Source organism: Tiliqua scincoides, chromosome 1 (genome assembly GCF_035046505.1).
Source record: "Tiliqua scincoides isolate rTilSci1 chromosome 1, rTilSci1.hap2, whole genome shotgun sequence".
Classification (NCBI taxonomy): Eukaryota; Metazoa; Chordata; class Lepidosauria; order Squamata; family Scincidae; genus Tiliqua; species Tiliqua scincoides.
The window spans coordinates 50,386,446-50,530,624 of NC_089821.1; the positions used below are offsets into that span (position 1 = coordinate 50,386,446).

A 144,179-nucleotide genomic window follows, 5' to 3' on the forward strand; every position below is an offset into this window, starting at 1 on the left:
AGCAACCTCCTGAGAGGAAAGCCTCTGAGGAAAAAGTGACACACCCCCTCTCCAACCCAGGCTCCTGCTTTTATAGAACCCATCCTGAACATATAGATGGCTTTCCATATATGGTAACTGACAGTTGGACCTGACAGTTAACAGTCTTCCCTCTGGTTCTCTGCTTGGGTTTTCCTGCCTTTTTTCTGCCTTCAGTATTCACCCTTTCATAGCATAGTAACCCTTTCATAACCGAACAAAGTTCCCCTGCCACAAAGCCATGTCCTGCAAATAAGAATTGGGCAAGAGCGAATGGGCAGTGCTAGAATCTCTCTTTCATGTGCTACTGTGTTTCCCCAAAAATAAGACCTAGTGTGTTTTTTGAGAATTGCTGAAATATAAGACCTACACCGAAAATAAGACCTAGTTGTGATCAGGGCCAGGACGGGGGGTGGGTGGGAGGGGTTCTCGGGCAGGGCAGGTGGATAACAGGACCGGGAACACTGCACTCCCGCGCGCCACCTAGAAAGCACCAGCTGTGCTGCCTTGGGTAGAGAACATTGAGGAGGAACTGAGGTGGGAAGCAGCAAGCGAGGCAACCCTGCCTACCGGGCTCTGACGCGCTCCACACGTTCCAGGCAGTAAGTTCCATTAACTATAAAGGGACTGACTTCTGAGTAGACAGGCAGGCAGGGATCCTCCTGGGCGCTAAGGGGACACCCTCTCCACACGTTCCAGGGAGTAAGTCCCATTAACTATAAAGGGACTGACTTCTGAGTAGACAGGCAGGCAGGCATCCTCCTGGGTGCTGACGGGATATTTTTGTATGGTATATTTTTGTACATGAATGACTGTGGATTGTTGTACATTAAAAAAAAAAATAAGACCTACCCCAAAAATAAGACCTAGTGTATTTTTTTGAGCCACAAAAAATATAAGACAGTGTCTTATTTTTGGGGAAACATGGTAGTTTCCAATTTTTAGGGTGTTTTACATTAAGGAGAGCATTTAAAAAATGTGAGACCACAAATGTGGTCTCACAAATTATATAACCTGGGCCAGGTCTTGATCTGAATTGTATACTGGAAACAGGACCTCACAGTAAGGGCCCAGAAGTGGATGAAAACTTGTGTGAGTAGGTTTTTGACCAATTTCCCCCCAAATCCTAGCAATGCTGTGGGTGGGCCAGTGCACCCACTTGACCACCCTGGCTACAATCTTCCCTTGTTTAAATGATAATATGAATCAATGTGCTATAAGGGACTTTATTTCCTTTAATAATCTTCAAATCTTTCCTTTAATTTCCACTACAAAGTATTATTATTATTATTATTTCAGCAGTTGCCTGCTATATAAATAATTATTGGTGTATGTGCATAGTTAAATATATATGTAAAACTGTAAATAAATCTTAGTTGGTATGTTTTGGAAATTATTGTTAGGATTGGGCGGTTGGTTACTCGTTCCTGACTGAATAGACCTTTCCATTGGCTACTGTTGTACTCTGTAAGCATTACTTCAGTCTTTTGTGAAAGCATGTAATTTTGGTTAGGACATATGTTCAAATGTTGTTAAACCATATTCTGTACTTAGATATTTGTGAGATTAAAAAAAATATGTCAAAACTACAGAAGTCTGAATGAAGAATAGAAAGTTTTTTTTAAAAAAGTTGGATGTGTACATGTATCTCAAGTGATCCGTAATTTTTGTAAGTTAATATATTTAAATAATTAAAAGCAATATTTACATAAATGCTTCATTTGTTTCTCCTGTGAACTGGACAGCAATTCCCACTATTTACAAACCACATAATTTTATGGTTAGAGAAAAAAGGAACTTTGTTGTGTCCTGAATTGCCCTAGAATGGTACAGATGATGTGTGGTACAAGATAAAGGGGAATCTTCTTTTATTTTTAGCATATAAACCTATAACCCTATGCATACTTTCCTGAAAGTAAGCCCCACTGAAATCAATGGAACTTATTTTCAAATAGACAAGAATAGGATAATGTTCTTAGAGCTCAGTCCAGGATTGGTCTGTTCTGTGGAGCCCATTACAATAGCAGAAGTTACTTCTGCTGTTGTAAAATGGCAGCTGAAGGAGCATGGAGCATTCCATCAGTGGCCATTTGGCTCATGCTGCTGCAAGGCATGGGCGGGGGGGGGGCAAAACACTAAGTTTCATTAGGTGCCTGGCTGCTGGTTAAATTGGCTCCTTCTCCTTGCCTTCAGAGTCAGTTGTGGCTGAAAATGCAAAAGGTTCTGGCTCTGAAGGTGAGAGAGTACCACAACTCTGCATCCACCAGACCAGGTAAGGCAGCAGTGGGGAGCAGGTAAAACTGGACTGGGCAAGGGTAGGAATGAGAGTTACCTCCCAACTCTCTCTCTCTTTTACTGTACAGGGCTCTCTCTGTAGTGGTGCTGCACCTTCCATCCTTCCTCATGACGGCTCTCTAGGAGTGTAAACTTTCTCAGGAGGGCTCTGCTTAGAATGTTAAGTCTGCATTCCTAGAGAGCTCACGTGATGGAGGAAGAAGGAAGCCTTGTCACAGCCCAATCCTGAGCTGCCCGGGGCACTCAGGCTCCGTGGTACTGAGAAGGGCTGCTGCCGGATCCTGCACTCCCCGGGCTACCGCGGGAGGCGCCTCGGGAGAAGAAGACTTTCATCCCCTTCTCCTGGGTAAGGGAAGCAACCCTGCAAGGGAGCTATTCACTTTACTACTGACCAAAAGGTTGGCGGTAAAGTAAAGGCGCTTGTGTAGGGCACAGAGCCCTACCCAAGCCCTTGGATCCTGCAGAGCAGAGCTCCGTGGACCTGCCTCCCTCCCTCCCCTGGCACGCCTCCTGCCTGATTCCCTCCCCATGTCACGCTTCCCTGGCACGCCTCCAGCCCTCCCTCTCTCCGCCCCCTGCTGGCCTCCCCCTTCCTGGAACACCACCTCCCCACCCCCGTCCCCGCCTAGTGTGCCACGGCTCTTTGCGACCACCCCCCAGTAGCCCAGCACTGGCTGGCGCTGGGCTAGCACGGGCAGGAGCCTGGCAGTGAGGCTCGCAAACGTGCCTTACGACAGTGTTTGCAACAGTATTCTGCAGCACGGAGCCATGCCACCAAGCACAGGATTGGGCCCTCAGTTGGGGGGAGAGCTGAGGGAAGGCTTGTAAAAACATTTTTAACCAGCATATTTGATTAGCTGTCAACCCCTGCCCCCCGTGGATGCCATTTACTAATATGTCCTACACAAGCTCTCATAGAGCAGATGGTCAGCATTTGCAGTATCAGCTTTGAAAGCACCGGTCATCTGTGGGGAGGATGGGTAAATGGAGAAAGCCGCATTCAGGCTCCCCCCTTCCAAACAGATTATGAGTGCTGTAAGAGCTGTTGTGACCACCCTTCTGTTAGGGGGCCAAGTGCGTGTGTAGTAACTTCATCTGCACAGCCTACTGCTGTATCTGAATTCTGGCAAAAATGCCCACAAAAACAGTTTTTTGAATTATTAAGAATATTTATAATTTTAAAAAATAAATATTATTCATTCCTGATGATATATTATCCTTTCTGTTGCTAGAGAAAGGATAGGCGGTTGTTTGTCATCACTGTATTCCAGCATTTTAGGGAAAAAGGAGAACTTATGTGACATTGTCTTTGCATTTCATATTCAGTATACTACTTATGCATTCTGTAAATGAAATTCGAACATTCAGAACCTAATTCTCTTGTCCTCTGCCTTAACAAGGCAGTTCTTGACATTGTTTCTGATACAAGTCAGGTTTAGAATATTCCACTGGTCCATTATACAAACACTACACAATATGTTTCCGTTGCAAGGGTTATGTTTGCTGAAGGATGCATGCCTATCCAATCTCCACGCTAAAGGCGAGTGACTGGAAGCTGTAGTTTTATTCAAGTTGAAGCACTTTTGTGAGTATACCAAAAATGTTCAGCTAGTGATATTCATGGCCTAGGTCAGAAAATGTCTTATTCCATTTTTTTCAAGAGTGCCATTATTTTTTCACCGCTTTCAGCACTGATTCATGGAATCTAATTAGGGCCTGAACCAAGAGCACCACTAAGAGGAACAGTAAGGGCAGTGCTGTTTTTACAGCTGTTAGCAAGGACTCAGAATGATTGTCATTCTCATGCCTTTAATAATCTCAGGAAAATTGGTCTAACCATTTTATTTCATAAAGGTTTCTATCTGTCTGGTTCACTTATTGATTTTAATTTTAACCAGAATTGAGAAAGTAATGTAGGATATAATGGTGCTTAGAGCTGTGTACCTGAAGCTCTGGGGGAAGTTTCTGTGTGTTCTTGATGGCAATTCTGTATGTGTACACATTGCTTGGTACCTTTGATTTGTTTGGTCACTTGTAGGTGAATGTGTGTACCTAAACTTGTCATAGGTGGGTATGTATATATGTAAAAAAAATAAAATTGAGCCATGTGAATATTTTTCATAAAAGCATCTTATATTCCGTATGAATAAGGCTGTAATATAAAACTGTTCAGATCCAAATGTCTATTCCGTATACTGGTTTGAGAGTTTGTGTATGTGTGTTTGAGCCCAATCCTCCCTCCCATATTGTAGCAGGTAGCCATGCCAAAAAGGCTTGTGCTGAGTGCTATAGTGGGTGCAGGCGCACCAAAGGCAAATGGGAGGTAAGTAAAAAATATTTTCCTAAACTCCATGTCAGCCCTCAGGCTGCCTATTGGTCTCCACTGACATATGCTACCCATTGTGGTGGTATATGTCTGAGGGGCAAAAAGGGGTGGTGAAGATTTTAAAAAGAGGGGATAAGATCTGATGTATGTAAGGCCAGCACCGCTCTGTTTCTGGCAGCAGTCTGATTGTGCATGACATCACATCATATATTGCAACGCTGTGAGTTGGGTTGTGCTGCCAGAACACAAGTTCCGGCAGCACAGGCCAATGATAGGATTGGGCAGGAATTGTCATATGTTTTCAAGTTTTTCTCAGCAATCATAACTGCTACATTTCCCCCCTCATAAAATAGATTCTCAAGATTTTAATATAATTCATTAATTAACTAGCTTTTATCAAATTGAGGTGGAGTGGAATTAGGCAAGGCAGAAATGAAGGTGGTTGCTCACAAGAAGCACATCACCAGAATTTCTTTGTTGCTCAGATCAGATCAAACCGGATGATGTGGAAGCTTTTGCAAGCATCTGGTCATACCTTGTGACCTGCTCTAGTCTGCTGCAGCTGAGAAGCTTCCTGGGTAGTTTGGCTGCATGCTGTGTAAATAGCCAGACTGAGGGCCCAATCCTATCCAACATTCCAGCACTTATGCAGCCAAAGTGCAACCCTGAAGTAAGGGTACAAACATTCCTTTACCTTGAGGAGGCCTCTGTGACTGGCTTCCCACTGCTGGATGCAGCCCATGCCCCATTGACACAGCTGCATCAGCACCGGAAAATTAGATAGGATTAGGCCCTGAATCTCTACCTCCCATCATTGCTCAGGTCCCAAAATCAGGATGCAAAGCAGTAAGGATGCAAAAAGTATTGATCCAAACTGGGTGAATGAGCTTGTGTATAGCACATAAGATGTAATGTAATGTAACTACAAAGTATTGAACTTCACGACACATACCTCACATATAAGTGAATGGGGTATATATTGGTTTGGACGAGATTTCAAGAAAGAGATCTTTGGACCAAAGTGAGAACTAGCTCCCTGGAAACATTGTTTAGAACAAGCACTAAACAAGGAGGATTCAATTTTAGAAATAGGGAACAGACTCTGAATAAAATGGCAAATCTTATGATGCCATTATATAAATATAATGATGCCATTATAGAGCTTCGCCTATATGTGGTATAATTGGGCAGTTCTGGTTGCCTGATCTCAAAAAGGGTATTAGAACTAGAGAAGGTATAGGACTACTGAAATACTTAAAAGAGTCTGGAGATTGTTACCTACAAAAAAAGTTCATCCTTAAAAATTAGATGGTGGGCTGCCTAATATTTGGCATGATCAAGGTTAATAATAATAATAATAATAATAATAATAATAATAATAATAATAATAATAATAATAATAATAATAATAATAATAGCATGAAGGCAATGAATTATACAGATTTCCTCCCCCAAAAATAGAATAACCAATTGGAGTCACTGCAAACAATATTTATTCATACAATACATAATGAATATATCGGATCCATTGCCACAAGTAGTAGTGATGGCTACCTGAATTGTTTTAAAAGAGGATTAGTCCAATTAACTGAGAATTTGTAGATTCTTTGAATGAATGAGTTTGCAGCCATTGGGTATTTAATTTGAGAGTGAGAAATGTAATATTTTTTTTCAAGCATAGTTCTCAAGACTCTGGGGACAAACATGGAATGGCTATTTCTATCATGCTCTGTTGGCAAACTTACCGTGTGGTGTTTTTTTTGTGTGTGTGTTTTTTGTGGTTTTTGTGGTTGACCACTGCTGGAGATACTGGTGGACTAGATGATGTTTGGTATGATCCAGCAGGTCATGAAACCATCCTCAGAATATCTGATCTTAAGGGCGCAATCCTAACCCCTTATGTCAGTACTTTCCAGCACTGACATAAGTGCAATGTAGCTCTGAGGCAAGGGAACAAACATTCCCTTACTTTTAGGAGGCCTCCATAATTGACACCCAACTTCACGATGCAGCACACATCCCATTGACACTGCTCTGCCAGTGCTGGAAAGCACTGACATAAGAGGTTAGGATTGCACCCTAAGTTAATTTAGGTCTCAGTTCAAATGCCTGGATCCAAAGGGCTTTACAGTGGGTCCTCTTTATCTGCGAATTCAGAACCCGTGGATTTGACCCATTGCAGGTTTTGAACCTGTGGCTGGAGGACCCACAGAGGAACTCTCAGTCATGACCAGAGGTTGTGTGTGGGAGGACCCCTGAGTAGCAGGGAAGCCACATGTGATCTCCCCGTGCCTCAGAAACTAGATCAAGCAGATTTCTTTATCCATGGTTTTTGGCATCTGCGCGAGTTCTAGGAATGGAACGCATGTGGATGCCAAGGACCAACCTGTACAACTTCAAAATGAATATGGAACTTCATGAAAGGAGGAGTTACCCAGTTTGCCCTAAGCCTGGAGAAAGCCATGTGGCTCTATTTGTCCTGATGTTGACAATAATGGAAGATCTCCTATTTTAAACCCTTTTATCTAAAATGAAGATCTAGAATGTGTACCAGGGCCATTTGTGAAGAGCTAGTATGTGTAAAAATAAAACAAGTAATATTTGTCTTTTCTTTTCCCTCTTTTTAGCTTGCATTTAATCCAGGTGGACTCGGTCCAGCGTTGGATGGAAGACTTAAAACTTATGACTGATTGTGAATGCATGTGCATTCTTCAGTCTAAACCAATCAATATAGAAGAAGACGCACAAAGTGAATATTCTCTTACTTCCCAATATGGTGCCTGTGATAACTTACAGTTGTTGTTGAAAAGAGCTTGGATAATAAGCACTGAACTGACCAGGATAGTTCAAAAATTAGAGAAGAACAGATGGCAGCGAGTTCATAGCATGACAGTAAGAGTCAACTGTCATGTTCGGTCAATGATAACTGAGTACAATACGTTCACAAGGAATTCTTGGGAAGAAATGCATCAGGTAGGATTATTAGGAAATACTATTTACATCCACAGTACTTTAAAAAGGGGGAAGAAATCTAGGGCAGGGGTGTCAAACTCATTTCATACAGAGGGCCGAATAGCATTCATGATGCCTGCTGAGGGCTGAAAGTAATGTCATTAGACAGGAAGTGATGTCATTAAACGGTTCATGACCAAAAATAAGCACTTTTTCTCACTTGGAAACTTATTAGCTGCAAACGACAGAAGAGAAAATATACATATCTTGTTCATATCTTCCCCGTGGTCTTAAATAGTTTTTCTGGGAAACCTTAAATCGCTGTTTAAGTACTGTTTAAATTTGCATCAGAAACCTCAGAAGGCTTCCTGCACTATCCAGAACAGTGCGTGGATGCAGTACTTGGGACATTTGTCCCCCTGCCCCCCTTCCAAGTCCGGCACTGTTTGAGCATGCTGGTGAGGCTTGTCCTTACCACAGGGCTTGTCCTTACTACAAATCCTGGGGCATTTGGTGGACCACTGTGTGTTACAGGAAGCTGGACTAGATGGGCCTATGGCCTGATCCATCAGGGCTGTTCTTATGTTCTTAAGGCTCCATAGAACGTTTGTCTGCATCGACAAACACTTTCCATGGGGGGAGAGATCTTCCCTATGATGGGGATGTTAGACACATGCAGCACAATCCTATCTTGCGGTGGAACAGGCAGGTCAGGAGGGGCCTGAAGTGGCTCTTCCCTTTACCCTTGGGTTTCCTTGGACTTGTGCCACCTCCGGAGGTGGCATTAATCAGGAGAGCGGAGTGGCCTGAGATCTGGCATAATTGCTGGGTGCCAGCCCCACCTTCTGCTTCTCACCCGCCCATACCCTGGACTACCCTTCGCCCACCCTGGAACACCTCCCTCCCGTCTCCTCCCCGCCTCCACCCAGCCCAGACCCCTGTGTTGGCTGACTCAACCTCCCTTCTCAAGTCTACTCAGAGGCTGGAGGCAGCCTCGGCGGGCCCGCGCACATCCCTGCGCTGGCCTGGTCGACTCTCGAGGAGGTGCAAGCATGCTTTACGTCACGTTTGTGACCCTCTTGGGCTAGTGCAAGGGACTTGCATGGCCCAAGGAGCAGTCAGGATTGTGCCCTTAGTATCTCTAATCACAGGGAGAATCTCACCCATATTGAGTTGTCGCTGCAATAAAATGCTCTTCATAAGGAGAGTGGGGAATAATGTCACGTAGTGTTTTGGCATGGGGGCATATTATGAAGCCTTGGAAACTTTCTGTGGTTTCATAGTTTCTGCACAGAGTTTGATTTCTGTTCTAACTTGTTCACTTTCCCCAACTGGTTTCAGACACATATTTACTCTGGTGCTTCTTGACTCCTGGGAAGGAGTTAGTACTAGGTATATATATTTATTATGACCACAAAATTCATTAAAGTTCATTAAAACATTTTTCAAATAAAACTCACACTGAGAAATTATGAATTAAATTATAGTAATTTAATGATTTCTAATGCTGCCAAAAGGAACTGCATTTAGCACATTTTAAAACAATATTTATTTCTTCCACAGTATGAAAAAATGCTAGTGGAAAAATGCTCAGAGCTTACAACAGTTACAGAAAGGTAATATTGAATGTTATGGGTTATGTCCTTTGCAAATCTACTCCAAGGTCTAAATATTGTGAAGCTATTTAATATTTGGAGAATTATTATATTGTAGTGGATTCTGAAAATAAAAAATGGATCTCCTGTTCTCAAATAATGCCTGATCTACCACTTCTGAAATGCAAATGGAGCTTCCCCCCCCCCCCCAAGGAGGCTGAAATTAGCAGATAAATCCATTAATTTGTGCAATGGAAAACCTTCATCTGTTTGTGGAACTTTAGCCTTAAAAGAGCAGAAAGTCCTTGTGCATGTGGGGTTGTGGGTCATCATGACCAACTTGTGCATTGTAACTAATAGTTGTACCTGTGCTCAACAACGGCTGTTTGGTCTCACTAGTTGTTTAAGGGTGCAATCCTATCCTGTGCCGGAATAGGCAAGCTAAGAGGCTTGCGCTGTATCCAGCGCAGGATAGAGGCCAGCATCGGCTCAGCCAGAGGCAAGGGGAAACTTTCCCCTTACCCCTGAGTAAGGCACCCTGGCCCTATGGGTCTCCTGGCCACTTTCCCCTTAAGGGGCAGGGGGAAGACAGCAATGCTAAGGGGGCTGTAGGGACTGGCATTTACTTACCAATCCCTGCAGCAGCCTTCCTGGGGTGTGGGGAGCCCTGCGCGAGGGTCTGCAGGGCTCCCCAGGTTTTGAAAAGTGAAAGTGCAGCGTTCGTGCTCCACTTCTAGTTTTGCGGAAGTGGAGTGCAATTGCTGCGCTTTCACTTTTCAAGACCCGGGGAGCCCTGCAGACACTTGCACAGGGCTCCTCACATCCCAGGAAGGCTGCTGCAGGGACTGGTTAGTGCATCCCAATCCCTGCAGCTCCCTTAGCGACGTGATCCTGGGGATCGCATCACTGCCTCCCATCCCTGCAAGAACTTACTGCTGTTTAAACTGAACTGCTGCCTTATGTAATGCATTCCCATGTAGTTCAGCAATTCCAGTCATTCAGCTTATCATTTGTTATAAAGAACTACTACCACTATGTACTAGGAGCTATGTAATCTAGTTACAAACTAACTGGTTATGTTTCAGTTGTTTGCATTCCTCTTCAGGTTAGGTCTGGGATCCTGCTTTATTGTTTGGGAGCATGAACATTTCCATTTCAGTGGTTCACATGCTCATGTATCATCAGGGATATATAATGAAACTAGTGTAGTGTTTTACGTAATATTTAATTTTATTTCTTTTTCAGGTGCATACAGATTGAAGATGAACAGATATTAAAATCAATGAAATCTTGTATTAATGATGCACTAACTACAGTTGCACAGTATTTTGGCCAACTGATAGAACTAGCATTAACACATGAAATAAAGGTTAGTTAATATTTTTGAACAGTAAGGAGATACTTTAAAAAATAGGGTAACATTCATCTAGGTCAGTGGTGTCCAAACGTTTAGGCAGGAGGACCACATCATCTCTCTGACACTGTGTTGGGGGCCAGGGAAAAAAAAGTATTTAATTTACATTTAAAATTTGAATAAATTTACATACATGAATTTATTAGAAATGGAACTTATATGAATGAATGAAGGTCTTGCAGTAGCTCAAGGCCTATAAAAGGCCTCGCACAAAGCAAGGCCAGCCTTTCCTTCACTGCCACTGCTGCATCACTGACGTGAAACAGCAAATAGTGGAGGGAGCCCTCGTCCCACAGCTCAGGTGAGAGGTTGAATTGTCGTCGTCATGCTGAGAGCAGTTGCATCTGGCCAGCATGAGTTCCAGCAAGTCTCTGGAAGGCCAGAGGCTCATCGGAGACTGGGGGCTCCCGCGGGCTTGATTGGGAGCACCCGAGGGCTGCAAGTGGCCCCCGGGCCGGGGTTTGGGCACCCTTGATCTAAGTGTTTAGATTTCTATCCTCTAATTATTGTTTGAAATATCTATACTGTTCTGCTACTCCTCCAGAGCACTCTCCTTTGAGGAGTTGGGAGTACAGTTTCGCAGTCTCACCCAGATAGTCTAGACCAGGGCGGTCCAACTTCTGCCAGCCACACGATCCTGTCATAACCTCCCCCCCCCAAACTGGGCAGACCTGAAAATAATTGGTGGTGATGTCCAACAATTGAAAGAAACCATGCTTGACAAGTTAGCTTGGAGAGCTCTCACCAGTAAAGTTACCAAGAGTCAGACACAGCTGAATAAATAAAACACACAACACAGGAAAAAATGGAGAAATATAATAAAAGTATTTGTTGCTTTCTTAATTTAAACATTGTTCAGCATACCAGTTATTGTATTGTTTTTTGTTTGTTTTAAAATTCAGATTTTATATAGGAGTCTGCACAATATAGGAGTAGTAGCACAAATGTACTCCGGCTACTGTTTATTTGTATTACATTTATAGCGCAAACTTGAGGGCTTGGACTGAATAATGAGATCGGCAAAATGGAATGCCCTTTTCCCAAAGCAATAATTCTTCTTCCCAGTTGCAGGGCAACACTTTAAATGGATTAAATTCATGAATAGCCTTGGGGGAATATCCTAAGAAATCACTTCTTTTGTCTGTGTCTATGTCTGTGCAGTAAGTGGAATTTATTTTGGTATGTGTCAAACAGAACCTTGTGAGAGAAATAGATTCATCAGATAATCTGTATTCTGCTGAATCAGCTACAAGCAACTTATTCTGTCTTACTCAGGAAGGCTCTCATTTGTGTCGCATCATTGCTAAGGTAAGCCACACTTGGTTTCCTTCAATTCATCCTTTCTGGACTTGTCTGTCTGGATGTTTAAATGATGGTATCAAAGGGTTTTGCATAACCAAATCCCAGACAAGCTATTCTACATTCTAAGGAGGAAGCCATTGGTTCTAAAGTTTGCTCACTTCATTTAAAATATTTTCTCCAACTGGTGAGTCCATAAATGTTCTTATGGAGGCTAACAATAAGTTAAAGCAAACAGATGATGATGCAGTGATAACAATTACAGTAACAATTTGAGTTAAAGACTCAAAAGCCAAAATGGCAAGCAAGTCCAGTAACATTACAACACCTCAAATGATCAGCCACTTTTCTTAAGAGAAACATTTTTGCTGCTTTTCTGAATGAAGACAGTGACTCGACAGTTGGGCCTCCCTAGGTAGAGAAACCACCATCATGGAAAAAGCCTCTCGTCTCACCACTATCAGTCTTAACTTTCAAAAGCAGTAGTACTTGAGTAGAGCTTTTTCTAAAACTTGTAATAAGGCTAATAGGAAGTATTGAGAACATATGTATATTTTTTTAAATCCAAATTTCTTGCAGTTTTGTGGGATGTTTCTGTTAATAGAAACTGTTCTAAATGCCCACTGCATAACGTTTTTGATCCCTTTGTTGTGTTATGCTCAGATAATTTTGGAGAACAAAATTAGTTCATGGCCACAAATATCCTGAGGGCAGGGAGAAGGCATTCTGGGGAGGGGGGAGGCAGAAGGTGGGGAGAGGATGGGGAAGAGGCGTTCCGGCGAGGGGGGAGGTGGGGAGAGGGTGGGGAAGTGGCATTCCTGGAGAGGGAGGGAGGCTGGACTGATGGAGCTTTGCTCCACCAGATCCAGAGCTTCCATATCAGGTTCACCGCCCAACACGGAGGCTCTTGATTCTCCGCCGACCTTTTGGTTGGCAGAGAATCGAGTAGCTATTGCGGGGCTACTAGCTTTACCCAGAGAAAGGGGACAAAAGTTCCCTTCTCTCGAGGAGCTGCTGGTGATTGCGCGGAGTCTACAAGATGTGGTGGCAACCATTTTTGGCACCCCTGTAGCCCCATGCCCCAGGCAGCTGAGGATTGGGCTGCAAGCCACAGCACCTTCAATCCAAAATCTTCAGTTTATTTATTGAAAGAAGATGAGACCATGTTAGTTCCGGTTTTCCACTCTAGGTTTGGAGTAGTAAACTGCCTAATCATCAGAAGATGTAGTTTTAATTCTAAATGGACACCAGGTTCTTCTGAAACCTATGTTCTGATCATTTCAATTTAAGGAGCTTTATATTACTTCAATGGATCGTTTTTCAAATCTTTTCCGTTTCAAAAGGTCAGTTGGCAATGTCTGTTTAGGAGTCATTTGCAGCTGCCAGTCACTTTAATTGAATGGTGTCTGTGGGGAAAAAAAGGACTTTACACATTTGAATAGAGGCCATGTGGTTAAGGTCAATTATAAACACCCAGGAAAATCTTTGTTAATGAAGACAAACCAAAACTCAAACCATATAAACTCCTTTTTATATAGGCATCTAAAGGCAAAGATTGAGTATAAGCTCAACTTGATTATAAGGTACAATTGTCTGACATTAATTCTGCGGTCATTAATTTTCTGACAGCACAATCCTATGCATGTCTACTCAGAGGTAAGTCCCTCTGAGTTCATTGAGGCTTATTCCCAGGCAAATGTCTATTGGATTGCAGCCTGTAAATGAATTATGTGTTGTGTGAAGAAAGACTTACTTTTTTACTGTCACTGGGTATCCTATAGTTCTGTTTGACCATTTAACCCCTCTGCTGGAGAGGGAGAGCAAGATCCCTTCCCTGGTCCCACTTTGACCTACCTATATTTTATATTTCTTTTGATAGCTACCTTGAATTTTTTTCTGTGTCTGAGTTTTTTTTTTTGTTTTGAACTTTTTTTTTCCTGAATTCCTGAAGAAGAAAGGCTCTGCTTTCTACTTTCAGATCCGTAAATCTTCCTGAATTTAATCCTTTAGTTCACAATGGGACTCAGTTAAGGAAGGTCTTAATAAGATGGAGGTGGGGTTATACTTATAGAAAAGCTTTATAATGGGTTTTATTAAAGCCAATTATTTCTAAATTATTTTAGCTTTTGTCACTGTTTCAGAACAAACCAAACAAGTTCATAACCATAACAGAGAAACACATAATTATGTGGACAATTCTGGACATGACACAGCGTTCTCTAAAGCAGTGATTTTCAATCTTTTTCATCTCACGGCACACTGGCAAGGCACTAAAATGGTCAAGGCACACCATCAGCTTTTTGACAATTGACAAGGCACACTGTACTGTCAATGGGGGCTCACATCCCCCAATGGTCCTATTGATAAATGACCCTCTCCCAAATTCCCACGGCACACCTGGGGACCATTCGCTGCACACCAGTGTGCCATGGTACAGTTGTTGAAAATGGCTGCTCTAAAGGGACCTACTGAGGAGATCAAACATGTAGTGACATGGTTTACAGCATGCTCAACAAGCTGGAGACAGTGGCACTAAGCTTTACATTAAAAAAGACCTGGGTCCCTGTAGACCTCAGGTTAGCGTCACTTGATGTGTGGCTGATGGCAGCATATAGAAGAGCAACTTTAAGCAATTTAACATGTGCATACGCTATCACACTCACACACAGAACATAGATTAATCCTTTTATTATTTGTTATAATATAGAATATATAATAAATGTTATATTTATTATTTCTCTGTGAAAATCAATGCTGTTTTAATAAAGGAAGCTGCGGGAATTACTGTAAAACACTTTCCGAGGCCTGTTTTGGAGTGTTATATTTAGAAACTGCCTATATACCTCCAACTTTTTTATCTTGTGGTGTTGAGACTTGTGCCCATCAAGACCATTTAAGGCTTAAGTACAGGAATCCGTGGAAGCCTCAAGCAGCCCCCTTCTCCTCATATTTCTCTTCAGCGCATCCAGTTCCTTCCAGTCAGTGAGCCATAAGCCTTCTACATTCTTTATTATCTGTGAAACTCTCCTTTGAATGTTTTCCAAGTTCCCAACATGTGTCTTGAGCACAGCACTTTAAACCTGAGCACAGCACTTTAAACGAAGTGTTATCTGCGTAAAATTGAACGATATTTCTTTCTAAGAAAATACATTACGTTAAGTACAATCTAAAATGTTACTAGCTATCTATCAGCCCAATCCTATCCTTCATCCCTCCCACTGGTATAGCTGTGCTGGAAAGGCGTATGCTGTATCCAGTGAGGGGGAAGTCTTCAGAGGGGAAATGAGGCGGGCAGCGCAATTCTAACTTGTGCTGGAAACAGGCAGGCCAGCAGGCCTGTGCTGTATCCAGTGGAAGTTTGGGGTCAAAAGCGGCACAGCTTGAGGCAAGGGGAATCGCTTCCCCTTATTACCCCATGTCACACTGCAGTGGCCCCAGTGGTCTCAGGACTTGGCACAGATCTGAGCAGAACGGATAAGCCAGAAGCTACTCTGCGCTGCCTGGGAATGGGAGTTAGGATCTGGCATAACCGCTGGGTCTTGCCCCGCCTCCCGCTCTCTGTGCGCCTGCCCCCAGGAACGCCCATTGCTCACCCTCCCCCTGCTCTGGAATGCCTCCCTCCAGCCTCCTTTCCGCCCTCCCCAGGCCCCTCCCAGACCCCTGCACCAGCCAAGCTTGGCCAGCACAACTCACCTGTCCTCTAGGGCACACTGCAGCACGGGGTGGCTGGTGCACATCCGTGCACTGGCCTAACTCCCTTCAAAGTGGTGCTGGCGAAAGGGATTTACACCAGCCCAACTTTCCCTTAGGATTGTGCCCTTAAATTCCCTTTCTCCTCTGTAAGCCTCCCATTTGGCAATGGGTCTCCTCAGAATTGCTGTCCGAGGAGAGAAAAGGGGCAGGGAGGCTACTGCTGGGGGTGGGATAGGTTCTGGTGTGTGCCATTTCCAACAGATTAATTTGGAAGTTTGTAGTGATGTGAAGATAACTGCCCAATCTGCAGTGGTAAGCCACAGTATACAAACAGATTGCTGTATGAGAGTGGCCATCATATAGTGACCGTTTAGTGTGCATTTATCTTCTTTAATGCACTGAGATCTCTATGGTGTAGAGGACAGAGTATCAGGTGACAATCCTATACACGCTTACCTGGGAATAAAACCCATTGAACAGAATGGGACTTGCTTCTGGGTAAACATGCATAAGCTTGGGCTGTTGGGCCAGGGAAACCTAACTTAAGAACATAAGAACAGCCCCACTGCATCAGGCCATAGGCCCATCTAGTCCAGCTTCCTGTATCTCACAGCGGCCCACCAAATGCCCCAGGGAGCACACCATAACAAGAGACCTCATCCTGGTGCCCTCCCTTGCATCTGGCATTCTGACATAGCCCATTTCTAAAATCAGGAGGTTGTACATGCACATCATGGCTTGTAACCTGTAATGGATTTTTCCTCCAGAAACTTGTCCAATCCCCTTTTAAAGGCGTCCAGGCCAGTCGCCATCACCACATCCTGTGGCAAGGAGTTCCACAGTCCAATCACACGCTGAGTAAAGAAATATTTTCTTTTGTCTGTTCTAACTCTCCCAACACTCAATTTTAGTGGATGTCCCCTGGTTCTGGTGTTGTGTGAGAGTGTAAAGAGCATCTCTCTATCCACTCTGTCCATCCTCTGCATAATTTTGTATGTGCAGGGGATGGACAGAGTGGATAGAGAGATGCTCTTTATCAGCTTCAAATGCCTGGTTAGTCATGAGCTTGATTGGATCATGTTGGCCCAGTCATTCACTCTGCCCAATTTATTTCTCAGAATTAATGTGAGGGAAGAAAGCAAAAAGCTCATGTATACCATCTTGAACTCCCTAGGGGCATGTATGCTTATTAATGCAGGTTCTTGTTACTTTGGGCTAACTTTGGAATTGGCAATCTTCCATTTTGCATGGGGCAAATGCATTGCAGCCATGGAAGAGAGGGGACCCCGTGTACCAAAACTGTGTTGTCTTCTCCCAGTAGATTTAAGTGACATAAGCCTCTTTGCAATTAATATACTGTGCTTCTTGGATACAGTATGCAGATAGTTCACATTCCATCAGCTATAGATGAGAACATGGAGTCTTTTTGTCACATAGTTGTTTGCAGCTAATGCACTGATGTCAGTGGGTAGCAGTGCCATCCATTTAATCTTCCACTTAATAAGGCTGTAGAAATGAAAGAGAGCTCTTCTACAAAACCTGATGGTTTTGGTGTCATTCTGTTAACTGACAAATTGTACAGGTTTTTAAATGCTTAGTGATAAACTCTACATAGCCCATGTTGCCTTTGATTGAGGATAAGTGCTGTGTAATTGTTTATTATTCATGCAACCATACATTTATAAAATGGCTTGGTCATATTCAGACACTTCATATTGTTGGAGTTTTCAACAGAGGAAGTTGCGCATCACTGGTTCACCTGCGCCTCTATTGTCTACATGAGGGGCCTTTAAACTTTTTGGCCGAAGGGCCGCATCAAATCAGTGGCGTTGCTAGGGGGTGTGGGGGGTGCAGGCTGCACCGGGTGACGCGCTGGGGGGGTGACATGCCCTGGGGGGAGGACACGCTAAAATCGCGGCTTCAGGAGGTACCCTGTCATGCCATACACTGTTGGATGTGGAATGTCCAGCAGAATGCAAAAAACCAGAGTGGAATCCTTTCATTCAAAAGTTATGGCCAAAAAACCAGAAAGAAAAAATAAATGGATCCCTATGGAAAGTGAAAGTGAGCCATATTGCGCGTTTACTCACGAGTAGGCATACTTGCCATAGTCCATCAGAAAGGGCAGGCAGAGAGGACTCCAACGACATCAGAATGGTCCTGATCTAATGAATGCAGCCCCCAAAAACACCCAAGAAGGAGGTTCCTCCCTCCCAGCTGCAAGTCTATTGAGCCCTATGGAAAGCAAAGCAGCCTCACGGTAGCATTTACTCGCGAGTAGGCAGACGTGCCTTGGCTGTTGGTCAGGCCAGGCAAAGGGGAATGTGAGGACACCTGAGTGGTCCCGATCCGATGGAACTTAAGTGCAACAAATGCTCCAGAAGGCAGCTCCCCCACTCCCACTAAAAAGGACAAAAAAGAGGTTTGAACTGGAAAGGGGCATGTTTTCTATTTGCATTTGTAAAGCCAGGTGGGTCTTTATCTTGATATGCCTGAAATAGAAGAACTTTAAACTGGGAACTGGGGAGGGCTGAAAATCTCACTTATTCTTTTTTGGGGGGGTGTTATTGCAGGAAGACTACAGAGTAAGCTCCATTGACCACTGTGGGACTTACTTCAGAGTAGACATGCATAGGTATTGAGCTCACAGGCTGCAATTCTACCCACACTTTGCTGAGAGTAAGCCCCATTGATCACAATAGGACTTACTTCAGAGTAGACATGCATAGGCTTGAGCTCACAGGCTGAAATTCTACTCACACTTTCCTGAGAGTAAGCTCCATTGACCACTATGGGACTTACTTCAGAGTAGACATGCATAGGGCTCACAGGCTGCAGTTCAGAGTAGATTCACTTGGTGGCACAGGACTGACTCCAGCTTATTTAATTATTTATTTTAATTTAATTTAATTATTTCTAATTATTTATTTTAATTTGCTTGATAATGTCACTTCTGGCCATGATATCACTTCCAATGGGTCCTGGACAGATTGTCATTCTAAAAAGTGGGTCCCAGTGCTAAAAGTTTGAGAACTGCTGCAATAAGGTGTTAGTCAGTTGACATGGGGTGTGTGTGTGTGTGTGTGTGTGTGTGTGTGTGTGTGTCTCTCTCTCTCTCTCTCTCTCTACAAGTTTTCAAAATCACTAAAATCAGAGTTTGGAGGAATAATACCATCATGTTATATATCCATCAATGCGTAATTTCATGCAGAATGCAGTGCAACAAACCACATTGAAATATCTGTGTTCTAACAAAAGGTACAGCCAAAAAACCATTGGGGCGCGGCGCTGGTACATCACCACACCTACCACCTGGGTCGTTGCCCTGCCCACTGCATGGGGTGATGCGCAGGCCTCCCGCACCGGGTGACGCGAATCCTAGTGACGCCACTGCATCAAATAGCCGGAAAAAAGGACTGGAAAAAAATTAAATAATAAAATTTAAATAAAGACATTAGAGATGGAACTTAGATGAATTAATAAATGAATAGGCTCAAATGCCCAGGATTTCTCCAAGCACCAACACAGCCCAAGAAATAAAGCACACACTTAAATGGCCCCCATTTCTCCACCCCAGAAGCACAACTCCAGTTGTGTTTGGTCAGCTGGGCCAGAGTCTCTCAGGGGATCAGAGGCTGGCTGCGGGCCGGATAGAGGCTGACCGCGGGCCGCATCTGGTCCCTGGGCTGGGGTTTGGAGACCCCTGGTCTACACAGACTGGCTTCAGCTTGTCAGCGTTTCAGACAGGGATCCTTTCCATCCCTACCTGAAGATTTTGGGGATACAAGATAGGACCTTTTATGCAGAAAGTGCAACTGCATGTGCAAAACAGGTGTTCTGCCAGGGAGTTGTAGTCCCTTCCATCAGGCTTCCCTGACAGTGGAAAGCTGATTGATCAGACATGTTCTGGTTTGTAGCTTTGGTGTAGTCACCAAGATCCAGAAAGCCAGTGTAGACATGGCCAACAATGTAGGGAAAAATATTATGCAGACAAGGGGCCAAAATTGACTTCAGAGAACGTGTGTCCTTCACCTGTGTGTTGGGAGAGCTTTAATAAAAATGGGGGGGGGGGGCAGGATTGCTGTCAGTGCCCTCTCAGGCATGTATTCTCGAAGTCAGTTGTCCACTCCACTGGATCCCTTACAACTGAAAGAAACTGGTTTAAGAGGAAGCAGCCTAACTGGCTAAGATCTTCTCCTGCCTGCCTCTGCTGCCAGCATTTCAAGTCAAGACAAGGGTGGCACATTGTGCAGCCCTCAGCCCTGCTAGTTTTGGGGGAAAGAAGAAGCTTTATTTCCCCCACTGAATTGAGACATACATGAATATGCCGCAAAAGTGTATTGCCTACTCTCTAAGGTTCTTTTTCATTTGAATCTTTGTGAACTTTTGCAAGCAGTCAGTGCTCACAAAGGTTTGACCTTTTGTGAGCAATCCTTTGTGAATGATCAGTCTGGTAGTTTGCAGAGGCTCAAGATTCTGCAGACATTTGCTTGAAACATGCACAAATGCTCAGCCTCACTTCAGGTCAAATATTGGGATACTTGTGCTATGTAGGATGCACTCTTGCTCTGCCTTTCCTGTGTGTGAGAATTCTGTACATTTGTACATGGCACATCCAGTCTGAAAAGAGAACAAGTGGTGAACATGTGTGATTGTGTCACTGATACAGATCATGGTTTTATTTGAGTCAATGTGAAAATAAGTACTATTTCCAGTGTAGTAATGCATTTAGAGATGTAATGCTTTGGCCAGATTAGGGTCTAGGCTAGAACATGGTTATCTATCATATTACATTGGCTAAGATTGCTTTTCTGCCCAGTTGGCCTTGCTCCCCTAACTTTACAGGATGACTGTAAATCTAGCTGGACAACGATGACTGAGCTGAAACTGGCCACTTTGGGTTTCTCCTTGCAGGCTTTGCTTTCTATGGGCTTCTACAAGCAAAGGCAGTTATAGACCTGGAGCACCAAAGAGGCCTTAGTAAAGTAAAGTAAAGCCTCCTTACAAGAGGAATGAGAAAGTCAGATTATAATATTCAGAGTTGTTCTCAATTTAGGTGACAGCAGTACTAGAAAGGAGATGAAAAAGATTTTCAAGGGTCCAGAATGTGGTTTAGAGTGTAGGAGCAGTATGATTTTAAGGAAGGTAGATGGTTGCCCTTCTTGAATACCCTTAGAGATGATGAGAACAAGGGTCGGTACTCTGATTTCTATGTTATTCAAGAACATTCCAAGAAGTTGTCAGGGAAAGAGTGAAATATCTCCTGGCAACTTTTCTTGCCTTCCTAGTGAAGCATGCCTCACATTCATTGTGCATTTCGAAACAATGTCAACTTCCCTTCAGAAACAATGAAGTTGTTTTCATATGTCTGCCTTTATTCTGGAACATCTATAATTTCTATCGGTTACTCATTGTATAGGAGTTAATAGCCCAATTTTATCTGGCCTTTTGCTGATGGAACTCACGTTCCCAGGCCACTGGCATGGCATCTGCAGCAATGACACATAGAACAGGGCCACCTGTGCAAGTGGCTGGCAACTGTGCACGCACACCAATGAAGTTCCCAGTCACTGCCATTGCTGGTAAGTTGATGGTGGGGGTGAACTGTGGTTGGGGCATAAGTGGAGAGGGGGAGGATCAGGGCAGGGATCGGGGCTAGCTGGGGCATATTGGGAGAGGGCAGGTGGCAGATATCAGTGGCAGCAGTGGAGTGAAAGGGCTGGTACAGATTCAGGCAGGCCAATCGGGAACCATGGCATAGCAGAATAGGTAAGTAAAAAAAAATAGGAGTAGGTAAGTAAAAAAATTTCCATCACATCATAGTCCCCAGCTGGTCTATTGCATGCATTGGAACCAGCACTGCTGCATACTACAGTCCATTTGAGGATAGGATTGGGCTCTTAGCCAAATATTGTTCTGTGATAGGGTACTGAATTTCTACTAAGCACTATGGTGAATTTTAAAAGTGCTAAAATTTAATCATAACATGAAAACCGTGTTCAGAGGTTGTGCTGCACATTCATTTTAACTCTTTTTATTTTTCTAAATTAAAAGCAGCCCAAGAGGATCTGTTCTCTTTTCACAGGGAATCAAAACAGATTTTGATGGAAGTTCTATTACAACTATTCTGGGTTAGCCCCTATAAAATTATTGGACGATTCGGAAAAAAAAGTGGCAGGAGGATGGTAGCATTTGTATTTAGTTTGCATTCCAGAAATCAATCGATAGAATTTCATTCACTTTTGCTTTGCTGTTCCTGTGCCAGTAAAGCTTTCTGAGTTGCCTTATTGCTGTGTAATGCAAATGAAATAGGGAAAAAGAATAACATAATGAAACTGCAAAATCACTAATGCTGAGATCTTAAGCATACTGATCTGCAAGTCAGTTCCACTAAAATCAGTATTGACATTCCTGATGACCAGAAGTTCAGCAGTCCTAAGAAGGATAAAATGTATCTATGCCTTTACCAGTTTTTGTATCATCCTCTGCCCCATTATATATTGGTAGGTTACTGGCATACTTGCTACCTCACGATGAGCCATGGTGTCATTGCAGCTCTTTTCGTCCCTTTCTTATTGTAAATAATTATTTAAATAAGATACCATAATCTCACTAAATAGATAGCAATGTTTACCTTATGGTTAAGCACTATCAAAATCAATAGAGAGTACTGTAGCATCTTAAATAGTAACAGATTTATCATAGCATAAGTTTTCATGAACTAAAGCCCAGTTCATGAGATGCATGAAGTGTTATCCTCAGTTGTCAGGTATATCATACGCATACCTGAGTAGAAACAAAAGATGTTTTTGTAAATAAGGCCAAAAGGCCCTGAAGTGCAAGAATAGAGGTAGGTCTGTGACATGTCTTTGTACATTCCAAATGTATACATGATAAGAACAGAGTATCCTGTTTACAACTGCTTGAACACTTGAACAGAATTGAACTTGCTGATAAATTCTCTTCAGCAGTTTTGAAGGGAGTCCTTCAGCCAGTGGCAATGTTGAAACTCCTGGGAGTTTCAACAGTCTCCTGTTTGGTTCTTATGTGCCATTTTGAACATTGGATTCTTGCCTGTCTTGTGGAGATTGACCTTTTCGATCTTTGTCAAGAACAAAATTGCATTACGTGGAATGTAGGAAACTGCTCTACACTGATTCAGACCACCCACCCACTGGTAGTGTTGCAGGTCATGGCATAATTATGTTGAAGAATGAACAGGTGATTGAGCCCCCGAAGATATGGTTGATGTTATTAGGCCCTGTAGTAACACTGCCTGAGTAGATGGGAGGACAGAGTTTGCATCTCATTTGCAGGACCCAGCCCCTGGGTTTGTATCTGTCTGAAGGGATGGCTAGAGAGAAGTAGTACAGTCTAACATGGGCTGTAGTAACTGGTGATACATTGCAGTTGTTTAGACTGTGAGGCTGTCGATGACAAAGAGATCAGTCTCTGTGTAAGAGATGGGCACCCAATCCTATCCCCCACCATCCTACAAAATGCATGACACTGACAGAGCGTGTGCTGCAAGCAATGGTGGGGGGCAACCAGATGGTCAGGGAGAGGCAAGTAGAAACCATTTTTACTTACCTCCCTGTAAGCCACCTAACTGCGAATGGGTCTCCTTAGACCTACTCCAGCTATTTAGCTGGTGTGTGTCAGAGGAGCCTTGGGGCATGCTGGGCTGGGAAAAGGGAGATCTTGGTACATGCTACTGCCACTGAGAGCCTTCCCCTCCCACCCCAGAACTGCATCAGCCTCATCCCCACTCTGAACCATCTCAAACTGCCGTGCCTCCACCTTACCTGCTCTGACACGGTGTCTGGGAGCTGCTGGCATACACACAGAGCTTCCAACCATATATGTCCAGTAGCTACGAAGCATACAACAGTAGTACTGTTTCACACCCTGGTTTTATTGTTCATGCCAATAAAGGTTTTTGATTTGATTTTGAATTTTTTTTTACTTAAGTACATTTTATGCTTAAAAGAACCTGTTTAAATATTTCAAAAGAATTTTATGATAACAAGACTAGAAATGCTGGTGGCAATTCACCACAAATTTAATTTAAAATATATGTTTTAAAGGTAGCAGCCAGGAGCTTAAGCACATCTCTCACTGAGTCATACATACAGGTCATCCCTCGTTATCCATTGGGGTGCTGTTCCGGAACTGTTAGTGGATAAAAAAAATATGTGGACCAAAAAAAAGTAGAAAAATAGATTTAGGGCACAATCCGAACCCCTTATGTCAGTGCTTTCCAGTACTGGCATAGCGGTGCCAATGGAACATGTGCTGCATCTTGCAGTTGGGTGTCACTCACAGAGGCCTCCTCAAAGTAAGGGAATGTTCGTTCCCTTACCTCAGAGCTGCATTACCCTTATGTCAGTGTTGGAAAGCACTGACATAAGGGGATAGGATTGTGCCCTTAAAGACTCACTTCCAGGTTTCTTGCCCCTTCGTTGCTCCTAATGGAATAAGGCCGTGCCTCGACATCTGCAGGGGTTTGATTCTGGGATTTGCTGCTGATACCTTTGCAATTAGAAAATGCAAAGGATCCTCTGCCTTTGCCTGGCTCAGCTGAAGAATGGAATGATTGTTGCATGACTATCTCTCTATAATGGTAAGAAAAGCAGTTTTTTTATTTTAAAGGGATGGATTTTTTCCCCTTCTCCAGGGATCAACACGTTCCTTCTCATTTGCAGTGGCCATTCATGTTGAGTCAAATCTGTACATAAAAAAATCACTGTATAACAAGGTTGGATTTGCAAATTATTTTTTCATCATCAATTTGCAAAAAACATGCATGTTTGGTTTGTTCTTAACATTTCTCTGTTCCTATTGTGTTGATAGAAGAAATCACTTAAAGAAGAAAAACCAGTCCTGAATTATGACTTAAACCAGCAGTGAATGCGCACCATCAGGCTGGAGGGATAATATACTTCAACTGGTTTTTATTCCTTCTCCTGATACTTTTATACAGGAAGGAGGCATCGTTGCTCTCTTTAAGATCTGCCGCCAGGATTGTTTCAGGTGCCTGTATCCTCAGACTCTCAGGACGTTGGCATCCATATGCTGTGTGGAAGAAGGAATTCAACAGTTAGAAAAGGTATCATCATTTCAGCTCTCAGTTTCTGCAAAAACTGTGTGTTCTACTTACTTTTGTTAACATATGCTAGGAGGCAGTGGCCAACTGGAAGCATTCATTCTTTTCAGAAAGGAACTTGTACCCCAAGAGGAGTGGTCTATGAAAGTTTAATCTCTGGGACCAAATTGTTCAAGTGACCATTTCTTTGTGTCTGAGAGGGGCAGGTATAGCTTAAGGTTACAGATCATATCCCATTAAAATCAGTATATATATTTTAAAATGTCATTGCAACTTTATCCCTCCCTTTCTCCAAGATAGCTCAGGGGCCACCTTGCATTTTAACCTCTCAACAAACCTCCAAGGAAGGTCAAAACTGCAAGATAACGACTGGCTCATGACTTTATGACTGAGTGAGGCTTGGAATTGAGTCCTTTTGATCACAGTGTTCTACTATCACTAAGCCATACTGCTTCTTATAAGGAAGGAAGGAAAGGAAACTGGAAGGAAAACTTCCAGTTATTGTCATGGTTGGGAACTGCATTCCTACTAGTTTATGCCTATTGATTTCAAGCTGCTCCCAAGTGACAACAGATCCTTTGCTGGATGTTTCTAGGCTCTCTTTTCATTTTGTTTGTGACTGAATAGTTCAGCAATGTGCTAAGACAGATTAAGTGGTGAATCAGGAAATCCCTAGTTTCAGTCTTGCTTGAGCTGTAAATTTACTTGGTGGCCTTGACCAAGCTAATAACTTTTAGCTTCAGCCTCCTGCACTCTTGCAGTATGTGGATACTAATACTGGCCTACTCTTCAGGGTTGTTGAAAAGTTTCTTGAAGGTATGTGAAGTGCTGTGAATACTGTAAAGCAAAATATCATGCGTAACAATAGCAATGTTAATGACAACAGTAGGAAATAATTTGCTAAAGTAATAGCAAATAAGAGTGGGAGACGAGGCAGGATCTGGCAGTTATGCCAGATCCTAGTCCTGTTCCCGGGCAGCGTGGTATGGCCACTGGCTACTCTGTTCTGCTCAGATCTGCGCCACCTTGTCAGGTGGCGTAGATCTGAGTAGACCCACTGGGGCTGCTACAGCATGACATGGGGTAAGGAGAAAAGTTTCCCCTTGCCTCCGGCTGCACTGCTTTTGGCCCCAGACTTGTGCTGGATGCAGCACATACCTGCTGGCTTTCCTGTTTCTAGCACAAGTTAGGATTTCACCCTCACTCTCTCACACCAACCCACCCACCCAGGGCCTCTGAGAGGAATTTTATTGGGGAAACAAAGTTTCTTTTGGGCTCCTTCCTGAAAGGGGTGGGTGGGTTAAACAGTGTGGAGGGAGGGTGGCAATAAGAAGAGCCCTTCTGGATCAGGCCCAGGGCCCATCTAGTCCAGCTTCCTGTATCTCACAGCGGTCCACCAGATGCCTCAGGGAGCACACAGAAGACCATAAGATACTTGCATTTTGCTACCGACTCCCTGCATCTAGCATTCCATTTACGCGTACACACCCCAGTGAAGACACCAGATTGCAAGTGGGTTGAACTTGTGCTACTTTATTAAATGCAGTGACCAATTTTTAATGCTTGAAACCTACTGAATATACCTTCCCTCCCTTGCCTGGGACAGATGAAAAACCTGACATCCACAGCCAATTTGGATGACAGAAAAAAATGTCTACCCACATAATGAGCGACCAGCTAATCTCAAACTGTACATACCCATGATGGCTTGTAACCTGTAATGGAGTTTTTCTCCAGAAATATGTCCAATCCCATTTTAAAGGCATCTAGACTGGATGCCATCACCACATCCTGTAGCAAGGAGTTCCACAGACTAATTACACGCTGGGTAAAGAAATATTTTCTTTTTTCTGTCCTAACTCTCCCAACACTCAGTTTTAGTGGATGTTCCCTGGTTCTGGTGTGTGAGAGGGAAAAGAGAATCCCTCTGTCCACTCTATCGATCCCCTGCATAATATCTCAATCATGTCTCTGCTCAGGCACCTCTTTTCTTGACTGAAGAGCCTGAAGAGCTGCAACCTTTCCTTGTAAGGAAGGTGTCCCATATTCTCTATGAAATTTTCTCAGCAGCCTTTGGTGAGGGACCATGCCAAATCCTTCTGAAAATCCAGATATATAATATTCACAGGTTCTGTCACATCCACATGCCTGTGGACCTTTTCAAAGAATTCTAAAAGGTTTGTGGGGCAAGACTTTCCCTTACGGAAGCCACGCTGATTCTCTCTCAGCAAGGCTTGTTCTTCTATGTGGTTTAAGATTTTATCTTTAATGAGGCTTTCTACTATCTTACCCAGAACAGATGTTAGGCTGACTGGCCTGTTGCTTCCTGGGTTTCCTCTCCTTCCCATTTTAAAGTTTGGTATGACATTAGCTATCCTCCAATCCTCTGGCAGCATGGCCATTTTAAGGGACAAGTTACAAATCATAGTTAAAAGATCAGCAACTTCATTCATCAGTTCCTTCATAACTCTTGAGTAGTTGCCATCTGGGCCTGGTGATTTACTAGTTTTTAATTTATCAGGTCTAAAACATCTATTGTTTTAACCTCTATCTGACTTCGGGCACAATCCCAACCAGGTCTACTCAGAAGTAAGTACTATTTTGTTCAATGGGACTTACTCTCAGGAAAGTGTGGTTAGGATTGCAGCCTTAATTCCTTAGTTAGGAAGGACTTTTTGGGTAGTGGTAACTGCCCAAGGTCTTCTGCCATGAAGACAGATGCAAAAAACTCTTTTAATTTCTCTGCTAAGTCCGCTTTAATCTCTCCTTTTCCTCCCTCACCATCTAGTGGGCCAACCACCTCTGGCAGGTTTCTTACTTCTAACATAGTTGAAGAAGCATTTGTTATTCCCCTTTATGTTGGTGGCCATGTGTTCCGCAAAGTCTTTCTTGGCCTCCTGTATCACCTTCTTACATTTCTTTTGCCAGAGTTTGTGTTCCTTTCTATTCTCCCCATTTGGGCAGACTTCTTTTTACAGAAGGAAGCTTCCTTGCCTTTTATAACCTCTCTAACTTTGCTTGTTAGCCATGCAGCACCCTCTTGGACTTTGTCAAGCCCTTTTTCCTTTTCGGTACATACTTCCGCTGGGCCTCTACTACTGTTGTTTTAAACAACCATCATGCACTCTGGAGGGATTGGACTCTTTTACCTTCCCTTTCAACTTCTTTCTGACCAGCCTCCTCATCTGAGGGAAGTCCTGCCCTTCAGAAGTCAAGGGTTTTTGTTTAAGATTTGCTTGGCCCTCTTCCCTCGACATGCATGGCAAAATGGATTGCAGCATGGTCATTGTTCCCCAATGGCTCAGTAACATTAACATCCCTAACCAGGTCCTGATTACCATACAATATTAAATCCAGAGTCACCTGTCCTCTGGTGGGCTGCATGACTAGCAGCTCCAAGTCAATCATTTAGCACAGGGGTGCCCAAACCCCGGCCCGGGGGCCACTTGCGGCCCTCAGGGGCATCCAATCCGGCCCTCGGGGAACTCCCAGTCTCCAGTTAGCCTCTGGCCCTCCGGAGACTTGCTAGAGCCCATGCTGGCCCAATGCAACTGTTCCCAGCATGAGGATGACTGTTCGACCTCTCACCTGAGCTGTGGGACAAAGGCTCCCTCCACTACTTGCTGTTTCATGTCTGTGATGCAGCAGTGGCAGCAAAGGAAAGGCTAGCCTTGCTTTGTGCGAGGCCTTTTATAGGCCATGAGCTATTGCAAGACCTTCATTTATTCATATAAGTTCCATCTCTAATAAATTCATTTATGTAAATTTATTCAAATTTTAAATGTACATTAATTAATTTTTTCCCCAGCCCCCAACACAGTGTCAGAGAGATGATGTGGCCCTCCTGCCAAAATGTTTGGACACCCCTGATTTAGCATATCAAGAAATCCAGTCTCTCTTTCATGACCAGAGAACGAATTGATCAAGTCAGTATGAGGATAATTGAAATCCCTCATTAATACAACCCTATCCCTCTTTGACACCTCTCTGATTTGTTTCTTCATTTCGAGGTCCCCTTCAGGTTTTTGATCCGAAGGATGATAGCACGTCCCCACTATTACATCACTCCTTGGGCCTAGAAGTTTAACCCACAGAGATTCTATGGTGGAGGCAGTCCTGCCTTCAATCTCAACTCTGCTAGATTCTACCTCTTCTTTGACACAGGGTGCAATCCTATCCTGCGCTGGAACAGGCAAGCCAAGAGGATTGTGGCCATAATTGGCTCAGCCATAGGCAAGGGGAAACATTTCCCCTTACTTCTGAGTAAGGGCCGCTGGCGCCTATGGGTCTCTCGGACTTGCGCCACCTCTTGAGGTCACCTCCCCAGGAACGGGGGTTGGGATCCAGCATAACCGCCTACCCCAGGCCTGCCCACCGCCTGCCCTCCTCCCGCCCAGCCGGGTTGATGCAAGCCTGAGAGAGGAAGCCGGCATGGAGACTTGCATCAGCCTTCGCAGGCTGGCGCTTCTTGGATGCCGGCCCAGCTTCCAATTAAGGAGGCGCAAACATGCCTTACAGCATGTTTGCGGCCTTCCTGCACTGCCACAAGGAACTTGTGTCGGCCCAAGGGCGCTGTAGAATTGCACCCATAGATAGCCACTTCCCTGTCCCTCCTATAGAGTTTATAACCTGGGGTTGCAGTATCCTACTGTTTTTCCACATTCTACCGGGTTTCTGTTATACCCACTATATCAATGTTTTCCCTAGCCACCTCTTTACCAGCCTATCTAGACAAGACATGATGACCACAACCTTTGCATGATGTTCACAAGTCACCATGCAGCCCTCACATCTGTCATAGACCCCCTCCCCTCTATATTACTGACAATTGAATCACCCACTACAAGAAGCCCCTGACCCCCCTCCTGTCGAGGAGTATCCTTAGTGCAACTGGATACAGGCCTATCCCCTGAAGAAGGGGTCTGCCCTTGGAGATTGTTTCCCTCCTCTCCAGAATGACGCCCTCCAGCCCTGAGACTTCCTACCCCGGCAGCTGAGGAGCTACCCATCTGAGTGTGGGATGATGTCTGCACATCCCCAGAAGTCTCCCCTTGGTCCCTCTCTCCCTGCCTCTGCCTCTCTGGGTCCACAACCAAGGCTCCAAGGGAACAAACTCGTTCCCTGAGTCCTTGGAGCTCCTTGCACTGAGAGCACACCCATAACTTATGCCCCAGGGGCATATAGTCATACATGTGACAGTGCAAAACACTGGATAGCCCCCACCCCACTATCTGACTGCATAGCTATGTTTATTTGGTATTTACTGCCCCTCTTCTCAAGGAAGTGAAGAGCAGTATCTAGGGCCCTGGCTTCCTCACCCTACTGCTGAACTCACACAGCTGCTAAACTTGCTTACCTTGCACTTTGTTCCAATGAGGCACTTGGTCGCAGGAGGCACTCGAATAGTCTTTGGAGTTCAGGTCTACTAGACTTTGTGATGTGGAGCCCAGGTCTATCTGCCCACATGGTGTCAGCAGTTAGATACGGTAATATGAAAACCAAATACAATCCTATCTCTAAAATCTTTTAAATGTAGAAAATCATTGGAGAAAATTAGCGGCATTGTATTTAGGCTCACTCCAGAATGAAAAATGTCCTTTGTGTATCAAAATGTGCTTCTGCAGCTGGGTCCCTGAGCTCCCATATACTCCTTCATGGTTAACAGATCCACAGCCATAGAGCTATTGTAGAAGACCAGTTTCGTTCCAGATTTGACATTGTGATGAGAAGTGTCATATGTTTGATTTTTCTCTGTAAACCGCTTTGTGAACTTTTAGTTGAAAAGCAGTATATAAATACTGTTATATATATATATATATATATATATATATATTCCTCGGCTCAGTGCATATGGCTTGTGGCAGCAGCCACTACTATGCCCAAAATATCCCCCCAGCATCCCACATAGACAGTAAGTCCATCAGAGTCAGGAAAATGTGAGATCACAGGAAATTTCTGGGCCCCTTCCTTTGGGCCCTGGGCTCCCTTTTTGGCCCTGGGCCTGGGTACAAATTACCCACTTTACCTCTCTCTCATGGGTCCTGCACCCACCCCTTCTTTCTCAAAGTTGGCTGACTGAGTAGTAAATGAATCATGGTAGTTCATGTTTTCTACATGTAGATGCAGTCATAAGTTTATTCTACTGCCCTTTCTACAGTGCAAAGGTTCCCAAATTGTGCCACAGTGCCTGAGGGTGCTGGTGCGAACTCACAGGGGCACAGCAGAATGTCTCTGCAGAATGTATCATCTTCCTGGCTCTCCCAGGTGTCGCCATCTTGGATTGCCTGAAATCTCATGAGAATTGCATGATCCAAAATGCCTGAGAGAACTGGGAAGAAGAGGCCACTGCAAAATATGAGTGCCTTTACCACAGTAAGTTTTGGAACTGCTGCTACAGTGGTATAGCTACTAAGCTCTCGGCTTGCCATCAAATGATACATGTCAGCTGGGTTTGCTTTTTCCCTGGTGGAGGCAGGGAAATTCCTCTCCAGTGGGAATGTGCTTTGCTGCTGCTGGAGGCAGAGCCAATGAAAAGGTGCGTGGAACTCCATGAGTGCAGCGATCCAGTCTCCAGATCGTCCCTGCCTCGCTCATCTCTTTTGGCACTCCACCCCAGCAATTTTGAAAGTGAAAGGAAAATTGTTCTCTTCGGCCTCTCTGAGTTCCATGCCTTAGCCAGGTTGGTTTAGTTGAGTTTTTGGAGAGAACGGAGTATTTCTTGCAGTGATTTTCAACCTTTTTCATCTCACGGCACACTGAAAAGGCACTAAAATGGTCAAGGCACACCACCAGGTTTTTGACAATTGACAAGGCACACTATGCTGCCAGTGGGGGGCTCACATCTCCCATTGGCCCTACTAATAAATGACCTTCCCCCAAATTCCTGTGGCACACCTGTGGACCACTCACAGCACACCAGTGTGCCACGGCACAGTGGTTGAAAATGGCTGATTTATTGGCTCACAGACTCACACTAACAAGCATCAGCTCTGTTTTTTTTACCTCAGTAGGCACCATTTTTTATCTCAACGGGCAACATTTTCCTCATATGCAGTGAATAATCCAGGAAGGAGGTGTGTTTTTTCCACTCTTTTTACCTGGCCTCTGATTTTTCCTCATAAACGGTCCCGTGGGCAGCCTGATTATTCTTCTTTGGCTGTTTAGTGTGGTGTTTTATATTCTAAAATATAAAATTTAAAATATATAAAATGTAAAATATATAAATTTTAAAAACCAACATGTCTTCTGATGCCAGCTCAGAGTCAAGCCTGACAAACCAAGCACCTCCAAAGAGCCAAGGAGTGCTAATAAGCATAAGGGGTCAAGCACAGGTACTGATGTTACCCCTGTGCCTCCTTTCCTGGGTATTATGACTCAGACCCACATTCTCCAGTGGCTCAAGAGCTTAACTGATAGCAAGGTAGTCTCACAGGATCTGCTTACTCTCCCTAAACAACTGAAAAAGACCAAGGTTGGAAAAGGGAAAGCATGCTTTTGCAGCTCACAATGTTCAGGCCAATCTGATTCCTCAGATTCAAAGTTTCCCATTCCTCAAAAAAGGACCAAAAAGTCTAAGGAGGTTGGTCATATTGTGTTGAATGGTGAGGATGGGGAGAGTCTGGAAGCTAACTTCAACCACCTTTTTCCAGGGAAGTTTTTTTCCAAGATATTGGATAAGGTTATTCATTGAGCCTTAAAGCCTCAGAATGAGTGTCCAGTGCTGCAGCTCTAAATTCTCCCTCTGAAAAGTTTCTTTTTCTTAGGGTCCACTGAGGCCAGCAGAAATACCTTCTTCCAGAACCTATCCTAAGGGCTTTGGAGATGGAGCAGTCCTCCTCATGGCATGCCTGGGGAGACACCAAGCCCATGAGTAAGTTTTACTCTCTTTCTAAGGAAATCTTAAACTCAAGTTACCATCAGTGGATGCACCCATTGCAGCACTGTCTTCTCATGCTGTGATCCCTTCAGACAGGGAAAGTGGCCTTTGTGACCCATGCAACAAGCACAATTGAGGCATAGCTGAAGAGAGCTTTCAAGGCTACTTCATTTGCTCTCAGAGCCTCAGCAGCCAATTCGGTTTTCTCCCTAGCCACCTATTTCTGGGTGGAAGAACTTGTTAAAGACAACCCCACCTTATCCAAATCAGTCAAAGACACTTAAAAAAATAAAAAGATCCCTGTCAGCTGCCTTCTCAGTTGCTAGATGCTGTCCTATTCTAGAGCTATCACCTCCAATGTGGTGTCCAGAAGAAATTAGTGGCTATGCAATCTCAAATTTGTGGCTATGCAATCTCAATCTCAAAGATTACTGGGGACTCCATTCTCCAGATCTAATTTATTTGGACAAGCATTAGATCTAGTTCTTATTGAAACAAGGTCAAACACAAAGCGCTTCCCACAGCTTCCAAGAGAGGGAAGACTAAAGTCAATCAGGGCTTCTGCCCCTTTTGTCCTGCAGGAAGGGCCATCCAAACTGAAACCCTAGAGGCAGAAATCTAGGAACTTCCATGGAAAGTTCAAGCATTCCCATTCTTGGCATTCTTGGCAACAAGTAATCCTGACCATGGATGCCAGCATGTTGGGTTGGAGCACCCATCTAAATGGCAGATTGATTCAGGGTCATTAGTTTCCTCAGGAGATGTCTCAAAGCATCCGTCTTCTGCAGCTGAGAGCTATCTGTCTCACTCTGTTTCCAACTCAAACCTCATTTCCACCATTGTCATGTTCTAGTAAGAACAGACGACATCCGCCAAGGTTTATCTAAATCATAAATTTTTTTTTGAAAAAGCTCATGGTGGAGGCAAGAAGGATTCTTCCTAGGTGGAGGAAAATGTGTTCTCTCTCACTACTTAACATCTAGCAGGTGAGAAGAACACCGAAGCGGACTGGCTAAGCAGTTGGAGACTCTTGGAAACAGAGAGGAGGTTGCATCCTCTAGCATTCCAGGAATTGATTGCGAGATTTGGACACCAGATAGTAAATCTGTTCGCTACTGCGGAAAACTCGCAATTCAACAGATTCTACTCCAGGGTAAGAGACGCGGAAGCAGTGGCTGCATTGTTGAGCCCTTGGCCTCAGGAGCTCCTACATGCATTCCCTCCCCATTCCCTTTCTGGCAAAAGTGTTGTGCCAAATTTGTTGGTGCAAGACAGAAGTTGTTCTGGTGCCACAAAAGTGACCGACATAGCATGGTGCCTAGACTTAATATAATTATCAACAGAAGAACCTAGGGAGATTCCAGTCTGGCCAGAGCTAATCTTGCAAGGCCCTTTACAACCACACAAATTCTGATTGATAGTGTGGAGTTTGAAAGGTTAGAATTGAACCAACTGGGTTTCTCAGCGTTATAAAGACCAGGCTATCCTCTAGGCATTCATCAACTTGTAAGGTGTATAGGATCACCTGGAAAACCTTTAGGGACTGGTGCAAAGATAAGGGTTTCTCTCCTGCCCCATCTGATGTGTTTATTATCTTGGAGTTTCTCCAGGATGGCTTAGACAAGGGGCTTAGAACTAGTATGCTACATCATCAAGTAGTTGCTCTCCAAGGCACCTTGGGGGCAGGGGTTTGGGTCTGCATATCTTCAGATTCCCTGCCGTAGAACGTTTTCTCAGAGAGGTAATGTTGCTGAACTCTTCTCCTGTTCATAGGCTTCCAAATTGGGATCTGATCAGAGTACTAACATCTTTAATAAGTCCTCCCTTCGAGCGCATGGCCATAGCCCCACTCAAAGTCCTGTCATATAAATGGCAGCGCTGCTTTTCTAGTAGCAATAACATCTAAGTGTATCTGAACTGGGGGGCCTTATCCCCAGTGTGTTCCATACACCATGGTACTTAAGACTGACCCATCTTTCTTACCCAAAATCAATTCAATTTTTCATTGACAGCAAAAACTAGTTTTACTACCCTTTTGTCCTAATCCTAAACATCCAAGAGAAAAGCCTTGGCACATACTACATGTCAGAAAAACCCTAAGATTCCATACAGAATGTACTCACCCATTCAGGAAAATGGATGATCTATTTGTAGCTTAACATGTAGAACCATGGATGGGAAAGTGTCCCTAGTAATTCTAACTAAATGGCTTAGAGCTTGCATCTCAATGGCGTACAAAGTGACTGACTTACAATCTCCAGAGGGTTTAAAGGCTCCTTCTCACTGGGGGGGGGGGGAGCCGCCTCTGCAGCATTCGATGGCGTGGCATCGCTTTCAGATATATGCAGGGCTACCACGTGGTCATCACCTTACACTTTCTTTAAGCATTACAAAGTAGATCTATCAGCCTCAGTAGAAAGTTCTCCAGAGGGTACCGAAGGTGTGAGTGCAAGTGATCTAACTGCCCGCCCTAAGGGATACTGCTCTGGTATATCCAGCTGATGAGGAATGCCCCTACCTCTACCTGGGAAAACAGAGATTTGCCTTACCTGGGGCATGTCCTGTTCCTGGTGGAGGCAGGGGACATTCCGCCCACCACACTTCATGGGATCACTCCCTCTACTGGATAAACATAGGTGCAAGGTGGTAGTTGGAGTTTCCTATGACCTATTTCCTTTGTTCAAACCATTCTATTTCTAGGGTATTATACCTGTTTATGTGCAAAGCAGTTTTCCAAACAGCATACATTAGTGATAAAAGTTTGTAACCAAACACGGAAGTGTGTATGAGGATTTTGTCACAGCTCGGCAAGTAGTGTGTGGGGGCTGGATCCCTGCACTCATGGATTTCTGTCCACCTTTTCATTGGCCCTGCCTCCAGCAGCAGCAAGGGACAATCTCATTGGTGAGGAATGCCTCCTGCCTCCACCAAGAACAAGACTTATCCCAGGTAAGGCAAATTCTTATTTTTCTGATGATAATTTCCTTTTCTCACACCAAGCTCACCTTCATTATTTACACTGTCCCATTTGAATGTTGATAGCCTGTTCAATTTTATGTAATAACAATATCTCTAGGTAGCTACCCATTTTCCTGGAGGAAGTAAATATATATGTGTCTTGCAAGAAGTATATGAACGGATTGTTTTGATTTGAGATTATTTTGTTTAGACATTTGTGCACTCCCTCCAAAATAAAATTAGCTGGAATGAGGAGAGCTCTAAATAGATCCAAATCTACCCTTCAAAATATCATAGAGATGATTAGGTGACATGTAAGGGGTAGAATTATAGCAGTTCTGAGACAAATATGATGGCTGATTATCAGCAAGAGGTTTTCAGTAATATATTAAACAAGATAATTTCAACTCTCAAAGTAGATATTTGACGAACTCTTAGAACAAACAGGAAAATACAGACAATTGTAATTTGGATTGCTGTCATATACCCTGTTTTCCGCAGAAGTACAATTGTAAACTTAGGAAAATGAGTTCTTTTACCAGTCACAAAATCATGACCTCATTCTTTGTAGTTCATAAAATACTTTTTCTGTGTTTGAATAATGTGCCTCTTCAACTTAATGATAAATGATTTCGTTTCTACATGGCTTGTAATTTAGTGCCCAGAATGGAAGCAAAGAGCGATAGGGCATCTGTTGCAAAAGCAAAAACCAGTTGTCATACAAGACTGTCCATGTTTTAGCTGGGCTAGGAGTTCACACAAAGAGGTCTTGAGGTTTTCCCCATTACAATAAATGAAGGACTACAATAGTTTGGAGTGGAAGACTCTCTGTGGCCTAAATGTTAAAGAATAATGATGCATAAGTGATTAGGTGATTCCTACCATAGTTTCTTGATTATTTGGCTGTCGTTCATTCCTTTATGTGTAATAAATGTGGCTTGGGGTGAACCAATGAGAAGCCAAGTTCAAGAACAAAATGCCAGGGAAACTCAAGCTTTCCTCCCCTTCTTTTCTGTCCATCCTGTCTTCTGCTGGCAATGGTGGGAGCATTCTAAGGGGCAAATGGATTCTGGTTCAATTATGTCTGACCCCAGGGGCAAAGGACCAAAAGGGTCCCAGGGCAGGGCCTTTGAGAGGAATTTTATCAGGGTGTACAAAGTTTCTTTTGGGCCCCTTTGCAAAGGAGGGGTGAAACAGAATTAGGTGGGAGGATGGAGAAAGCTGGAAAAGTCTTTGGAGCCTAGGTGTACCAACCCATGTAGCATCGGCAGCTAGATACACTAATAACAGAAAACCAAACACACACTCTCTAAAATCTTTTAAATATAGAAAACCATGCAGAAAATTAGCACCATTGTATTTAGGCTCACACTAGAATGAAAAGTGTCTTGTGTGTACCAAAACTTTCTTCTGCAGCAGCTGTAGTTTTGCAACTGTGTCCCTGAACTCCTATATACTCCTTCATGGTAATCAGATCCAAAGCCAAAGAACTACTGTTGTAGTCTAGTTTCCTCTCAAGTTTAACACTATGTAAAGGAGTGTCATGTATGCATTCCTTGGCCCAGCATAAATGGCTTGCCTGTAGCTGCAGCTGCACACTCATGGTAGTGTCCCCAGCATCCCATGTGGGCAACAAGTCTGAGTAGATAGGAAAATGTAAGATTCCAGGAAATTTTGGGTCTCCTCCTTTGGTTCCTGGGCCCGGGTACAAATTAACCCCTTTGCCCCCTCTCCTAGGTCCTGCCCCAGGGGGCACAGTTCCTCTGCAGGAGTAGGCTCTTTGGATCCTGAATGGGAGATTATGGTAACAACCATGGGGCATGAAAGAACCTGAGAAAACATTGCATGGTTTATCAAAAGTCTTTTGACCTTACTTGAAATTCCCCAGATGTTTCACCTAAAGAGGAATTCCCCTCAAATGTTGCTTTTTAAAGGCAAAATTTGGTGCCAACTCTTTTTAAAAAAATTGATAAGGAAATGCACCAAAATTATGAGAATAGATTTGGGTGCTAAACCAAAACACACCTTTCTGCAGTATGAGTTGGGCACTGTGAAACACAAACCAGACAGCAAGTTGTGTACTAACAAAAGTAGGTATTATTTTCCTTGGAGAACTCTATACAGTGTTTGTACTCTCACTGCTCTATTGTTAGATATTAGGCATATTAGCTATTGGACAGAAACCACCTTGGTTGCCAACTTACACCAGGAGATGGATAGGGGGAGTGTAACTATTAATTCTCTAGAATTTGTCAATGGCTTTTTTAATTAACCATGATATCCTTCAGAATCACCTTCATAGGTGGGAGTTGGAGGCATGGCTTTGCATTGGTTGCATGCCAGATATGCAAGACAGATTCCAGAAAGTGGTGCTGGGAGACTGATAGTCCTCTCTATTAGAATTGTTCTACAGGGTTCCTCAGTTAAATTTTGTATCCTATGCTCTTTACATCCCTGTGAAAACATTGGGTGAAGATATCTGGAGGTGTGTAGTTCTGTGTCATTAGGATGCTCTGTTTCTCTTTTCCATCAGATCCAGGGGGGTCATAAACATTCAGCAGCCCAACCCTTTCTAGATAAGTATACAGGTCAACTATCACCAATGAGAAGCCTTTTTGTGCCTTTTTCATTTTCTGAGAAAGCAGTTATATATGAGGTCAGCAAAACAGAAATGAAGGATGTGGTCTTGTTTCTGGCAACTGGGATCTGGATAAGCAATAGTCCTATTACTAAAATTAGGGCATATGTCCAGAGCATTATAGACCCAGTGCAGGGCCTGAATGATGCCAGTAGGGTTTAACTGACCATTTCTTACTCAGGGATAATGTCTAATTAGAGTGAGAGGAGTGCAGAACAATGCCAGTAATGAATACCAGCTATTGCAATATATATTGGCACCTATTCTTTGTAAGACATTAGATAATGCATTAATTAAACCTGTCTCTCTGTATCTAAAATCAAAGAAAACCCATCCTATACCTCTGCAAACATTAATTCAAACAGCTGCCCAAATGTTATAATTGAACAACCCATGTTTGTTTACAGTGTCATGTGACACCCAACAGCTGGAACCTAGTAAATTTTAAAAGGTAGCGGAAATGAGAGCTGTGTGTACTTGCTAGAGAGTAAATGATATTGGCAGTTGATCCCAAACATTTTAGCCCCGGGACCCACTTTTCAAAATAACTCTCCTTTGGGACTCACCTAGCTTTACAAGACTCAAACAAACAAACAAACAAACAAACAAACAAACAAACAAACAAACAAACAAACAAACAAACAAACAAGCAAACAAATAAAAGTTTCACTTTACCAAGCTTCTGGGGCTGCCTTCTGGAGAATTTGTTGAGCTCCACATTAATTGAACAAGGACCATTCTGCGTTCCCCTTCGCCAGGTCTTTAAGAAAAGCTGACGCTCAATCACCTAGTCATGAGTAAACATGTATGTGTGGCTCAGGTTCATTTTTCACAGGGCTCAATACATTTTCCTTGTCAGCTATCAACTAGTCAGTTTCACGACCCACCCAAAATTGGGTTGTGACCCATAGTTTGAGAACCGCTGGATTACCGCTGGCATTTGTTGTTGTAAAAACTGAGAAGGAAGAGAGCAAAAGGTTGTGAATCTTATTAAATTATTCAGCCAGTGTGTAGCTGATGGAGCTAAGTTGTTAAACTATTTGAGTCAATATATATCAAGCCCTAGTATCTGAGGGGATTAGGCAGACTAAGGGCCCAATCCTATCCAATTTTCCAGTGCAGGTGCTGCTATGCCAATGGGGCGTTCACTGTATCCTGTGGTGGGGAGGCAGTCATAGAGGCCTCCTCAAGCTAAGGGAACATTTCTTTCCTTACCTTGGGGCTGCATTGCAGCTACACCGTTGCTGGAAAGTTGGATAGGATTGGGCCCTAGGTTTGTAAAAACAGGAATGGTCCCTGAAAAGACTGTGCACTATTAGTTGTGGAAACATTGTGCAGAATGAATATCTTGGGTAGGAAGATCTACACTTTGATAAACAGCACAAACTGCTAAACACTGTAAAATGTTTTGCTTTGAATGTAACAAAATTGAGAACAATTCCCTGGTGGAGGCAGGGGCATTCCTGACCAAAGGGATTGTCTGTTGCTGCTGCTGAGGGACAATCCCATTGGTGAGGAATGTCCCTTGCCTCCACCAGGAACAAGACTTACTCAGGTAAGGCAAATTCCTATTTTTCTCTAGAAGGAGAGGGAGGGCTTGGTGTGGTGGTGGTTCTTCACAAGGGGATATGTTTTTAACAAATATTGACTAACTTATACTAAGCTATGTAAAGTGATGATCAGTGAACTCATTCAAATTATTCTCATATTTCTCAAATTATGAGAAATTTTACCGTTTGGTGGAATGTTGAATCCATTGACACCCATCTAGATTTGACTTCATCTTTTATGAAACTAGTTCCTGTTCTGAAAAGCAGCATTTCCTTTTTTTCTATAAGGTTTCTATTTGCAACAGAAAAGTTTATGAAACTGCATGACTGAGGAAGTCATTTGGTACCTCTGCTTTTCCAAAAGTCTGTCAGAAAGCCAGTATTCATTTGCCCTTGTGCCAAGTGTTTTGAACAGCTCTACTAATCCAATGCTTTTGAGATGAAAAAAGAGCTATCAATGGGTGTTTTTCAAACTTGTACATTGTTACTTCTTACTGGTATTTGGAACATCTTTAACAAATTGCTAGCAATGATCGTTATAGAGATCATAGGGTTATGTGTAATAGTCATACAAGTGAAGGTGCAAGAGAGTAGCTATCTTTGTTTTCTTTTTTTCATGATAACTTATAACCAAGGTTGGACATCCAATTGTGAGCATCTAAGGGTGCAATCCTATCTTGCGCTGGAACAGGCAAGCCAGGAGGCTTGCCCCATATCCAGTGCGAGATGGGGCCCAAAGTGGCTCAGTTGAAGGTAAGGGGAAGCTCTTCCCCTTACCCCTGGGTAAGTCACTGTAGCCCCTATGGGTCTCCTTGGACTTGTGCCACCTCAGGAGGTGGCACAAGTCCAAGGAGAGAGGAGCAGCTTCAAGTCGCTCTGTGCTGCTCAGGAATGGGGGTTGGGATCCAGCATAACAACCAGTTCCCAGCGCCATGTCCCCATAACAACCAGCTCCCCACCCACCTGTCCCTGGGCCACACTCCGCCTGCCCTCCTTCACCCCAAAATGAGCTTGGCTGATGCAAGGCTCACCCTGCAAGACACCAAGGAGGCTGGATGCAGCTTCTGTGTGCCAGCACACCTCCATACGCTGGTGCAGCTTGCTGTAGAGGAGGCACAAACGTGCTTTACAACATGTTTGCGACCCTTCTAGGCTGGTGCAAGGAATTTGCACCAGCCTAACTCATAGTTAGAATTGCTCTGCACATTGTATGATTCTTTTCACTGAATAAGGCCCAAATCCTAACTAATTTTCTAGCACTGGCATAGCTGTGCCAATGGGATGTGTACTGCATCCTGCAGTTGGGTGGCACTCACAGAAGCCTCCTCAAAAAAAGGGAACGTTTGCTCCCTTATCTCAGAGCTGCATTGCTGTTATGTCGGTACTGGAAAGTAGGTTACGATTGCGCCCGAAGTCTCCCAGTTTCCTTTGTTCAGTATCATATAAAGCAGGGGAGCTCAAAGTTTTTGGCAGGAGGACCACAACATCTCTCTGACACTGTGTCGGGGGCTGGGAAAAAAAGAATTAATTTACATTTCAAATTTGAATAAATTTACATAAATGAATATATTAGAGAAAATGAATGAATGAATGAATGAATGAATGAATGAATGAATGGAACTATATATATAGATATAGATAGTTATAGTTATATAGTTATATATATAGTTATATATGAATGAATGAATGGAAAATGAGTGGAAAATGAATGAATGAATTCAATCCAGTTTATGATCCCATTCACCCTAATACGAGGGGGGATCTTCATGCTAGTCTATGATCCCATTTACCCTAATAAGGGGAGGGGATCTTCATGCCAGTTTATGATCCCATTCACCCTAATAAGGGGGAATCTTCATGCCAGTTTATGATCCCATTCACCCTAATAAGGGGAGATCTTCATGCCAGTTTATGATCCCATTTACCCTAATAAGGGAGGGGGATCTTCATGCCAGTTTATGATTCCATTCACCCTAAAAAGGGGGGGATCTTCATGCCAGTTTATAATCCCATACACACACACACAAATGGATGGGGGGGGAATCTTCCACACTTTCACACAAATATACCCACCTGCTCACCTGCCCCCTCATCCTCCCTCCTTCCCTCCTTTGTTTGCTTGGGCTGCCTGCCTGCTTGCCCAGCTGCATGCCTACCTGCCTGTCTGGCCAGCTGGCCAGCCAACCAGCCCGCCCTCCCTCGGGAGGGAGACATGCTGCGAGCTGGGCTGGGCTCCCCTCCCTCGTGATCTCTCTCTCCCCCCCCCCCCGCTCAGGTTGCGAGAGGGGAGGGGAGCCGAGCCAAACGGAGCCCAGCCCAGCCCAGCGCAGCCCATGGGCAAGAAAGAAGAGAATAGCAGGCAAGTGCACAGGGTCTTTTATAGTGGGAAGTAACGCGAGACCTGCAAGTCTCACGTTACCTTCCCACTATAAAAGGCCCTGCGCATGCGCTGGGCTTGTCTTTCCTTCGCTGCCACTGAGCTCAGCGGCAGTGAGGGAAAGCAAGGCACGGAGATCGCGCGGCGGGCCAGCGAGGGCTAGGTTGAGGGCCGAGTTCAATGAGATTTACTCCCAGGTGAGTGGGTATAGGATTGCAGGTTTAACTTATAGCCTGGATTCTGTCCTATATGCATCTTCACTCATGGTTGCACTCCTTCATGGCTGGGTTTTATATAGTTTGAAAGCCTAACCCACTTTCCAGCATCAACATAAGGGCAATTCAGCTCTGAGGTAAGAGAACAAACATTCTCTTCCTTTGAGGAGGCCTCTGTGAGTGCCACCCAACTGCAAGTTTCAGCACATAGCCCATTGGCACAGCTATGCCAGTGCTGGAAAGTTGGTTAGGATTTGGACCAAAATCTCTCTTCTTGTGACTTGGAATGGAACAGAAGTGGAATAAATGACCACAATTTTAAAGGAGGAGGTGTTTCTGTTGTGAAATTGGATACATTTGCAGAAAGTAGCAAAGTACCTTCAACATTCCAAGAACACACAGTGCTCATTGCTGGATACTGAAGAAAGCAAATACACTGAGAATTTTCAGAATTAGTATGCAACAGAGCTGAAAATATTGCAGATTTTGTTCAAAGTGACTTAGAGTCAAGTAGAGGAGAAATTAAATGCATCGTTCCACCTCTAGCTTCCTCCCACCCTGATTGGGACCACAGCACAGGGGAAGAAGTAATTTAATATTTTCTGCAAGTATAATGGACCCAAGAAAAGGTCCCTTGAGCTACTATTTGCTCCATGAAAGAAGTTGCTTTTTGCTCCCATGGCAGCTTCTCCTGGAGTGAATAGCAGCTTCAGAGTCATAGTGGTGATGGTTTTCATTGGGACTGTGGAAACAGCTTAACCCCCCCAAACACACACCACTGTGCAGCTGTTGGGGCCCCTGCAGCTGCTATTTTTAAATAAAAAATGGACAAAGAATGATACATGGGTAGCCCAATCCTAACCTGTGCTAGAGCAAGCAGACTGACTGGCCTGTGCTGTATTCAGCGCAGGTGAGGAGATGACTGTGATGCAATGGAGTATGGGGGTGTTTGATTACCCCATGTCGCATACCAGCCACACCTATGGGGCTCCTTGCATCTGCACCAGTGAAATTGCTGGTGCAAATCCAAGCAGTGGGGTGGGGTGTTAGGATATGGCCTAAGTTGCCAAGGCTGGTCCCACCCCCCCCCAGGCCTGGTATGCCCTCCCCCTGCTTTCTCACCCAAAAACACCCCACCTTTCCACCATGCTCTCCAACCCCTCATGCCGGCCGCCCTCAGCTGACAAATTTACCATCTGCTGATCTGGATCAGTGTCCTTGTGTCAGCCTACCCAACTCCTGAAGTGGTGTGAAGGTGCTTTATCCTACCCTAAATGTTTTGTTTTGAGAAATTTCTCAAATTTCAGTTCCAACATGACTAATGAATAGCCAACTAGTATGGGAGGATGTTAACAGATTCTTGTGAATGAGAAAGAGCTTGCAGTCACCTGATAGTGCTTTTGATTTTATTTAGGGATTTATAATAATGGATAAAGTGAAGGCAATAATCAGGGCTGACAAATGGTTCACAATCAACAGCAGAGAAATCAGTTCCAATGTGACTAATGAAAACTTTGTTTTATTATAGCTCAGGGAAACCCACCTGGCAAGCAAACAGACATTTCTGAAAAGAAAGGAACAGCTTGCTCAGCTTCTCAACTCAGTGCAGTGTTTAATGAAAATCAATGGGAGAGATTTATAGCAGTAAGGCTTCAATGTTCCTTTTCCCCTTCAGCAGTCAATTTTCCAGTACCAGTGCAGCAGTGCCCTTGGGGTATGCACTGCTTCCTGTGTTGGGGAGGCAGTCACATAGGCCTCCTCAAGGTATGGGAACATTTGTTCCTTTACCTCAGGGCTGCATTGCGGCTGCACCGTGCTGGAACATTGGATAGGATTGGGCCCTAAGAGATCCAGAGGACAATAAAATATATAGGAGAAAAATCAGGACTAAAACATTTAACTTTTTAGCTCAAGTAGGGGCAAAGACACAATGGGACACTTCTAAATATAGACCATTTTATTGAAATATTTATACTCTACCTTTTAATCCCAAGATATGTAATGAAGCTTGCAAAAATCAAAACCAAAAAAGAATAAAAATATAGGAACCAAATTAAATCCACAGCAGCAAAAAAAAACCAAAGCAGTGGAAAATAACAGAACAAAAACAGTCCAGGTATCAGTATACATTCATCCTCAAAAGACATCCAGCAGTCATTGAAAGTAGGAACAAAGAATCTGTGGGGTAAAAAGGTTGAATTCATTTATCACCCAGATTACAAAATAATAATTCTATGACCTTCTTTCTAATAAAGAAAGAAAGCCCCAGACCAAGTGAAACAAAACAAATCACACTACCCTGTAGACTCAAAAAAGTGAACATACACCCAAAGCTATCATATTTAAACAGAAATGGAAGAGAAATGTATTCAACGTTCATAGCATATAGGCAGGGTGTGTGCAGATCTGAGAATCTAGGCCTTGTTCATTAGAAACATTAACCAGTAGCTGTCGACATACTGGGGGATTGATTGAAATAGTTCATAAAGAAAAAAGCAAGATTGGCTGGCACAAATTCTCCTTGCCAAAGCATATTCTGTACTGGAGCCAAACACTACTATAATGAAGTGTACTTGCTGACATGCTGGCTTTGTCTCCCACTACAAACCACACTGCTGACTTTGTGATTTATAAGAAAAATCTTAAAACATGGTGGTACACCCAAGCCTGCAAATTATCTCAATTATATCCTGGTTTTGGCAATGTGTGAAAATTCCTGTATGTGTTATACATTACTATGTATCCTAAATGGCTTCATGTTAATATGAATGCACAGGTGGTTGTGAATATTCTCTATTTTGCAGATATATTAAGCAAAACATAGGTCTGATTCACACATATAACTGGGCTGTTGATCCTCTTTCAGTGATGGAATAGGAACTTAAACCCCTCCATCATGCACATAAGGTAATATCTGGTTTCAAGACTCTATGGAGGAAGGAGGTTTCATTACCTGGCTGCTGTCCAAAATGGTTCCAAATGTGACTGCCCTTTCCAGGTCAGCGAGGTCAGAGTGGCCCCATATTTTTTATTCTTATGAGTTGACTGTTCAATTTCAGCTTGATCAGTTTAAGAGAAGGGACTATTTTCCCCTCCCACCATTTCCCCCTCCCACCATTATTTCTCCAGAACCCTAGGTTTCTATAGTTTATCAATTCTGTGCCTTAACCATAAGAGAGTGAAAGTCTTCCAACTTTTCAGTTTCAAGACAACAAATTTCCACACAGCAATATGGTTTAACCTGCTTAACTGTGTTATCATCATTATATCACATGTGGATGTTAGGTCTCCTGACCAAAATGATCACTTAGTTTTTTCACAGTTAATACACAGTAGTTGGCAACCTTCAGTCTCAAAAGACTATGGTATCGCGCTCTGAAAGGTGGGTCTGGAACAGCGTCTAGTGTGGCTGAAAAGGCCGATCCGGGAGTGACAATCCCTTCCACACTGGGAGCAAGTGCAGTCTGTCCCTGGCCTGTCTCCCTGGCTATGGGCCTTCCTTCTTTGCCTCTTAGCCTCAGACTGTTGGCCAAGTGTCTCTTCAAACTGGGAAAGGCCATGTTGCACAGCCTACCTCCAAGCGGGCCGCAATTACACTTTTAAAACATTAATTCCTAAAGTCTTCAGAAGACATGACAAACCCAGATGGATAACGCCTAGTGCTAATCATGATCAGCTCACAGATGTATCTAAAATATGAAGAAAAAATTGAGGTGAGGTTATGCAACAGCCCCTGTGGGCTCATCCTAAGGGGGGGAAGTCTGCATCATGATTGTTTTTGCCTGACATTTGCATACTGGGAAGGGGACCTCTATTAAACACACCTGTTCATGATTCATGTTTGTATTCTGAAATCCTGTTGATCCAGCTTATGCTTGAGTCCATTCCCCTTCCATCTCTACCTTCTCTCTCCTTGTAGCCACCCAGCAGCCCATCCTTCCTTACACTGAGTTCCACTGGCCTCTTCTGGCCATTCACCTCACTTCATTTCTTTCGGATTTTCCCCCTGGTGAGGTAACCTGTTTCTGTCCTCCCTCTTCCAGCCCACCTTTGGTGCTTGCACCTTTCTCCACTCTATCTCCCCCTTGCTCCTGCTTGCTGTCCTTGTCTCTGGTGCTCATACCCTTCTCTTGCCTCTTCTGTGAAATGCTCCCTCTGGACTACTTCATTTTGCCTCTTCAATTGTCCACTTTGCCTCACAGTCCAATCCTGAGCTGTCCAGTGCACAGGGCTGCAGCAACACTGAAAATGGCTGCCACCACATCCAGTACACTCCAAGGCAGCCACCGGTGGCTCTTTTGGCCCCTTCCCCCGGGTAAAGAGAGTAGCCCCATAATGAGGCTACTCGATTCTACGGCAACCCAACATGACACGGAGGCTCTGAATCCAGTGCAGCAAAGCTCCACCAGTTCTGCCTCCCTCCCGCCCCGCTCCCTCCCCCCGGAACATCTCCTTCCTGCCCTCTCCCCACTTTCCCCCTCCCTGGAATGCCTCCACCTACCTCTCCACTGCTTGGTGGTCCTCACCGAGCAGCAGAGCACCAGCGCTCATCCAGCACTAGCCCAGCACCAGCCAGTGCTGGACAAGCACCGGCGGAGCACTGGTGCTAGGGCCCACAAATGTGCCTAACGGCAAGTTTGCGACAGTGCATGCTGGTGGTGAGCTGGTGCACAGAGCTTAAGACTGTGCTCTCATCTCGCCTCTTATTTGCTCTCTTGCCTTTACCTCTCTCCTTCACTTCACTTTTTGGGAGAAGGGCGGGATAAAAATAAAGTTTATTATTATTATTATTATTATTATTATTATTCACTTCTCCTCTCTCACCTCATCCTCTCTCTTCTGTATTACAGTCTCCTCCTTTCTCTCATCTCATCTCTCTGCTGCTGTTTGGCTTCCACTTCCTCTTGGCTTCCACTTCCTCTTGGCTCACCTTATCTGTCTGCTATTGTGTCTCTTCCTCCTCTCTCATCTCACCTTGTCTCTTCATTGCTGTCTTGTGTCCACCCTCTTCCTGCCTTGTCCATGCTCCCCCTTCTCCTTGCTCCTCTCCAGCCATGTTACCAGACTTTCGTCCCAGCCCTTCTTAGCTGTGCAGCATCCTGTGTGTGTTAGTGCACCATGTGGTGATGTCAGAGCTGCATGCCCAGTCTCTTTAAAGCTTGTCAACCTATCCATCTCCAGGTGCCTCTGATGAGCAGATGAGGCTGCAGTTACCACAGGTGAACAGGGAAAGATAGATAGTACCACAAGGCCAACATCCATCATCACTAATTTACATCCATCACTAATTCACAAACCATCCTACCACTCCCCATACCAGTCTTTCATATCTGCTTGCTCATTCTGCCCTCATCTGTTACTGGCATTTAAGAACTTCCTTTCCTGCAAATGAAAAGTCAGCATTTTAAGCTCAGATTGAGGATAATAGTGGTTCAAACTCTAGAACAGAAAATGATTACCTCCTACCACCGATCTGACCGAACCAACCAAGAGTCAGAACTGGATGAGACCACATGGGGGAACACAAGGAGTTAGTGGTCGTCCCCCCCACCCCCCCAAAAAAACAACATCCTGAGATGTCCACCCTGGAAGATGTCTCACTTTGGATGGCTGCAGATTTAGGAGACCAGGCACCTGCACACAGAGCTTCAGCACTTCCACAATCAATCCTAGGACCCCAGAAGGAGAGATTATGATGAGACTGAGTAGAAGCCTGAATCAGTGAAAACAGTGTATCTCAGTCAGCACGAGGTCTTCCACCTCTGAATCCTACTTTGAAAGAGGAAGGACCAATTTGTTCTCTGAATCAGAGACCTGTTGATGCTCTAGGGAGGGTTGGGACAGCCACCAGACAGCCTGCAGAATTATCTGGCACAGCTTGTTTTAGATTAGGATTGAATCAATCCTAGGATTGAATCCTCAATTAGGATTGAGGAGTTCCTCCAACTCTAATTTCAGGCCAAGTGTGAGCACTGAATCCAAAACTGAACAATGATCTGATAGTCATCATGCTACTGTCTACTTCATTTTCAGTAGCTTCGTACTGATGTGTTGCTTTGCAACCTTGATGCCTGATGGAGCAATCAGATTATTGCTATTTTGAAATTTAGTACTTATCATTCATCTAGTATAGTGGTTCCTAAACTCCTGCAAGTAAGTTGGGACTGCTCTAAGTTTGGGTGGGGTAGGAGTGGGGGAAGGACCTGATGGTGCTGTAGTGAACACAGTGCCACTGGAAGCAATGGGGTTTCTTACTTACGCTCTGATCAATCAGAGCACACTTCCGGTTTTTGTGTGAAAAATGGAAATGTACTCTGATCACTGATCAGAGCAATTTTGAACTTTTGGGGGATGGGGAGGATGGGGTACAGGAGGGACATCCTGTGTGTTAGGCTGAAAAATCTGACATGGAGCTTCTCCCATCTGTGCCGGCAAAATAGCCAGTGCAGATTTGGGTAACCTCATTGCAGGGCCAGCACCCTTGCTCAGGGGAAGGTAATGAATGTCCCCTTCCCCCAAGGAGACATCCTGTGACCTCCAAGGGGCCACTGGATGCAGCAGTAGCATTTTGGTGCCATTGCACCCAGCAGCCCCAGGGAGGTTTATATTGGGCTTCCTGGCCCCAATATAGAACTAGCTGTAAAACCTTCCTGTTGTTTTGTGGTATCCTTGTCAGGCAACCTCAGCTAAGAGTTTTATGCCACCAGAAAAATTGTCAGGTGTTTCCATATACCTGAAAAAGTGTTGCATTTCAGCAATTCAGGGACTTAGGTTGGTCAGAAAGCCCATTGTGTTTCTACAGCTTGGGAACTTATAACCCAATCCTGAGCTGCCCAGTGTGCAAGGCTGCAGCGGCACCAAAATGGCTGCCGCTGCATTTTATGGCCGTTTGGGGCAATTGTGGGTGACTCCCGACACCTCCTAAGCAAGGAAAGTAACCCCGCAATGGGACTACTCAACTCTGCACCAGCTATTGTGCAGGTGCAGAGTAAAGAAGTTTCATGTTGGACTGGGAGACTTGACATGGGGCTCTGGATCCAGTGGAGATCCCCCCACCTCCCCCCCTGTCCTTGAACACCTTCCCCATCCTGACTTAACTCTCTGCCACCCAGCACTCACCCGCCGCTGACAGGCACTGATCCAGCTCGAACTCGCACTGAGCCTGTCCTGGTGCTGGGCTGGCGCAAACTCCAGCAAATGCCTTGTTCAGGATTGGGCCCTTAGATAGGAACATAAGAACAGCCCCACTGGATCAGGCCATAGGCCCATCTAGTCCAGCTTCCTGTATCTCACAGCAGCCCACCAAATGCCCCAGGGAGCACACCAGATAACAAGAGACCTCATCCTGGTGCCCTCCCTTGCATCTGGCATTCTGACATAACCCATTTCTAAAATCAGGAGGTTGTGCATACACATCATGGCTTGTACCCCATAATGGATTTTTCCTCCAGAAACTTGTCCAATCCCCTTTTAAAGGTGTCTAGGCTAGATGCCAGCACCACATCCTGTGGCAAGGAGTTGCACAGACCGACCACACGCTGAGTAAAGAAATATTTTCTTTTGTTTGTCCTAACCCGCCCAACACTCAATTTTAGTGGATGTCCCCTGGTTCTGGTATTATGTGAGAGTGTAAAGAGCATCTCCCTATCCACTCTGTCCATCCCCTGCATAATTTTGTATGCCTCAATCATGTCCCCCCTCAGGCGTCTCTTTTCTAGGCTGAAGAGGCCCAAACGCCGTAGCCTTTCCTCATAAGGAAGGTGCCCCAGCCCCGTAATCATCTTAGTCGCTCTCTTTTGCACCTTTTCCATTTCCACTATGTCTTTTTTGAGATGCGGCGACCAGAACTGGACACAATACTCCAGGTGTGGCCTTAACATAGATTTGTACAACGGCATTATAATACTAACCGTTTTGTTCTCAATACCCTTCCTAATGATCCCAAGCATAGAATTGGCCTTCTTCACTGCCGCCGCACATTGGGTCGACACTTTCATCGACCTGTCCACCACCACCCCAAGATCTCTCTCCTGATCTGTCACAGACAACTCAGAACCCATCAGCCTATATCTAAACTTTTGATTTTTTGTCCCAATGTGCATGACTTTACACTTACTGAAGCGCATCTGCCATTTTGCTGCCCATTCTGCCAGTCTGGAGAGATCCTTCTGGAGCTCTTCACAATCACTTCTGGTCTTCACCACTCGGAAAAGTTTGGTGTCGTCTGCAAACTTAGCCACATCACTGCTCAACCCTGTCTCCAGGTCATTTATGAAGAGGTTGAAAAGCACCGGTCCCAGGACAGATCCTTGGGGCACACCGCTTTTCACCTCTCCCCATTGTGAAAATTGCCCATTGACACCCACTCTCTGCTTCCTGGCCTCCAACCAGTTCTCAATCCATGAGAGGACCTGTCCTCTAATTCCCTGACTGTGGAGTTTTTTCAGTAGCCTTTGGTGAGGGACCGTGTCAAACGCCTTCTGAAAGTCCAGATATATAATGTCCACGGGTTCTCCCACATCCACATGCCTGTTGACCTTTTCAAATAATTCTATAAGGTTCGTGAGGCAAGACTTACCCTTACAGAAGCCATGCTGACTCTCCCTCAGCAAGGCCTGTTCATCTATGTGTTTTGAGATCCTATCTTTGATGAGGCATTCCACCATCTTACCCGGTATGGATGTTAGGCTGACCGGCCTATAGTTTCCCGGGTCCCCCCTCTTTCCCTTTTTAAAAATAGGCGTGACATTTGCTATCCTCCAATCTTCTGGCACCGTGGCTGTTTTGAGGGACAAGTTGCATACCTTAGTCAAGAGATCTGCAACTTCATTCTTCAATTCCTTAATAACTCTTGGGTGGATGCCATCAGGGCCCGGTGACTTATTGATCTTTAATTTATCAATGAGGTCTGAAACATCTTCTCTTTTCACCTCTATCTGACTTAACTCCTAGGTCAGGAGGGGCCGTTCGGGCAGCGGTATCTGCCCGAGGTCTTCTGCCGTGAAGACAGATGCAAAGAACTCATTTAATTTCTCTGCCATCTCTAAGTCTCCTTTTATCTCCCCTTTCCCTCCCTCACCATCCAGAGGGCCAACCGCTTCTCTGGCGGGTTTCCTGCTTCTAACATATTTGATGGTTCAGAAAGCCCATTGGCTTGCATGGTAGCTGTCAGAGAATGTTGATTTGACTTACTTTTGAACTTTACAGTTGCACAAAAAAGAATTTGCAGCACACTCCTATGCCTGACTACCCAGAAATGTTCCCATTGATCAATAGGGCTTACTCTTTCCTTCCTGCTGCCACCCATAATAAACTGACTTCCTGTGACAAGGATTCCATCCCTTCTCCCAAACAATAAAAATAAAAAGTTCTTCATCCTTTACTGAGAGAGATTTAGAGGCCAGTCCTATGCATGTCTACTCAGAAGTATTTCCCATTTTAGTCAATGGGGCTTACTCCCAGGTAAGTTTAGATAGAATTGTAGAGTCCTTTCAGCTGCCCTGGCCAAGGAATGTAGCTTGAAGAGTCTGAAGATCTCAAAATGTTAGCTATCACCTGTCAAAAGAGCTGTAAAGCAGCTAATGATTGAAACAAATGCCTGAAATGTTACCTGTGTTTCACTGAGCCTCTCCCATGATCAATTGACAGAGCTATATGTGAATAATAACTAGCACAAACCAAAAGAACAAGAGGAGATGAGGTATCAATTGGCTCTGACCCCTGTAAGTCCCAAAGCAACAAAAATGCAACATTATGTTCCACAGCTGATTACAGGTAATTTATCTTTTGATGAGAGATTATAATCAAAAGTTGCTGGGTAGATGGGACTCATTAGTCTGGAAAGGCAGCTCATCTAAGAGAAGGAAAACTCTGATCCCAAACCTCCACTGCCTTGTGGCTACATCCAGTTATGGAAAAGACTTCAGGAGTCAACCTCAAGGCAAAATCAGGAGCCGGAGTTCCTGAGGCAGCTCATGACTGAACACAGTCACATTCTGGCAACACCTGAGATGTTGCTGAAACCAACCGTATTGGCTTCTGCCTTTCCATTGGACCGTTTCAGCGATGTGGAGAGGGGGGGATTTGCTGCATGGGTAACAGCCTATCCTTCATATCTATTTTACCCAGGCTTTGTGCACTGGATAGGACACTCTACCTTTGTTATACAGTGTTGGCACAACACGGAAAGCATCAGTCTACTGGTGATAAGTCTCCTGCTTGACTGGTGTAGAGTGTGATGCCAGAGACTGCTTCAGATGGTGGGAGAGGTCATCGCATCTCATTGGGCAGCTACCATCTACCTTGGCAGTCCCCAGCCAGTAAAGTGCCACCTCACCACGGTCAACCTCATGGGGTGCATGGGTTTAGGGTGAAAACCAACAAGCGGATCAACAACTCTGCACCATGCAACAGAAAGAAGAAAAGTCCTGCCCTAAAGCTGGGCACCTGGAACATTAGGACAACGACACCTGGCTTTTCTGATGACCTGCAAGAAATAGATGATGCACATAAGACCGCTGTCATCGATATGGAACTGAGCAGACTGTAGATAGACATTGTCATCCTTCAAGAGATGAGGCTGCCAGATTCAGGATCTATCAGAGAGAGAAATTTCTTATTTTTCTGGCAGGGAAAACCGCTAAATGAGATTAGGGAATATGGCGTCAGCTTTGTGGTCAGAAATACCCTGTTGGGTTTCATCATCCCACCTGCTGTGGGAAGTGAAAGAATTTCGTCCCTGTAGTTCCATTCATCAGCAGGACTGGTCACTCTCATCAGTGCATATGCACCGACTCTGACATCCCCAACAGATGCTAAAGAGAAATTCTATGACGCCCTGGCCACCACTATCAAGAAAATCCCTGAGAAAGAGCCATTGTTCATCCTTGGTGACTTCAATGCTAGGGTTGGTGCTGATCATAGTTCATGGCCTATTTGCTTAGATCAGTTCGGCACTGAACGAAAATGGCCAATGCCTGCTAGAATTTTGCTGTCATCACGGTCTTTGCATCACCAACACTTTCTTCAATACAAAGCTCCAACACAAAGTCTCCTGGAGACACCCAAGATCAAAGCACTGGCACCAGCTTGACCTGATTCTCACCAGATGCTCCAGCCTTCCCAGCATCAAGATCACATGCAGTTATCAGGGTGCTGACTGCGACACTGACCACTCACTCCCTGGTGTGCAGCAGAGTGCAACTGCAAACAAAGAGACTGTATCATATGAAAAAGAAAGGAAGACTTTGCATTGAACTTCTAGTTGAAAAGCGGTATATAAATACTGTAAATAATAAATAAAATAATAATTGACACCAGCAAGACTCGCCAACAGGGAAAAGTGAAGGAATTTGCATGAGTGCTTGAGGAATCTCTTCCAGGCCCGGCCAATGCAAATGCATGCAACAGATGGGAACACTTCAAGAATGCTGTTTACAACACCACCTTGTCCATATTTGGCAAGAAGACCAACAAGGCAGCAGACTGGTTTGAAGCCCACTCCAAGGAGTTGAGTCATTGAAGAAAAGAGGAGAGCTCAAGCAGCATGCAAAGCCTGTCCCAGCGGGCGCAACCTGCAGGTCCTCTGAGCTGCTCGCAGCAAATTCCAGCAGACCACCAGGAGATGTGCTAATGACTACTGGCTCCAGCTCTGCTCACAGATACAGACAGCAGCTGACATGGGCAACATCAAGAGGATGTATGATGGTATCAAGCAGGCCCTAGGTCCAACACAGAAGAAAACTGTCCCTCTGAAGTCTGCCACAGGTGAGGTCATCCAGGATCACGCACAGCAGATGGAACGCTGGGTGCAGCACTACTCTGAGCTATACTCCAGAGAAAATGTAGTAACCGAAGAAGCAGTGAACAACATCGAGTGCCTGCCTGTGTTGGAGGAGCTTGACAGTGAACCAACCCTAACAGAACTTAACGTGGCCCTGGACTCTCTTGCCTTTGGCAAGGCACCTGGAAAAGACAGAATCCCTGCTGAAGTCCTGAAGTGTTGTAAAGGGATCATTGTCACTGAGCTGCATGAAATCCTCTGTCTCTGTTGGAGAGAAGGTGGAGTACCACTGGACATCAAGGATGCAAACATCGTCACACTATACAAGAACAAAGGTGACAGGAGCAACTGCAATAACTACCGCGGCATCTCTCTCATTATTGTAGGGAAGCCTGAGTTGCACTGAAGAGGCTCCAGGTACTTTCATGGAGTGTCTACCCAGAATCGCAGTGTGGATTCCAAGCCAACAGGTCCATCACTGAATGGTATTCTCTCTTAGACAGCTGCAGGAGAAATGCAGGGAATAATGACAGCCACTCTTTATAGCCTTCATAGACCCCACAAAGGCTTTTGACCTGGTCAGCAGGGATGGCCTTTTCAAGATTCTCCCCAAGATTGAATGTCCACCCAGGCTCCTCAGCATCATCAGGTCTTTCAGTGAGGACATTAAGGGCACTGTAGTCTTTGACAGCTCAACATCATACCCCTTTGACATCCAAAGTGGAGTGAAGCAGGGCTGTGTCCTTGCGCCTACCTTGTTTGGAATTTTCTTTGCTGTCCTGCTAAAGCACGCCTTTAGAACTGCTACAGAAGGCATCTATCTTCGGACCAGATCAGATGGAAAGCTCTTCAACATTTCCAGACTAAGAGCAAAGTCCAACTGAAATGTCTGTGTGACTTTCTCTTTGCCGCTGTCGCCGCCCACGCAGCCAGAGACCTTCAGCAGCTCATGAATCATTTTAGTGGGGCCTGCCAAGACTTTGGGCTGACAATCAGCCTGAAGAAAACACAGGTCATGGGTCAGGATGTGGACTCACCTCCCTGCATTATAATCTCCGCGCATGAACTGGAGGTTGTCCATGATTTTGTGTATCTTGGCTCAACGATCTCTGACACTCTTGATACTGAGCTAAACAAACGTTTTGGCAAAGCAGACACCACGTTTTCCAGACTTACAAAGAAAGTATGGTTCAACAAGAACATAGCAGGATCCAGGTCTACAGAGGTCGAGTCTTGAGCACACTGCTGTACTGCAGCAAGTCTTGGACTCTTTGCACATGACCAGAGAGAAGCTGAACACTTTCCACATGTGTTGCTTCTGACGCATCCTTGGCATCACCTGGCAGGACAAAGTCCCAAGCAACACAGTCCTGGAACGAGCTGGAATTCCCAGTATGTACACACTACTGAAACAGAGACACCTGCACTGGCTTGGTCATGTCCTGAGAATGGACGATGGCTGGATCCCAAAAGATCTCCTTTATGGAAAACTGAGAACATAAGAACAGCCCTGCTGGATCAGGCCATATACCCATCTAGTCCAGCTTCCTGTATCTCACAGTGGCCCACCAAATGCCCCAGGGAGCACACCAGATAACAAGAGACCTGCATCCTGGTGCCCTCCCTTGCATCTGGCATTCTGACATAGCCCATTTCTAGAATCAGGAGGTTGCACATACACATCATGGCTTGTAACCCGTAATGGATTTTTTTCTCCAGAAATTTGTCCAATCTGATTTTAAAGGCTTCCAGGCTAGATGCCATCACCACATCCTGTGGCAAGGAGTTCCACAGACCAACCACACACTGAGTAAAGAAATATTTCTTTTGTCCTAACTCTCCCAACACTCAATTTTAGTGGATGTCCCTTGGTTCTGGTGTTATGTGAGAACGTAAAGAGCATCTCTCTATCCCCTCTATCCTTCCCATGCATCATTTTGTAATTCTCAATCATGTCCCCCCTCATGCGTCTCTTTTCTAGGCTAAAGAGGCCGTAAGGTGGTAGCCTTTCCTCATAAGGAAGGTGCTCCAGCCCAGTAATCAGGCCCAAATCCTAACCAACTTTCCAGCACTGGCATAGCTGTGCCATTGGGATGCATGCTGCCTCCTGCAGTTGGGTGGCACTCACAGAGGCCTCCTCAAAGTAAGGGAATATTTGTTCTCCTACCTTGGAGCAGCATTGCCCTTCAGTCGGTGCTGGAAAGTGGGTTAGGATTGGGCCCTAAGTCGCTCACTTTTGCACCTTTTCCATTTCCACTATGTCCTTTTTGAGATGTGGTAACCAGAACTGGACACAATACTCCAGGTGTGGCCTTACCATTGATTTGTACAGTGGCATTATAATATTAGCCGTTTTGTTCTCAATACCTTTTCTAATGATCCCAAGCATAGAATTGGCCTTCTTTGCTACTGCTGCACATTGGGTTGACACTTTCATCAAGTTGTTCACCACCACCCCAAGATCCTTCTCCTAATCTGTCATAGACAGCTCAGAACCCATTAGCCTCTATGTGAAGTTTTGAATTTTTGCCCCAATGTGCATGATTTTACACTTACTTACATTGAAACGCACCTGCCATTTTGCTGCCCATTCTGCCAGTTTGGAGAGATCCTTCTGGAGCTCCTCACAATCGCTTCTGGTCTTCACGACTAGGAAAAGTTTGGGGTTGTCTGCAACCTTAGCCACATCATTGCTCAACCCTGTCTTCAGGTCATTTATGAAGAGGTTGAAGAGCACCAGTCCCAGTGCAGGGAAAGTACCCCACAGGCAGACCACAGCTGCAATATAAGGATATCTGCAAGAGGGATCTGAAGGCCTTGGAAATGGACCTCAACAGATAGGAAACCTTGGCCTCTGAGCGTTCTGCTTGGAGGCAGGCTGTACAGCATGGCCTTTCCCAGTTTGAAGAGACACTTGCCCAGCAGACTGAGGCAAAGAGGCAAGGAAGGAAAGCTCATAGCCAGGCAGACAGACCAGGGACAGACTACATCTGCTCTCAGTGCGGAAGGGTTTGTCATTCCTGAATTGGCCTTTTCAGCCACACTAGATGCTGTTTTAGAACTAGCATTCAGAGCACGATACAATAGTCTTCTGAGACTGAAGGATGCCAACAACAACAATTAAAATGAGTTACAAAGTCTAGTCACCTTTTGAAATATGCCAAACTTGTATTTTTAATTTCAGTGGTGGAGGGAACATTGAAGTAGCAGAGTGGCAGAAATCCTAAACAGTCAACTTTGCACCCCTGGTGCTCAAAGTGGGGTGATCCTAAAAATCTGAAAAAAAATTCAGGGAACAGTCATTATCCCTCCACTGTCCATGGCAAAAAAAAAAATCAGATTAATCAAATGAGTCTAAGTACCTTTTTACACTCAGATGTACCTGTAGAGTTTCTGCAACTTGAGGCTTAATGGGTGATTAGAGGAAAATCTTCAGCTTAGAATCCAGCTGCCCCTTCCTGTCACTTTTGCGTTGTAGCATCCAGAAGTATAAGGCTGTGCAACAGTGACATCCAGTGGACGTGAAGACTGCAACAGTTACTCTTAATATACTGTATACTCCTCTCGTATGTAGAGGAGGTCTAAAACAGTTTTTTTTTTCTTAGCTGGCAGTGTTCTTTAAATAAAAAAAAGGCTGAAAGTGGTGTTATAGCACTGTTATGTATTTTTACTCCCAATTAAAATCTGAATCAATTTTAAAGCATTTTTATCAAGTGTAATCACTGTCATACAAATGATATGCCTGTGGTTATCAGTAGACAGGAATAAAACACATGCACTCCCTGAAGAGCACAATTACACAGGGCCCAATCCTATCCAGTTTTCCAGGGCCAGTGCCGCTGTGCCAATAGGGTATGCACTGCTTCCTATGTTGGAGAGGCAGTCACAGAGGCCTCCTCAAGGTATGGGAACATTTGTGGCCTTACCTTAGGGCTGCATTATGGCTGCACCAGTGTTGGAAAATTGGATAGGATTGGGCCCATAGTCAGCTACTTGAATTAAACTTACAGGAGCCATTTAAAATTTGCAGGTTACTTGTATGACAAACACCAACAAAGTAAAACATTGCCAAATTAAAACATTGAGAAGATAGCAACTTGAACAAACATAATTGAACTTTGCATTGAATTGCTATGAAAAAAACTGGTTTTAAAGTGCAAGAAAAAAAACACACCAACATAGCATGGAACCATTAAACATTTTCTTACTCATGAGTAAATTTGACTGTAGCTCAGTTTTGCTTCCCATAAGGTTCAATACATTTATCAGCTTGGAGGGAGGGACTTCCTTCTTGAGTGTTTTTGGGGCCTGTGTTCATTGGATCAGAACAATCCTGGTGCCATTGCATTCCTCTCACCCTTCCCTATTCAGTGGACCAAGGCAACCGTTCTCAAACTCCCAGGGAGCAAGATAACTGCTGTAAGTGTGTGTGTGGGGGAAGGCATCAGGACAGGGGGGAAGGCAGCAATGCTATCTCCAGGATCATGTTGCTGGGGGGAGGGGCGTAGGGGCTGGCATGTACTTACCAGTCCCTGCAGCAGCCTCCTGGGGATGCAGGAAGCCCTGCCCCACCCTCCACAGGACTTCCCAGCCTTCAGAAAATGAAAGTGGAGCGGTCACGCTTGTCAGGGCAGCGGGGGAGGATAGCCCTTGCTTTCCCAATAGCAGAGTGGCACAGGAGAGTAGGGAGACAGCACAAGAAGCAGGAGATCCCAAACAGCCAAAGGAGCAGACACAGGCTTGTTTGTTGCAGAAACATGTATTCATAAAGGAGCAGGCAGAAGAGTAGTCAGTCAAACGGTCCAGAAGTCAGGGATGCAGAGAAACACAGTCACAATTAGCACAGTCCAAGTCACAGACCAAACCAGCAGCACAACACACAGAAACTCTCCTACAGCAACCCACGTTTGGAGTCTGTTCTTGCCCCCATATATATCGGGGCCAGCCAATCAGAGCAGGACAACATCATAGTCACAAGACAGTCTTGTGACCCACTCTGATTGGCTGTCCAGTGGTGCATTGCACCACGCCTCCATAGCCTACATGACTCTGCACACATCTCCAAGGTCACATGGCTCCCACCTAACACAGGTGCAGTTGATTGCTAATCACACACATATACAGTGCAGCTGTTCCTTTAATTACATTTCACACCAGGCCTGGACATCAAGGCCCCTCCTGACACATCTTGGCTTATAACAATTCAGGGCTTGGGATGCCAAAGGCCTGACAGCGCTCCACCTCCAGTTTGTGATTGCAAACTGGAAGCGGGGTGTGATTGCTCCACTTTCAAATTCTAAAGCTCAGGGAGCCCTGTGGAGGATCATGCAGAGTTCCCTGCACCCCTGGGAGGCTGCTGCAGGGACTGGTACTTATATGCCACCCCTGCACCCCCCTTAACGATACATAAGAACAGCCCCACTGGATCAGGCCATAGGCCCATCTAGTCCAGCTTCCTGTATCTCACAGCGGCCCACCAAATGCCCCAGGGAGCACACCAGATAACAAGAGACCTCATTCTGGTGCCCTCCCTTGCATCTGGCTTTCTGACATAGCCCATTTCTAAAATCAGGAGGTTGCACATACACATCTTGGCTTGTAACCCGTAATGGATTTTCCTCCAGAAACATGTCCAATCCCCTTTTAAAGGCATCCAGGCCAGATGCCATCACCACATCCTGTGGCAAGGAGTTCCACAGACCAACCACACGCTGAGTAAAGAAACATTTTCTTTTGTCTGCTCTCGCTCCCCCAACACTCAATTCCAGCGGATGTCCCTTGGCTCCGATGCTATGTGGGAGCGCAAAGAGCATCCCTCCATCCACTCCATCCATCCACCGCATAACTCCGCATGTCTCAATCATGTCCCCCCTCAGGCGCCTCCCCTCCAGGTTGAAGAGGCCCAAACGCCACAGCCCCCCCTCACAAGGAAGGTGCCCCAGCCCAGCAATTATCTTAGTCGCTCTCCCTTGCACCCCCTCCACCTCCACCACGCCCTCCCCGAGATGCGGCGACCAGAAGTGGACACAACACTCCAGGCCATTGACCTGCACAATGGCATTACAATATTAGCCGTTTTGTTCTCAATACCTTTTCTAATGATCCCAAGCATAGAATTGGCCTTCTTTACTGCCACTGCACATTAGGTCGACACTTTCATTGATCTGTCCACCACCAGCCCAAGATCCCTCCTGATCTGTCACAGACAGCTCAGAACCCATCAGCCTATATGTAAAGTTTTGATTTTTTGCCCCAATGTGCATGACCTTACACTTACAATCCTGCAAACCTGTGAATTGTGTCGCTGCCTCCCCCCCCCTTAAGGGGGCAGAGTCCAGGGCCCTGCGACACCCCAGTTTGAGAACCACTGGACCAAGGCATGGTTGCCTACTCATGAGTAAATGCACACTGTCGCTCAGTTTCCATAGCTGCTCCACAGCTACTTTAATAGGTACATATTGGTGTTATTTCATTAATTAAGCCGAATACTGTGTTTTATTGTTTTATAAGCCCAATTTTGAGTTATAGCAGTGTTATTTTGTTTTTACCATTTTAGACTGCCTAGAGGTATAAGTACTTGCACAGAGATAATTTATTAAATGAATTTTATTCCACCCTTCCACCTACACATATCCAAGGCAGTTAAAAAAAAAATCAAGGATTAATATTAAAAATTGAACCATAGAATCAGTCATCTACAAAATGTGCAAGAAGAAGCAGTACAAAACAGAGATGACAGCAGAAAATAATTCTCTAATGCATTATGTGTAAGTATTCCTAAATATGCTCTTTGAGTGATGTTGGCAGTACAGATCTGGCCAGGGTGCTGTAGTGGCAGAGCATACTGTACCAAGCAGTTCCTATGTTGCTTAATAGATGTCCATATATGATGGTGGATTTCACTATCTTGACAGGAAAATAATGGGGGGGGGGTTTGGAATGTCTGCTGTCTCTTTTCATATCTCCCCATCATTGTTCTGGTTGTGCATGTGAGCTGCCCCTTTGTGGCCAGGAAATAACCCTGGCTGCAGCAGCAGAGCATGCATATATGCTAATTCTCACTCAGTGAAGGCTGGGATAAAGATATTTTTGATGATGAGTCAAACTTCCCTTTGTACCACTGGAAGGAACTGTACACACATGCAATCTGAGCTTCTTTTCCCTCCCTTTCCCCTTTAAATTCTTATGCTTCTACTTATAGTTGGGACTTCATTTAGGCCCAAATCCTAACCGACTTTCCAGCAGTGACACAGCTATGCCAGTGGCACATGTGCTACATCCTGGGTGGGTGGCAGTCACTGAGGTCTCCTCATGGTAAGGGAATATTTGTTCCCTTACCTTGGAGCTGCATTGCCCTTACTTCAGTGCTGGAAAGTTGGTTAGGACTGCACCCTTAGACCATTGGTTCCCAACCTGGAGATTGCAATCCCCAAGTGGGTCACAAGCCAATTTTCAGGGGTGTGTGGAGAGTTTATCGCTGCGATCTTGAAAAGCTGAGCGCTACCATCTTGGAAGCTTATTTTAAACAACCATCTGCCACCATCTTGAAAGCAAAAGCTTAAGAACACGGTTGGTGAGAACATGAGAAGGGAGAGAGAGAACACAGTGAGAGCCTGAGCATTAGTGATTGATCTTGGGGAAACAGTTTGTGATCATCTGTGGTGCTTTCTTAACTATCTTTACAAAAGATATCATCCTCCTTGTGCTTGCTGGGGCCCCTTTTAGCTTTGCAACACTTTGCAGTTGGGGACAGTGGGAATTTCTGGCTAGGGAAGAGACTTCCCTGTTAAAATGCCATTTCCTCAATACTTCTGGCTGCAGGGGAAACTAGCCTTGTCTTGGGCTGATCTTGGTGTGTGTGTTTGTGTCCATGCAGTGAAGTCTCTTCACTCTCTCCTGAGTGAAGAGATCTCTCTCTCCTGAATGGGCATGTCATGGCTTTCCTGTGCATGCCTAGGTGAGTCTAAGTGCACAGGGAAGAGGAACATAAATACTCTGAAGACTTTTAAAATTTGGCTTTACCACCTTGATCAGCAATTGCTTAGAGAATACGCAATGTGTTCTGTGCTAGGTTGTTCTCAGTGCTGAATCAATGAAACCTTCAAAACTCTAACGTCACTTAGAGACAAAGCATTCAGAACATTCTAAAAAAGGATTTGGAGTTCTTTCAACTTTCAAAAAGTGTGATTTATTAAAAGCAATCACTTCCTACTTAATGTCATCACTTCTAGCCCTGCCAGCGCAATGACATCACTTCCTGTTCCCTGCTTAATGGCCTCATTTCCTGTTTAATGACATCACTTAAAGCCCTAAGTCTTAGTGGGTTCCTGGCAGGTTGTCATACCTAAAAAGGGGGTCCAGTACAAAAAGTGTTGGGAACCACAGCCTATTATGAGGGAAAATGCAATCTCTCTTGCTTCCAGATGTTTCATATCAAGAGTTTGCAAAACCATCAGAGACATCTATGGAGAGAAAGGACCATGAACTAAAGACAACTTGCATGCAAATACTCCAATTATTTCTAGGGAAAGGTGAGATAAAATAACTTAAATAAAGGCCAACGTTAGCACTATTCATTCATTCCTATTTATACTTCAATGAATGCACAAGGAGGAGGTCTGACCATACCCTCTGGCTGTTTTGCTATGATACCAGTGCACTAACTGATCATACCCCATGTGAATGTGAAAAGAGGACCTGTGTGCATAGTGCTGTTCCATGATTGGCCACAGTTCTCAGCTGAGTGAAGAAGCCCTACATGTATAGATCCCCATTCACATTCTTGTTAAACATTTGAATGTGAGGGTATGACCCATGGTTGTGCTGACTGATCAGACTATATGATACTGCTTGCTCCTCATGCATTTGTTTATTATAGAATCATAGAGTTGGAACGGACACATGAACTTATGTACTGTACTATGGTTCTGGTATTATGAGTTTAATGGGAAGGCAGAGTAGATTTTCTTTTTTTTAATGTTGTGCCAATCTAAATTTAAAAACTCTGTTTCTTATAAAATTGGTTTGATTTGTCATCAATAGGACTGGAGAATGCATTTACTTGAGATATATATAAAAAATGTCTCAATAAATGGATGTACAGTTGCAGACTTAAAGGAATTTAGAAATTGTGGCTGGAGGAGGCTGTGAGTTTTTCTGACCATCTAAATACCTTAAAATGGGTGTCTGATACAATCTTTTTTTTCATAAGATTCATGTTGTTCTTTTCATAAAAAAATTCAAGGCAATTTACAAGCATAAAAGCAATATTAGAATGCCGCCAATAGCATGGGGAATTTATTCTTCTAAGTGCTGCCTGGAACAGCTCTATACTATAAACAGTGTTTCTCAAACTGTGGGTCAGGACCCACTAGGTGGGTTGCAAGCCAATATTAGGTGCGTCCCCATTCATTTCAATATTTTATTTTTAATATATTAGACTTGATGCTGCCATGGTATGTGACTGCATTTTGGGAAATGTGACAGATTTGTACTTTGAACAGGTTACTGTGTATATGCTTTTAACCATGCTAGTAAATGGGACTTACTCCTGGGTAAGTGTGGGTAGGATTACCGCCTAGGATTGTTAAAAATTTTGCTGCTTGATGATGTCACTTCTGGTCATGACATCACTTCCTGTGGGTCCTGACAGTTTCTCATTCTAAAAAGTGGATCCCAGTGCTAAATGTTTGAGAACCACTGCAAAGGATATATTGTTAATTAAATAGGCAGGAAATGGACACTGATTGGCCCAAAATGCACTTCTCCCATTGGCCAAAATGGTTGTCAATCATGTTGGACAAAGACTGCTGTAAGTTAATCAGTGCTAAAGAAACTGAATTATGGGAGATTTAACAATAAGATCAATGCTGGAGGTCAAAATTACTTCATTTAAACTTTCCCCAGCCAGAAGCTGACTGCTCCAGGAAGCAGAACAAAGCAACAAACATGAAAAATAATGTCATGCAGGAGAACCAAAAAAGGATAAACATGCGCAGAAAGGGTTTTTAGGGAAACCCTTTTCCTAAAGTGGTTTTTAGTTTGTCCCTCTCAAACTGCTATTTTTGCCTTGAAAATTGAAATTACATAATATTCAGTAGCTACATCTTTACAAGTCTAAGGGCACAATTCTATCCTGCGCTGGAACAGGCAAACCAAGAGGCTTGCACTGTATCCAGCATGGGATAGGGGCCCAAAGTGGCTCAGCTAGAGGTAAGGGGAAACTTTCCCCCTTACCTCCGAGTAAGGCACCCTGGCCCCTATGAGTTTCCTTGAACTTGCACCACCTCCTGAGGTGGCATAAGTCTGAAGAGAGCCGAGTGACTTGGAGCTGCTCTGAATTCCCCGGGAACAGGGGTTGGGATAATTGCCCGCTCCTGGCATAATTGCCCGCTCCCCACCTGCCCACCCCCGGGGCCGCCCACCACCCGCCCTCCTCCACCCCCGAAGCTGCCCACCACCCACCCTCCCACTGGCCCGGAACACTTCCCTCCCAACTCCTCCCGCCCACCCCTGAACCTTGCATCAGCCTAGCTGGGCTGACACAAGGCTCGGTGCCTCTGTTGGCACCTCTGCACGCTGGCCTTATTGACATTCAAGGAGGTGCAAACGTCCTGGGCCGGCACAAGGGACTGCGCCAGCCCAAGGGCACCTCTGGATTGTATCCTTAGGCAATGTATTGGTGAGCCAACACATATCATTAGGAGTGAGTGATACTCTGCACTGAGGAAGCTGCAAAATTTGGTATGGTTAATTAAATGTCAAAACAATAAAAATTCACAAACTTCTTATTGCTCCATTTTATGCTCCAAAATCACAGTGCATTCAAATACAGCTTGAGAGATTTCTATTAGTGCAATGCAAAAATACAGATTCATTTCTTTTTAGCCCCAGTAGAGCCTAGCATTCCAACAGAGCAAGGTCCTTTATGGCAGTGCAAAAATTGGGCTGGTGTCATTCACTGTCAGGCTGTTGCTGCAAATGGCAGCAACTCCAGGATACTTCGTTCTTTTCCAAGGAAAAGGTGCAGAAAGTTCTCATGTGGTTTTATTCCAAGGGTACTTTTTTTATAAATTATAATTGCTTTAAAGTGCACTGGGTAGATGAAATAGGTGGTATAATATCAGCAGATGCAGCCAGATGCAGTAGAGAGGGCCCAATCCTATACAACTTTCCAGCACTGGTGCAGCCGCAATGCAGCCCCAAGGTAAGGGAATAAATGTTCCCATACCTTGAGGAGGCCTCTGCAACTGCCTCTCCACCACAGGATGCAGTGCACGACCCATTGGCACAACTGCACTGGCACTGGAAAATTGGATAGGACTGACCTCATAGGTAATATGTGGAGGTGTTAATGGTTCCTGCGACGCCGCTGGAACCAACCGTATTGGCTTCTGCCTTTCCATTGGACCATTCCAGCGACGTGGAGAGGGGGGATTTGCTGCATGGGTAACAGCCTATCCTCCATACCTTCTTTACCCAGGCTTCGCGCACTGGAGAGGACACTCCAACTTCGCCATATGGCGTCGGCACAACACGGGAAGCAGCAGTTTACCGGTTATAAGTCTTTGCTCGATTGGCGTAGAGCATGACGCCAGGGGCTGCTTCCGACGGTGGGAGAGATCATTGCATCTCATTGGGCAGCTACCGCCCGCCTTAAGCTGGGCAGTCCCCAGCCAGTAAGGTGTTGCCTCGCCACGGTCCGTTAACCTCATGGGGTGCGTGGGGTTTAGGGTGAAAACCGACAAGCGGATCGACAACTCTGCACCATGCAACAGAAAACAGAAAACTACTGCCCTAAAGCTGGGCACCTGGAACGTTAGGACAATGACACCTGGCTTCTCTGATGACCTGCAAGAAATAGACGACGCACGCAAAACAGCTGTCATCGACATGGAGCTGAGCAGACTGCAGATGGACATCGTCGCCCTTCAAGAGACTAGGCTGCCAGATTCCGGATCTGTCAAGGAGAGAAATTTCTCATTTTTCTGGCAGGGAAAACCACCAAACGAAACCAGGGAACATGGTGTTGGCTTTGCGGTCAGAAATACCCTGCTGAAATCCATCATCCCACCTACTGTGGGAAGTGAAAGAATTTTGTCCCTGCAGCTCCAGTCATCAGCAGGACCTATCACTCTCATCAGTGCTTATGCACCGACTCTGTCGTCTCCAGCAGAAGCCAAAGACAAATTCTATGATGACCTGGCCACCACTGTCAAGAAAATCCCTGTAAAAGAGCCATTGTTCATCCTCGGCGATTTCAATGCTAGAGTTGGTGCTGATAACAGTTCATGGCCCACTTGCTTAGGTCAGTTTGGCACTGGGAGGATGAACGAAAATGGCCAACGCCTGCTAGAGTTTTGCTGTCATCACGGTCTCTGTGTCAGCAACACGTTCTTCAACACAAAGCCCCAACATAGAGTCTCTTGGAGACATCCAAGATCAAAGCACTGGCACCAGCTCGACCTGATCCTCACCAGACGCTCCAGCCTTCCCAGCATCAAGATCACACGCAGTTATCATGGTGCTGCCTGCGACACTGACCACTCCCTGGTGTGCAGCAGAGTGAAACTGCAAACAAAGCGACTGTATCACACGAAAAAGGAAGGAAGACCTCGCATTGATACCAGCAAGACCCGGGATCAGAGAAAAGTGGAGGAATTTGCACAAGCGCTTGAGGAATCTCTTCCAGGCCCGGCCGACGCAAACGCATCCAACAGATGGGAGCATTTCAAGAATACCGTTTACAACACCGCCTTGTCCATATTTGGCAAGAAGACCAACAAGGCGGCAGACTAGTTTGAAGCCCACTCTGAGGAGTTGACACCAGTCATTGAGGAAAAGAGGAGAGCTCAAGCAGCATACAAGGCCTGTCCCAGTGAGCGCAACCTGCAGGTCCTCCGAACTGCTCGCAGCAAAGTCCAACAGACTGCCAGGAGATGTGCTAACGACTACTGGCTCCAGCTCTGTTCCGAGATACAGATAGCAGCTGACACGGGCAACATCAAGGGGATGTATGATGGTATCAAGCAGGCCCTAGGTCCAACACAGAAGAAAATTGCCCCTCTGAAGTCTGCCACAGGCGAGGTCATCCAGGATCGGGCGCAGCAGATGGAACGCTGGGTGCAGCACTACTCTGAGCTATATTCCAGAGAAAATGTAGTCACCGAAGAAGCACTGAACAACATTGAGTGCCTGCCTGTGCTGGAAGAGCTTGACAGTGAACCAACCCTAGAAGAACTTCACGTGGCCCTGGACTCCCTTGCCTTTGGCAAGGCACCTGGAAAAGACAGCATCCCTGCTGAAGTCCTAAAATGCTGCAAAGAGATCATCGTCACTGAGCTGCATGAAATCCTCTGTCTCTGCTGGAGAGAAGGTGGAGTACCTCAAGACATGAGGGATGCAAACATCATCACGCTGTACAAGAACAAAGGTGACAGGGGTGACTGCAACAACTACCGCGGCATCTCTCTCCTTAGCGTTGTAGGAAAGCTGTTTGCCCGAGTTGTACTAAAGAGGCTCCAGGTACTTGCAGAGAGCGTCTATCCAGAATCGCAGTGTGGATTCCGAGCCAACAGGTCCACCACTGATATGGTATTCTCCCTTAGACAACTGCAGGAGAAATGCAGGGAACAACGACAGCCACTCTTTATAGCCTTCATAGATCTCACAAAGGCTTTCGACCTGGTCAGCAGAGACGGCCTCTTCAAGATTCTCCCCAAGATTGGATGTCCACCCAGGCTCCTCAGCATCATCAGATCTTTCCACAAGGACATGAAGGGCACTGTTGTCTTCGATGGCTCCACATCAGACCCTTTTGACATCCGAAGCGGAGTGAAGCAGGGCTGTGTTCTTGCACCAACCTTGTTTGGGATTTTCTTCGCTGTCCTGCTGAAGCAGGCCTTTGGAACTGCAACAGAAGGCATCTATCTCCGGACCAGATCAGACGGAAAGCTCTTCAACCTCTCCAGACTGAGAGCAAAATCCAAAGTCCAGCTGAAATGTCTGCGTGACTTCCTCTTTGCCGACGATGCAGCTGTCACTACCCACTCTGCCAAAGATCTCCAGCAGCTCATGGATCGTTTTAGCAAGGCCTGCCAAGATTTTGGACTGACAATCAGCCTGAAGAAAACACAGGTCATGGTTCAGGATGTGGACTCACTTCCCTGCATTACAATCTCTGAGCATGAACTGGAGGTTGTCCATGACTTTGTGTACCTTGGCTCAACGATCTCCGAGACTCATTCTCTCGATACCGAGCTAAACAAGCGCATCGGTAAAGCAGCTACCACGTTTTCCAGACTCACAAAGAGAGTCTGGTCCAACAAGAAGCTGACGGAACATACCAAGATCCAGGTCTACAGAGCTTGCGTCCTGAGTACACTTCTGTACTGCAGCGAGTCATGGACTCTTCGCTCACAACAGGAGAGGAAACTGAGCGCTTTCCACATGCGCTGCCTCCGAAGCATCCTCGGCATCACCTGGCAGGACAAAGTTCCAAACAACACAGTCCTGGAACGTGCTGGAATCCCTAGCATGTATTCACTGCTGAAACAGAGACGCCTGCGTTGGCTTGGTCATGTCGTGAGAATGGATGATGGCCGGATCCGAAAGGATCTCCTCTATGGAGAACTCGTGCAAGGAAAGCGCCCTACAGGTAGACCACAGCTGCGATACAAGGACATCTGCAAGAGGGATCTGAAGGCCTTAGGGATGGACCTCAACAAGTGGGAAACCCTGGCCTCTGAGCGGCCCGCTTGGAGGCAGGCTGTGCAGCATGGCCTTTCCCAGTTTGAAGAGACACTTTGCCAACAGTCTGAGGCTAAGAGGCAAAGAAGGAAGGCCCATAGCCAGGGAGACAGACCAGGGACAGACTGCACTTGCTCCCGGTTGTCACTCACGGATTGGCCTTTTCAGCCACACTAGACGCTGTGCCAGACCCACCTTTCAGAGCGCGATACCATAGTCTTTCGAGACTGAAGGTTGCCAATATAATGGTTTTATTTTTCACAGAATTCTATTTATTTATTTATTTATTTATTTATTTATTTATTTATTTATACAAAAAAGAGAAATGCAAAAACTGGTGTAATGTGTATTTATTTCTTTATCACCAAAAAATCACACTGCTACCCATAGGTGATCAGATAGCCTATGGGGGGCGGGGGAGTAAAGAATTCCTCCTGCAGGCTTACTACCCCCACCATAGTGTGCAGTGAATGCTCCATTGGTATGACTGCATGCCATAACATGGTGAGAGACAGGATTCAGCAGATTGTGTGTGTTTTTGTCAAAAGTAACAAAAAGTGTTTTGCATATTATCCTCCATATTTGTAGCATTTCTGAGTTACTATTAATTAAAATATTACTATCCCACCTGGAAGAAAACTGTCACTGAAATCCTCTGCATATTTATTCAAATGCACAACCCATTTATAACCTCTTTTGTGTGTAATGATAAAGTGATCTATATGGATCACATTCTTTTTGAAGTAGACAATTAAAAGTATAATTTGATGCTTGGATGCATTTACCACTGTAAACCTTTTTGTAAATGTTACAGGAATACAAGATTTTACCTGTAACATGCTGGTATGCTGGCTTAGCTTTCTCTTTAATTGGTTTATTTGGAAGAGAACCTAACTTATCTTGATTTAATTAAATACTTTGTGACCTGGCACAATTCATGTGTGGTTACTGGATTTCTTTAAGAAAGCTCTGTTGCAATTTGTGTACTTAGGACCCAATCCTATCCCACTTTCCAGCTCCGGTGTAGTCACAATACAATTCTGTGGTAAGGAAACATGTTCCCATACCTTAAGAAGGCCCCAGTGACTGCCCCCTCCATCACAGGTTGCAGCACACACCCCACTGGCATGACTGTACTAGCACTGAAAAATTGGATAAGATTGGGCCCTTACTTGGGAATTAATACCAATCAGTGCTGGTGTGAGGTTACTGGGGGTTCTGGGACAAGACCCTGCACTGGGCCATCCTCAGCACCCCAATGACATGCTGGAAATTACTGCTATTACCAGTACTGAGGGTTCAGGTGTCAACCCAGCCATCTGGGACCAGTTCTCCACCTGATGCCACTCCAGTTCTATGGGACTTGCTTTTGAGTAAATATGCATCAGATCTCACCATGATAGTTGTAAGGTCAGAATATCTAGCCAGAGATGCTGCCCTAATGAGCAGTAACATTAACAGCAAATGTGAACCACCCCCCAATGACTCCTTAAAGTGGCATAGAAGTTAAAAGTCAAAAGAGAAAGATCTGTGTTTTATCTAGGGACACCAGCAAATTTTACTAAATTTGTATCTGTTGTTGCTTAGATCTGATATAAGTAAAGGAAGAAGGGCATGTTGCTTGGGGATAGGGATTGGTGGGGAAGCTGCTTATGTGGGCATTTACTAAACCTCAGAGTGGCTCCGTAAATTACATTTTTCCCACTTTGGGGGTGGGAAAATTTATTTCTCTTTCTTTTAGGGAAACCAGCCCATACATCTCTTGATTTTTCTTTAACCAATGTAAGCTGTGGTAAAGTTCTCAATTTGACATAGAAACAGGTCTGTACTGATGAAGCTAGACCTGTTTTCATCAGACAATGTTGTGCACCATAAGGGGTGCAACAAAGCAGAGTTACAGACCTGAAGGTGCCTTTTGAAAAGTGCTCTTCCTGGACCCCCTTCTATATGGAATTTTCTGTCACAAGATATGGTGATGACCACTAGCTGAAACCCAAAACTAGAGGTGGTATATTTGCCATATGGTCTGGTTAAATTTTTTCTTGTGAGATCAAGTTGATCAGCCTAGAAAAGAGATGCCTGAGGGGGGACATGATTGAGACATACAAAATTATGCATGGGAAGGATAAAGTGATGCTCTTTACACTCTCACATAACACCAGAACCGGGGGACATCCACTAAAATTGAGTGTTGGGAGGGTTAGGACAGACAAAAGAAAATATTTCTTTAATCAGCGTGTGGTCATTATGTGGAACTCCTTGCTGCAGGATGTGGTGATGGCATCTGGCCTGGATGCCTTTAAAAGGGGATTGGACAAGTTTCTGGAGGAAAAATCCATTATGGCTTACAAGCCATGATGTGTATGTGCAACCTTCTGATTTTAGAAATGGGCTATGCCAGATGCAAGGGAGGGCACCAGGATGCAGGTCTCTTGTTATCTGGTGTGCTCCCTGGGGCATTTGGTGGGCTGCTGTGAGATGCAGGAAGCTGGACTCGATGGGCCTATGGCCTGATCCAGTGGGGCTGTTCTTAGGACTTATGTGGGAGATTGTATGCTGAAATAGGTGAATCTTAGGTCCAGTCCAGTAGGACTCATATGTACAGAGGTGGCCCACCGATCTTATGACTTCTGTGGGAGATTGTATGCTGAAATAGGTGAATCTTAGGTCCAATCCAGTAGGACTCGTATGTACAGAGGTGGCCCACCCCAAGGTTTGTGGAGGGGCTCACCTTGGCACTGCAGTACTGTTTTTGTCCTGTTGCTATGCATCCATGTTTACATCACTTGAATGAACTTTTGGCATCAGTTACACCATCTTGAAAACATATCAGAATTGACCTTTGCTTCAGTAGATTGTATTATAGATTGTATTGTAATGACAATCTGTTGTAGATTGTCAAGTGTCTGGTGGTTTCCTGACTCTGAATGGAGTTTTCTTGCAGGCTAAATTAGATGTATGTCACCTGAAGCCCATAGGTTAGTGATAAGGCTGATAAAGCACCATGATGTAAGTGGGAGTGGTGAGTGGGTTGCTGTCTCTATCAAGTTAATGAAAACAGTTCACACAGATCTAATTAGCATTGGGATCCAAAAGTAATTTTGATTACCTGGGCTATCCAAGTATGGAAATGGGATATGTTTTGTCTTATGAAGTGACAGGAAATCAGATGTTTTCTCTAGATGCAAAAAGAGAGCACCCTTTCCTTTTCCAATACCATAGCTTATAAAAGTAGTCTTCTGGTTGTGTGTGTATGTAATTTTTTAATAAGGGACACTGTGAAAAGCACATTTTGAGCAGAAAATGTGGTGTCACTTCCCCTCCTCCTCAATCCTACCCATAAAATAATTGGCTGTGTTGAAATTATGCTCATCTTTCTAAACATGAGGTGCCAGGTGTTCAGTGTAACATCATTCAGTCAAGTGTGGGTGGCATTATTTATTTAAAACAAAAAGATTGGAACATGTTTTTCAGTGAGTGTATTTCATTTTAAAGGTGCCCTGCTATGCATGAGCCTATACCTTTCTGAATATATTATTCTGGCTGTTATCCATCAGGTCAGATAAAAAATGAAGGCTACATAGAAGTGCTAATATTTGGCGTTTGTTCATGTGCAGGTTTTATGTCCATCATCATTATGGCCTGCCTGACAGTGTTTCTCACTGTCTTTTTCTCTGTTGAAAAAAAACATATATACATATTTTCATGCTTGTGAGTTCAGAACTGGACAGAAAAGTAAATCATGATTTATTATCATGACAAAATTGACACCTACAAACCTGTGGTGTCATGAATGTGGTGCACACCAAACAACATATTTCCACGTATTTGTAAATAAGTTGTCATGATAAGCCATTGAGACACCATGCACTCTTTCTTGAAAGAAAGCACCACTGAACACAGTAGGACTTACTTCTGAGTAAACATGTATAGGATTGTGCTGAATATATAGAACATGAAGAGTCTAGAAAATTTAAGATTTGGGTTCCTGCATCCAGTACTGTACTCTGTGTATTGTCTGGAGGTAAGCAATAGTTTCTAAGAACTGAATGTGATTTAAGAGACAGTTTGGTTCCCATAGTGTGAACACCTATTTCTTTAGGACTAGTGTTGTGTTTAGGCCAAGAGACTTTATAGGTTTTCAAAACAGTCCCAAAAATTATTTAGCAGAGGCAAAGTAGGATGTGAAACTTCCAAACCATTATCTTCTCACACTATTGTAAAACTATAAGAAGAACCTGCTCAGTTAGACCACAGTTCATACCAGTCCAGCATCATGTTTCCCACTGACCAGTCATATAACTTAAATATTGCTGCTGCTGTGGGACTGAGCTGCAATGGCACGACTCCTGTCAACAACAACAAATGCCACTCTGGATTCTCCCTTTTGGCATACCTATGGCATAGTCTTCATAGAGCGTATGGCAGTTGTTACCATGTCCCTTTGTCATCAAGGAATCACGTTCCCATACCTGCATGATTGGCTCATAGTGGCAGAATTGAAGCAGCAGCTCCTAGAAGGTCTGGACTTTACTCTGGTCCTACTAATCTCTCTGGGTCTATATGTCAACCACAAGAAATTCTGCTGGATTATATTCACTGTTGTATTTATGTTCTAGAATGGCAAAACCAGACCATTATGTCCATTGTTGCAGAGTTCCAGAATTCACTGTCTCAGTCAGCATAGTAGGTTCCATGGCTGCTTGGCTGTTTGGTACCTATCACAGCAGTGGTTGGGCTGGCACTACTGCACATGAGGCATTTACAAGCCTGGTTCCTAAAGGTATTCAGACCTCAGATGTAATCTCAAGGCAAACTGTTCCTCATCATGGTCCAAGTTATCCAATTACTGTTGTGGTGGACAACCTCAACCAAACCTTTCTGGAGTGTGTACCTTTGCACCTTGGCATACCATTCAACATAATCACTCATGACACATTGTGAGGATGGGAAGCACAATATGACTCTCTCTACAGCTCAACTTCCCCCCATATAGGAGAGGGCTAAACCACAGGAGCAGGAGGCATGTCAATCCACATAACCTCCCCTGGGGCTTTCCCTGGCCACTTCAAAGTGCTCTGCACTGGTCATGGGTGCTATTTTGAATGTCCCTGCTGCAATCAGGAAGTCCTGTGTGTAGCAGGGACATTCAAAATGGCAGCCACGATCAGTACTCTGCACTGATCGCAGATGCCATTTTGAATGTCCCTGCTTCACATAGGAACACCCTGCGTGTGGAACGGACATTCAAAATGGCACCTGTGACCAGCATGGAGTGCTTTTAATGGCCAGGGAACCTTCAGGGGGCAATAGGTAAGAAACTCCCCAACCCTCTGGCATGGAAGCCTATTGAGTTCTTAGGATCAATGGTTCCATACCAGCGAATTTGCTACCCATGGGGATTTGAAGGAATCTAACCCCCACAGAGAGTGGGAATTCACTGTACTAGTTTACCCTATGAAAGCTCATTTTGGACTTTGGGCCCAATCCTATCCAACTTTCCAGCATTGATGCAGCCATGCCAACAGGGTGTGCACTGCATCCTGCAGTGAGGGGGGCAGTCACAGAGGCCACCTCAAGGTAGAGGAAAGTTTGTTCCCTCACTTCAGGACTGCATTGTGGCTGCATCAGTGCTGGAAAGTTGGATAGGATTGGGCCCTGAGTACTTTCAGAATAAGGACCCATGTACTCAAACATATGTCATTCTTTTGAGGACCTTTTGCTTTTTGGCCTTCATTTCTTTTTTCATGACCGAAGTATCCTATAATTCATGGATTGAACAGGAATTTGTTGGGTCATTTGAAGTGTTCCATGTGTGCTTCAGTACTAGGGACAGCACTAGGGAGTGGGCTGCAGCCATAAACCTTGAAGAAGGAAGCCAAAAATTGTGTGCTCTGTGATAATGAAGGAGCATGGCTGTCAGAGCAGTGGAGGGAGAGCACAAACACTCTGCCTCTGTGGGGCTTGCATAGGAGTGATGTATAATGGATTGTGCTCCATCTGTAGCATCTGCCAAGCCCTTGGTGCTTTTAATCACCATTATTGAATGTTATAATCGAGTGAACCTTTCCCACATAACATTCCTCAAATGCAGAATCTCTGTAGGGTCCTGTGGCATTCATAGAATTCTTTTGTTTGTATTATCCAGCTGACCCATTCGCTGGTATTGCCAAGGCATTGAACGCGTTTGACATTTTAGCTGATTACTTCTCCAGAATTAAACAGAAAGCAGGGCAGTGATCCAAAGTTCCTTTCAGTGTGAAAGCTAATTATATAAATGCTTTGAACAGCAATTTCTTTTTGGATGTTAAAGTGCTTTTATTAGATTGTTCTCCTGTCCTCTTTAAATTTATTGTTAGACACTTATAAATGGTGTGTGGCCTGGTGTTTTATTTTTTCCCCTTCTGAATGAGGCCAAAATAGTATAAAGTACACCTTAGTTTAATGCATCACTGAAATATGGAAACAATAAAGTGTCCTGACCTTTATTTGTTGTTAAGGACCTGAGACTCTATTTTTTTTTTTTTCTGGGTGGTCAGTATAGATCCATTCTTACTATTGAATCAAGTTCCCATTTCCAAATGAAGCATGTCAGCAATCCATTACCCCCAAAGGTGATATCCCTGAATGATTGAAAGATGCCATTTTGTTATTTTATTCTTGATTCCTTACTAGTATGAAAATAGCAATTGATAACCGAATGATTTAGGGCACAATCCTCACCCCTTATGTCAGTGCTTTCCAGCACAGACATAGCTGTGCCAATGGGACATGTGCTGCATCCTGCAGTTGGGTGTCGCTCACGGAGGCCTCCTCAAAGTATGGGAATGTTTGTTCTCTTACCTCAGAGCTGCATTGCCCTTATGTCAGTGCTGGAAAGCACTGACATAAGGGGTGAGGATTGCACCCTAAATCTTATAATAAATTAGACTCTCAATTTGCTTCATGACATATCAGAACAGTAAGCATCATGGTTGTATAAGTCCTAAATTATGCTATGGACCTCTTGAGGAGTGATTGTTACACTGCAGCCCCTGGCCATGGGGAAAGAGGCAAATCCTTCTCAGACCCCAAACTGTTTGTTGGAAACAAATCCATATGGGTTCATTTTGAACAGAAAAATTTGCTGAATTTCATGCAATGCAGTCCTTTCTTCTTCTTCTTCTAAATGTTAGAGACCTAATTACAGGGTTTACATATAGGTAAGTAAAAATATTTTTACTTGGCACCCACTTGCCTTCAAATCCCCCCCCCCCACAAGTGTGTGCTTTTTTGGTGTGGCTGAATGCTGTAGTGTGGTAGAAGATAAGTTTGGGCTCTAAGAATGATAGATCAAAAGACACATGGTGTTTCTTCAGCATCTTTTTAGAATGTGAGCCCTTTGGGCAGCAGGTCTCAAACTCTCTAGGAGAGTTTGAGCCACAGTACATTCTTGCGGGGGATGGGGGGAGGCAGCGATCTCCAGGCTCGCGTTGCTAAGGGGGCTGCAGCAACTGGCATGTACTCACTAGTCCCTGCTGCAGCCTCCTGGGGGTGCAAAGAGCCCTGCACGACTGTCCGCAGGGCTCCTCAGCCTTCTAAAAATGAAAGCAGAGTGATCGCACCCTGCCTCTGCAAAACCGGAAGTGAGTACATGCCAGTCCCTGTGCCCCTGTTAGTGACGCGATCCTGGGGATTGCGTCGCTGCCTCTGTCCCTTAAGGGGACAGAGGCCAGGGCCCTCGGGCTGGGGCGTTGTGACGCCCCAGTTTGAGAAGCCCTGCCTTGGGGACAGGAAACTATTTATGTTGCTGGCTATGCAAACCACTTTGTGAATACTATTGTTAAAAAGTGGCATATAAGTATTAATAAAAATATCCAAGAAACCAAAATTGTTCACATCAGAATTTTTGGCCCAATTTTATGGGAGCTGGCTGGCAGTGTAACGTGTGTTCTACAGGAGACTGTTGTGCAGAGCCTGTAAAGTAAGCTCTGGCAGTGTGCTGAGTAGAGGGAGCAATTCATTCCTTCATTCATTCTCCAAGATGGGCACCCAATAACTTCTTAGGCTTCCCAGAGTAATCTTTGAATGTTGCAAGTTGCGATGTGCCACTATACCTCTGATTCCCAAGACCATTGAAAGGCACAAGTGATTTGGTTAAGAGTATGCCGAAGTCTCCAGCCAGGTGGAAGTCATGGCAGATATATGTCTCAGGACAAATGCAACATATTAACAAGGCAGCATTGATGTCTTCAGAATTTAGGCAAGGTACTCCACTGCTCCCACAAAATGTAAGTGCCTTCCATGCTGTTGTAGACAGTGCAGGAATCTATACAGAAATCTGTTATGGATGTCATTGACTCACTCTTTGGCATGCATTTTAGGTCCAGACATGGTTTTCCTACTACAAGATAGCAATAACAATAAATCAGTCTTGCGAGGACATACTATTTTGTAACACTTGAATCTTTTAATCTTGGAGCAAAGTGAATTATGGGAATGGCTGGCACTGACCTCCAGTGTTACCATAACTAGAAGAACATACCTTGTATTAAGTAGATGGATGCTGAAAGCTTGTCAAAGAAAATGCATGCAGGAAACATCATTTCTTTTTAATTTCTGAACATCATATAGCGAACATTATTTGTATTCTGTAAAATAAATATTCCGTGATATATTTATCGATGTTGTAATCATAGCAGTCTTTAAGATAATAGCTCTTCTTTTGTGAGTCTGCTGGCACTTCTCATAGAAGGCTTTTATTGACAGCAGAAACCAAATGGTTTAATTTATGGCCATCCAGGGACATTCAATTAAGATAATTTGGCATTGTATATTAATAAATAACTAAAATGAAAGCAACAAAAGTCTTAAAGAAACGATTTAAGGGATGAACAGCAGAACATTAAATATTGGCAAGGACTGACAATACATTGAACATATGGGCTGCATATTTTATGATGAACACCTCTGTGCATACTGATACTTTGTGGCAAAGGGAGATTGGGGCAGGGGCAGGGTAAGAAGAAACGGAAAGTGCTCATTAAATACCTTGAGCAGCATTTCTTCTGTTAAGATTACAGTTGATAGCACCATATTTTAGCCACAGGACCTGTCTTCAGTGCTGTGGCTTAACTTAACCTGGAACAAATGATAAAGAGATGAAAGTGCTGAGCTGAAAAGGAAACAACGTGAAACAATGTCCTTGTGCCCCAGAAGTGATCTCTCCTCCCTGAGTCGGCTTCTGGATAAGTGGGAGGGCCTCCTCTACCTGCTATAGCAATATTTGGTAGCATGCAACATGGACTAACAAACAATGTCAGAGTATTGGTGTCTGATGTAGCCCTTTGGATCAGTCTTTGGACAGTAGGTGGGGAAGTTACTTGTTTTTGGAATATTATGTGGCCTGCTTGAAGGGAGTGAGGTGCCAGCCTTTGGACTCGGGTTGAAGTGATATAGGATGCTAGATTTGGTGTTGGGAGGAGATATAGTTGGACTGAATGAGGGAAGAGATATTTACAAGTTCTACATTTTTCTGGTCTCTGGCCTAGATCATGGAGTATGTGGTTTGTTTCACTTGATTCATTTTGGGGGAGAATGTGAACCTGGTCAAACTGTCAAATTGTATCCCCACTCCACTGGCGCTGATGCAGTGTTTGCTGCATTCAGTGGTGGGGGGGTTGTGTGATTCAACAGGCAGCAGGAGGTAAGTAAACGTATCTTTTACTTACCCCCCAGTAGGTTGCCCAGTCTCCTATGGGTCTCCTCGGACCTATGCGAACCATTTTGCTGGCATCAGTACAAGGAGAGAAAAGGGACCCAGGAAACAATGGATAGGATCTAGTACATGCTGGTGCCACCATGACCCGCCCCTCCCCTCCCCACCCTTCCCACATCCCCTGTTCTCAAACCCTTCTCACCACCCATGTCACGCCTCTGCCGCCAACTTACCAGCTCCAGCACAAGCTTCAGCTCTAATGGGCACTGCTGGCAGTGGCCAGGAAGTGCACAGTGGCAGCCCAGCATTTATACCATCATAAAGGGCCTTGTGCTACTAGTTCCAGCAGTGCAAGGCCCAATAGGATTGGGGCTGAAGTAAGTTAGAGAGAGTCAGTATCGACCCAACTTTTCTTTACGGTGCAGTGAGAACTTTAGCACAGAAGCTGGTGTGTGTGAGTGCATGAGTGATTAGATTCATTCATTTTTGGCTTGATTCAAACCACCACCCCCCCCCCGCCGCCACTGGAACTAGTGTTCCAGTGGCAGGGTGTGTTTTACAGCCATTGTGAACAGCCTTCCAGCAATGTGCGAAGTTGTGCACTACTGAGGAGTTGTGCAAAATGGCCCTGAGGATGTTGGCAGAAAATAGAGTGCCCACTGACAGAGGTAGTTCAGCAGGGATGGTGGGACAGGGCAGGGGAGGGTGGAACAGAGCTGAATGGGGAGAGGGTGCGCATGATAGAGGGCGGAGGAGGTGGCACCCGGTGCAGACAACTTGTGCTTGGTTCTATGCCCCCCAATAGCAGCTAGCATGCCACCTTTCTCTCTTCAGACTTGTGCCAGCTAAAGAGCTTGCACGAGTCCAAGGAGAGTCATTGATGAGAGGGAGGCTTTAAGTAATTAAGGAAAGATATTTTGCCTTATCTCTCCAAGCCCCCTGATTTGCCCCTCCCCCACAGGATGCAGCACAATTCTCCTTGACATGGCAGCATCTGCTGGGGGGGGGGAGGATAGCATTCGGCTATATGAATATTTGTGCAGGTATCCAGTATAGATAACATCAGATCTTGACTGAATGGTCCTTGTATCAGGATGCAGGAACAGACGGGAACTTTACTAGTGTTGCTGTTCAGTTGTAAGAATAAGGCTATAATGTGGAGCACCTGCAATTTATTTCACATACCTGTCTGTGTCAACTGCCTCAGTTAGCCTTGTGGATTGGCTAGCCCTGTTTGTCCTTTTGAGTTTTCCTCTTTATATTGAAAACATTGTGCTTGATTTATTCTTCATCATCTGGAAAAGTACTTTTTTCTGAACAAACTACTTTTTTCTTCTTGATGAGTTTCTTCCTTTTTCCTTCTAGGTTGATGGAATATTATGCTTAACCGACATCCTTACAGACAATACTCATTCACAAGCTACTCATGCCGAAGCAGCAGCAGTAATAGCACAAATCACATCTCCTCAGCTCACTTTCACTCAGCATCTTGGCAGCTTCCTGGAGAACATGGAGGAAATTGTTACAGCACTTCTCAGTATGTAGATTTATATTTTATTCAAGTGATTCTGTACAAACTGCTGCAAGGAAAGAGGAACCTCCTCCCATAGGCATAGTTTTCTATATATAGCATTATTTGGATATAATGCAGTAGCTGTAAAATGTATGGGATGCTATGGGCCTAACTGTCACAACTTCATTCAGTGATCTTTAATATTCAGGTAGCTTCAGTATATTCATATGGACTTAAGTTAGATTGTAAGCTCATTGGATAGTCCCCCTTTTCTTGCTTCTGTTCCTCTGTAAAGATGTACATTATTGACACTGCATAAGCAGTGGTAGTAGTAGTTAGTATGTCCCTAGTTAAGTGGAGTTTGACCCTTACTTACAGCCCAATCCTGGGCTGCCACGGCACCAAAAATGGCTGCCGTGGTATCCTGCACGTCCTGGGCAACCACTACCATCTCCTTGAGAGAAGGGGACTTTCATCCCTTTCCCCGAATAAGGGAAGTAGCCCTGCAATGAGGCTACTTGATTCTGTGGCAGCTCTTGAGCTGCCACAGAACTGAAGAGTTCCGTGTCAGGCTGCATGGCCCGACACGGGGCTCAGGATCCAGTGGATCAGATCTCCACTGGTCCCGCTCCCTCCCCCACCCTGGAATGCCTCCCTCCACCTCCCTCCACGCCTCTGCTCACCACCACCTGGCAGTCTGGGCAACTGGTGGAATGCAGGCCCAGCTCTGGAGCTGGCCCAATGCAGGCTGACATTGGGCTAGCTCTGGTGCTGGGCCCGTAGTAAGGGCTTGCAAATGTGCCGTACAGCACATTTGCGACAGTGCAAGCTGGCTGTAAGCCCTTAATTGGGTTCAGAGGCACTCTTGAAAGTGGTGGTTCTCTTGTGTTTAGCATGGGAAGAGCAACTGTCCATATTTTTCTTTGTTTTCTCTGTACAGTTGCCTATAATGTGAGCATGTACAGAGCCAACCTTAAAATTTGTCACTGTGCTTGATGGTGTGGATTCTGTGCATGGTTGAATGCTTCCTTTCACAGGAAGAACACCCTATCAACCAGTTCCTTTTCAATCTTTGCTGAGTTTAGTATCTCTACCAGTGGTTGCTGTTGGTGTCTCTCTTGTGTTCCTTTCTAAATTGGGAGCCCCTTTGGAAAAGGGGACTGTTGTCTCATTTTTATTTTTTACTATAATAACTGCCTTGAGTACTTTTTTGTTTTTTGGTTGAAAAGAGGTTAAATATTCTTAATAATAACAGACTTCAGAACCTTCTGCAACACAGTGACCAAAAGGTCAATGTGAATGGTCTTCTCTTTAAAAGCACTGATGAGTTCTACCACTTGTCATGAGGGGTCCATTATCCATATGGGATTCAAATTGCATCTGCCTTGACCAGAGTTCCAGCACTTGGTTCTTCTACCACCTGAAAATTCACAACTACACCAGCTAGTCATATCCATGTTATTTATTCTTGGACCAGAACTCTCTTACTTCACATAGCTGTCAGAATAAGATGGTAATGATGTAGATCATCTGTCATTTTATTCCACTCAATCCACACAATTAATAGGGCAGTGGTAGTTGCTCCCTCAAAATGTGATGTCCCACTGCAATTGCCTTCCCTATCCCAAAATGTGAAACAGTATAATAACATAGAATACAACACTTGCTGAAACCTCAGGTATTACAGGTATGCTCTCATTGTCCAAACTATGCAGGGATACCAAACTCCTCAGTCTGAGGGTTTTTAAAAATGTATTATTGATTCCATGTGGTATGTGATCCCAAAATAAGCAAAGCTCAAGTTCCAAGGTTACAATTAGGAATCCGAAGCAGGTGCATTGTCAAAATCAGGTAGAAAGTCAGTTCTAGAGCAGGAGCTGAAGAGCTTGGCTGTTCTCGCACAAGAGGCAAGTTACTTGGTCTGAGTTGTATACTCTCAGGGTAGAATTTTATATATTCTAGTGGACAGGGATTGGCCCTGAAGAATATTGGCACATCCTCAATGGCACTCTCAACATACGGAGTTCCATTTGCTAGTCTTACAGTGAAATTCTACCCTGCACTTGACAAGCGGTTCTCTTTGGGTCCTTGGCCTGTTGAATGCTGGCTGCATGTGCACAGAATCTCACTTTGCAAAAACTTTTGAGCAAAATGCTACTTGGTTTGTATGACAGCCAAGAAGTATGAGATGGACAAATTCATATTATGAATTGAGTCATTATGAACTCCAGTGACATCAGCACATTACAGAGTGGAAACTGTGTGCTTGCAGCTGGATGCGTACAGAAGGAACCATGGCCAAGCCTGGCTCCCTGAAACATGCACATGCATGCATACTTTAGACTTTTGTCTGGTTAGACCCCAAAGCATAGATGAAAATAAAACATGGATGAATGTCAGAGCATAGCCTAGTGTGTTGAGCCTTAAGGAAAGCGAAACTGAACCACAAGTTTGTGTGTACTTGTGAGTAGGTAAATGATAAGATAATCTTTCCCTTATGGAAAGCCAGGTGAAAGAAAACACATGGCCACCAAAATGACCCTGATCTGATGAAAGTGGAGCTCAACAAATGCTCCAGAAGTCAGCCCCCCTCAATCATGGTAAAAAAGATGAAGACAGGCTTGAGAAGCTGTGAAACTTTTTTCTCCCAAAGTTAGGTGGGTTTGTCCATGCTGACTTACGTGCACAAAAAAAGAAACAGTTCTGCTGGAATCTCTCCCTCACAAGCTGCTATCAGATCCCATTATGAAGAGCTGCTGAGAGGGGCCAGGCAGTTGCACATCCACCCCTCTGTTTAGGCATATCCAGTTGATGCCAGAGTGATAGATTTCCCCCCCCCCCCCATTGTACAGTATTTCCCTGGGATGCCAGTTAATTATTATGGCTGATCCAGCTCCTTACCCATTGAGGAGTTGGATTAAATTAGACAAAAGAGGAAAGCACGTGGATGACATTTGAAATATGGTTATAAATTGAAAATGAAAGAGCAAAGCGACAAAAGTCAAGATATGTCTGTACCTGTTTAATTCACTTAGTGAGAACATGTGTTGCCCACAAATACATTATATTACTGCAGATGTACATAAAACATTGTGTGTGTATGTAGAAAATGTAGGTGTGTGCATTTGTTTCTATAAAGAATGAAAAATGGAACTGAATTGGACCCTTCTGATTTGCTTTTCATTCATTATGGAATGAATGGAGAGGTCTAAATAAACCAAATGGCATATGAACAATTTGATTTATTCAGATCTTCCATTAGCTTTTATAATGGAGAGGGAGGTGCTTACCTCCACTGCCTTGTGGCTACATCCAGTTATGGAAAAGGCTTCAGGAGTCAACCTCGAGGCAAAATCCGGAGCCGGAGACCCTGAGGCAGTTCATGGCTGAACACAGTCACATTCTGGCAACTCCTGTGATGCCGCTGGAACCAACCGTATTGGCTTCTGCCTTTCCATTGGACCATTTCAGCGATGTGGAGAGGGGGGGATTTGCTGCATGGGTAACTATCCTCCATATCTACTTTACCCAGGCTTCGTGCACTGGAGAGGACACTCTGTTCCAGAACCACTGTTCAGAGCACGATACCATAGTCTTCCAAGACTGAAGGATGACAATTATTAGCATAGCAGAAAGCTTTTTTGTTTGTTTGTTTGAATTGCTTTTTAAAGTTGACAGGAGCTGTAGAGCTCTTCTTCACTGCTGTCCCCTCGCATTGCTCTTGGTTATTGTGGTGAAGAAAACAATGGCTGTCACAGAAAACATGGTGGCTGCCACTAGCAGCCAACATATGTCCCCCCCCCCCACGTTGTCCCCGAGAAACACAGCATCTTGAGAATTTCCCTCCTCCAGTGCCATGGTTCCTATCTGTCTCTGCAGCAGCAAAATATAAAGAGATGGGAGATGCAATCCCAGATCTTGATTGTTTCACCTAGTTAGGTCCTTAGTCCAGGTCAAAATGATATGAAGCAGTGACCTATGCACCCTTGAGTGCATATAGTTCTATGATTTGATGGTGGAAATGCAGACATCAGTGAACTGCAATATGACCCATTTCTCCATTCCCCTTTATACTCCAAACCAGGGAGGTAGCTGGGTACCAGTCAGAGCATGGTTTAAGCACAGAAGTTGTGGCCATAGTGGGCCATGATGTACTGCAGAAAGAAAAATGACCAAGAAATGAGCATGGCAATGTGCATATCTTGGGTAAAATTTAGTATCACCCAAACACCACCTAATTTCGAGAAGTCTAGCTATACATCAGAACATTTTAAAGAAAAGACAAAAGCTTTGGAGGAAGATCTTTTCCGCTAATCAATCACCAAATTCTCTGTAATATTTATAGCAAAGTAACTGAATTACTTTTCTCACATTTAATATTTAAACCCTGGTGAAATAAAATTGTGGAGTGAGTCAGACTTTAGTTTAAAAGAGATGTGTACAAGAATTAAAAGGCACTTAGAAGGTGGTGATAATAATAGCCCTGTGCAACATTTTTAAGAGAATTTACAACAGAAAAAAAAATTATGTAGGATATTCTTAGAACAGAAAGGGATAGTTGTAGTGGTAGCAAGATAAATTGCAGAATTATACTCTTACAGATCAATTAGTTTTACGCATCTGCACAAACTATCTCATTTTATTTAGTAATATAACATAATCTTGAACAACATCCAATGTAGAGTGTTAACAGACTGGTCCAATCCATGAGATATGCCAGTGTATGTCCATGTATGCTAGTGCAACAACAATCCTACCAACACAAAAGCCTGCCTGTCAACTGAGGATCCAATCCTATGCAGTGCGTGTCGGCTTACCACCGGCGCACACTGTCACAAACATGCCATAAGGCACAATTCCAGGGGTTAGCACTGGCCCAGCAGAGCCTTATTTATTTATTTATACCCCACCTTTCTCCCCAAAGGGACCCAAGGCAGCTTACAACAATAATTAAAAAAAACCCACAATTAAAAACATGATTTAAAAACAAGATAAAAAACACATTCATAGCAAAAATATCTTAAAAACAACGATCAGACTAAAAGGTGTACAAAGAGCAAACAGCAGCAGCAGTTTATAAAAAGACCCAAAGACTGTAACCGGATGTTAAAAGGTATAATAGATGTTAAAAGATGTTAAAAAGACCAGGAACTCAGAAGGCTTGCCTAAAAAGAATGTCTTCAGGTCTCGCTGGAAAGTTTCAAGAGAGGGAGCAGTTCGTAAATCAAGGGGGAGGGAGTTCCATAGTGTTGGTGCCACTACTGAGAAGGCCCTATTTCCTGCTGCTGCCCCATGTACCTCCCTGGGCGGTGGCACTTGTAAAAAGGCCTTTTCCGATGACCTAAGGGGACGAGCCAAATTGGAGTAGGCAGTCTCTAAGATACCCTGGCCCCGAGCAGTATAGGGCTTTAAAGGTCAAAACCAGCACCTTGAATTGGGCCCGGAAACAAATGGGCAGCCAGTATGGCCACTGGAGAAGCGGCCCAACGGAGTCAAACCACCTACCTCCAGTAACTACATGGGCTGCCGCATTCTGCACTAGTTGCAGTTTCTGAATCACCTTCAAGTGCAGCCCCACACTTGAGCACGTTACAATAGTCTAACTTCGATGTCACTGTGGCATGGATCACCGTGGCCAGGACTGCATGATCCAAGTTGGTCATATTGTTACATGAGCAATATTCAGCTTAGTCACAAAATATGTAAAGGAGATAAGGATGAGTTCATACATACATGGTTTGAGTGGCATGGAAGGATAACTCAAGGAAACAAGGTGAAAACTAAAGATTAGGGGAATCCCCCCCAATAGTTGAATATGAGCAGAAAAGATATCAGTTTTTGTTTGAAGCTGCCAACATTTTAAATTTAATTTGCATTAATATTATTTTCTTTATCTGTAGAACTGTGCCAAGAGGCCACCTCTGGAGAGGTTTTCCTGCTGGCTTCTGCTGCACTTGCCAACATTACATTTTTTGACACAATGGCCTGTGAGATGTTGCTTCAGCTGAAAGCAGCAAACATTCTTCTAGCAGCTTGTTGTGACAGACAGAAAGTGGATAGTCCCTATTCCCGAGATCAAGTAAGTGAACAAACATTGACATATACCTATTACATTGGTGTTAAAATGGCTGGCATACTTCATACATTTAAGCCATAACACATCAGATGCTACAGATGGAGCCGATCTCCTTCTCTTCAAGTGGTAAGAGATAACCTGATGAGCATGCATGTGTGAACATGCACCATCACAAGCTCTAACAACACCTTTGTGTACACAGTGGATGGCATCCTGACTAGTGCTTCTGCTATCTGGAGCACTTTCTACAAATGAAAGTGGCCTCCATGGATGGAAGAACACTCTGCTCATGTAGGGACCCCTTCCAGGAGTGAAATGCTCCTTCTGTTCATGGAGGCAGCTTCCATTTGTGGAGGGAGTTCCTAAAAGCAGAAGCACTAGTCGGGATGCCTCCTAGATTTTATCCAATCTGCAAATGAAGTATGAAAAATGTTAATATATCATTATGACTGTATAGCTCCTTAAACATTACAAAAACCATTTAATTTTAAAAGTGGAGGGTCTACCATGAAGTTGTTGCTATAAAGCACTAGAAGAAGATGAGAGTGTAAATAAGGTAAACAATCATCTAGAGATGTTGTTTCAGAGTAACTAGTTCATGTTATCCTTCCTGTTTGGCTGATTAGCTGTATGAATGCAGGTGACTATTTGTGTTAGTCTGGTGTAGCAATGTAGCTGTGTTAATCTATGTTAGCTGTAACAGTGTTAGGGAGCAGTCCTAACCAATTTTTTCAGCACTGGCATAGCTGTGCCCATTGGGCATGTGCTGCATGTGTTGCAGTTGGGTGGCAGTCATGGAGGCCTCCTCAAGGTAAGGCAATGTTTGTTCCCTTACCTTGGAGCTGCATTGTCCTTATGTCAGAGCTGGAAAATGGGTTAGGATTGCGCCCTCAGTCTATGTTGTAGCTATGTAGCTATGTTACAGCCCAATCCTGAGCTACCTGGTGTGCGGGGCTGCAGTGGTGCCAAAAATGGCTGCCACTGCATCCTGCACACTCCAGGCAGCTGCCTGCAGCTCCTTGAGAGAAGGGGAAATGCTCAGGATTGCAATAGGTGTGTCACAGAGCAGGTGGTCAGGTCTAGAGGGTAGAGCTGCTGTTAGCTCAAAGGTAACATCTGAAGGTCATCAGTTGGAGCCACCAGAAGCTCCATGAATGATGAGACTTTGAGAAGTGGCTGACAAGTTGAGCTGAGTTTTTCCACCTGCTCTTTGGTGTAAGTGAAGAAGCGTCTTGCTTGCCTTTCAAGTGAGAGAAGAAGGAGTTGTTTGTCAGCCAGTGTGGGAGGCAACCAGGGGCCAGAAATGATGCCAGTCTGTATGAAAGATCCATCTGGAATGTTGTTCGGTTCATGAAAGACAGAACCTCTCTGTTATTGTAAAAAAGCCCTGGGGGGGGGGGGTAGAGAAAGCCTGCCTATGTGAACTGCCTTGAATAAAGTCAGAGGAGTAATCCAATAAGCGGAAAGGCAGTATAGAAATACTGGTGGTTGTTGTTCTTATGAAATTTTTGCACAGTCAAGTATGTGTTATTGACTGGTTTGCTTTATCCAGACATCGAGTTCTTCCCAAGAACCTGGGATGCCTGGTTTTTGTCCTCGTTTTCTGTTATAAATATCGTCACAAGATATAAGCTGTTCCCAGTAAAGCTGATTTTTGTAGTTAGTGGATGGTAATTTCTGTGGCCCATATGCTGTTCAGGTGCTCTGCAAGGTGTTTTGGAATAGCACTGAGGGCGCCAGTCACCACTGGGATTACTTTGGTCTTCTTCTGCCACAGCCTTTCAATTTCCACTTGTAAATCTTTGTACTTTGTTATTTTTTCCAGCTCTTTTTCTTCCATTCTGCTATCCCCTGATATTACTATATCAATGTTTTTGACTTGTTTTTCTTTCTTCTTGACTATGGTTATGTCTGGTGTATTGTGTCATAGGTGTTTGTCTGTCTGTAGTTAGAAATCTCATAATATTTCAGCATCTTCATTTTCAGTGACTTTTTCAATTTTGTGGTCCCACGGGTTTCTGGCTACAGGTAGCTTGTATTTTTTACAGATGTTCCGGTGTATCATTGTCATGCCTTTGTTTTAGTCTGTGCAATCTTTTTTCTTTACAGAGATGGCACTTGCTGTTTGTTGTTATTTTTTCTACTTTTGCTTTTATTGCATTTGTTCTTAGTGCCTTTCTTGTGTAGACATTATTAGAACCTCTGTTTCTTTCTTCAAGTTTCCATTTTTGAGCCACTGCCAGGTCTTGGTGATGTTTGTTTTGCCAAACATCATCATCACCATCACCATCACCATCACCATTATTTCTTGCAAATCACAGCTGCCAGTGTTTTAGCTAGACTTGGCATTAATTACTAGTTGGCCCCACCCAGGGGCCTAGGACATTGTAATGTATTTTTGTATAATGTGTGCTGAACCTAGCAGGGTAGTTTTTTGAATTTGGCTGATAGTAATTTTGTCAATGTACAGATGTTTTAAATGCAGTTCAAGCATTTTTGGGACTGCACCCAGTGTACCAATCACAATTGCGATAACCACTGCTGGTTTGCGCCATAATGTTTGGATCTCAATTTTGAAATCCTGATATCATCATCATCATCATCATCATCATCATCATCTTCTTCTTCTTCTTCTTCTTAGCATTAGCATTAGCATTAGCATTATAATAATATTTTCGCACAGTCAGGTAGGTGTTATTGACCGGTTTATTTTATCCAGACATCGAGTCTTTCCCAAGGACCTGGGATGCCTGGTTTTTATCCTGTAAATACTGTCGCAAAATGTAAGCTGTTCCTAGTAACACTGCTTTTTGCAGTTGATTGATGGTAATTTCTGTGGTCCATATGCTGTTCAGGTGCTCTGCAAGGTGTTTTGGAATAGCAAGGAGAGTGCCAATCACCACTGGGATCACTTTGGATGATAATGATAATGATTATACAAAACATCTTGTGCATGTCAAGATGAGAATATAGTGATCCATTCACACCAGTAGTAACCAATAAGAGTACTTCCTTCCTATATTAATTGAATACATAAAGATGTTTCTGTAGTAGAAAAGCTACCCCAGTCTTGATTGACTCTGAATTCAATATAATCCATTTTGCTAATCAGTTCTAGTTCAGTAAGTTCATTCTGGAGTAATCAATCACAAAGTGTACATAACCTCTTGTTAAACCAGCAGTTTGGGCAGATACGGATGACAATTCCATTATACACATCTGCATGGAATAGATGGTAAAATCCTTCCAGGAGTTTGCATCATCAGGCAACTGCCAAGAGCCCAAAGCTTTCAGAAGGGCTCACTGACAATTTTTCAGGCCAGCCTTGTGGCCTTCATGATGTTGATGACCAAGAGAGTCATTCTGTGATCTTCTCCACTTCACCATCCAATTTTCAAATTGAAGTTTTTGTCCAGAGGCCTCTGCGATGATGCAGGACGTCTTGGAGATGCTTCCCTTTGCTGATGGAAGATGCTGCAAATGGAAACTTTCCCCATAATGTCCTGGCATCATTTCAGGGGCATTTGGAAAAAGTTCCCATGTGTGGGTGAGTGAGCGCTTTGAAGCAGCCCTGACAATGTTTTCTTGCTGCACCTCCCTCCCATCTCTTCCTCAAATGGGAGTTTTCCTCCAGAGGCCCTTCCTTCACTGTAGGTGCCTGGGTGGGGGAGAAGTCCCATCTGTGGGTGCTATGAAGAGGCAGCTATGCACCCATATGTTGGTGCTATGAAGAGGCTATGAAGAAAGTTCATAGCACTTCTGTGCTTCTTTCAATCCCATCAGTATCAGCTGGTGGGGAAGTCAATGGAGGCAAAGCTTTGGTGCTGTTGCCCCTACCTATGACACTGGAGGGGAAAAACAACGAAAACAAAAGCACCCCAACAATGCCAGTAAGGTCAGCTCTGCCACAATCCTTAGAGCGGGCCCACTCAGCTAGGAAGGAGTCAGTGGGGGGCAGGTTGCTTAAGGCCTCCTTAAATTTGGGGCCAGTCCTGAATCCTTGTTACTAAGAGGTAGTATTATGCAGTCAACCAGGCTACCATGAGATATGAGAACTCAACCTGGAGTAATTAGGTCCATTTGTATGGGTTCTCTGTAAAGAGCCCTGATTTGGAAAAGATGTTTTTATTTTTCTGTGTTTCTTGAGATTCTGATCAGGTGCAAATGTGTATTAATTTCCTCACTTTGGCAAGAAGTTGTTGGTGACTAATCAAGTAGTTATACAAATTGTGGTATGTTACCATTTGGTATCTGGTTGTCTATACTACCCTGTTCAACTCAAAATACGACTCTTCATTGCTGCTAAGCATTTTTGTTAATGGATAAGTGTTCTCTTTGAAAGACAAAATCACTCCATTCAGTAAAATGAATGGATTAGCCATGCCAGCCTTCAAATATATTGTAAGTTAGAAATGATTTAAAAGAGTGAGTGGATAGAAATGACGTTTTTATCCAGTGAGTCATCTTGCCAAAAATGGAAGAGAGATAATTTAATTGAGATAAAATGTTATTCGGTATTTCCTCAAACAGCAATGATGACTTTTACAAAGATGATAAATTTTAAAAAAAGCAATTCTCCTAATAGAATAGAACCACAATTTGTGTTTGTTTCTTTTTGTAGCATCACACCTGGTTTTTGCAAAAGAACTTTCTCTGAAAACTAATTCACTTCTGACAGCATACAGGTGGTAGATGGCCCAGGCAGAAGGTGTAGTCTTTCACAGTTGGATTCTAGGTTAGGACTTAAATTTCACTCCATTTTATTAAATGTTGTCTTCATTTTTGTGTATTACCAATAGCAACAAACAAACCCTTCCCACAATTCTCTTTGGCTCCAGTCCTATTGGGTTCTTGCACTATCAGAAATAGCATTCCAGGAGCAGGAGGTCTTTTAAGGCTATGTTACATGTCAATTTGCATAATCTGGCTGTATACAAAGAGTGGCCACTGTTGTGCACCAGCAGCCCTGCAATGAGTAGTGGCATCAGTAAGTCAATGAAGGGGGCAGAAGGGGGTTGGGTGTAAAGGGGGAAGGATGGGGTGGAGGCCAAGGCAGGGAGGGGTGCAGATAGATAGCAGCAGCAGAGGCACCATCAATATCCTATCCCCCTTCCTGGCCTTGAACCACCTTCCTGGAGGAGACTTCTGGGACTGCCCCTCCATAGGATGCAGTGCATACTCTCGTGGCACAGCTGCATTAGTAAGGGATTTGATGAGACTGAGCTTTATCCCTTTCATGCGTCCTTCTGCCATGGCACAGATTGCTTACTGTGGGGAGACTATTCAGAGGCAGTCCTATGAAATATGCAAAGACTTTAAAAGCCAGTCCAAAAGTATGGTCTTGCAATGCTTCCAAAATTGTTCAAATGTTTTCAAGATTTTAGGAGGGATTCCACAAAAATGGAAAAGTTACTGAGAATGTCTCTTGATATTTAACTTCTTGAAAAAGCTTATCTAGACTTGCCAGTGGTCTCTCCTCAAGGCCCTGACTAAGCTTGCACCCTTTAGCTTCATCAGTACTACATATTCAGGTTCTGCCACACCATTCATTTCTGTGTTTCCTTTTTGTGTTGACTTGGAACTTTACTAGCATACAGAAGAAGAATCTTTTCAGTTGATTTCGAAAAGTGAGCCAGCCCATCTCCAATCCCAGGGTTACAGCTAAGATGCACTTATGTGGAGGAGGCACTGGTTGTGGGACCTGGGCCATTATACAGGTTCAGCCTCATTATTTGCGTGGGTTCCGTTCCAAGTACTCATGTGGATGGCAAAAAACGCACTGTGGCAAATCAATTTAAAAAACAAAGTTTCTTTGCTCTGGTGATTTAAAAACAGCCTTGATGACCTTTGTGATGTAAGATAAGAGTCATTAAGAAGATGATCCATCAATCAGTTGTCCTCCAAGAGCTTAGAAAGGCGCTTCACTTAGCCCCTCCCTTCACCAATGCTATCACCTTTCTTTCACATGCTCAGGGGGAAGGGAGGGGTCGCCTGGAGATTGATGGATTGTCAGCCAGCTGCCCCCTCTCTCTCATTAAGGAGGCTATTGTTAAAGTTTTTCAGTTGTTCAGTTTTATAAACTGATTTTAAAGGGGTGCATTTTTCCCCTTCTCCAGGGATCAGCACATTCCTTCTCATTTGCAGTGGCCATTCGTGTTGAGTCAAATTCGTGTATAAAAAATCCATGTATAACAAGGCTGGACTTGTATACACAGTTGCCATTTTTTACTGCGATGGCAGTGACATTTTGCATTAATGGGTTGGGGTGGGGGAGCAGTCAGCATCATGTGTGAATAAACCCTTATTTATTTTGAGCTCAGTGTATATAGGTCTTATACTGGCAGCAGCTTGAATGGTTGCCCAGAAGTAGGATTTCACAGCATGTTTGTTGGCTAAAGTTTTCTTTGTTTCTCCCTAACATTTTGCATAATACATCCTGGCGTGCCTGTTAGTCATTTACGAAGTGGCTGGGCTCACATTTAGAAAACGACTTCAAGAGTATTGCTACATAGTCAGGAGTGAGGTAATCATTGTGTCTCTGCTAACAAAACTGAAGATGATGAATTACATAATTAAATTTCTCAAAATACTTAGGAAATTAAACAAGCAGCACAATTGCCAGTAATGGATATAAAAATAAGAAAAGAGCAGCATTTTGGAGTCTAATTTTTATGAACTCTCGCAATGCAGTTCTGATATTACTATCCTAAGTAGTTTTGTGGATCAAACGGTAATAACTTATTTGTATTTTTAAAGTGCAATTTATATGCCTGGTTTGTCTGCAAGACATTATATAAGAATTTTCAGGATATAGGAATTGGGTCAAGTCCAGGGACAAGAGAGCTGTAAACCTTGGTTCTTGCACAAATGTCTGTACAGTCTGTATATTTTGTCCGTTTCTTGATTAAGAAACAGGGCAGGGATCTGTCCTCTCAATCTTTGTAAAGCACCATGTACACTGAAGGCGCAATGCAACTAACAACGGGAGCAACAACAATATGAGGTGTCTTTAACTGGGAAAAGCTTTATCTGTGGGGAAGTGGAGGATGCTATATTTCAGGATGGATCTGCCCACCAAATTCAGTTAAGATTAAGATTTATACATGGTCTGTCCACCCGCAGTATATCTCAAAGGCAATATACAGGAAAACTATATGAAAAAATATGTTCCCTAAAACATAGAAGCATTTTAAAGCTCCCAAACATAGTAACCAATAATAAAATCCCACCACTATGAGAAAGAAGCTGAAGGATGGTGTTGCATGCTGGGCATTTCTGGGAAGACCAGTACAGATGTGCAACACCACTATGGAAAAGGGCCTGACTCTGAGACACCACCACTGCGTATCTCTTAAAGGAGGGCTTATGGATGATATTATAGCTGCATTGACATAAGGGTGACATTTGCAGTTGTTCAGAGTGGATTATAGGATCAGAAATGTGAGCTGCCAGGATAACTTTTTTTTAAAACATGATATCACAGAGCATGCTTTTGTCTGCTAATCTGGGATGCTTTCTTTTAAAACTACTAAAAAGAGTCAACCCTTAGAAAGCCTTGTTAAAAACCTGTAAAAAGTCTGGATGTTGCCTTGTTCATTCATTCGTACATTTGGTCACTCAGTCAAATTTTGATGCTTTCTAAACTAGCATATGAAACTAGCATATGAAAGCCTGGCATCAAGGAATCTCCTAAACAATTTTATGATGCCTGAAAATCTGACTTGAAAAGCACAAGAAATGAATGTGATGGAGTCGCTACTTGGAGCTAAAGAACACTTTTACTCATAGAGGCTTTTACTCCCTCAAATGGGAACCTCTGCCTTAGACATAGTTAAGCTCTTATCACTTTTCCAGCTTCCAGAGACCCTCATATCTGTGATCCTTTGGCTGGAAAATTGCAAGTCTTCCTTAACTGATCTTTATGTAATTAACTGAAGTGAATAATGTGTAGCGGAAAGTAATTTTGCTTAGCATTGTATCTGGATGATAATTAACTAATATTAGCACTTCCCTATTTATACACTTTCCCCACATAATGAAATGACAAGGTAACCTTTCTTAGGATTGAATCTTCCTACTCAGTGATAGCAATAAAAGCTTATGAAAAGCTGTTTTCTTATGACTAATAAAGATTTAATTAGCATAATGATTCCCAACTCTGCAGTATGAGCTGCTGACCATCACAAAATGAAGACATTAACTCTTGAAGAGGTGAGATCATGGCATTTTATTCTCTTCAAAAATCCTCTTTGGTATCTTTTGTTCCCAGAGTCCTCCAAACTCCCTAAGGGAATTGCACATTCATTTTTAGGGGCAGTCCACATAGCAGTTTTGCACATGTATGCTATATACATATGGTGCAGCACTGAAATAGGCATTAGATTAGTGTGTGTCCATGAACTATCTTAGATACTCACGTATAGTAGGTGAAATTTTTGTCAAGTAATTAAGCTCCAATTATCACTTCACCTTATCTCTGGGTCAATCAGAGCCTTTCAACTCTGAACAGTTTCCTGGGACATTCCAGCCAAAGTTAACCTTTTATTCTTCTTCCTTCTGCTGCAGCCTGGTTCTGCTTTGCAAATACTTGCAAAGCAGGTTTGTTTTTTGAAATACCAGGATGTAATCCTCCTTCCCAGGCTACAATTCAGTGCACCATTACTTAAGAATAACACCCATGGAAAGCAGTGGGTCTACTTCTGAGTAAAAAGGGTTGCATATATCTCATCTCTCTGCTGTAAATTGAATTGCACACTCTCAGTTATGTGTGTTATGGGTTATATGTTGTAGGTAGAGCTTCTGGCTTAACACGCCAGACACCTTAAAGGTGGATTTGATTAATGGTTCTCCTGCAGTGGTTCTCAACCTTTTTCACTTGCATATCCCTTGGCAGCCCATTTCCATAAATTGTACCCTTCATATTAGCAAAATGTTTGTAATTAATAATACAAGCCCTCATCTCCTCCATATGAAAGCCCAGACCATGTATTCATCACATATTTTCTCTTTTTATCTGTTTGAGGAACAGAAGACTTTGCCTTTGCACTGTTTTGCACCAGAAGTGTCCTGAGAAATTCTGGGTGATTGATCACTTTCCATATTATGTTTCAGCTTTTTTACTGTGCTGGTTTTCAATCACTGGTTCATACATGAATTGATGACTGAAAACTAGCTATTAGTGGGCTATTCTGGAGCACAGCCTGCTTTTTTCTGCCATTATTTCATTCTTTTTCAACTACCCCTAAAGGTCCTGTTGAGTGTCCCTGGGAGTACATGAATACCAGGTTGGGAACTGCTGTTTTACTGGTATGTAGTTTACAGTGCACTTGCTCTGATAGTGTTTACAAAAAGGTGGTGAAGACCAGCATTTAATAAAGAATAAAAATGTATTTTATGATCTTTTACTATGTTTTTAATAAATTAGAGACTGTACAGTTCTTAGGTAACAATTAGTGGTAGGTTATTTTTCAGGATCTGGTCTCGGGTAAAATCAGACAAAACTATAGTCAGACACCCCCCTAAGTTTAACCGCCGACTTATCCAAGGGTCATAGAAAATTCCATGATTATTGACTCAAAACCTGCCCTCGACTTATCTGTGGGGTCGACTTATAGACGAGTATCTGTGGCATATGCGGGGTGCTTACTTTGAACCACAGCCTGTGCGCTCACCTACTTATGTAAACAGGCTGCTTCTGTTTGAGTAGGACTTATTCATGTACAAAATCAAATTTACCCATAGTATTTTGGGGGAGGAGCACACATCCAAAACTTGCTCCTGGGCAAGAATAATAATAATAATAACTAGGTATTTATATACCGCCTTTCTGGTCATTGGATTATTCTGCTGACTTTATTCAAGGCGGTTTACATAGGCAGGCATTTCTAAATCTCTCAAGGGGATTTTTACAATCATAGAGGTTCTCTCTTTCAAGAACCAACAACATTTCAGAATGGATCTTCCTGGTTTGGTCTCACTTCTGGCCTCCAGTTCTCCCACGCAGGCTGACAGCAGCTCCATCTCTCACATGGAGGGCAGCCAAGACACTTCCTGCTCACACCAAGAGCAGGTGGAATCACTTATCTGGGCTTGTCAGCTGCTTCAAGGTCTCGCCATTCTCAGCTGTTCAGGGAGCTGCCAGTGTCCTCGAACTGGCGACCTTCTGATGTTATCTTTGGGCTAATGGAGGCTCTACCCTCTAGACCAGACCTCCTGTCCAGGTAGAGAATATGCAGGTAGAGAATATACATCATGCTGAGACTACACCATTTTGATAATGGTGCAGTGCAATCCTGTCTTGCTGTGGGACAGGCAAACCAGGAGGCTTGCACTGTATCCAGAGCAGGATAGGGCGGCAAAGTGGCTCAGCTAGAGGTAAAGGGAAACTCTTCCCCTTACCCCCAGGTAAGCCACTGCAGCCCTATGGGTCTCCTCGCACTTGTGCAACTTCCTGAGATAGCACAAGTCTGAGGAGAACAAAGCAGCTTAAAGCCGCTCGGTGCTGCTCAGGAAGGGGGGTAGGGATCTGGCATAACAGCCGGATCTCAGCCCTGCCTCCTGCTCCCCGCCCACCTCCAGGGCCTACCTGCTCCCTTGACTGCCCTCTGCCCTCCCTCCCCTGCCCTGGAACACCTCCCTCCCACCTCCTCCCCACCCACTCCAGAGCCTTGTATTAGCTGAGCTCAGCTAATGCAATGCTCCCTTCGCAAGTTGCCATGGAGGCTGGATGCAGCCTCCATGGGCCAGCACACCTCCATGTGCTCGGGCGGTTTGCTCCCAAGGAGGCGCAAACATGCTTTATGGCACATTTGCAACCCTCCTAGGTTAGGATTGCATCCTTAATTTAGTGTTGGGTTTGAACATGAGCTGCTGCAGTTCAAAATGACTGAGCTGCTGCTCAGTCATGGCACTTAATGAGTGCAGTGAATTTTAGCAAACCACCATCTCTCATTCAACCTTAATTCATAGAGTTTTTCATGGATGAATGACCCCAAAACCTACCGGAAGGGCACAATCCTATCCTGCGCTGAAACAGGCAAGCCAAGAAGCTTGTGCTGTATCCAGTGCAGATAGGGGCCAGAATCAGCTCAGCCAGAGGCAAGGGAAAATTTTCCCCTTACGCATGGGTAAGGCACCCTGGCCCCTATGGGTCTCCTCGGAGAGAGTGGCTTCAAGCCATTCCTAACTCCCCGGAAACGGGGGTTGGGATCCAGCATAACTGCTGGATCCCAGCCCCGCATCCGGCTCCCCACCCGACCGCCCACCCCCGTGCCTCCCACTGCCTGCCCTCCTGCCGCCCAGGAACACCTCCCTCCCGCCTCCTCCCCACCCACCCAGAGCCTTGCGTCCACCCAGCCGGGCCAATGCAAGGCTCACTGCCTCTGTTGGTGCGGAAGCTTGTGTCAGCCTCTGCAGGCCGGCACAGCTCTGTGCACCAGCCTTACCGACTCATGAGGAGGCACAAACGTGCCGTACTCTCCTGGGCCAGTGCAAGGTACTTTTGCCGGCCCATGTGCAGCTCAGGATTGTGCTGCACATGTCACAGGACCAGTTCAGATGATACTTTAAAGTCTGATCAGCTTCACATACTAAAAGATATGTGCAGTCATTGAGTCCGCCCATCTGGGCCTCTCTACTTCCTTGTGAGAGAGTTTGGGAGTCTTTTCATTAAAAGCATGGAATGCAGTTTATCAGTACATGTCAATCTCCCACCTGATAAGACTTGCCCAGGAACATCCAGTGAATTTTATGGCTCAATTGAGATTTATTAATCCTGTGTCATCTCACTACTTGTCCAACACCTGTAATCACCTATAAACACCTATAATCTTATAATCACACTGATTATACTGAGGGCCCAATCCTATCCAATTTTCCAGCACTGATGTAGCAATAATGCAGCCCTGAGGTAAGGGAACATAAGTTCCCTTACTTTGAGGATGGCCCCATGACTGCCCCCCCCCCCCAAAGTGCAAGATGCAGTGCAGGCCTTATTAGCTTGGATGTATCAGTGCTGTAAAGTGGGATAGGAATGGGCTTAATTCAGATAATTCCTGCTCCCACCCATCTGGCTACACATACTTTCATTAGTTTTTGTTTCCTGTGGCCTTCAGTCAGAGACCTGGGAGCCCTTCAATTGCCTATTAAGTTCTGCATTTTCCATCCAGTAGACCCACACTGATGTCCTTTAACAAAAGCATAGTGCTTGCCCCAACTTTCCTCTGTCCCCATTGTTTCTTTGATCTTTCCTTCTCTGTCATCCCTCATTTCTCACCTCTTTCTCGTTCTCTTCCTGCTTTCTTTCACTTCCTACCTTTCATCTTCCAACCTCTCTTGCTTTCTCCTATTTTCTCACTCTATATCCGGAGGGCAGTGATTTTCAATCTTTTTCATTTCATGGCATGCTGACAAGGCACTAAAATTGTCAAGACATGCCATCAGTTTTGTGACAGTTGCCACAGCACACCACACTGACAGCAGGAGCTCAAATCCCCCAGTGCTGCTACTAACAAATGATCCCCAAACTCCCATGGCACACCCACAAACCATCCGTGGCATACCAGTGTGTCATGGCACAGTTATTGAAAATGGCTACCCTAGGGCAATTTAATAGCAGTGTAGCAACCCTGAAGTAGTTGCTGCTCTCTGTTAGCAAACACTGATGAAGGTCATTAGAGAACTCTTGCATGAGCACAGGGCCACCCACATGTTGTACTGATCTCTGCAGATCACCTATTTGAGTTTCAATGGTGCTCCTTCTTGCTGCAAAGTGGAAGGGAGAACATGGTGTTCTTTCTCCCCCCCCCCCATAGCATTAGACCTAATGACATAGTTGTCCATGGTGACAAGGCTCCTAGAATGTTGCACCCCTGTTTATTGTGGTGTATAGTCCCTATTATACAGCTATTGAACCGTACTGCTATTGATCATGAGTTTTTCAAGAGACGAACTTCAAATTCCCAGTGCTTACTGAAGGTTAATCAGAATGCTTTCATATTTGATTTCCTGTCATTGTGTTAGCTCTGGTTGTATTTAAACTCCTCTCCTTTCTCAGGGTATAGTTGTGGAACTGACAAAAGTTCCAATGGTTGTCAAGCAAAATAAATGCACTCGAAATGCTATGTAACTCTGACTAGATAAGTAATTCTACGGAACTAATAGAGTGTAAAGTTAGAGACTAGATGGAGATTAGTGATTTGTCCACATCTGACTATTAGGCAAGTCTGGGATTGCCTTAGCCCAGCAACTCATGACCCATAACATTTGGAAACAGGCTTTTGGATGACACAGACCATTGAACCAACCTGGCACACCAGTTCTCACATTTGTAGTTTTATCTCAAATGAAGATTTGAACTGAAACATTCTTCTGTCTATGTTTGCCCAGTTCTGTACATTGTTTTGGCCTTTAAATGAGATTTTTACCAAACAGAACCTTGAATAATCTGTCCTTTGGCTCTGTTTAGAGTTAAATAGTACGATGTATAATCACAATCTGAATGTTTCACAAACTATATATATAAGTCTAGATCGGGGTGCCCAAACCCTGGCCCAGGCACCACTTGCAGCCCTCGGGGGCTCCCAATCAGGCCCTTGGGGAGCCCCAAGTCTCCAATGAGCCTCTGACCCTCCAGAGTCTTGCTGGAGCCTGTGCTGGCCTGACGCAACTGCTTCAGCACGAGGAAAACTGTTCGACCTTTCACCTGAGCTGTGGGATAAGGGCTTCCTCCGCTACTTGCTGTTTCACATCTGTGATGCAGCAGTGGCAGCAAAGGAGAGGCTAGCCTTGCTTTGTGCAAGGCGTTTTATAGGCCTTGAGCTACTGCAAGACCTTCATTCAATCTCTAATAAATTCAATTATGTAAATTTATTCAAATTTGAAATGTAAATTAATTCTTTTTTTCCCCAGCCCCCAACACAGTGTCAGAGAGATTATGTGGCCCTCCTGCCAAAATGTTTGGACACCCCTGGTCTAGACAATTAGGAAAGGGGAATTGAGCTGATTGAGCTGCTATAAACCCATCACTCAGATAATTTGCAACACTGAAAGATATTCTCTCTCATTCATATACACCACAGATACTCAAGTAGAAGTCGATCCCATAGATGCATCGAGGACAGGTTTTGACACAAAAATCATGGAATTTTCTATGACAGATAAATCGGGGGTGGGGTGGGGTGTAAACTTGGGGGGTGGTGTCTGACTATAGTTTTGTCTGATTTTACCCAAGGCCAGATCCTGAAAAATAACTTATCCGTAATTGTTACCTAAGAACTGTATAGTCTTTAATTGATTTAAAAAACAGTAAAAGATCATAAGATACATTTTTATTCATTAACTTTTTTAATTCTGGTCTTCACAACCTTTTGTAAACACTATCAGAGTAAGTGCTCTGCAAACAACATACCAGTAGAACCATTAATCAAATTCTTCTTTAAGGTGCCTGTGTGTTAAGTCAGAGACTCTACATATAACATGCAACATATAACACATAACTGGGAGTGTGCAATTCAATTCACAGTGGAGAGACAAGCAACAAGGAATGAACATGAGCAAGTACAGCTGAACATAGTTGCAATGCTGTTTACTCAGAAGTAGACCCATTGATTTCCATGGGTGTTATTCTTAAGTAATGGTGCACTGAATTGTAGACTTGGACTTTGTTTCAAATGGAAACAAGAATTACATCCTGGTGTTTAAAAAACCAGATTTCTACAAAACATTTACAAAATGGAATGAGGCTTAGAAGGGTCTGCAGAAGAGAACAAGGGTTGCTTGATTTAATGGCAACCTTGAGCCTTTCTTAATTTTTTTCTCTGGAGGAGAATAAAAGGTTAACTTGGCCTGTAGGTTGCCTAGAGACTTAGCCCTTTAATTATCCCTGCGTTGTCCTTGTGCTTCTCCAGGTGCTGCAGCTTGCCTGAGCAGCCCTGACCCCTCACCTAGTAGATAAGGTGAGGAGATGATCTAAACTTGATTTATTGGCAAAAATTTCTTGCCTTATAGGTGAGTATCTATGGCAGCGATTTTTGATCTTTTCTATCTCATGGCACACTGACAAGGCACTAAAATGGTCAAAGCACACCATCTGTTTTTTCACCATTGTCAAGGCAGGGGGCTCACACCCCTACTAATAAATGACTCTCCCCAAACTCCTGTGGCCCACCTGCAGACCAGCCTTGGCACACCAATGTGCCACGGTACATTGGTTGAAAATCACTGATCTATGGGGGTTGTGTGTGTGTGTGTGTAAGTAACACTGTATATATGAGAATAATTATTAGATAAAATAACTTGCAGGAGTGGAATTGGCATATATTCAAATTGTCCTTAATTTGAGTTCTTCATCTTTTGCTTAGGAAGCCACGTGGGGTGCAGGCTCTGCATGGAACAAGTAATTTTCATTAACAGGATATAATTTAGAATGAAGGAATACACACATACACTGTGCCTGAAACTCTGTTAATAATTAACATTGAATAAATACATAGATGTGTCATGAGTCCCCATTTTTCTACCTGTCACTATTAGCACTTCATCAAGTTATTTGCATCCTAAGTGGGTCTGTTTATTCAGAGATGTGACAGGATTGCACTGCTGAGGGAAAATGGAAGGCCTTTGTTCCCCATAACCAAAAGCAAATTTCCTTTGTTACTGTAATGACCTAGTGAGAGCCAAATTGATGGCAGCACTCGGAGTACTTGTATCTACCAGTGAGGTTTGTTTGTTTGAATATATAGGACACAGCCAGCAGCTATGTTAACCAACTGTTTGTTTCTCTTGTGCATTTTCCCTACAATACAAAGTGTGCTCTGAGCTCCAATAAGTGTCATCTGTGTTTACATGCATTTAATTTCTGATTCTTACACTTTCTCATTTGCAAGACACCTCCTCACTCAGACTATTTGTCATTTATTTAGTGCCACTAGTGTGCTGGGCACTTCACAGAACACACAAATGGCATTATCTCTACCTAGTTGATGATGTTCTCAGTCTAAGAGCTCATTCACACATGCATGTATGCCACCTGATTACTGTCTGATTCCTGGCATCCAACTGCATGAACAAACTCTGCTGAAAAACACTGTGCTTGAGGAGATGTGAGATGATGTCCAAGTTTTCTCTGTGGCTTTATATCAATGATGAAGTATTCACAGTTTCAAACCATCACTTGCAAGTGATGTCAAGTGTTTCAGACCATCACTTGCAAGTTGTCAAGTGATTAGTGTCCATATGTGGGAACCAGGCCTGATAAATGTTGGCAGAACAGTGGAGAAGAGAGCAGTTGAAAATGCAGTGCTTGTTGGCAGTGAGGGAGCAGTCTAGTGTTAACTAGGAGCAGATACCTCAAAACAGGTGAGGCTTTGCAGAAAGGGTACATTTTGGAGGGATTAAGGAAGCAAACAAAGCTGACTTGAAAAGCTCTTCCAGGCAATGTGAAAGCTCTGTAATGGGTGGATTACAGTATCTTGATGCAGGGGTCATGATTTTTGCTGTTTGTGGATAGCCAGGCATGTATTTGGCATTTTTGTTAGGAGGAAAGAAAAAAAAAATCACAGTGAGCATTACAACATTGGGAAGATGAAGGATGTTGCATTAAATATGGTAAGTCATTTCTTTAGAAGGATTGCATTCTTGATATTCAGGACTTTGGGATTATAAACATTTTTTCCCCAAAGAGCCCTAGGAGCATTCCCACCCTTGAGTGTGCTACTAAGGAGGAGGAGTCAGTCCCTAACTTTTTTTGTAATTAAAAAACACATTAAAAGCCACCACATGGCTAGGGGTTGGGTGACAGTTGTGTTGCTTGTCCACCCATATAAGACAGGACCATCATTCTCATGCAACCACATTTATTGCAGTGGAAGGCAATTGCTGGTGAGGAAAAACAAAGAACAACCTCCGCAAATGGAGGCAGCTGACATGTAAACGGCAGTATGAAAGGATGGGTTTTCCATAAACCCTGATGTTTACCATTATGAAATGTAACATTTCAAACTGTTCCTTCTCCTTAATACAGGTTGTGACGATTCTTGCAAACATGTCTGTCCTAGACCAAAGTGCCTCAGAAATAATCCAAGGAAACGGTATGTATTTCTTCTGTTATGGTTAGTCTATTGGTGTGGAGTACAGATGAACTTGAAAGAGCAAGTTCATACCTTGGCTTCTTTAACTGCAAGGTCATTTTTAATGCATGTGACAATGAACAGCAATAAATATTCTAAAATGCCTCAAAGCCATTATTCTTAGGTGGCTTTTGTTAACTTGTCTGTATAGAAGTTATTTTCTGAGTTCATTAACCTCATCATGAGTTCATTAAGTCATCAGCTCAGGCTAGGTTCATGCAGCATAAGGCTGTAAAAGAGCAGAGGTGGTAACATGGATGGTACTACTTCAGGGTGCGGGCTGGGGGACTGTCACTTTTGAGTGCTCCCTACATGCAAAAGCTCTGCAACTAGACAACTTAACACATTGGGGAGGAAGGTTCTAGCCCAGCCCTTTGCATATTTCGCTGGTTTTTGTTTGCAGGGGATTTTTACATAGGAAAGCATTAAAAAGTAATTCCTCACCAATGACCTGGAATGATGCATTTTGTTCTACTACCGCATTTGGTGCATGCGTAAACCAAGACTGTGCATTCTTTAAATGGCATCTATTTGTGAGTCACAATAGTATCAAAACATTGCATTTCAGTCATTTCTGTGTGTGTCTGTGTGTTTAGTGAGATTTTTAAATGCTTCCAATGTCTGTTTACAAAAACTGTGAAGTCTTTTTGTTTTCTTGATGATTTTTGCCTTTCACATTTAAAACATTTTGAGGTAATCATCTGTGTTGTGTGAGTTGTTTTCTGTAGTGTTTTTTCCCATGGATGGGTGGGTATAAAAGCAATAAATCATATTGTAGATACTCGAGTATAAGTCAATCGCACAGATAGTTGAGGGCAGGTTTTGAGCAAAAATATTGGAATTTTCTATGACCCTTGGATAAGTTGAGGAGTTAAACAGGGGTGTGTGAAATTCTTTGAAAATGACTTACCAGGAATTGTTCTGAGGCAGTAGCAAAAAGGAAAAAAGGAGCCACTTTACCTTCTCCAAACAAGAAGGGAGATGAAAATGCTTATGCGAATTCTAGGCTTTGGAAGGAGTACGGTGCTTCATTCCACAGCAGCAGCCCTTATACAGACTATAACTTCCATAAGTGCTTTCACAGCTCTTCCTGTTTGGAGAAGAAGCTAAAATGGCTACCTTTTTCTGTTTGCATTTTGTTGCTGCCTCAGAACAATTACTGGTAAGTAAAACTGCTCCTTTCCCCCCCCACCCCCCTTGCATCCTGCTTCTCAGCCCAATTCCACCCCCACTTCACCAAGTAGCTGCCCAGGTAGCTTTATTAACTGTATTGATCCATGCATAAGTCCACCCATGCTTTCAGGATCAATTTTAAGGCATAATTTTTGGATTTATACGCAAGTATATATGGTAAGCACAGAGTTGGTGGAGCATCTCTTCCCTCCCCACAATTGTTGAGAATTGGGAATCAAAGTGAACTCCATTAGTCACTGGGTACACAGCGTTCTTTGCATGTAGCTAATTATGTTCATATTGTTCTGAAGTAACATTGATATGGATTATTGTGCTTGTATGTCACAATTATGGTAACATCATCAGTAAGTTGAGATAGTTATGGGTGAAAACTGCAGAAAGATTCTTTCTTCCTTTCTTTCTTTTGGGGTTCTTCCTCCCTCCCATTTTACCTTTATAATAACCCTGTGATGTAGACTAGACTGAAAGATGGTGACTGGTTCAAGTTACCCATTGAACTTCATGACTGAATGGAGAATTGATCTTGTCAGGGTTGTCCTGGTCAGACAGCCTTACCGCTATTGACCGATTTGAAAATTCTGTTTTATTTGCACAGTTCGGTTTTCTAAGTGTTTGAAGCACTTCTCAATATTGGTCACTACTATTTTCACATGAGGGGCTGAAAGATAGTGCACATCCATTTTAAAAGGTACAGGATGCATCCATGTCCCCTTTCTGTCCAAATACCTACAAGCAGGAACCAGATATTTGCTGACTTGTTGTGATCCCAACTCTACAGTAAGCACATCTACTCATGGGCTTACTCCCAGGTAAACGTGGATAGGATAGTAGCCTGCTTCTTTGTATCTTAAAAGGGAAAGCAGCCCTGATGTGCAAGTAGAAGACATAATATTACGTTCATGATTTCTCGCTGGTATTTATTGTCCCACCTCCATGAATTTTTCAGGGGCTCAGGATATGAGTTCTGGTATTGATTACATCAGCAGTACAAGCAGGATGTTCAGTTTTTTTGACTAATGCGAGAGTTGCCCAGCCTAGCCAGTGCCTGTATTCAGAGACCGCAACTCCTCCTCTGTGCATATAGGGAAGGAGCTTCTCTTGCTCAGTTCCACCTCCCTCATATGGGCAGAATGCAGAGCAGCAATAGGCGGAGAGGGAGGGCGGGATAGAGAGAAGCCTTGCAAGATTCCACTACCTCTCACCTATTCTGTGCTGAGTTTTGGAGATCCACACCATCCACCCATTGTGTGCAGTCTGAAGTCTTATTGGTCGCCTATTGGGTGACTTTTTACTCCTGACTGGCCTGTCCTGGACTGAAGTGCATGGGAGTAGTACTAAGGAGACAGTGCCTGTCAGGTCAGCACATCCCAGGAAAGAGAGAGAGGGGAAAATGGCTCTGCCCTCAGGCAGCTAGCTGTTCTTCAGAGAAGTCCCAGCTTGGGGATGCAGGCTAGTAAGTCCACAGATTTGAATTGTAATGCAGCCTTAGAGGCTGTCCAGTTCAGAGCCAGCAGGTCAATTCAGCTTTCACAGGGGTTGGCTGAAAGGAAGGTGGGTGCACTGTAGTGAGCCTGGATTCAGCCAGGGCTGCTATGCCCAAAGGAGGCATAGGTGGCAACTCAGGCTGGCAACTGTCTGCATTATGTAGGGGGGCCACACTTAAAAGTGTTCATAGAGTAGGCGGGACTTGTTGCATTTACCAATTGCCCTTAATTCCTTTCAAAACTCTTGTCATGGGTGTTGTGTGGGAGAGTACCTGTGCAATAGTTCTTACCTTGCGTAGGCCATCGATGGACTGTGTTTTTTTTTTTTTTTAATGCTTTATTTATTTATTACAGATACAGGTAAGGAAAATTGGATAGACTTAGGGCTAGGACTACATAGGTTACACACAGGGGTGGTAGCCATCGATTACAACAAACATTAATCCAAACAAAATTAATAATCAATACAAAAATTATCATATTCTTTAACCCAACTGGTTAATACTTTAACATTCCATATTTTTCCTCTAACCTTATCTATCCCATCATAAAAAAAAACACTTCAAACTTTTACTTATACACTCTTCTTACCACTAAACTAGTCTCTAAAATAAAATCTTTCTTATCTGATTCTTAATTTCTAATATGACATCTAAAAAAGAAGTCTCCGATTACCATGGTATTACCTCCTTCAATATCTCTTATAACATGTTATACATCATTTTCCATAACTATCCAATCAAAAAAGGCTTCAAATTTTTACTTATAGACTCTTCTTACCACTAAACTAACCTCTAAAATACAATCTCTTATCTGATTCTTAATTTCTAATATCACATCTAAAAACAAATATCTCCAATTACAATAATATTATACTTCGCTTATCCACCACATATTTATTAACCCAAAATAGATGGACTGTGTTGCCTCCATTTGCATCAGAATACACAGATGTATATTTTTGATGATATGAAGATTGTACTCAATCTGAAGGTGCATATTTCCAAGACTATGTAGGGGGAAATGATAGTGCTTCTGGTTTTTGGCCAGTGCTGTACTTATTGCTTCTTTTAAACTGCTCATTTAAATTGAAGTCTTACTACAGTCTGGAAGGCTTATTGACAGTATCTCACTCCTTTGTAGGTGTTCAGGTTTTAATGGAAATGCTGTTTGAGAAACCATCCTCTGGGAATTCACCAGAAGTAGCTGCTTGTGAACGTGTTCAGCAAAAAGCTGCAGTTACACTCGCCCGGCTGAGTCGTGATCCTGAAGTAGCACATGCAGCCATAAAACTGAACTGTAAGAGTGTTAATATAGAACCCTCTAGTCCAGTGTAAAATGTGCCAAGACTGGCATCCTACCAAGGTTCAAGAACCCATGGCTTTGATTGTCTTTCTGACTTTGGCTCAAGTTGTTTTTGGACTATCTGACCAATTGTTCTACCTCTGAGGACCAACCCATTTACTAGTATTTGAATGATGCTTTAAATTCCTGCAGCATTTTAGACCCTTGTATGGATTGCTTGCATGAATGCATTGTGAACCAGTAATATGAATTAGCTGGTGTAGTTACAGATCACCAGCGTGCCTGGCATGTCCTCAGCAGTGGGGATTTGCTCAGCTTGCTCATGTTTTTGAAGCTGCCTGTTTGCACTTGTAGCAGTCAGTTTATGTGACCAGTGCCTTGTGCTCATGTACTAACACGAGCCCAGCTATGCAAACAGAAATAAGTGGCTATGTGAGTGCCGATTCACACCAGAACATTGACAGTTTGGCGTTCTATTCCAAATGCTTTAAAAATGGGTGGTAGTGTCCCAAAAGCTTGATTCTGTGGGTGGCAGGAACTCCATAGTACCAAATGGACTTCAGCCAGGAGTTGATTTGAACAGCATTTTTAAACAGCTTCTATGAATTCAATGGATTGTGTGAATTCACTCGTAATAATTCTCAAAGCCCTGCCCAATGCCACAGTATGGTACTTATGTGGGACATCCTACATCTTGGCATTTTCTCCTTCCTAAACAAAAAGACATGTGTATTGGACCATGAATCACTAGAAAAAATAAAATATTTTACAGCATCAGAAAAAGGTAAGAAAAATACCTCTTTGCTGTTCCTTGGTAGCCATTCACTGGTATAGCTGAGGTCTTCCAGATGTTGAAACAAAGGAGGTGGGATTCTAACAGCCCAATCCTATGCAGGTCTACTCAGAAGTAAGTTCCATTAGAGTCAATGGGGCTTACTCCCAGGAAAGTGTGAATAGGATTGGGCTGTAAAGCCCTTAAAATGAAATCATCATTGATGGAGAGAAATATGGGAGGGGGACTATGTCTGACATAATGAGGTAACTTGGTGGTCTTGGAAAAATAACCTTGAGCACACTTTGAGTTGATAGCACTGTAAGATGCTGTTTAAAATGCATCATATATTTCATAGTTCTTTCTATAAGAGAAGTTTCTGACTTTCCTAGGGCTTTTCTAGGGCTTTATTGTATTAATCAGAAATGCCAATAGAATGGATATATCTAGAAAACATACCACATTGAGTCAGTACTGATGTTTTAGTTATTTGAAAATATTCCTTGCATCTTGTTTTTTTGTACTTCTAGGTATCCCACGCCTTATAGAACTCTGCAGATCTCCTACTGAAAGAAATAACAGTGATTCTGTTCTTGTTGCATGTCTGGCAAGTGCATTTAGTTCTTCCCTCTTTACATTTAGTTTGCATTTAGTTATTTCCTTTCCTGTGGGCTCTTTATATGCTAAAATTGCATTCAATGAACCAAGGTTAATTAGGATATTATCTTTTTCTGTTTCTCCATTCTCTGCCCCAGGCAGGGTTGCCACTGCCTGGAGTGCACTCCACTGGTGTCTGAGTCCTACTTGGCCCTAGGGAGAGAGGGGCAGAAACAAATGGGGGTTACCAGCCCAACAACCATGATTCCCCAACCAGGCCTCAGAGTTCAGCAGTGAGATGGGGTTATTTCACCCTTCTTGCTCTTCCAGCTGTCTCATGGCTCCCTTCCTGGGCTTGTCCTAGCCCCAGGGCATCAGATACTGAGCAGCCTTCAGGTTGCTTGTCTAGAGACCTCTCATCATTAGCCCTGAGTGCCTTATGAAACCTTGGACCCCCCCTTCTTGGGGCTATCTCTCTTCCATTGAGATCCCTAGCTTTACCTGGTCAGGAGGACTGACCTGGAAAGGGAGGGAGGAGGAAGAATCCCACCAACCATTTCCTTCTTCCTCTAGAGGCTAATTTCCTTCTCCTCTCTAGAGGCTAATATGATGTTCTGAAAAGTGGCAAGCCTTTTGCTGCTAGGTGGAGCATGCCAAAGTAGAAAGGGTGGGAAGGCTTTGGGCCTGCTTGCCACTGCAAAGGTCACCTTTTGGTGCCAGTACTAAACCTGCCTGCCTCTCTGGAGGGACTTAGCCTTGGAGGAAAGGATCACCATTGGGAGTGGTGAGCCAGTGGGAGGCAGTGAGTGTGCACATATGTTTCACACACACACATGATAATGCAAAAGTTTTTCTCTCATGGTTTTTGCAAGTCCAGGGCTTGTTGGACTCTATTGCAAACACTGTTATTCCCAGTAATAACAGTGATATTGGAAGTTACCAGTTATTTTGGTATTACCAGTGATTTTGGAAGTTACTAAGGGACTAATCCTATCCAACTTTCCAGTGCCGGTGCAGCTGCAATGCAGTCTTGAGGTCTGCATATTTCCATGATTGCTCTCCCTCCCACAGCAGGATGCAGCGCAGGCCCCATTGGCACAGCTGCACTGGTGCTGGAAAATTGGATAGATTTTTGTCCTAAGTCTGCAATCCTATTTGCACTTACAGTAAGCCCTATTGACTAAAATGGCATTTACTTCTGAGTACATGTGGATAGGATTGGGCTCTCAGTATTGGAATAATTTTATTTTCTTTGAAAATGAAAGGTGGCTGCTTTTCATTTTAAAATTTATTACATCACTGAAAGCAACTTCCAGTATTTTGTGGCTTCTCTGGCATGACACTGTAAAATAATTTCCGTAATATCCTATTTTTAAGAACATAAGAACAGCCCTACTGGATCAGGCCATAGGCCCATCTAGTCCAGCTTCCTGTATCTCACAGCGGCCCACCAAATGCCCCAGGGAGCACACCAGATAACAAGAGACCTGCATCCTGGTGCCCTCCCTTGCATCTGGCATTCTGACATAGCCCATTTCTAAAATCAGGAGGTTGCACGTACACATCATAGCTTGTAAGCCATAATGGATTTTTCCTCCAGAAACTTGTCCAATCCCCTTTTAAAGGCATCCAGGCCAGATGCCGTCACCACATCCTGCGGCAAGAAGTCCCACAGACTGGCCACACGCTGAGTAAAGAAATATTTTCTTTTGTCCTAACCCTCCCAACACTCAATTTTAGTGGATGTCCCCTGGTTCTGGTGTGTGAGAGTGTAAAGAGCATCTCTCTATCCACTTTATCCTTCTCATGCATAATTTTGTATGTCTCAATCATGTCCCCCCTCAGGCGTCTCTTTTCTAGGCTGAAGAGGCCCAAACACCGTAGCCTTTCCTCATAAAGAAGGTGCCCCAGCCCAGTAATCATCTTAGTCGCTCTCTTTTGCACCTTTTCCATTTCCACTATGTCCTTTTTGAGATGTGGTGACCAGAACTGGACACAATACTCCAGGTGTGGCCTTACCATCAATTATAATATTAGCCATTTTGTTCTCAATACCTTTTCTAATGGTCCCAAGCATAGAATTGGCCTTCTTTACTGCCGCTGCACATTGGGTCGACAGTGAAGATAGACAGTATTTATGATACACAATGGACTTTTGTGTTCAAGTTTTTGTTCCTGAATGGTTGGAAACAATATGATTTATTATTCGTGATATGGTAATGCTTACAGACACCAATCAAAATGGAATCAGTAGTATGTGATGTACTCTGCAAAGATAATTCCTGTGTCAATTTTACATCTTAGCAGTAAAGAGCAGTAAAGAGCAGTAAAGTGGGGAGAGGGACAGCTTGCCTGAGGTCACACTGTAAATCTGTATAGGACTCAAGAGCTGAACTGAAGACTAACCCTCAAAGTACTTCATTGGCACAAGCCCCATATAAAGGAGTTTGCCTTATGCCAGCAAAGGGACTTTAGGAAGGGATCCTGTCAGGCTGCATGCTCTTCAGTGTTCCTTTTCAGGCTGGTGGTATTCTTCCTTTGCTGAATTCAGTTTAGAGTTTAGAACAGGCAGTTTTCTGTTCCAGAATTACACCTAGTGAAGTGAAGCATAAAATTGTTCATTTTAAACAATGGTGGCATATAATAAATGTGATTGTTATCTTTTGGCAACTCTGGTGTAGTCCTGGGGCCTGGAATATTCTGCTGAGTTTCCATAAAGCTCGTACACCTTTATAGATTGTTGAAAGGGCAGAGATGCTGTGAAAATTTTACTTCAGGGGAAGACAATGACGGGGAAGGGATCTCTCTGTGCCCTTCCCTTATTTGGCCTGACGTGTTCAGTGATGCTAAACATCCCCTTTGTGAGTTGCCCAGAAGAAGCATGAAAGGTAAAGGGAGACATGAGTGAAACAGAATTGTGTTAGGGAAGCAGGCTCAAGTGTCCTCAGGCTGTCTGACTGTCCCGCTGTGGAATTGCCAGTACTACTTGATACAAAGAATTCCACACTCTCAAGAGATCAAACATTTAAACTAGGAGTTGGAAAGGAAAGAGATGGAATTGTTGAACACCAAAATGGGGTGCTTGGGAAAGTTCTCTTCAGAGATAAAGTAATGAAAATTCTGACTTCAGTGACATTTTGGTCACAAGTATGACTCACCAAACCTAGAGGCCTCAAAATTAACACAAGCTGACGTAGGCTGTTGGACTATTTCCACAGCTTTGTACCCTGGCACTGTTTGCTCAGCACTGATGTGTTTGTCCCAAGGCAGTTTTTCCTGAGAGGTAAATGCTTAGACACTGAACAAGCATTCTGAGAAAGAAAACACCCCAAACTATTAAAAATCTAAAGCACATTGTACTCATCTAAGGTATCTTGCTTCTTATTTCCATGGTAATTTCTTAACCTCAGTTTTCAACTAATGGTTAATAATGTTTCAGATCATGCACCACCAATACCGTATTCCCCTTGCCTGGCCTTGCCATGCTCTTTTGGGTCCACTTGGACTTGCAGTAACCAGAGAGCTGGCACAGATCTGAGTAAACCTACAGGGCAACAGGGGGATAGGACAGAGGCACTAGAATAGCAGGGTTTCCAATCACAGGGAGAGAGCCTTTTGTGCCTGTTGCTATTGCATGGAGAGGGCCTCACATGCTTTCTTCTGTATGTGCATCAACACTGTGAGGAGGTCCCTTGGCGAGGGGGTGGGGTTCACACACTAGCCCTGGCAGGGCCCCCAGGGAGGCCTCAGACTGGCTCCGGGGAAGGGGGTTACAACACCCAGTTCCATCTCCCTAGCATGGCTACCCTCTTTGGGTCACAGGCTGGGTGCACAGTCTCCTGCCTCCACTGGCTGCCTGTCATCCCTGGCCTCCCTGCTCTTGTAGAGTGAGCCAACCCCCTTGGCCCCTCCCCTTCCTCCTTGGAAGGCAGAAAGGGCATTCCCCAGGGACTGCCTGCCCCCAGAGTCAGCTGCCCCTCACACCACCCCCTCTTCGCCAGGCCCTGGCCACGGCAGCTGCCAGCCTCTCCCTCCCTTGGCAGGTCAACCCCTACTGCTACCCCATTTAGGGCAGGTGAGGTCCCCCAGCTGATGGAAGGCTTGGGGAAGGTAGCCGCCCCATGGCCGTGGGCCCCAAGCTGTCTCCCTCCCCAATGCTCGTCCCTGCGGTGGTGGGAGAGGTGACTGTCGCCCCACAATGCCCTGCCGTTGTGTCCTCCTGCTGGATGGAGTGGATGGGCTCTGCTGGCGGGGAGGCTTCCGTGCCTCACTCACCCTCCTGCACCCTGCAGCACCTTCCTCTTGGCCTTGGGTCTCTCCCCCAAGATAAGCTGGGAACCTAGGCATCTGGGGAGGTCCCGATAAACACCATGAAGTCATTAAACTGAACCTTTATAGGTTCCTCTTTACACATATTCACTCACCTGGAGGGTGGGTGGTGGGTGGGTCCGTGTGTAGGCTGGGCCCAGGAAGGGGTTGGTGCCACGATCCGGCACTTAGGCCGGATTTTAACTCCCCTCCTGGTTGGCCCAACCTAGCACTGGGCTGCTCAAATCTGCGCTACCTAAAGAGGGCAGATCTGAGTAGCTCCATTCGGGCCACTGCCATGCGACATGGGGTAAGGGGAAGTGATTCCTCTTGCCCTGGGTTGCACCACAGCCAGCCCCAACCCTGCACTGGATACAGTGTCAGTCAGGACTGCGCTGTAAATGTTACAGTCAGAAATATTCATTGGATGAATGCCCAGAAGGCATTAACAAGTAAGCACATAAATGCTAACATGGCAGTATTAGTGATTAAATTTTGCAGACAGGGACCCAACCATTTAATAATATATATCAGCTGTTATCCATCCTGAGCCATATAAATCTAAATCAATTCTAGAATGCTGGTTTAATGTTTGAGATTTTGAAGATTTAATGATTTTGAGATTTAATATTTGAGATACGAGTCCACACTTGTTGAGTTTAAGAGTGATCAGTAACTATTGTGTATGGAAGTCAGTTAACCTCACAGAGGTTATGTTATTGCCAATGATCCCTAAATCACTTGAATGTAAGCATAAGGAAACTTTTGCTCACAAGTCACTCTGAACATGCAGCTGTTATCAGTGGCCCATGTTTATCTCGCATTGCACAAAGCATTCTAAAACTGCATTTTCATGTTTACTTCCAGGCAGCATTACGGCGACTAGCTGTTATGAGCCCTGACGGCCTTCAAGAGACGGATTTCCAGCAGTTGGTAAAACCCAGACTTGTGGATTCCTTTCTGCTTTGTACAAACATGGAAGAGAGTTTTGTCTAAACAAAAATAAAATAAAATAAATACAACCACATGCTAAACAAAGCAATCACTGTTAAACAGGATAGTAACACTAAATATTATTTATGATTAATTTATTTTAACAACATAAAGGTTAGCATGAGAAAAAAAATCTGATCTATTGAGGTTGCAGCTATGCTCAGTGAAAGTACATCAACACGGGCTCCTCCTCCCAAACTAGCCCTGGATTTACACAACAGTGTGCTACCTATTATACACAGAATAGGAGGCCCGTGTTCATCTCCCATTTATTTTTCCAGCCATCCCCCAAATTACTGATTTTCTGAACCTTGATGAGAAGAGGATGGTGAGATTTATAGGAAATGCCCAAAGAGGAACTAGATGTTCCAAATCATGCCTCCCCCAACTTCTTTCCCTTCATAGAGTTCCAATACACGTTTAGTAAGTTTTCATCTAGAGCCCTTTGAAGACAAGTAGTGGGAGGATGACTTGGAGTGGAAAATGTTTCCCTACTCTCCATTTTACAAAAATGGCTATTGACTTTCCTTATATGAATAATATATTCACCCCAAAGACACTGACATAGCAGCAAACCATATATTCATCATGATGTTTATGTTCTCAATGGATCAGTTGGATCTCTTACCAGTATGCGTGGGAGAAAAATCGGGGGCTTCACACTAAAATGTTTTTTTGTGCTTTTTTAACCACTTTTTTTTTTAGTAATCACTGTGTTGGTTATTTATTAAACATATTAATTTCAACAATTTAAATAGTTGGAATCAAAGATTGCAATGCAGACTATGCACAATCCTGTTCTTAATAAAGTGAGTAGCAAATTTCCCACTAATTCCAATGAATCTGGAGATCAGATTTTAAGGTCTGTGGCACACACGGAGAGTTCCATATATGTGCACCAAATATACCTCACCCTCATGACTAGTGATCCTTCCCCAGTTTAGAAGTGTTTATTATCGTGATCATTATCATGTTGGAATATTTTTCTTGCTTCTAAGAGTGTTTTCCAGGAAAGTTTAATAAAAGTATCAAAACTCTCAGCATGCTTATGATTCCACCCATTCGGACTACGTTGTGGCACCCCATGGCGAGTCTAGGCAATTTGGCATATGAGTCCAAGAAGATCCCAAACCAGTAGCAGAATTTAGATGCAGGTGAACAAAAAAGGATAAATGAACAGTTCCCTCATTCATCATAAGGGGTATTGCAAATTGCTGGAGTAACTTCAAATCTTTTGTAGCTTTTAATAGTTGTATAGAGGAGAGTTTGACAAATGCAGTTTGTCATGCAAGAGTGAGAAAAAGGTGCACCTTCTAAAATTCCTGTTCTACAGAAGTTTGAAAGATATAGGACCTCATCACATCCAGTAATACTCAACAAAACACGCTTGCACTGTCCTGTGCCGTTGTAACACTATTGGGAGAGCACTGTAATTCCATACAGCATATTCCTTGCATGCATAAGATTGCTGACCCCTGTCTGAAGCACTGGAGAGGTGCTTCCAATCAGCAAAGAAAGACCAAACTAGATGGAACAACTATCTGACTCAGTATATAATGGTATGACTCATACCTTTCTATGTTCCACTGTTGATCTAAGTTTAGAAATTTTGGTACTGTAGCTGGCTAGACTCCTCCCAATCCCAGCAAGTTTCAAGCATTGTCAGTACCGATAGTTCTGATAATTTGTTTGGAGGACTAGATCTGCAGGTGTTCTACAGATGCGCAAAATCTTCCTATATTTTTGGAAGTATTTCTGCTTTTCTGAACACTGACATTAAGATAAAAATAGATTTGTGGTTTTAAAACCATTGGATTTTCCAGCTTAGTATTGTGCCACTTTTTGAATTGCATGCTGAGAGTGCAAAACAATGGCTATTTTTTGCCATGCCTAGATGCAGTGGCGTCACTAGGAAGGTGCAGGGGTGTGCGGGCCACACTGGGTGACGCGCAAGAGGGGGGTGACGCGCACTGGGAGGGTGATATGCTAAAATCATGGTGGTTAGGAGTAATACCATCATGTTATATACCGTTGGATGCAGAATTTTGAGCAGAATGCAATGCAAAAAACGGGAGTGAAATATCTCCTTTCTATCAAAAGTTATTGGCAAAAAACCAGAAAATAAAAAATGCATGTAGCCCAATGGAAAGAGAAACCAAGGGGTATTGCGCATTTACTCATGAGTAGGTGAACATGCCTTAGTCCATCTGAAAGGGCAGGCTGAGAGGAATCTGACAACACCAGAATGGTCCTGATCCAATGAATATAGCCCCCCAAAAAACACCCAAGAAGGAGAGCCCTATCTCCAAGCTGGCGAATGTATTGAGCCCTATGGAAAACAAAACTAAGCCATATGGTCACATTTACTCATGAGTAAGCAAACGTGTCTTGGCTCCTGGGCAGGTCAGGCAAAGGGAAATGTGAGGCTACCAGAATGGTCCTGATTTGATGCCACTGGAGCTCAACAAATGCTCCAGAAGGCAGCCCCCAATAAAAAGAATGAAACAGGCTTGACAGGGTAAGGTGAAATTTTTTTCTGTTTTAGGCTGCAGTCCTGTCCACACTTTCCTGGGAGTAAGCCCCACTGACTATAATGGGACTTACTTTTGAGTAGACAGGCATAGGATTGGGCTCTCAGACTTGCAAAGCCAGGTGAGTCCTGATAGCGATATGCTTGAAATATAAGAACTTAAATTGAACTGGGTACTGGGTAGGGGTGAAAATCTTACTGATTCTTTTTTTTTGGGGGGGGGGTGTTATTGCAGGCAGGCTACAGAGAAAATTCACTTGGTGGAACAGGGCTGGCTTTCCCTTATTTATTGTTTTTACTTTATTTATAATTATTTATTTTAATTTGTTTTATGATGGGTCCTGGACAGATTGTCATTCTAAGAAGTGGGTCCCAGTGCTAAAAGTTTGAGAACTGCTCCAATAAGGTGTTAGTAAGTTGACACCCTGGGGGGAGGTGACACCAGTAGTGACCAATAATAATAATAATAATATAATATACAGTATTTATATACCGCCTTTCTTGGTCTTTATTCAAGACTTTATTCAAGGCGGTTTACATAGGCAGGCTTATTAAATCCACGCAGGGATTTTTACAAATTGAAAGAAGGTTCTTTCTTTCAAGAACCACTACATTCAAGGTGTTACACTCCGATCTGGTTTAACATTCTGGCCTCCATCCTCCCACGCTCCGAGCAGATGGAACAGCTCAGCTGCAGCTTGCCAGCTGCTTCAAGGTCGCACGGTGCCGGTGGCCTCGAACCGGCGACCTTGTGGATGTTAATCTTCAGGCAAATGGAGGCTCTACCCTCTAGACCAGACCTCCTGCCCAAAATCCAAAATTTAGTGACCAAAATCACTAAAATCAGAGTTTGGAGGAATAATACCATTATGTTATATATCAATCAATGTGTGATTTCATGCAGAATGCGCTGAAACAAACTACTTTGAAATATCTTTGTTCTATCCAAAGGTACAGCCAAAAACCAGTGGGGGTGGGGCAATGGTAGGTCACCACGCCCACCACCTAGAGTGTTGCCCTGCCCACTGCGGGGTGTGTGTGATGCGCTGGCCTCCCGCACTGGGTGACGCGAACCCTAGTGATGCCACTGCCTAGATGAATCCATGCAAACAAGCAATTGCTATTCATGAATCTCTGAGTAAACTGTGAGCATGAACTGATAGTGATGAAACTTTAACAGCAATATGTTCAGAGATTAATTTTGCACCAGTAAATGCAAACTTTGATAGCAATGATCTTGAAGAGGAAAGCTATATATATATAACCTATAAACACAAAAGTGATACTTTTAGGCCCCAATCCCTTCCAGCAGCTCCAATGCAACTATGCCAAAAGGTGTGTGCTGCATTCAGCAGTGGAGGGGCAACCTGAAGACTGACTCCTTCTAACACCCTGGGCCACCTATGGGTCTCCTCGGGCATACACCATCTCTTTTGGTGGCAATGAACAGAGCAGAGATAAAGGGTGGGGAAGTTTGAAATGGAAGGGATATAGTAGTGCACCATTGCTGCCAGATCCACCATGTCCTACCTCCTCCCCACCCTGGGTTCTTTCTCCCCACCTAGTTACATTGCCAGTCCTCCCACCGTCCCCTGATTTTCTGTGTCCGTCAGGCACAGCAGCAGCTGATGCTAAAGCTGTGGCGCTGCCGCCTCTTGCAGCAGTGCCTGCAAAATGGCTGCCAATGGAGCACTGTGCATACCATACGCAACCATTTTACAATAGTGGAAGTCTCTTCTGCTCTCATAAACTCCTCCTCCTGAGAGCCAAATATTGCATAAGATTGGGCTGCTAGGCAACATTCCTCTGCACACTTACTTGGGAATAAATGCCATTAAATTCAAACTGAGTTCCTTCTGAATTAAGAAGGATTAACTCCTAAAGTAGGATTGGGCTCCATGTGTGGTTAGGACTCAATATTGGTGAAAGTACTGAGGACAGTTGCTTATGATAACATTGACTAAACTGGAACTGAGCTTCTGCTTAACTAAAGAATCCAAGATGGCTAAACTGCACACTGTGAATGCCACATCATTGAGGTCAGTGGGATTTAAGCATAAATAATTGGGAGCAGGGTTGTAAGAAAGTGTTTTGAAGGATTGGTGGCAAAGTGCCAGCAACCTCTAGTTGTCTAAATGCAGGCCTGCCAGAAACATTCACATATCAGTGATTTCCTGTCAGGTTATTGGAAACACTTTAAAAATACAGAGTGACCCAAAAGTAGGTGGACAGTAAATGATAACATTTATTCCACCTACTGTCCACCTACTTTTGGGTCACCCTGTATATTTAATCATTGGGAAAATCTGGCATGGACAGCAAGAGTACTGGAGAGTCTTCTGTTGCACAAAATGGTGATACTGGGATATGTGCTGAAGATGTAAATGTTGAAATTGTATGTGGTTCAAACTTATTTTTCACTCCAGCATTTATTTGCATCATAAGCATTTCAATGTTTTTGTCTCTAACATTATTAAAGATTATTTGCATGAAAATCCCTGGTCTAATCATTATTTGAAGTAGATATTTTGACACAAAAATATCATCAAGATGTATGTTTGTAAAATTATCAGGATGGGCTGAAATCACCACGTCGAGATTCAAGTCTAGCCCTGTCTCCCACCCCCTTTGACTTGACTCATGCACAAGTCATAGTGCGCACCTGCAGTGACTTGCCCCCAAACTTCTGGAGTCACAGTGTCTTGTGAAGCAAGCTGCAGTGCAGGTCAGGCACAACTCCATGGAAAAATTAACCACCATTTCATTTATGTCAACAAAAGCCATGCTGTTGTTATTTGAGTGAGTAGTACTGCAGAACAACAATTATTTCCATATGAACCCCAGTGACAACCCCCCCCCCCTTCACATCGAAACTCCCAAAGGAGTGCCAGCCAGACATGCCAGGGGATAGATCAAGAGGGACTGGACAAGGCAGGAGAGGGTGGGACGGTCAGCATGAGGGGACAGAAGCAGCAACTGGGAGGCAGTTACCAGTACGATCCAATTCTTTGCAGCTCTACTCAAAAGTAGTCCCTTTGTGGCTGGTCATTCAATGATCCTGCCAGAGCCATGAGTTCCTCTTCAGTCTCGAGGAACTGCCTCCCCCACTTCCCCACCTCCTCCTTTTCACTCTCCATGGGCTTCTCCAGCCACTCCTAAGGCAAGAACCCCACCTCCATCCCTTGGGCTCCTCCTTATCCCCTTCCCCATGGGGGGGGGGAATCTTTCATCCAATGATCATTGGTTCTTTCAGAGATGAACAAGGAGCTTGCTCCCACCTCCTTCCCCCCACCTCCTGCTCAATGCAAAACCAAACCCTTCCCTATCTCCTGGCTGGAACTTTCCTGCTGCTCACCTGGTCTGAATGATGAACCCACAAGGTCTTCCACATGCCAAAAAAAGTAAGCAAGCACACCCAGACTTGCAAACTCAAGTTGTTCACATTCATCACTCATTTCCAAGTCAGTGGCCTCAGACTTGAGTCAGTGCTGGATTCATCAACACGGGTGACTTGAGTGTACACAAGTCAGCGAAATGCATGTGTTTTTGTGACTTAGACTTGAGTCACCTGACTAGAGTTCCCATCCCTGAAAATTGACTAATTCTGACCATCTTCTGACAAATGAATGCAAAGTATAGTTACATTCTACAGTCAGGGAATTAGAGGGCAGGTTCTCTCATGGATTGGGAACTGGTTGAAGACCAGGAAACAGATAGTGGGTGTCAATGGACTATTTTTGCAATGGAGAGAGGTGAAAAGCAGTGTGCCCCAAGGATCTGTCCTGGGACTGGTGCTCTTCAACCTCTTCATAAATGACCTGGAGACAGAATTGAGCAGCAAACTGGCTAAGTTTGCAGACGACACCAAGCTTTTCTGAGTGGTGAAGACCAGAAGTGATTGTGAGGAGCTCTAGAAGGATCTCTCCAAACTGGCAGAATGGGCAGCAAAATGGCAGATGTGTCTCAATGTAAGTGTGAAGTCATGCACATTGGGACAAAAATTCAAAACTTCACATAGAGGCTAATGGGTTCTGAGCTGTCTGTGACGGATCAGGAGAGGGATCTTGGGGTGGTGGTGGACAACTCGATGAAAGTGTCAACCTAATTGCAGCAGCAGCAAACAAGGTCAATTTTATGCTTGGGATCATTAGAAAAGGTATTGAGAACAAAACGGCTAATATTATAATGCCATTGTACAAATCTATGGTAAGGACACACCTGGAGTATTGTGTCCAGTTCTGGTTACCACATCTCAAAAAGGACATAGTGAAAATGGAAAAGATGCAAAAGAGAGCAACTAAGGGCGCAATCCTAACCCACTTTTCAGCACCGGCTGAAGGGCAATGCAGCTCCAAGGTAAGGGAACAAATATTCCCTTACTTTGAGGAGGCCTCTGTGAGTTTCACCCAACTGCAGGAGGCAGCATGCGTCCCAATGGCACAGCTATGCCAGAGCTGGAAAGTTGGTTAGGATTTGGGCCTGATTACTGGGCTGGAGCACCTTCCTTATGAGGAAAGGCTACAGCATTTGGAACTCTTCAGCCTAGAAAAGAGGTGCCTGAGGGAGGACATGATTGAGGCAAACAAAATTATGCAGGGGATGAACAGAGTGGATAAAGAGATGCTCTTCACCCTCTCACACAACACCAGAGCCAGGGGACACCCACTAAAATAGAGTGTTGGGAGAGTTAGGACAGACAAAAGAAAATATTTCTTTACTCAGCATGTAGTTGGTCTGTGGAACTCCTTGCCACAGGATGTGGTGATGGCATCTGGCCTGGATGCCTTTAAAATGGGATTGGACAAGTTTCTAGAGGAAAAATCCATTACGGGGTACAAGCCATGATGTGTATGCGCAACCTCCTGATTTTAGAAATGGGCTACGTCAGAATGCCTGATCAAGGGAGGGCACCAGGATGCAGATCTCTTGTTGTCTTGTGTGCTCCCTGAGGCATTTGGTGAGCCACTGTGAGATACAGGAAGCTGAACTAGATGGGCCTGGTGCTTATTCTGATTCTGAAGACATTTACCTAACATTGTCCCACTATTCTTAATGCGTCTTTCTTCCAAAAAACTAACAGCCCAATTCTACCTAAATCCCTGCTTGGTAATGCTGCATGGCTCCCACTGCATCCTGTAGGGGATTATTGACTGCTGTCCCCTCCTTCTGATGTAAGCAAGCCCCAGCAGCTGCAGTAGGTCAGCTTGGACCTGCACCAGCAATATGACCCAGAAAAGGAAATGTGGAGGGGAGTGCTGAGCTGGAGCATTGGAGGGTGGAAGGAGCAATCATTGAGTAAGGGGGGGGGAGCATCTGGCACATTGCCTCAGGTTCAGGAGGTCTTAGGCACTATAGCCCTGCTACCCAATTAGGTGACCGCTGCATGCACGTGACGTAATAGGCTCTGACTAATGAATGTTTGTTACAATAATTGTGTCAGTTACAGGATTCCAGGATGCCACAGGATTCTTTATTGCTTTTGCAGGGTATATGCACATATATATGCACGCACACACACACGCACACACACACACACAAACCTTTAACTGTGAAATTTCTCCATGATTAATGATGTTAGCACATCTGCAAGCCATGCCTCTGCTGCTGCTGCTGCAGCACTTGTCTGAAGAGACAAATACTCTTCATGTGGATAAAATATTCACAAGACGTATTCGTGAATGAAAGACCCAAGAAAGTTATGTAGCAGGCTGGGCAAGTCTGCTGATATTATGTGCCACTGTCAGTCATAAGTGAGGTACAGCTTGTGCCAGCTCTTATCTGACTCTTTTTACCCACACACCAGCTGCAGGGGGCCTGATCCTGACTGAGACTATGTTGAATGGGTCAAGAGACGTTAACTCTTTGCCCTTGTGGTGTTTTCTCACTGAAAACCGACTCCCTCCCCAATGCTATCATTTCCTTCCAAAGCAACTATTACTCAGGATTAGCTCTGCTTCCAATGGTAGGGTTTTTTTAAAAAATTTATTTATTTTGTAAATTTTACTTCCAGTTGGAGGCACACCTTTCAACAATGCATTCCTGTAAGTGTCTCCTTTGCTCTTCAGAGACAAAATTATGCTTCATCTAGTTATCTTCTCTATGATATAATGTCTCTTGCTGGCAAGACTTCTGTGTTTTGGCTCACAGCATTAAAATGTCTCCTCCATAATGACTATAATTTTAACTATCTTTTTGTAACGCTCCAACTATTTGGCAGTAAAAGGTTGTGTTTTCCTCATGAGAAACTCTTTTAGACTTGAAAAGGAGAAAAGGTAAGAAACTGATTATATATATAACTGAAAGTATAAAACCAACAAAGGAGGAAGCAGATTCTGAAATGAAAGGGATTTATATAAGTTTTGACGCAAATAAACATCATGGCCAGCTAATTTCAGGATTCAATGGAAATGGTCAGAATTCAAAACTGAATAATCATATTACAAATCCTTTTTGCTGGCAAACAATTATGACTAATAGAACTATACAGTGAAGGGATACTCTATACAGTGACATCAGTTCAGCATATTGCAATAATTTGCCTGAGTAATTTGAAAACCAAGTGAATAGAAAATTGTGAACTGGTTGCATTTTTGCCCTTTCTCCATCATAATTCCAGACAACCGCATCATGCCAAATGGCTGAAGTATAGTTCTGTCAGAGTTGGTCTGTGCCTGGGTGCGCTACATGTGGTCCCAGCATGAAATTATTTTAATCCTTAATTTTGAAAAATCTCCCAATCCGCATTTGAACAGTGAGGCATACACATAGACCACAAGTCTTCAGTATTGCTGATAATGTTTAGTCACCTGTTTTTCCTAAAACCAAGAACAGCCTACAAATGGAAACAAAAAACTGCAAAGGGAAGCGAAGGTTACATTAGAAGCTTCGCTTTCAAAGTCTGTTTCACCAAACCTCCTTTGCTGCAGCTTCAGAATGCAGTGCGCCAAACTGGTGGATTGGGACCTTGGCAAGCCTAGAACAAGAAACTCCTGTTTTCCTCCATACGTTCTGCTTTTTCGAAGTCCTCCTTGGTCATCAGCTGCTCATCCAGAACTGTGATACCTCTTTCCTGAATTTTGATGATTGCAAGCTGGAAACCCATTCACTTCAGGTATGTTGCCTTGCTTAGGGAATCAATTGTTTCCTTCTGGAAAAAATTACTGTGTGACAATGCCTGGGCTGTGTTTTTTCTTTTCCTGTGAAGCGTCCTTTGGAACCTGCTTATGAAGAACACGCCTGCTTTTCTACGCGTCAGATATCTAATTTCAGCCGTTTCAGAGAAGTGCAGATGATTGATTTGGGTTCAGGCAGTATTGCCTTGTGAATATTTGACTTGTTTGGAAATAAGGGTTTTGGTTGCTTTGGTCATGCATTCAATAGGGGAATGTCTTTACTGAGGTGTCCTGTAGACAGCTGAACTTTCTCCAGAAACTTCTGAAGTGCGGCTTTCTCCCGGTCCACTTCATGGCAGCTGAGAGCTGTGGCTCTTTGGAGAATTTTGATCTTGTCTGCATTCCTCTTCTCCTCTCCACGATTCACTGTCCTTGCCCATTTCAGAGCCATTGTGTCTTCAACTTTTGTCAGGGACATCTTCTTTACTTTCTGTTTCTTCATAGTAATTCACAGCAAAACCGCTAAGCTAGTTGAATGAAGAATCAGTGTGTTTTGCCTCTTCCAGGTGGAAGGATTTATTAACTGCTACCTTTTTTTTAAAGTTATAATGCATGCATTTTTGGGAAGCCTTATAGTCAATTATTAACTCTTTTTCTTAGGGATGGCTGCTTGCATTGTTTCCCTCCTGTGCCATACTTTTAGCTGATCTAATAAATTGCCTACAGAGTCCAAAGGAGAAATAACTTTAATTTTGTACCTGGCTTTGAAAATATTTGTGTTTTTTTTAAGGGCGCTGAGTTGGTAGCTCACATCTTAAATATATTACTCAGTTCACAGGAATTTTTGGGTAACGTGATCTTCAGTGTATTTATTCCTACATCTGTATCACATCTTTTCTCAAAGGAGCAGACATCTATGGTTCTCTCCCCCCACCTGCACATTTATGCTGACCACATTTATGCTGCACATTTATGCTGACCACATCTTGTGAGGTAGGTTAGGCTGAGAGTAAGTGACTGATCCAAGGCCTCAGACTGATACAGTGCTGTCCTTTACATGTTTACTCCCATTGTCTTTGAGGGGGCTTACTTGCAGGTAGGTTTTGTAAAGGACTGCAGCACTAGTAAGCCTAATCACTGAGTGAGGAATGAAGATATGATAGCAGATTCTTCTTATTAAGCCTGACGTTCTGCCCACTACAACACGCTTTGAAGACAACACAGTTTTTCAACTCATTTTCTCTATGGCTGCTAGATTGTGAATTTCAGAGTTGTCCTTAAGAATCTGAGCCCTTGTGCATTTGGACAAAAAGCTACTGAATGTCAGCTGCAGGTAGTCACACATGTTATAATAATAATAATAATAATAATAATAATAATAATAATAATAATAATAATAATAATAATAATAATAATAATAATAACAACAACAACAACAACAGGTATTTATATACCGCCTTTCTTGGTCTTTATTCAAGACTTTATTCAAGGCGGTTTACATAGGCAGGCTTTATTAAATCCCTTATTAAATAGGGATTTTTACAATTTCAAAGAAGGTTCTTTCTTTCAAGAACGACTACATTCAAGGTGTTTCATTCTGATCTGGCTTCACATTCTGGCCTCCATCCTCCCACGCTCAGAGCAGATGGAATTGCTCGGCTTCAGCTTGTCAGCTGCTTCAAGGTCGCATGGTGCCGGTGGCCTCGAACTGGCGACCTTGTGGATGTTATCTTCAGGCAGACGGAGGCTCTACCCTCTAGACCAGACCTCCTGCCAAGAATGTTATAATTCTTACAGATGATGTTGGTGTTGCCAAATTTTCATAATCCTTGTCCCAGTGCCTTAAAAATTGGGCCTCAAGTAGATGCTTTCCATGGAGAATGTTTGGCTTCAAACTGGGGATGTGTTTTGACATTTGGGGGGTGGGGTGAACAGAGGAGTGACTTTAGACTGACAATGTGCTAAAAGGTCCAGGGGGGGGGTCTTACTAGTAGGTGGCGGTGGTCTTCCCAGCATCAGCTGACTAGTGGCTACCTTTTTCTTCTCCTTTTTTCCCTTGTCCAGTTCTTTTTCCCACTCCTCTTTCTGAGACATTCTGGGAAAACAGCCATCAGCTGGCCATTCCCAGAGAGGAGCGCCATCACTGCCATCTCAAAAAAAGTGGTGGCAAAACAGAAAGAGGGGAAAGAAAAAGGCGACTGCCAGCTGGCAACTGAGGACAGTCTCCACTTGCCAGTATGACCGCCGATGAACTTTTCCACAAATCCTTTCCCAAGCACCAGAATACTTTCTCTGCTTTTGCAGCTTGTCAAGTGAAAATGGGAAGCCCATTTTGGCCTAGCCCCACTACAAATTCTTTAGAATAAAACTCTGTTATAAGAGGGGGGGGGCATCATCATCATCCTTTCTCTTGCCCCTCTCCCTCTTTCTCTCACAGCCAAACCATGAACCATGTTTCTAAAAAAGAAAAGAGAAGTATTTGGAGTAGCACAGCTGCCATATTGTGCTTCACAATATCACAAGTGATTGTGATAAGTATTGCAGGGATTGTAGTGCGCCATGTAAGCGGCCCGTCCCACTCACCATCAGAGCCAATGGGGCAGCAATGGAAATGCACAGGCACTTGCTGCCCCACCAGCTCTGATGGCGAGTGGGAGGCACCACTTACATGGGGCATTGTAGCATGTTCTTAAGAGTATAAACATCACATTAAATGTGGCATTCTTGCTTCAACATGCAATTTTTCAACAGGTGTTGAAATACTATACAGTAGCTTCCGGGAACATGAGAGTACCTCACCTGTTTCCAAAGGTCTCTTCTGCAGCCATTAAAAAAGAAAACAAAGATGGCAACTGGTGTCTTTGGTTTTCTCAAGATAAAAGCCTTGCTTGACAAGGTTTGACGTTCTTTCTTTAAACACCTCTGAAACAAGAACTCTCACAAAGGAACAGGCAACTCCTGCTTTTACACACACTTAGACAGTCCTGAGATTTCCTCAGCTGCTCACTGAGGGAGATGCGCTGACATCTGCTGGCAATATAAGGCATTTCACTGTGCATTTACAAGTCGGCTTTCTAGGTGTCTTTTGGCCAACCTTTACAGTTCATTGACAAACATATGCACTTTCTAGAAACTCTTATTATATTAAATGGTTTTGTTTTACTTCCTCCTCTTTTGCAACACAGTTTTGCCATCACTTTACATTCCTGCAGTGCTAGTCAACCACTTACTGCATGTGAAGAGCTGAAGGGAAACAGGCGGTAAAAGCCAATACAGTCACAGCAGGAAAGACATGTACCTGCTGGAGGTTATTGATAATGAACTGTGACATCCATTCCCCAAATGGTTTGCATCCCTAAGACTTGAGCTATACACTTGGCAGAATAATGTGGACTAACCCTTGTTGGATTGCTTTTCTTCAGATTGAATGTGAGGATTCAACGTTTGAATGCTTCCCCAAATGCAAGATTTCTCTGTATAGGCACCTCTCAATTTAAGCAGGGGTTATATTCTCAGAAATCAGAGCATATATGAAAAACATGTACATTAAAACTATTTTTCCCATAGGAACCAATGTAAATTGCATAGATAGGAGGAAAAATAAGCAAACACTTGTGCTGTTGACTCGTGACTTGCCCAAGAACACTGGTGTTCCTGGAAGGGGGGGAGGCAAAATACTAAGTTTCTTCAGGTGCCAGGATGCCTGTGTAAAGCACCCCTCCCCCTTGGCTTCCGAGCCTGTTGCGGCTGTGAAAGCAAAGCTCTTGCCTTCTCGAATGGCTTGGAAGCTGAAGGGAAGGGGGTGCTTTACACAGGGATCCTGGTGTTTTGCCCCCCTCCAGGAATACCAGTGCCCAAGATGGTGTAGGTGTGCAACACACATCAGGAAGCATGGCACAAACTCATGACTTAGTGCCCCTCCACTAAGTTTATTGCAAGTGGCACACCAAGGTGTGGGCAAAAACCAGAAAGCATCATTGTATGGAATTACAAAGGAAGAAAGCACCTGAGGGTGATCAGATGAATCAGATAGAGGCTCATATGGGAGGGGAAGGCAGCTTTTGATGCTCAGTTGGTGAATGGGAATTGGCAGGATGGGCTGAGGGAAGCTACTGGGAATAGGAGAAGTACAGCAGTGCAAAATGGCCACCACTGTATCCCATGGGGCCAGAGAATCAGCAGGAGGTCTTCTTGGGGGAAGGGAACACTGGCTCCCTTCTCTTACCCTATGTAGAACTCCGAAGTCCCCTGTAGGTCTACTTGGAACTGCCCCAGGTGCAGAACCTAGGAGAACAGTGTCAGTCTCTGAGGCTCAGGAGGAGGGGGACAGGATTTGGTTGCAGACTCTTCTGCCATCCTTGCCCCCCCTTTTATGTCGTATGCTGCTTTGGGTACCAGAAAAGCAAAAAATAAGTAAATGAATCTGCCCTCCCCATGATTTTTCCCAGATTCCAAAACTGCACCACACCAGACTAGGAGGTACGGAGCTGCCTTGTGCTGGACAAGAACCTTTCTAATGTTGGCCAGGCCAGAACCAGTGCCACACTTCTGACTTTTGTTTGGCTTGGGGGTGGGAACTGTGACAGAATCATTCACCACATATGAACATGTGCCTCCTATTGAATCAGCTCAGTAATACCTCCAGTGGCTTACAGGGGCTCTCCAGGGTTTCCACACAGGGGCCATTCCCAGCTCTATCTGCAAATGCCTGCGACAGAACCAAAGAGCTTTGGATTGCAAAGTAGGTCGGCACCCATACAGCCATGGCCCCTCTATAATCTAGGCTAGCCATTTTCAAACACTTTGCCGTGGCACACTGGTGTGCCACGAATGGTCTGCAGGTGTGCTGTGGGAGTTTGGGGGAGGATCATTATTAGTAGGGCCATTAGGGAATGTGAGCCCCCACCAACAGCTTGGTGTGCCTTGTCAATAGTCAAAAGACTGATGGTGTGCCTTGACCATGTTAGTAACTTGTCAGTGTGCCACAAGATGAAAAAGGTAGAAAATCACTGATCTAGACAGTGCTCCACCTGTCCATACAGAGCAAACCCTTCAGTTGCCAGCAGGGCAATCTCTCATTTCTCACAAGGAGAAGCACCTATCCCATGTTAAGAGTTGGGGTCAGCCTCTTTCTGGCCAAACTGCTGGAAGGAGGCTGCAATGATGTCATGATCAAGTTAAATATGGCCCTCGAAGAAAAAGAGGAGAATCTCTCTCCCCACACCAGCCTCAGGAAGCAGACTATTGCTGGTATGTTGAGCTTACCCTACATTGGTTCAGCTGCTAAAGCTTCATGGAATGTTTATGAACACTCCAACACCTCACAAAGTTAAAAACTGTCACATGACTAGGCCTAAGGACAAATGGGCCCCTGTATTTTTGATTGGGGGAAGTCTAGCAGAGAAAGGAGTAGGTTAGTACTACATCAACTCTATTCTCCTGTGCCACCTTGCTATCTCTTCTTTCCCTTGTAAGTTTCAGACACTGCAATATAAATAGAAATATGTGGTCACAGAATATTGAGTGAAGACCCTTGGAGAATATTTCAGTGATATGTGTTTAATAACTTAAGCTAACTTTATTCTCTACACCCTGTAGTAACCTGACGTCTTATTAAAAAACAAAGTGTATGCACAACCAGTGCCGCCAGGGAAGGACTCTGGGTGCTGTGATCTGATGTGAAACAGATTGCAAGCCTGATGTGCTACATTATGTTCAGAACTGGAACTGTTTGGCTGTCATTCAGCATTAGAGTGAGAAACTCTGACATGACAGTTTTCTGAGTTGTATTAATATGTTTTAATCTTGCAAACTAATTTTGTTCCTCCAGCCAGACATTTCAGCATTGTGTTTCAAATTTGCAGGGCTAACCAGTTTCTATCCACCCATCAATCTCATTTAACCTTTCTTTAGCTGGCAAGATTGTTCACAGCCCCAAAGAAGTCTACAAGATCCACATGTTTTTGTAGAAACAAATGGCCAGATTTCCTGCTGACCACTCTAGATCTTTAAAGCACGTGATTATTTTCTTGAACTGAATAACTATGCAGGAATACTCAGCTGTAATTTTGGGGATCGTTTCACATTCTGCTCTTCTCCCTGTAAGATGTGTGCAATATACACGTTTTTATTAAGGCATCCATCAAATACAGTGACATGCAACGAGGTCCAAGGCTGAGAGGCATTGTGTGCTGAGCTTGGTGACCTGGAAGTACGGTAGAGACATGATGACATCATCACCTTACCGCCAAACTTCTGGGCTACTGAGCTTCTGCGTTATTTTTGTGCAGAGCTTGTGCAATTGCTGCAGAAGCTGAACTTTCGCTGTCCCAGCTCTAGTCTCAATAGACTAACCTGCAGCAGACGAGAGCTCAGACTCCCCCTGCAATTGCTCAACCACTCAGAAACGGGATGGAGTGTGCACGCAATGTGATTCCCTGAGATTGTGCACATGCTCCACCCAGTTTCTGAGTGATTGTGTGATCACTGGGAAGGTTGAGCTCTTGTCTGCCTTAGCTCTAGTCTCTCCCCATATAGAGTTGCAGCAGCAAAAGCTCTGCCACCCCTGAGATTGTGCAACCCCTCAGAAAGTGGATGAAATGCACTCACAATCACAGGGAAAGCTGAGACTATTTCTCTTGTATTGACCAGTGAGGCTCTGCCTCCCCTGGCTGCATGTCCCTGATCAAATGGTGGGAATAGCTATGACAGAGCTACTAGGATGAATAGTGGGAAAACTCTAACTTCTCCTTCCTGTTCCTAGCTAGTTTTGCCCCACCTAAGGTGGGCATTTAGAAGCAGTGTTTCTAAGAGTGAAGGAAAAGATAGAGGTCAAGGTGACCCACTTTTGTCTCTATCTTCACCATGTCCTCCTCTTTTAGAACTACAGTTTAATGCCTTGTTATAGCTAGAGGCAGTCTAAAATGGGTTTTTTTTAATGGATGGCAGTATTAATCTTTAGAAGGATTGAAAGGTGTTATAGCAGTGTTATGTGTTTTTATTCCAAATTAATATTTTAATCAATATTAATGCATTTTTAACATAACATAAGAACAGCCCTGCTGGATCATGCCAAAGGCCCATCTAGTCCAGCTTCCTGTATCTCACAGCGGCCCACCAAATGCCCCAGGGAGCACACCAGATAACAGGAGACCTGCATCCTGGTGCCCTCCCTCGCATCTGGCATTCTGACATAGCCCATTTCTAAAAACAGGAGTTTTGCACATACACATCATGGCTTGTAACCCGTAATGGATTTTTCCTCCAGAAATTGGTCCAATCCACTTTTAAAGGCATCTAGGCCAGATGCCATCACCACATCCTGTGGCAAGGAGTTCCACAGATCAACCAACACATACAGTTCATATTGTCACTGTCATATTGTAGGGGTTTGGTGTGGGTGTGCCCCAGCAAGAGGCCTCAGACTTGCTTCAGGGGGAGGGGGTTAAGGCACCCTGGTCCTCCTCCCTGGTTTGGCTGGTTTGCCCTGGTCATGGACAGGTGCTGCTGACTGCACAGCCTCCTGCATCACCTCTCTTAAAGCTCTGCCTGTCATCACCGGCCTCCCGCCTCTTAAGAGGCTTCCTGCTTCCTTTTGCCCCACCCCTTCCTGCCTGAGGGGTTGAAAAGGAGCACCTGCTGGCAGCTGCTGGCCCTTAGGCATTCCTGACCCCACCCCTGGCATCCACTGACGCAGTATGGGGACCTGGCTGCTGGTCTCTGCCTCCTGGAACCTCTGCCCTGGAAAGTCAGGGTGTGTGGTGAGCGGGGGAACCCTGACACACATAGATTTTTTTAATTTATTTAATCATATGGCAAAATGCAGCATCATTATATAAAATTCACAATATTCTCTTTCTCTCTCTCTCTCCACACACACACACACACACACACACACAAACACACACAGAGCAGAACCTCCAGAGTTTACCACCTCTCTATAATGACCACCTCCTTAAGTTGACCTAATTTTCACAGTATGGACAGACACTGCATATACACTATGGGAGACCAACCTCGCTATATTGACCACCTCCGAAAGTTGTACCTTGACCACTTTGACCATTGCACAGAGTATTAATTTACCCTCCATAAGTTGCCCACTGAACCCGATACTGTGGGCCTGTGTTTTGTCTGGTTTGTCCCATCTTGGAAAAGCAAGAAGCCATGTGACAATCCCTCCCTTATGCCTGCTAGCGTGTGTGTGAAAGGGTTTTTAATAGGTGGCCACACTGCACATAGCTGACAGACCTGCACCAGCTGCCGATTGTATCTGGACATGTACCAATTTGTGAGGGACATGAGGTTGCTTGTGCATAGTGAAGCCACTGTCCTTTCACTTTGGTTCCCATCATCAGTGCATTACTTTACACTTATATTTAAACACAACTGCTATTTTGTTGCCTATTCTCCCGGTTTGGAGAGATCCTTCTGGAGCACAATCCCTTCTGGTCTTCACCACTCAGAAAAGTTTAGTGTCATTCACAAACTTGTCCACCTCTCTGCTTATCCCTGTTTCCAGGTCATTTATGAAGATGTTGAAAAGCACCAGTCCCAGGACAGATCCTTGAGGCACTCCACTTTCCACCTCTCTCCACATTTTTTGGCAATTGCCCATTGACACCCACTCTCTGTTTCCTGGTCCTCAACCAGTTCCCAGTCCATGAGAGGACCTGTCCTCTTATTCCCTGACTGTGGAGTTTTCTCAACAGCTTTTAGTGAGGGACCGTATCAAACACCTTCTGGCATTTAGTGAATCTGAGGAGACCCAGTGGAGGCCAGGCAGCCTAAGTAAAAAAGTGTTTTGTTTTTTTTAGCTGTTGGGGCTATGTAACATGCTACATGCTATGGGCTGGCAAGGGATAGTGTTGGCCTGCCTGTCTGCTATGAAACCAAGTATTTTTTTTTAACTTACAATTTTTTTTAAGTTTATGAATTTTCAGGGTTTTTTTTTAAACACTGAATGTGGGCTGCTTATTCTTTGTCTCTTGATATAGATATAGATGATATAAATAGTAAGCATCACAAGAGGATCAATTCTCATTGATATTTGCAATAAAACTTTTTAAAAATCCAATCTAAATAATAACTTGGCCTTGCATTTGTTTTCCTGGGAGCTAAACATGATAATACAGTATTTAAATGCCTTTTCCCCTGTATGTTGACCACCTCCCAGCAATAAATTAATTAAAACAAAGTGAATAAAATTATGTTATATATGAGCAGTTACTAAGTGACTAAACATGGCTGAACATCTGAATCATATATGTATATGTATAATTCAACCACTGGACAGCAGTACCCTCATGTTGATGTAGCTCCTTCAGGGGGCCAGAATACCTTCTAAGGGGGCATTCCAGATGGTATATATATGTTTTTATGCCTGTGGCTGTTAGCACGCATAGCCACAGGAATAAAAATGGGCATAAAGCACATCACCCCCCCCCCCCAAGAGCACAACTACATAGTCAATTACTTGACTTAAACTTACAGGAGCCACTGAAGATTTGCATGCTGCTTGTATGGACAAGTACAGTGAACCTAATGCTGCCACATAAACAAATTAAGACATTGCCAAATTAAAATATTGAGAAGATAGTAACTTGAACCAACAGTTACTGAACAATACTGAACATAGTATTGAATTGCTATGGAAACAAACTGATTTTAAAATGCAGGAAAAAAGACGACAGTCCAACATAGCAGAGAACCATCAAGCATATGCTTACTCACAAGTAAACACAAACATGTAGTGGGCAGCCCAATCCTTACTTGCACTGGAGCAGGCAGGCCAAGCAGGTCTGCGCTGTATCCAGTGCAAGTTTGGGGCCAAAAGTGGCTCAGCCCAAGGCAAGGGGAAACCTTTCCCTTTCTCCGTGTTGTGCTGCCGCGGCTCCAGTGGGTCTACTCGGATCTGCACCACCTGACAAAGTGGCACAGATCCGAGCAGAACGGAACAACCAGTGGCTGCTCTGTGTCGCCTGAAAATGGGGCTAGGCTCCACCCCTCTCCCTGCCCACCCGTCCCCAAGAATGCCTGCAGCCCATCCTCCCCCACCTCAAAACGCCTCCCTTCCACCTTCTCCCTCCCCTCCCCCAGACCCTTGCGTTGGCTGAGCTCAACTGACACAAGCTTACCCCACCGGGGCTGAATCCGGCCTGGGGAGGCCGACACAACTCCTTGTGCCAGCCTCCCCGATTACCACAAATGTGAGTTATGGCAAATTTGAGACACTCCCAGGCCGGTGCAAGGGATTTGCTTCCACCCAAGTCCAGCTCAGGATTGCGCCGTCAGTTTCACTTTCCATAAGAGTCAATACATTTATCAGCTTGGAGGGAGGGGCTTCCTTCTCAAATGTTTTTGAGGCCGATGTTCAAACCATTCTGGTGGTGTTGCATTTCTCTTAGCCTGCCCTTTCCAAAGAACCAAGGCATGGTTGCCTACTCATGAGTAAACATGCAGTGTGGCTCAGTTTCATTTTCTATAGGGCTCCATGCATTTTCCTTGACAGCTTCTGAGCATGCGCAAAAGACTCTACAGCCAGTGAAAGCAACAGAGCTCCGAGGGACTTAGGGGCCTAGAAACGCAGTCGGAAGCACTTGGGACGATCCACACATGCTCTGCAGCCACTTTAATAGGTTCATGGTGGTGTTATTTTGTTAATCGAGGCGGATATTGCGTTCTGTCATTTAATAAGCCCAGTTTCACGTTATGGCGGTGTTATTTTGCAACTACCATTTTCGACTGCCCCTAGTTATAGCTTTACTGCAACAACCCCCCCCCCCCTCCAAATCAGGCCTTTGGTACTTCAATCCCCCATTTCTTGTTCCTCCTTCCTTCCTAGCCCCACTCCAACTGCTAGCTTTTCTGGCTCCTTCTTGGTTTCCTATTCAATTGCATTTTTCAGTGACTTCTAATATTTGAGGACAGTTGCATTAACTGGCCTTAGACAACATCATCGCCTATAGATTGCTCAATAAATGTTTGAATTGGAAACATGGCCTGTGGGGCTATTTGTACAACCCTCACACCTTCAGTGAATGTATGTGGGGAGAGGGTGATTATGTGACTTGGTCCACACATCTCCACTGTTGCCATGCCCATGGGCAGTCATACATTTGGTATTTTGTGTAGGAGGGAGTGTATACACCTACAGCTGGACATGACCAGAATTCCTTAGTGCAGAGCTATTCAAACTGGGGCGTTGCAATGCCCCAGCCTGACAACCTTGGCCTCTGCCCCCTTAAGGGGCGGGGACAGGGAAAAGGCAGCAACACGATCCCCAGAATTGCATCACTAAGGGGAGCTGCATGGACTGTAATGCAGGGACATTTGCTTGCTTGCACAGGGCTCCCCGAATCCCAGACAAGCTGCTGCAGGGACTGGTGAGTACATCCCAGTCCCTGCAGCCCCCCTTAGCGACACAATCCTGGAGATTGCGTCGCTGCCTTCCCCCCACCCCGGCTGCCTCCCTCCCCTCCCTCCCCTGCAAGGACTTACTGTGGTCCTCAAACTCCCTGAGAGTTTGAAAACCGCAGCCTTAGTGCATCGAGTGACCCTATGTAAGTGGGGCCCTTTCTACACATATGCCAAACATGTAGCCACGAAGTAGCATGGCCAGCAGGTATGACCTTATTTTCACTTCATGCATTCATGGAATGCATGGGAGAGTTGTGAGAACACTGTATCTCTCTTGCCAAGTTGCCAGTTTCTGAATATGCAAATTTGGAAGACTGCAGAGGGAAGGGCACTTGTTTACTGACTTCTGCTGTCCCAAAGGCATTCAGCTGTCCCTAATGAGACAGTATGCTGGTTTCCCTTTCCCCCTCCAGAGTTCTTAGGGGAGGTTTCTTCTGGGGGGCTTTCTCCTAGGCAAATGTTTTGATGAGATGCTCAACACAAGGTGTGCTTTAGAACTTGGCCACAAAACTGGGCTATTGCTGAATGGACAAGAAAGCTCTTCCTGGTGTCACTTCCCTGATTCATCAGGCTTTGCTTCTCTCTCCTCTCCTGGCTTATGCCTTCTGCAGCCCTTGGCCCTTTAATCTACTTGTTCCATCCTCATGTCCCTTGCTCATCTCCAGAACTGGTCCTACTCCTCCTCCTTGCCTTTGGCAGACAATGCCAATTAGTTAATTTCTCTGAATTAGTGTAACAGTGCTCTGAGATTTTGGGGTATTTCTTTATTGAAATATATTTCTCTCTTTTCATGTCAGTAGGGCAACTGCCAACACTAAAACACTGGGCACAATACAGCCTGAGCCTCAGAGTCCTACACAGCCTTCTTAGATAGTTGGTATAGAGTATACCTGAATAAGAATTGCAGCTGATCCTGGCTCCTGGACAAGTGAATCTACATGACACACATCTTTGCATGTACCTCTTGGTCACATTCATATGTTATGCTTTTAGGTGTACACTTAAATAATTTTTGACATAAGCCTAAAAATGACATTTGGGAAGTGGCCTTAACTCAGACTTAGGACGCAATCCTAACCAACTTTCCAGCACTGACATAGCTGTGCCCGTGGGGCGTGTGCTGCATCCTGCAGTTGGGGGGCAGTCACAGAGGCCTCCTCAAGGTAAGGCAAAGTTTGTTCCCTTACCTTGGAGTTGCATTGTCCTTATGTTAGTGCTGGAAAGTTGGTTAGGATTGCAGCCTTAGATTTACAACACTCTGAACTTTTTAAAAATAGCATATTCCTTTTAGAAAATAGTAAACATTGGTCCTTCTCTTCTTTCAGTTATGTTTCAGTGCATTGATCTTGCACATTTTCCAAAGGCAAGAGAAATAAATGTGCTTTTCCATTTGGCTTGCATCTTTGGCAGCAGCCAATGTTGAGAGCAGGTTCAAGACAAGCCCAGCTCATTCCACTGGTGAAGGCATTGGGGAGGAGCGAACTCCACAAACAATGAGCTCATTTTGCAGGTGAAATGTTTAGCTGCATTGATCTGACAGTGCCCCGTCTATTATGGTACTTGGAGAAACATTGACTCTAATCTGAAAGGAAATTGTTCTGCTTTTCTAATAATTCAACTTGCAAGCTTTAATAACATTAGCAAAATGAAATGTTAAAGAAGGAGACAACAAACTCTATTAGGTGCACAGTAATTTCCTAGACATGGCAAATACAATCAGCAAAATACTGAACTCTTTGATTATGTAATTGTATTTTCAGGGAGTCAGCCAGTCTCGCTGGCTAAGCTGATGTCAGTTTCAAAATATGTGTATAATGGACTTTATGCATCTGTTAAACATAAATTTCATGGGCAGTGCTGGTGCCAAAGTAAACTCCTTGGCTAACACTTTTTTTTTTGCATCTGTGGTGATATTGCATGGATGTGAATGAGGTCAATGTGCTCATTTCAGAGTGAGGAGTTTCAGGACTGCGAATGGTGTGACTCCTTGCCACGTAATACATACCACTTCAATCACATTCAATAGTTCATAGTACAAATTAAACAGCTGTGCCCATGGTTTCAGGATGGGATTTATGGTGAATAGAACATATATATTATTTTTTAATTATTTATACTTTATTAGTGGCTTTCCCAAACCTTTACAATTGAAAAACTTTCACCCTCACACTGTCCCTACATGTGGTTCATAAAAAAAATGAACAAATGCACAAAGCTCTTCCTATTGTCCCTGTTTTCCTTTCAGAGTTTTCCAGCCCACTCCCATCAGCAGTTAACGTTGTTCCTTTGAAGTAGAGGTTCTAATTGCTGGCTTTAACTATTAAAACCTCAAATAGCTTGTGGATTTCCCAGAGACAGCTGGCAGACGTGAGGAGGGGGGCAGAGGGGGCAAAATCACTGAGGCTTGGGGTTCATCATCACCAGTCACTTCCGGTGGCAGTAGGTGGACCATGCAAAGTAGTATGGCAGGGGACAAACACTGAGAAATGCTGATCTAGAACAGCAGTTCCCAAAGTGCTGGTCCATGGTCCATCAGTGGGTTACAACCAAATTTTTGGTATGTTATAAAACTGACAGGGCAAATTAGGCTATGTGCGTCAAGGGTTAAACAATCTGCTACTGGGGGTGGGGGAGAGCACTGCTGCCCAATTGCCATTATAGCCACAGAGATTTGAGTGGCTGGTAAAATGAAATTTTTTTTTAGGTGGGTCCCGATGCTAAAAGGTTTGGGAACCACTGGCTAGAACACTCTGTGAATAGCCAAAAGAACCACTTTCTATAGCCAGTTCGAGCAGAACTGCTGATAAAGCAGAGCTTTTCCCCCTGGAGTTGTCTGCTTCAGAACAAATCAATTATTTACTTTACACCATGCCAATGGATAAATACCCCTGTTGGTAACAAGCGTATGAGACTTGGCAGATGTCTTTTGTAATTACTTGATTTTATAAATACCTGCTACTAGATGCAGACACTGAACAGTAGATACAGAGCACCCCATTGTTGTTTGTTTGCTCATAACAAGCACATACGTACTGTATGTAAATGGGATTTTCAGGGTTAGTTTGTTTTTTTTGAAGAAATGGTTTACTGCAGGAAGAAGAGCAGATCAAGTCCCATCGCTCTCCAGATGCTAGTTTATTAAACTCTAATGTCAGAAGCTGTCAGACCAGAATGGAATGCTCACTTTTATGAGTTTATCTTATGTCATACTGTTGAAGAAAAACGCGCACTGGTGTAAATATTCATTGTATAACTTAATTGGCTTGATATACAGTAGCAGCATGTATGTCGTCAGATGCTTGTTATGTAGGTCTTCGTGTTGTTTCAAAGTCTTTATTATAATGACAGCAAAGACTTGTTCATTAAAGTTTCACAATCCATTTTCATTAGGATGAAACTGATGCTGTAAATGAACAGTTGCTCTGAAAAATCAAACCCTTGCAGCTATCACAGGGGAGGTACAAAGTCTGTATTAATTATCAGGAATATGGTGTCGATCGAAGATGTTAATTGCCCTGATGGTTAGTTATTTGGGGAATTGCCATGCATTTCATGCAGGGATAATAAAAATGAATTTTTAAACAAAGAGATCTTAAAATAATATCTAATCTGTGGAGAATACTGACATCAAAGGCTTATCTCAAAGCTTTGAATTTTATCTTTGTGGCCCAAAATGTTAAAGATGAACCGAGTGGTATTTGAGTTGGTTCAAGTTTTTTGAGACAAAAACAAAACAAGAGTTAATTAACTGTTATTACAAACCTTTTCAACTTTAATTTGACTTTCAAATATTAGCATTTATCTCTGAACTATGCTTCTGGGTTTGACAAATTAACTTTCACAGAACAAGTCTAATTAGGCTTCATTGTGCTTTATGCCAGCTCCAGACAATGAATGGATTAACTTATTAAAAGTCAGATGCTTAAAGATTTTGTTGCATACTAAGAAGGCTGATAATGTCAAAAAACCCAGAGCTTTTTGCTAGCCAGATGTGAGAGTCAGGCATCTTCTTTAAAATCACAGTGTGCATCCTTTGGCAAAGAACAGCTGGCACCAATATACAAATCCCTGCTTAGTTATTGTCAGGTTCCCGTGGGTTATTCCACCCACCTGACACCCTAGGAAGTGTGGGATGTATGTTTACTCCCTAAGCTTAATACTGTATGTTAAAAACAAGGAAGGAAAGCAACAGTTACAGGTGCACACCACCTGGGTAGGTAATGTGCCTGGAAAAGGTGGGATTGATCTGTAATAACATTAGGATCTTGCTGCTGCAGCTAAATATGTGCTTAGTTACCTTGTCACTACTAGCAGTATTGGGTTTTTTTCCCCATCTTGGGAGTTTCAGAAATGGAAGATATTTAAGGCAGCACATACGTAGATAAAAAGCTACAGGTAAACATTTAAAGTTAAAACTGCTGAACCATTTGCAGACATAGCTTGTTTTCCTGAAGCATGGTTAAGCATTACATCTGAATACCTAAAAGAGAACTAAAGATAGCCCATAAATCCAGGATATGACATCATGGTTTGAAATAGGTGTGCTCATTTCCCAACCATGGTTTACATTACCCATCATTAGTAGCCAACCCTATATTTGAGATATACCAGAGTATCGCCACACACTCTGGAGCAACAATGGCCCTGCTGGTGCAGAAGTCTGTGTAACGTCCAAATAGGATTATATTATACCTGCATTAAGCAAGACATTAATTAATATATTTATAAGATTTATATTCTGCCTTTCCGCTGAACATCATGGGGCCAGGGTGACTTGCAACCATAAATTAATACACAATACCAGAAGCATTTCTCCCTCTCTAGCCTTCTTTGCTTGGAAAATGGTGAACTGACCTGGCTGGATATCTTCTTATACATGCCCTCCAAGGACAGGGCTTCTTGGAAAGCTGAATCATGACTTTGTTATACAGTGCTGGCCTGTGTTGCAGGAGTCCCTGGGGCAAAGTCCTGCGCTGTTCTTCCTATGGCACCCCTACCTTTGTTTGTCTGTTGGATACTACTACTTGTACGGAAGGTTCAGGAATTAGCCTGGCTGAGTGGTCCCTCTGACTGGTGTGAGCCGGCAACCAGGACCAAATCTGTCTGATCCTTGATACCACCCCTGGTTAAGATGTTTGCACCAAGAAATTGCATAGTTCAAGATATTTTTAAGTCACTGTTGTTGTGTTGAATCTAGTGCAAGAGTAAAGCTGCAATCCTGTAACACTTTGCTGGGAGTAAGCTCTATTGGAACTTACTTCTGAGTAGACAAGCATAGAATTATGCAGTGAGTTGGGAATGGGTGGAGTCCCTGCTCCTCTTTAATGATTTAATAAATCCGTGGATGTGATAGAATGTGGTTGAGAAGCTAAAACATCTAGTAAACAAGCAAACAAACTTGCAGGCAGTGTGGCATTCCATTATGTGCTACATCATTTTGTGAGGTTATTCAATCACTATAGGTTATCTCGTCAAAGAGTTCAGCTAAACCGGTATAATACGCCTTCATGATAATGCAAAGTGCATTAGAAATGAATTGCTTGATACTTAGATCTCAAATTACAGTAAAAACAATGATGACCATATGTGTGAATGCAAATTATATAACCAGCATATTGCAAATGAATCCCTGAGCAATAACACTTGTTCACTTCTGCAAATGTTAACATATCAGGGTTTATTTTGACACACCACTAAGATAAGTGCTAGAACTGACAAAACTAATGTATGGTTTATGTCCTTCATAGTTTCTTAACGTCAGTGCACTTACATGATAATGTGAATTACGTTAATGATTCTCATGGTCAGTTGATTGCTTCCAGCATTTGTTTTTCTATCTTCTGTTGCTTTCAATTGGTGATTCACAAACCACTGAGCATTATTATATCGTGCTTTTTAAAAATGGTACATAGAATTTGTAAAATAATACTGAAGTTCTGAAAGCCCTGAAATAGTATTCCCTTAAATAATTCTCTCATTACAACATATTGTGTGTGTTTGTATGTGATGAAGGGAAAAGAAGTTGTTGAGCACATCTATATTTTCATTAACACTGAAACAAAAAATTAAGGCTTGATTCACGTAAACTATTTAGCACATTTAACTGTGCTAAATAGATTATGTGAATCAACCTATTAAATGTGAATCCTTTGATGAGTGATAAACATTGAATCTTTGCATGGGATAGATGTATTGAGAACCACAGATCAGAGTTTGGATGATGTTGTAAACCTGCCAGAACTCAGTTCTAGATATCCATGCTTCCATTGAAGTCTGAATTTACACTCTAAAAGGTTACATTGATCAGAATGAGTACATGGCATAGCTGATGTCCTAATGATGTCGGTTCTCTGTAATGCAGAGGCATCTGTGTTCTGTAATGCCTGAATTCCTTTCTCATGGTAAACCCTTTCAGGGCAAAAAATATTGATCTATCCTTTGATTCCCACTGTGGGATCCCTGGAGATGAAGCTGACACATATTAGTAGGGCAGCATAAGGAAGCTTATGCTTCTTTAGCACAATTCAGTATTTATTTCCTATATTTGTGGTTAAATTTTGTATAAGTTCAGCAAGATGACCAATGGGGTATCCAATAAACATTTAAAAACATAAGATAATAAAATTACTGTAAAACATTGACCAACAAGCAAAACTCTTCATCACAAAATCCTCACAATTACATAGCTGCAAAAATATTACAAGGTGCAGATCACAGTATTGTAGAGAAAACGAACCATAGAACCTGAAAAATAACACAATTGTAATACATTTCTGAAATGGGTGCAGTGAGGCAGTTTGCCAAGGTGTCAGAAGGAAGGAATTGCATTGTCTGGATGCCATACATGGGAAGGCTGTATTTTGGGTGCTCATCAAATTGACCTCCAATGGAGAAGGCATCCTCAACCATGTTTCTTACTTGATCTTTCAATCTAGGAGTGCACACATAGGAGAAGTCACTCCCATCTAAGATGTGCCAGCTTGAATGATATTCTCTCTGCCCAATCACGCCCATATAATAAACAAATTACATTCCCATGTAATAAAAGACATGCATGCTCATGGTGCCCACATCCCATGGGGCTCCCCGTCAAGTCTGAGTGAATCTGGGCCAATTTCCTTAACCTACTTAAAAAGGAGGTTTTTCAGCATGTGCAGTGGGGTGGTTCAAACTTCCCCCATAACTAAGGAAAAGGGGAGAGGGGCCAGGACATGCACATGCATGCATATCTTTTCTTATATTGGGTCAGCCAGGCAGTGAGAATATTGTATTGTCCAAAAGGGCCTCATAATCAGTCTTTAAAATGAACAGTGTGAAATCTTATGCAAGCATTGAATATACATTTGAAAATAAATGAAAAGCCAAACTTTCAGTTACTAATCATAATTTCAGAAGTAACCGACAATATAAGAATTGTCCACGCACCCTCCAATAACCACAAGAGGCAACTTGCTTAGAACATAAATTGTGCCACACATACTTGAGCCAGTCACATACATGAGCAACCCTGCAGCAGGCCCAGCATCCCAAATCCTCCCTCCTGTAGTGCAGACATCTAATAGAAGAGATAGCAAATCACCTTCTTTTCTCCTTTTGGTCATCCCCACCCTAACTCAAAGCTGAGGCCCATCAACTGATAGCCTGAACTACTCTTCTCTGTGCCAGCCTGAAAGGGTTGCAGAAGCTGGACTGCACTGTTTCCTCCCAAAGCCTTTGAGATTGAGCCTTTGCTCCCTAAGCTAGACAGTCTAGCAGGGGTCTCCAAACCCCGGCCTGAGGGCCAGATGCGACCAGCAGTAAGCCTCTTTCTGGCCCGTGGTCAACCTCTTGTCCCCTGAAAGCCTCAACTGAACATGACCAGAACTGTGCTCTGATTGTGTCTGGAGGGTGTTCTGAGGGCCAGAGAGGTTGAATGAATGAGCCCATTCATTCATTTATTCACTCATCTAAGTTCTAGCTCTAATTTATTTATTTAAATTTTATATTTAAATTTTTTTCTGGCCTTCCACATCACACCAGATATTTGATGCGGCCCTCTGCCCAAAAAGTTTGGAGGCCCCAGTATAGGAATCAGTACTGGATCAACTAATCATTTCTGCTTATCTCAGGGTGCACCCCAAAATCCCTACTCGGCCCCTGGCCTACACAAAACCTGCCAGAAGTGACTAGCCTGACTAAAAAGGGGGGGGGGCGAACTCAGACAAAAGAGTTTGGAGGAGGGGGGAAAATCTGTCAACCAAGGCCAAGCAAAAATTCCTACTCTGCTCCAAAGGCAACCTGCTAATCTCATATGGCACACTGTGAGAGTGGGTGGGGGTGGGGGTGGGAGTCAGAAAGCCAAATAACAGTCAGAGAAGCTCTGCCTCCAGCAATGAGCACCAAACAGAATGCCAGAATTTTTGTACCCTTGTCATGCATGATGATGGCACAGGGCAAGGAACACCCCACATGCAAAGTGGTGGCAGTGGGATGGCATGCTAAGTGTAATGACAATTGAATCAAAAGAAAGGGGGAAAGCAGAACTGGTAAATATGATTTTCTCAGTTTTTCATACATATGATAACCCTGTTTCTTTGTATTTTGATTAACAGTGTTTTTATGTACACAGTCCTGTTGTGATGAGACACATGACAAACCTTCTCAATAGAAGTGAATGGTAGAAATGTATCCTGGATCTTTCAATTGGCTTTTTTTTCCTTCTTGACCAAAATATAGTAATAATGAAATGTTTTTGTGGAGGGCATCGTTCTTCCAGACAGGGTTAGTTCTCTGGAAATGGAAAATGAACAGAATGTTCTGAGTTCTTCTGACGAAGTGGATTTAGGAGGCACCTGCATTCTGTGTTGCCTAAATATAAAAGGAGCATTCTGCTCCAATACCAGGATAGTTACGGTGGGAGCTGTTTCCTTTGATTTCTGGCAAGGCAGCACCACATGCTTTTCCGCAAAGAAAATCTAGGCAGAAAGAAACACTCGAGTTAAACCAGCACTGGGGAGAGAAAATTGAATGTGATAGTTAAGAAAGTAACCACAGAAAAACCAAGTGAAAACCTGAGAGAGTTTGGCAGGCAAATTAGGGTTTACAAATGAAACATTCAGCCAGAAAGCATGTGAAGCAGCTATGGGTGTTCTCTTGAGAATGCTGGAGCTGTAGGCAATCCTTTGAGATGTAGAACACCCCTGAAAGTAAGAAACATTTGGCAAGCCATAAAC

General features: G+C 43.9%; 1 protein-coding gene and 1 long non-coding RNA gene across 2 annotated transcripts; one reads left to right on the plus strand and one right to left on the minus strand.

Annotated features, from left to right (window-relative positions):
• Positions 1 to 7,246: 7,246 nt before the first annotated feature.
• INSC (INSC spindle orientation adaptor protein) lies at positions 7,247 to 114,048 on the plus strand (the record flags this gene model as incomplete). The annotated part of the gene is made up of 11 exons (XM_066634678.1): positions 7,247 to 7,612; positions 9,155 to 9,207; positions 10,432 to 10,555; positions 11,795 to 11,908; positions 24,576 to 24,701; positions 79,905 to 80,076; positions 85,953 to 86,131; positions 103,149 to 103,215; positions 107,076 to 107,231; positions 108,540 to 108,620; positions 113,786 to 114,048. Coding segments are annotated over 11 exons (1,563 nt in total), but the record flags the coding sequence as incomplete, so codon positions are not given.
• LOC136657713 (uncharacterized) lies at positions 31,707 to 42,041 on the minus strand. Its single transcript, XR_010794767.1, has 3 exons — positions 41,877 to 42,041; positions 38,846 to 38,957; positions 31,707 to 31,878 (listed from the first exon to the last, which is right to left on the minus strand). It is a non-coding gene; the product is annotated as an uncharacterized lncRNA (long non-coding RNA).
• Positions 114,049 to 144,179: the final 30,131 nt, after the last annotated feature.